Here is a 144,179-nt window from a genome sequence, read left to right on the forward strand (position 1 = left end):
AATAATGCCATTTGCAGCAACATGGATGGGCCTAGAGAATATCATACTAAGCGAAGTAAGTCAGCCAGAGAAAGACAAATATCATATAATATCACTTATATGAGGAAACTAAAAAAGGATACAAACTTATTTACAAAATAGAAACAGACTTGCAGACATAGAAAACATGATAAAATCCATGTTATCAAAGGGGAAAGGGGGAAGGATAAATTAGTATCTTGGGATTAACAGGTACATACTGCTACATGCAAAATAAACAATAAGGTCCTACTGTATAGCACCCCTGGAGAAGGAAATGGCAGCTCACTGCAGTATTCTTGCTTGGTAAATCTCATGGTCAGATGAGCCTGGCAGGCTACAGTTTATGGGGTTGCAAGAGTCGGATATGACTTAATGACTAAACCACCATTGTATAACACAAGGAACTATGTTCGATATCTTGTAATAACCTATAATAGAAAAGAACGTGAGAAAAATTTATATTATACACACACACACACACACACACACACACACACATACTCTGCTGTACAGCAGAAACTAACACAACATTGTAAATCAACTTTGTGCATGCATGCTATGTTCTTCAGTCGTGTCTGACTCTTTGTGACCCTATGCACTGTAGTCCTCCAGGCTCCTCTGTCCATGGGATTCTCCAGGTAAGAATACTGAAGTAGCCATGTCCTCCTCCAGGGGATCTTCCCAATCCAGGGACTGAATGCTTGGTTCTATGTCTCCTGCTTTGGCAGATGGGTTCCTTACCACCAGCACTACCTGGGAATTCAATTAAAAAAAATAAAAAGAACTCTATAACATAAAACCACAAAACTTCATTTCAACACTTTTCACTCAATAAGCCTTTAATAAGCACGTATACTGTGTAAGATACTATGCTGAAGACTAGGAAGGCGAAGATTCCCATCATCCAAGTACTTAAGAGTCTAGTGGAGGAACAACAAACACTCACATTTAAAAATAATTGAATGATAGAAGTTATAGAGATGCGGTATATTATCTGCTATGGAATTTGCATGACACATCAATTAACTCTGCCCACGACAGGTGGGGAGCTATGTGAACGTAGAGAGAAGAAGTGACATTTGAGTGGAGTCAGAAGGACAAATAGGATTTCACCAGTTTCACAGGAGCAAACATTTCTGGGAGAGTGAGTTGTATGAGCCAAGGTATAGAGACATAGAAATTTGCCATGTGTTTGTGGCACAGAAAATACAGGTGGTTTGAGCATGGTGACCATAAGCAAGTGCCTAGAAATAAAATAAGAGGGATACTCTGAGATCTCATTATGAAGGTGTATGTACACCATACTAAAAAGTTACTTTATTCAATAATTGTCACTACGGTTTTTAAAGCCATAAAGTGATAGGACCAAATTTGCTTTAGAAAAATAATCCTGGTGTCAGTGCAAAAGTAGTAAGAACAGGCAACGCAAACACAGAACACACTTAAAAGTTTAGCTGCTAAAGTTTTTGCCTACATTCCAAGTGAGAGGTGTACATAACTCAAAACAAAAACCAAGGAAGCAGTAATCGAATTTGAAAACTATTGCTAACTTAGTAAGTAAGAATGTGATGTGAGGTTAGCCTTATATCCTTGGGAAGGATTCCATAGCCTTGGATTACTTACTCATTTACTCATCATAAAATACTAAAGACGTGATAACATGGTAATGATTCTGATGTTGCAGAATAGGCACAAAGAACACTGCATTAAAAGGATCTAGCACTGAGCCTGATTCTGAATACATTTGGATACTAAATAATAGAAGCTGTGGTTTTTTTATGGACTTTCCAGCTGGCTCAGGGGTAAAGGACCCATCTGTCAATGCAGGAGCTGCAGGAGACACGGGTTTGAACCCTAGGTCGGTAAGATCCCCTGGAGAAGAAAATGGCAACCCACTCTAGTATTCTTGGTTGGGAAATCCCATGGACAGAGGAACCTGGCGGGCTATAGTCCTTAGGGTTGCAGAGAGTCCAACACGGCTGAAAACGCACTCGTTGCTTTTAACAGAGGGAAGAATGTAGAGGATTGAATATTCTATTTTATTCTATGATTCACCAGATACAGCTTTAATGAATGCCTATTATATTTTGATAAAGTCACAGTGAGCAGTATGGTGTGACTTCCACCTATTTCAGAAACTAAAAGAGCAGCTTTAATTTGGTTTTTTAAATAAAAAAACCAAAGGGGGAGACGGGGAAATTGATGAGGCTCTCCTTTCAACTGCTACTTGGAAGGTAAGAATGTCCACATTTTACACTTCAGCATGGTTCTGCGGTTATATAAAAATGCTTTACTCTTCTACGTATAAGTCTTTGTTCTCTCACTAAATTAAAATATTTAGGTCAGAGCCTGTCTCTAATTCTTTCAGTGTCTATTATCGTAAGGAGTTTAATATACATAAATATCTTTACATTTTCACTAAAATAAAACCTTTATCTTCAATAAAATTGTTATATATAAATATTGTACATACACATATTTAAATAAATACATATATAAAACCTACATCTCTGATGAGGCTTACCTGAATATTCACTTTTAACTGCTGGAAAATACTGAACTGTTTAAAAGTATTGATTTCCAGCCCTTAACTTAAAATTTATAGTTAGCCTTATAAAAGAATAATAGGTGACTATTAAAAACCATATAAATTGCTTTAAACATCCTTAAATTTTACAGTAATTTTCCTGTCTTCATCCTACTATATTTCTAATTTTCACATTATCTCGTTCCCCTTTATTACAACTGCAAATTCAGAGAAGTACAAATAACACAGAAAAGTGGGCCCCCTACCTTAATGTACTCAGTTAATATATTCAGTAACAGATGAGGGAGATAGAAAACTTGAGTCTGTTTGGGAAAGTACAAAATGAAAAGTGCAAGTCTGTCTGCCAAAGGAATGCCATCCTAAAAAAGAAGAAAAAGCCCAAATTTACACGTACCGGTATCTCTCTCTCTCTCTCTCACACACACACACACACACACACAGTGATCACACTACACACACTGTAACGCACCTTGCTTTTTTTCACATACAGTATTTAGGAATTCTTTGCGCATCCACATTTAAATCTCCTTCACAGCGGAAAACGGCTGCAGAGTATTAAGTGAACTTCCCAGGGACGGGGGAGCCTGGTGGGCTGCCGTCTCTGGGGTCACACAGAGTCGGACACGACTGAAGTGACTTAGCAGCAGCAGCAAATACAACTAGCTTTAACTGAACATATTTGCCCAGGCACAGGTCTCAGTTCAGTTCAGTTCAGTTCAGTCGCTCAGTCGTGTCCGACTCTCCGCGACCCCATGAATCACAGCACGCCAGGCCTCCCTGTCCATCACCAACTCCCGGAGTACACTCAAACTCATGTCCACAGAGTCGGTGATGCCATCCAGCCATCTCATTCTCCGTCGTCCCCTTCTCCTCCCGCCCCCAACCTTTCCCAGCATCAGAGTCTTTTCCAGTGAGTCAACTCGTCTCATGAGGTGGCCAAAGTATTGGAGTTTCAGCTTTAGCATCAGTCCCTCCAATGAACATCCAGGATTGATCTCCTTTAGAATGGACTGGTTGGATCTCCTTGCAGTATAAGGGCACAGGTCTCAGTGTATGTAAATCTAGCTCAGACTTTCACACACTGAGGATTACGAAATCTCTTTAATCCCGTAAATCGTAACACCCCAGCTCTACACCTGATTTGAATTTCAGTCCACTTTGCAAACGAAAGTGAGTCTCCTCCTTCCAGCCTGCAGCCTTGCTCCGCCTGCCTCGATTTCTCCACCCCCCGCACCAGCTTCCTGGGAGCCAGGCTGAACAGGAGGGGGCGGGGCACAGCCGTCCGAGGGCGCACGCGCGGCCTGTGCGCGCACGCGCGCTACGCGGCTCCGGGCGCGTCCGGGTCCTGGGCTGAGGTGGCCGGCCCCCGTCCAGGGGCGGGACGCCAGGCGCTATGGCCGAGGGCAGCGGGGACGTGGTCGTAGTGCCCGCGACCGGGGCTGCCAACGTCCTCAGTAATGGGGCGGGCGGGACCGCGGCGCAGACCAGCAACCCGCTGTCGCGGAAACTGCGTAAGATCCTGGACACCCGACTGGACAACGACAAGGTGAGCGGGGCTGGAGGGCCGAGGTCGCGCGTCCCGGGGAGCCGGGGTGGGGCGTGGCCGTCTGTCCGGCGGCGCCGCGCCGGTCCCTTGCCCTCGCCTCGAGGGGGCGCCCCAGGCCCGCGCGACCCCCAGGCTGCCCTGCCGACGTGGGGCAGGTGAGAGGGGGAAGCCGCGGAGACCCCGGAAACGCGAAGAGGGGTCCAGGGTGTTGCCTCTATTTGTTTAAAACGGCTCCTCGAAGATTCTGGGTCCTGACGGCGGGCGGTGAGGGAGGGCTTCTCCCTGACCCCGGCGGGTGTTGGTCATGCCATCAAGAAGAAAAATGTCGAAGCGAGAGTTTTATAGGTAAATGTGTAGGCATCTGACAGTAAGCTGTCGATAAGAATTTGTTTGTAAAAGATAACATTATACTATGATGAGTAAGAAAGATAGTCCACATTATACTGTGATGACTAAGAAGGGTGGTCTCTAGGATCACCACTTATTAGATATGACCAGCAAACTGGTGCAATCTGGTTTGAGTAAGCCCCTTAACTTCTCTAGGCTGATGTTAAATCTCTCAATTGGGAATACCGCAAGTCACTTTCTCGGGGTTGTTGGGAGGGTTCAATGAGAGAAGTCAGGTGAAATGCTGAGCACAGCGCTGCAGGAGTTGTTTCTTGTTAATTCTCAATAAATGTTAATTTTATACAGTTTATTAAGGGTTTAAAGTATCTGTTATTGACATGAATCTTCTCTTTTAATACAGCTGCTCTGGTAAATTAACATTATTTCTTTTTTAGTCTAGAAAAATAAGGTATGGAGAGAGTGTCTTTGGGTTAAGACATAACATCTAGTAACTGGCGAGCTGTCATTTGCCCCCTAGTCTGTGTGATTTTGTTCATTTAGCATTTACTGACCACTCATTTAGCCTCTGCTCCAGGACGTATCAAGGCTGTGTTCCAAAAAAAAAAGCAGCTTTATTTTATCTATTTTTTTTTTGCCATAAATATTTATAGCTAAAAGTGTTTTTCCTCTCTTAAATATTAAACTGTATTTAAGAAGCCTTACAGTTTTTGTCATTCCAGCCATTTTTTAAAATTGAAGTATAGTTGATTTGCAGTGTAGTGTTAGTTTTAGGTGAGCAACCAGATATGTCCAGTGTTTTTATGATAGCGTAATCAAAACATGGAACGTTCAGCCTGTTTGAACACGTATTAGTTGAAGTGTAGGAATTTCTGTCGGTAGGATTTAGGGTGCTATTGGACACATTGGGCTTGGTCCTCTGCCCATGTCTGTCTGTTAAAGAACTCTTTTAGTCTCACAGCTTTTTAAATAGTAAAAAGCATGATGATTCTCTAATTTCTAACCCTGTTCCTGACATCTCTACCAAACTCCAGTTGTCTACATGACACCTCCAGTTGGATACCTGATCCATATCACACAGACGGCATGGCCAGAATTCTTGATATTTCTCCAAACTACTTCTCTTCCCCTGTTAGTAAAGAACATCACCATTTACCCTTCATGCAAGAAGCATATACGTGTTTTTTTTTTATTCCTGTTGTTTTCTTTCCTTCCATATCTCACATCCAATCCGTTACAAATCCTATAGGCTCAATCTTGAAAAATATATTCTAATTTTTTTTTGGAGTATCTCTTTTTTATCTGCTTAGACCATCTTGGGTTAAGCCACTGGCCACTATCAAATCTTGCTTGAATTATTTTGGTTCAGAAGTCATCTCAGAGAGGCCCTCCTCTCTTAAGTCTAAGTTCGGCTCCCAGTCAGTCAGTTCCCAGCGTAGAAGCTACTGTTAGTACTTATTTTTTAGATATAGCCTTCCAGAGTTGGTTTATGCAGGCACCAGTACATATGCATGTACTGTACATAATCCTTTTTTTTTTTTTTAACATTTGGTGTTACAGATGTTTCTGTAACTTTTTGTTTCACTTACTTATATCTTGTGAAGTGAAGTGAAAGTCTCTCAGTCGTGTCCGACTCTTTGCGACTCCATGGACTGTCGGCTACCAGGCTCCTCAGCAGACAGTCCATGGAGTTTTTCAGGCAAGAGCACTGGAATGGGTTGCCATTTCCTTCTCCAGGGGATCTTCGCTCATGCTATGTAAGTACATACAGAATTTCCACTTCTTTTCAATGTCTCTCTAACCAATCCTTTTTAGATGAACATTAAGGTTCTTTCTTATCTTTGCAATTTCAAACAATCCTGCAATGAATAACCTTGTATATATGTCACGATGCACAAGTAAATATTTCCTTACTGTGTTTCAGAAAAAAGTTTGCTGTTCAGTAATGTGAAGGTCTTGCAGTATTTTCTGGATTGTGTAATGGAAATAAATTCTTGGGAAATGATTTCAGTAAGTTTTTGCTTAAGATTAGAAAAACATTTGAAAATTGGTCCCAATAATATTCTTTTATTATCAATTATGTAGGAGATGTTGGAAGCTCTTAAGGCACTGTCAACCTTTTTTGTTGAAAATAGTTTGCGGACTCGAAGAAATTTACGTGGAGATATCGAACGCAGAAGTTTAGCCATCAATGAAGAGTTTGTAAGCATTTTCACGGAAGTGAAAGAAGTATGTAAACTCTTTTCATTTAGCATTTATTGAGCGCTTACTGTATGCTTGGCTTTGTGCTAAGTTTTTTTATGAATAGAGTTGATATGCTTGCTATTTGTATACCATGTTCAAATAGAAATTTTAACTATTAACAGTTCCTTCAGCAGCATCTTTCTTTGGATTGGTGTGATTTCTAAATCTGTAACCTCCATAAATGCTGCTTCTTAGAACGTTGAAACATTTGCTCTGGGAAATTGTTTTACGAATTTTAGCATTTTAAACAGCAACAGAAAAGCATTTCTCTGAGTGATTTTCCGGTAGAAATAGTCTCTCATTGAATACACCTCCCTTGGATAACTATTTTACCACTGGAGGTTAATAGGGACCGAGTAACCTTACTGCATCCTAAATTATGAAATTTTTAGATTAATTAAAATCAGTTACTTCAGCTAATAAATAATTATTCATTATATTTGAGTGAGCAGTCTACTCGCCATAGGGTGAAAATGAATTTTATTTATTATGTCTTATTTTATTAATTGCATTAAATTTGTAATATTACATAGTTAATATTTCTATGTAAGTTGTGTGAAAATGTCATACATAGTACCAGCGAGTGCTTAATAGACACAAGGCTATTTTTTTAAAAGATTTATTATTTGTGGCCGCTCTGGGTCTTCGTGGCTGCGCTGGGTCTTCATTGCTGCACGCGGGCTTTCTCCAGTTGCGATGAGTGAGAGCTCCTCTGCATTGCAGTGCACAGGTTCTAGGTGCTCAGGCTTCAGTAGTCGTGCTGCATGAGATTAGTTTTTCTACTGCATGTGGGACCTTCCCAGACCAGGGATTGAACCCCGTTTCCCCTGCACTGGCAGGCAGATTCTTAACCATAGACCACCAGGGAAGTCCATCGTAGACTGTTTTAAACTGTGCAGTAGGATTTCATTGGCTGAAGTCTAATAATCTGGAAGGTTAAAAGGGAAGTTTGGTAGTGTTCATAAAACTAGGGAGGGATAGTAGTGATGAGCACATCTAAAGTGTACTCTTTAAACACCATTTCCCACTGAAAAGAAGTACCAAAGCGAGGAAGCCATAAAAGACTATCGGGAAAAGTCAAAAGGACTGTGGAGCTAAGTTAAGGGGTTTCCACTGGTCAAAGATAGGATGATTTGAGGATCAGTAAGAATGACTGCAGTGGACTGAAGCTCGTCAAGCATATTTATGTCCATGATTGATACTATATTATTTACAAGTCAGATTCATTTGGTGTACTATAGTGCATGCTTAGTCCCTCAGTCGTGTCCAACTCTTTGTAGCCCCATGGACTGTAGCCTGCCAGGCTCTTCTGTCCATGGGATTTTCCAGGCAAGAATACTGGAATGGGTTGCCATTTGCTAAAGTAAATATTAGGAATAAGTTATTCTTGACCTAGTTGGCTAATAGTATCATAGTGCTAGTCTCATTAGATTATACAGTGAGATTTAACGAAATAGATTAGTTTGCCTGTCTATTTGTACCTGTTTGCTGTTGCTGATATGAATTGCTATTTTGAAATCATTCTTTTATTCAGTTCAAAGCTGTTTACGATAAACAGTAAGGTCAGAAATAGAACTATCACTTACGATTCTATTACACAGCAATAACCTGTCAGTATTTTATTGTGTGGCCCTTCAGGACTTTGCCTGTGTTCTTCTGCACACATATACGTATATTTTTCTGAAAAAAAAAAACATGGGGAGGTGTTGTATGTGTTTTATGAGCCCTTTTTTAGCCTTACATAGACATCTTTCCATAATAACACACGTGTGTGTGTGCACACACACATAGATATTATCATTGTTAATGGATGCACAGATTTCCATTGTGTGGTTGGAAGTGTTTCACACTTGCCATTTTGTTTTAGGCAACTCTGTGTTGATCATCTCTTACATATATTGTTCCACAGTTATTTGATTAATATTTTAGGATAATTCTTAGTATGAGAATGTGAATAAACACATATTCATATTCTTAAAAGTTTTCCATTTTTCTATTGTCAGACCTTTCTAAAAAGAAATATGCTAGTTTTTTTTAAATATCTTTTCATATTCTAGACGTTATTCTTTTTAATCATTTTCAGTCTTAAATACAGAATCTTTTGTCATGCTTTGGCAAAAGAATATCATGGAACAAAAATAAGGATTTGGCTAAGAGAAAAGAAATTTCTTTAACTATATCTAATGCTTTAACTATACCTAATGCTTTAACTGAGGCTTCCCTGGTGGCTCAGAGGTTAAAGCGTCTGTCTGCAATGCAGGAGACCTGGGTTCGATCCCTGGGTCGGGAAGATCCCCTGGAGAAGGAAATGGCAACCCACTCCAGTATTCTTGCCTGGAGAATCCCATGGATGGAGGAGCCTGGTGGGCTATAGTCCACGGGGTCACAAAGAGTCGGACACGACTGAGTGACTTCACTTCTTTATTTCAGTGCTTTAACTATATCTATCTAATGTTAATTTTTTTCCTTTTCAGGAACTTGAAAGCATACATGAAGATGTTCAAGCAATGAGCAGCTGTTGTCAAGATATGACAAGTCGCCTACAGGTCCGGTATAATGACTGCATTTTAGCCTAGTTCCTGATGACAGAGTAAACTTTCAGAAATTGCTAGATAAGTCTACAGAATGTGTGGCTGTCTGATACAGCATGCCCTGTAGTAAGTTTGAATGTGTATTTTTTAAATTATAACTCTTTGTGTTTCTTCAGTGATGGTTTACTAATACTCTGCAGTTAACTCCAGAAACCTTTGTGTTTGGTCTTGCCGGTATAGAGATAACTCTGTGAAGTTTTCATAAACTTTTCAATTCCATAATATTCCACAAATGCAGCAGAAATAAATTCCTTAGTAGAAAGCCTTAGTAATACTTTCAGACTAAAGCAATGCCCAGTGAAGACCCAGCTTAATTATGACTTATACTCACTCTAAAAAATACCTCAGGAAAATGTCTGTGAGTGTAGGGCCGTTTATTAAAGCAGTCTAAACCCCTCGTTTGGCTGCAGAGTTAGCATTGATCTGCATACTTCTGATTCATTTAATGCCTTTATGTCTCTACCTGTCTCCAACCACTGACTTGTTTCTCCTCTCGTTACTGACGGCCTTATTTTATAGTATTGCCCAGTTCAGGTCACTGAGAGAGAATCTCATTGGCTACACTTGTTGTTTGTTTCAGTTCATCTTATAAATGTTTTCCTAGTCTTTGAAATACCTTTTCATCAAGTTTTCATTCCTGATCCTTTCAACTCTGGTTCAGGGGAGAGAGGATTGCTTAGTATGACTTGGTCAGGAACAGCACTCTGTCTTGTAGATGGGGCTATCTCTAATCTTCACCAGAACCCTCTATGAGGGGTCTTTTTTTGTATATTGAGTATCAGTGACTTAAGTTACAACTTCATTCAGAGATTTTCTGGTAGCTCAGCTCAGCACATCCATAACTGAAGTCATGTTTTCCATCCTAAACTGGCCCTGGCAGTGCCTCTGTTTCACTAGAAAGCATCAGGAACTATTAAATTTCATCATGGTGACACCTTTTCCTTTCTTGTAAGCCTTAGCATTATGTGTGTATTGAGAATTCTGAGTTCTTTTTTAAAATTTATTTATTTTTCATTGGAGGATAATTACAATGTTGTGTTGTTTTCTGCCTGAGTGAGTTCTTAAATGTAGTGTGTGAGCCTTAAAACATCTATTTCAATTCCTTGGGCCTTTTTAATATCTTTGAGTTCTGGAGTGTGATCTCATTTGCTGTTGAACTCTAGTAACTGGCAGTGTTAGTTTTCTGAAGTATAATAAAATTGAAATATGCTAATGTTAGATATGTTTATAATTTTAGGCAGCAAAGGAGCAGACTCAGGATTTAATAGTAAAAACCACTAAGCTTCAAGCTGAAAGGTAAGCTTTTCTTTATATAATCAATTCTTCATTAATTTGGAGATAACTCATAAAACTATAAATAACTTCAAAGTAAAGCTAAAATAATCAAAAAAGTGATTCAAAAATGATACAAAATACGAGGTTTTAAGCTATTATCCAAGAGTAAAACAAATACAGTGTTTAGGAACATTGATAGCTGGGACTGAGGTTATCCCTTTTCAGAAGTGATGATGCATTGTTTGTTTGCTGTATAATTCAAAACTGACTGCTCTTTAAACAAGCAGTAGATTTTTTAATCTTTTAGTAATTTATCTTTTTTCACAATTGCCTTTTATTTTTAACTTATGAACGGACACGACTGAGCGACTGAACTGAACTGAACTAATGGTTATGTATGCTGCTGCTGTCAAGGTACAGAACTGTTCTGTCACCACGCATCTCTTTCCCATTGGTGCATGGACCATGGTGAGGAAAATTACACACTACGCTGAAGAGATGGTTGGCTTCACAGAGCAGTCAACTGTAAGGAAAAGCAGGTGCTGAATTTCTGTATTCAGAACTAAGCATGTGCCTTGAGCATCAGGTTGGAATGTTTTTAGTATCACAACAAATCTTTTGAAAGAGAAGCTTCCTTGCAGTTAGAGACCCACCTGTGAATTTTTCTCTTATGTTTTTGTTGGCTGACATGAGAACAGGTGTGGATTCAATTGAAAATTAGGTCTAAAACCAAGAGAGTATCAGATCACTAATCCTGATACACTAATATACAAAGTTTATTCAAACCCTTTCTGCTGCTTCTGCTAAGTCGCTTCAGTCATGTCTGACTCTGTGCGACCCCATAGATGGCAGCCCACCAGGCTCCGCCGTCCCTGGGATTCTCCAGGCAAGAACACTGGAGTGGGTTGTCATTTCCTTCAATGCATGAAAGTGAAAAGTGAAAGTGAAGTCACTCAGTCGTGTCCGACTCTTCTCGATCCCATGGACTGCAGCCTACCAGGCTCCTCCGTCCATGGGATTTTCCAGGCAAGAGTACTGGAGTGGGGTGCCATTGCCTTCTCCTGGCCTGAGTTAAAATCTTTCTCTTGCCATCTTTAGTATGTAGTACAATCTCTTATAACTAATTGTTGGTTTGATTGAGTCTCTTTCCTATGAAGCTGAGCTCCTTGAGAACAGTGACAGCCTCTTATTCTCTTTTTATGTCTCTGCAAAACACATTGTAGATTCAGTAAGTGATTTTGAGTGAATAAATATGAACTTTGTTTTTTAATATTGGTGAAATCACTATTTGTTATGTATTTTTTTGGTCTCTTGGAAAGGCCCGTCAGCCAAATTTGTCTCTGGTGAATGTTAATCTTTGAGGTGTAGTATTTGCAGTGGAAAGGAGTAGACCTTGAAGAGCAGAATTCTAATCTAAATTTTAGGTAGAGCTCATTAGATTTTTAATTTTATATGAGTTATTTGTTAACTCCCTCAGGCTCAGTTATCACATCTGAAAAAAAGGAATAATAGGCTACATCGCAGGGTTGTTGTGAAGAATAAGTGGTTTATATTGAGTGCTGAACACACTACCTGACATACCTCCAGGAGTACTACCCTCCGTATCCCTCTCCGATTTTCAAACAGAGATGTGTAGTACGCCTTGTTTCTTCCTTGGCTTTGGCGACTGGAAACTGAAGCTGTTCTGTACTTAATTAGATAGTTTTCCTCAGCTATTTTGTTTATTTTCTTATTTTTTAATAGTTTTTATTTTGATTGTGTTATTTGCTATAAAGTACATACTGTAACTTAGGTGTTGATATTACAGTTTAGATAAAAATATAAAAGCAATTTATTTTGCCCAAATATACATGTGAAAATCCAGAACATATGTGATACATACTCTTTCATTGCCCTGTTAAAAGTTAGGAGAAGGCAAGCAAAAGTCACATTTTTCTTCTCCTTTCATTTACGTGTGTAAAACTTGAAGAAAATTACGATCAGATGTAACTTCACCACCTAGACAAGGTACTGTTAACAGTGTGGTGTATTTTCTCTCAGTTAGTATATGTGCATACTGAAATTAACAGCTGACCCTTGAACAACACAGGTTTGAATTGCACAGGTCCACTTACATATGTATTTTTTTTTTTGTAGTCCTACATAGTCCACAGTGGGTTGGAGCTTCAACTCCAGAGGGCTGGCTGTAACATTATATACAGATTTTCCTTTGTACAGGGTAGGGTAGGAGTCCCCGACCCACACATTATTCAAGGGTCAACTGTACTAGATTCAGTTAAAACATAATGAAAAAGTAAACTAAAGAAATTAATTTTCCTTTGTGCCTGGTAAATTGACTGTGAAGATAGATACAAAAGAAACTCCCAAAAGATTTTCATTGAAATGGTTAATTTGTATAGTCTCAAGGAATTTTATGAAGTGTTACAATTTAAATCCTGTATGATAATGATTTGAGCTTCTAAAAGTATAAAACAAAACATGTTAAGGTAACTTGTAGATATCAGTACTTAATAAGATAATTAAGGACATAGGTTTTTTAAATCTGTATAGATTTAAGTGTGTGATTTGCATTGTCATTTGAGAAAAATAGAGCATTACTGCCACCTGGAGGACTTTTTCTTTTTAGCTCGTGTCATTTGGCAGGAGCATTTGACATTATGAACTTAAACCTGGAAACCCAAGAGTCCAAACAAAGCAACGATGGCTTGCATTGTTCTGTCTGTTCAGTTCAGTTCAGTCGCTCAGTCGTGTCCGACTCTCCGCGACCCCATGAATTGCAGCACGCCAGGCCTCCTTGTCCATCACCAACTCCCGGAGTTCACTCAAACTCATGTCCATCGAGTCGGTGATGCCATCCAGCCATCTCATTCTCTGTCGTCCCCTTCTCCTCCCACCCCCAACCTTTCCCAGCATCAGAGTCTTTTCCAGTGAGTCAGCTCATCACATGAGGTGGCCAAATTATTGGAGTTTTCAGCTTTAGCATCAGTCCTTCCAGTGAACACCCAGGACTGATCTCCTTTAGAATGGACTGGTTGGATCTCCTTGCAGTCCAAGGGACTCTCAAGAGTCTTCTCCAACACCACAGTTCAAAAGCATCAATTCTTCGGCGATCAGCTTTCTTCACAGTCCAACTCTCACATCCATACATGACCACGGGAAAAACCATAGCCTTAACTAGACAGACCTTGGTTGGCAAAGTAATGTCTCTATTTTTAATATACTATCTAGGTTGGTCATAACTTTCCTTCCAAGGAGTAAGCATCTTTTAATTTCATGGCTGCAATCAGCATCTGCAGTGATTTTGGAGCCCAAAAAAATAAAGTCTGACACTGTTTCCACTGTTTCCCATGAAGTGATGGGACCAAATGCCATGATCTTTGTTTTCTGAATGTTGAGCTTCAAGCCAACCTTTTCACTCTCCTCTTTCGCTTTCATCAAGAGGCTTTTGAGTTCCTCTTCACTTTCTGCCATAAGGGTGGTGTCATCTGCATAGTGTTAATGGTTATCTTTGTTCAGTTTCATTTGAATATTTTGAAATTGGAGAACATTACTGCCCTGTGAATACTACTTGTGAAACACTTTAATTTTATTTGTATATCTTCAAATCTAGAATTTTGAAGGCAGGAATGTTGAATTTCTGCTCATATGGTTTGTATTCCTGACTTGCCTTTAGATTGTGACCCAACTCAGTCCTGCAGGTCCCTGCAGGTTGAATTGCAGACTCAAGTGTGCTTTTTCCTAATTGTCAGCTAGCCTTAGTTGGCTGCACTCAGATAATATAATTTTAAAAGATGTTTTTTTGTTTGTTATGATAGTGTGCAGAAAAAGTGGCTAAGACAAAATGGAGGAGTGATTTTTTTTTAATTAATGAAGAATTACTAGATGAGTTCTTGATTTCAATTTCTAACCTAAAGTAAATAATAGGCTTGATTTTTGATTTGTTGTGTACTTCATGTACAAGCTTCAAAGGCTTAGAACTTCTTAGTGACTGAGAAGAAATTAATTGGCTTATGTCTGTCTTACAACTTTGTTAACATAAGGTGAACTATTCACATAATTATATAAGTGGCTAAGGATTTGTATTGCCTGTACCATTCATGAACTTATTTCTCCTTTTAGATAAAGGTTAGTTCATCATTTTACTGTGGCCTCTTACTATGCCCTCTGCAGAGGTAGGACAGTATCAACTAATTGATCACCTACATGCTTGATGAGCTGCTAATATTTGAGGCAGAAATGAGGCTTCTGAAGATACTGAGACAGTTTCACATCTTTGTCTTAAAAGTTATATGAGAGATTTGTTTTAAAGCTATGTAAAATGCATAATGTGCTTGATTTTCTGTTGCCTTTTTAAAAATATTACAGTCAAAGATTAGAAATAAGAGCACAAGTGGCAGATGCCTTCTTATCCAAGTTCCAGCTGACTTCTGACGAAATGAGTCTTCTCCGAGGTACAAGAGAAGGACCCATCACTGAGGTACTTTGCTTTCTGTTGAAATCACTTAAAGCACAGCAGTTACAGATGTTATAGAGAAATCACTGTTTTTTAAGGCTTTATTTTACCACCTAAAATTTTTTTGATTTAAAAATGTTTTTAAGCTTAGCAGTTTAAGGTACAGATTTTAAATTATTTTTTTCAAAGTAGTACGTGTACTTCTTTTTTGTTTTTTAGGAGTCAGAGTATAATAAGGCTTTGAAGGAAAGGCTGCATCACCTCATCACCTATTCCACTCCTCTCCATCTTTAAGTCCTTTGGCAACCATTTTCAATCTTGTTAATTGCCTCTTTTGTAGGTTCTGTATTCTGGACCTCTGGTGAAAAGGAGTATGCTTTGGATATCGATGTTAACTATTTTCTATGGATGAGCTACCCTGAGCTAAGAGTAGTTAGCCTCTCCCTCCTCGGCTCCTTGCCCTCCACACATACATGTTCTCTTTTCTTCTGCCTCACAGTACAGTTATATGGCATGTTCTGTTTACACGCAGTGATGTTGCAATGATTACATGTTCTTTCACAACTTTTGGTCTTTCCTGAGATTAGAAACTCCTTACCTTTTCATCTCATTCTTTTCTGAACCCATGCCATTCTTTCCAAAACTTCAAGCTATAAAGCCTCTCAAAATGCTAAACAACAAGGAAAACTATCATTCCTTTTTTTTTTCCCCTTGAAGATACTCAGTTTTTCTTGAGAAGAATCTTTCAATGTCCTAACTGGGAGGAACTGCAAACCTGTGCCTGGGGTCTGAGGGCAGGAAGAGTTCCTGAGGAGGGCCAGGGTGGGGGGCTTACTGAGTGACTCTTGATAGATGTCACTGTTGTCTTATTGCCTGGGCTGGGAAGGAACCCGTCCCTTGACTGTAGGGTGTAGGTGAGAGAATTGTAGGTGCCTTACCATTTGGTATTTATTGCCCTTATAGTTTGAGGAACTTTTGCATTTTAAATACGTGACATCACACCTTCCCTCCACCCACCTCAGCAGAAATAACAGTATTAGGGATTTTAAAACATTAAAAAAAATTTTTTTATTCATCAAAGAGAAATAACTCATCAACTACTTTTCATGGTTGGAACACTATTTGTGGCTGTCTGGAAACTAAGGCTCCAGTACATTTTTATAGAGGGAAGAAAAGCTGGGAGTTCAGCATCAGTCAACTCGTGTATGTTTATACATCCAACTTTGCATTCCTCTCCTGGATGAGGGGGCAAGAAAGGGTACACGATATACATATCAACCATCATCTCCTGTGATGATGAAGCCATGCTGGGTTTTCTGTGTCTTAAGATACGTAATACATCAGTTCAGTTCAGTCGCTCAGTCGTGTCTGACTCTCTGCGACCCCATGAATCACAGCACGCCAGGCCTCCCTGTCCATCACCAACTCCCAGAGTTCACTCAAACTCATGTCCATCGAGTCGGTGATGCCATCCAGCCATCTCATTCTCTGTCGTCCCCGTCTCCTCCCACCACCAATCCCTCCCAGCATCAGAGTCTTTTCCAGTGAGTCAACTCGTCGCATGAGGTGGCCGAAGTATTGGAGTTTCAGCTTTAGCATCAGTCCTTCCAATGAACACCCAGGACTGATCTCCTTTAGAATGGACTGGTTAGATCTCCTTGCAGTCCAAGGGACTCTCAAGAGTCTTCTCCAACACCACAGTTCAAAAGGATCAATTCTTCAGCGATCAGCTTTCTTCACAGTCCAACTCTCACATCCATACATGACCACTGGAAAAACCATAGCCTTGACTAGACGGACCTTGGTTGGCAAAGTAATGTCTCTGCTTTTTAATATGCTGTCTAGGTTGGTCATAACTTTCCTTCTAAGGAGTAAGCATCTTTTAATTTCCTGGCTGCAACATGGCATGTTTTTTTTAATGTTATAATCTTCAGGTTTACATTATTCTTTCACAAAACTATATACGTCTTGAAGACAGATTTTGTCTTTATAAACTTTTTATCTCCGCATCTTAGTACACTGTTTGGCATATAGCAGATATCGAATTAATAGATGTTTTAAAATGTGAATAATGGGCTTCCCTTGTGGCTCGGCTCATAAAGAATTCACCTGCAATGCGGGAGACCTGGGTTCGATCCCTGGGTTGGGAAGATCCCCTGGAGAAGGGAAAGGCTACCCACTCCAGTATTCTGGCCTGGAGAATTTCATGGACTGTATAGTCCATGGGGTCGCAAAGAGTCTGGGGGACACGACTAAGCAACTTTCACTTCACTAAATGTCTATTATACATTTTATAAAAATTTAGAGAAAGTTGAGATCAGTATAAGGAAGGCTTCATTAGAGTAGGTAGAATAATTTCTTTTTCCTTTGTCGTGATATTTCAATTTAGAGCAATACAGTTTTACCTGAAAACATGGAAACTTTAAAGTTACATTCTTAATTTTAAAGGATTTTTTCAAGGCACTGGGAAGAGTAAAACAGATTCATCATGATGTTAAAGTTCTCTTGCGTACAAACCAACAAACAGCAGGGTGAGTAGCCTTTTCAGTTCACGACTATGTTGCCACTTGTATTTCCAAAATTTTAAAGATTTTCTAGATTCTTAAAGTGTATGGCATTATGTGAAATAGAAGTTTAATCTTTATGTGTCTTTGGAAAAAGAGGAAATTATACCCTGATGTTTAGCGTAAAACATCAGTTGAGTGTCTAAGTGATGGTATTAAAACTTGGCAACATTTACTTAATTATTAAAAAATTACTGAAAAATTTATTCCACAAAATGATAAAAAGTTAACAGGCTATAACCAAATCATTCTGTAATTAAAATAATTAGATTCTTAGATTTAGCTATTGGCTAAAGCTTTTAAGTAAATTATAATCTTCGATTTTTTTAGCTTAGAAATTATGGAGCAAATGGCCTTGCTTCAAGAAACATCTTACGAAAGACTTTACCGATGGGCTCAAAGTAAGTGGTTTCTTCGATTCTGTCTAGATTCATGAATGCTTGATTTTGTTTCACTTAGTATTTATTTGATAACATATTTTGATCTTAGTAATCAAAAAATTTGAACATGCTGTCTTTGTGTTTGCCTCATAAGTATCTACTATAATTCAGGTACTATATATGATTAAGGATGGAAATGAAAAAATAATAAAGTCAGTATTTGTGCCCCAGATTATCTTAAGGTTGATTAGACATCCCTTGTTGTTAATATAATTGTTATGGTAAATTCTGTTGCTCCTGTAACAAATTTATCTCAATCTTAATGGCTTAAAACAAAACATAAGTTTATCATTTTATAGTTCTGTAGTCAGAAGACACCATGCTAAAATGAAAAGATGTGCATTCATTTCTGGAGGCTCTAGGAAATAATCTGTTGCCTTGGTCATTCACTTTTTTGGCGTAATTTAGTTCTTTGAGTCTGAGGACTGAGCTCTTGAGTTTCCTTGCCGGCTGTCACAGGGTTTTCCTGCTTTTAGAGGCCGCCTGCATTGGCTTGTGGCCCCTTCCTCCATCTTTGAATCCAGCAGTGGGTAGATGGAGTCGCTTTCTCACTTTGAATCTCTACTGCCTCTTCTTCCATCTCATATCTCTGACTTTTCTGCTAGTCTCTTCCACCTTTAAGACCTAGATGATTACCTTGGACCCACTTAAGTGATCTGGAAAAATATTGCTCTTTAAGGTCATCTCACACGCTAGTAAAGTAATGTTTAAAATTCTCCAAGCCAGGCTTCAGCAGTATGTGAACTGTGAACTTGCAGATGTTCAAGTTGGTTTTAGAAAAGGCAGAGGAACCAGAGATCAAATTGCCAATATCTGCTGGATAATGGGAAAAGCAAGAGAGTTCCAGAAAAACATCTATTTCTGCTTCATTGACTATGCCAAAGCCTTTGACTGTGTGGATCACAATAAACTGTGGAAAATTCTGAAAGAGATGGGAATATCAGACTACCTGACCTGCCTCTTGAGAAACCTGTATGCAGGTCAGGAAGGAGCAGTTAGAACTGGACATGGAACAACAGACTGGTTCCAAATAGGAAAAGGAGTATGTCAAAGCTGTATATTATCACCCTGCTTATTTAACTTATATGCAGAGTACATCATGAGAAACGGTGGGCTAGAGGAAGCAGAAGCCGGAATCAAGATTGCCAGGAGAAATATCAATAACCTCAGATATGCAGATGACACCACCCTTATGGCAGAAAGCTAAGAAGAACTAAAGAGCCTCTTGATGAAAGTGAAAGAGTGAAAAAGTTGGCTTACAGCTCAGTATTCAGAAAACTAAGATCATGGCATCCGGTCCCATCACTTCGTGGCAGATAGATGGGGAAACAGTGGCTGACTTTATTTTTCTGGGCTCCAAAATCACTACAAATGATGATTACAACCATGAAATTAAAAGACACTTACTCCTTGGAAGGAAAGTTATGACCAACCTAGACAGCATATTAAAAAGCAGAGACATTACTTTGCCAACCAAGGTCTGTCTAGTCAAGGCTATGATTTTTCCAGTGGTCATGTATGGATGTGAGAGTTGGACTATAAAGAAAGCTGATCACCGAAGAATTGATGCTTTTGAACTGTGGTGTTGGAGAAGACTCTTGAGAGTCCCTTGGACTGCAAGGAGATCCAACCAGTCCATTCTAAAGGAGATCAGTCCTGGGTGTTCATTGGAGGGACTGATGTTGTAGCTGAAACTCTAATACTTTGGCCACTTGATGCCAAGACCTAACTCATTGGAAAGACCCTGATTCTGGGAGGGATTAGGGGCAGGAGGAGAAGAGGATGACAGGATGAAATGGTTGGATGGCATCACCAACTCGATGAACATGGGTTTGGGTAGACTCCAGGAATTAATGATGTACAGGGAGTCCTGGTGTGCTGCGATTCATGGGCTCACAAAGAGTCAGACACGACTGAGCAACTGAACTGAACTGAACTGAAGGTCCATCCCCTTAATTCCATCTGCAAAGTCTCTTTTGCTTCATAAAATAACATATTCACAGGTTTCAGTGATTAGGGATCTTGGGAGGACCATTATTTTGCCTACTACAAGTGGTTTATGTATTTAGTTTTGTTTTAAAATGTTTCAATAGTGTGTTAGTAGAATTACCTGTTATAAACAAAGGAACATGAGGTCTTCACCTAGCAAAGGTTGGGAATTTCTGAACATGTCCTGTTTTTTGAACAGAGTAGATATTTAATCAGTATTTTGTAGATAGAATAGTAAATATAATTTTACTAGTATGTATTAGTTAGCCATATAAATATTCTATCAAACTGCTTAAAGATTGCCCCTGGGGTAAAGAACTGGTGATGAATATTTAGTATTCCCTTCCCTTCTTGACATTGCTGTATGTATCAGTTCAGTTCAGTCGCTCAGTCGTGTCTGACTCTTTGCGACCCCATGAATCACAGCACGCCAGGCCTCCATCACCAACTCCCGGAGTTTACCCAAACTCATGTCCATCAAGTCAGTGATGCCATCCAACCATCTCATCCTCTGTCATCCCCTTCTCCTCCTGCCCCCAATCCCTCCCAGCATCAGAGTCTTTTCCAGTGAGTCAACTCGTCGCATGAGGTGGCCAAAGTATTGGAGTTTCAGCTTTAGCATCAGCCCCTCCAATGAACACCTTGGACTTCTCTCCTTTAGGATGGACTGGTTGGATCTCCTTGCAGTCCAAGGGACTCTCGGGAGTCTTCTCCAGCTGTGTGTATAGCAGTTATTTAGTGCATATTTGTTCATTGATGGTTTCTTCAGAAGTCTGGTTTCTTATAATAATAAAATATATTGTATACCACATAGCAGATCTGGTCTGTTGACGTTAAACTGATATTTAAGCTTGAATGTTTAGTTTGGCAGCATTAACTAGTTTTTTATTGATATGTTCTCTAGGCTTTTCCAAGCATTTTTTAAATGTGGTATTTAGACTCTTGTTTGTACAATGGACATAATAAAGGCCTAATTGTATTTTAACAAGTGTTACAGTGTTAACCCTTTTTCAGGTGAATGCAGAACATTGACACAAGAATCATGTGACATATCTCCGGTACTAACTCAGGCAATGGAAGCTCTGCAGGACAGACCTGTCTTATATAAGTGAGTGACTTTTTCCTAATTAATAAAAGAGCAGATCTACTTTTTCTTTGGTAATGTATATTGAATTTCAGTGTTAATCAAATTTATATACAATAGTTTGAGCAGTAGAATAATTTACAGTGATATTTTTATCTCATCTGGGTACCAGTGGAGCATCTGCCTAATTGCATATTACATGCTATAGAAAGCAACACAGATACGAAAACCAAGATGTCCCAGTATCTAGACTACCTGTTATTTATGCAGAGGTTAAGGTCTTTCCCGCATTCTGCCATCTCATTAATTACCCTGAAATTGTATGTAGCTAAAACTCCTGTATTAACACTGCCCTGGAGGGGTGGAGGTCAAATAGACTAATAAATAATAATTACCCAGAGATGAGAAAAGAAGATCTAAAATTAGAATTCCATTAGTAGGATTCAAGAAAAGAAAGAGTTCAGGTTTTTAATCCTGTAAGTTACGGCAGCCAAGTGCTGTGTGATAATGCTTTGGGTAGGAACTTCATGCATTATTAACTAATATATTTATTTTTCTGTGTTTTAGTTTTCTTTTACTTTTCAAGTCTTTTTTCTGTCTTCAGTCTTTAAACTTTTTAGTTTGTATTGGGATGTAGCCAATTAACAATATTGTGTTGGTTTCAAGTGAACAGGGAAGGGACTCAGCCATACAGATCCATGTATCCATTCTCCCCTAGACCTCCCTCTCATCCAGGTTTGCATGTAAGATTGAGTAGAGTTCCATGTGCTGCACAGTAGGTCCTTGTTGGTTATCCATTTTGAATATAGCAACGAGTCCATGACCTTCTCAAACTCCCTGACTACCCCTTTCCCCTCATCAACCATGAGTTCTTTTTCTAAGTCTGTGCATCTTTCTATTTTGTAAGTGAGTTCATCTGTTACTATTTATTTTTACATTCCACATATAAAGGTTGTCATATGATATTTTTCCTTCTCTGTCTGACTTACTTCTCTCAGTATGACACTGTCTAGGTCCATCCATGTTGCTGCACATGGCACTATTTCATTCTTTTAATGGCCGAGTAATAGTCCATTGTATATATGTACCACATCTTTTTTATCCATTCCTTCAAATCCTTTTTCATTTTTCATGTCTAGAATAGTATGAAAATGGGAAGACCAAGTAGGAGTTAAAATTCGGGAAACAGAAAGCCAGAGAACTCATGCATTCAGTCCTGCTGAGTCATGTCTTTTATATGCTTCTATATTTTTCGAAGATTTCCTTCTTAGTCTGTTTTCTGATTAGAACATTACTTGTCCTGTAATAAGATTTTAGAACACAAATGCTGGGACTTGACAGATACATAAAATAATCATGCCCCAGTGTTATTTATTGAGTACTCACTGTATGTTAAGCACAGTTCTAAGTGCGGCAGGCTTACCATCAATAAAACGTCACCTTCAACTTGCTTTACTTTATGGAACCAGACGTAAACAAATCCACTTTAACGTATACATTAAGTGCTTTTCTAAAAGTCAAGTCTCAATTGCTTTGTGGCTCGAGTAGTCTATGGTGGGGAAAGGAGGGGTGTACATTAGAGAAAGTTTCTTCTGGGAAGTAGGTATAAAATGAGTTCTGAAGGTTGATAAGCATTTTCCAAGATGAAAAGGGAAGAGAGAACGTCCCCGATTTAGGTAACAGCACGTGCTAGTGCATGGGTTGAGGAGGAACGTGTACCTTTAGGAACTCGCAGAAGCTGGTTGCTGGGTTAGTAGCAGGAGCTGGATCGCAATAGATCTGCATGTTGTGCGGGTTGCTAGGATAAGCTGATGCTCATTATTGACTATCAGCTCAGTGGATCTTAGCATCTTCGAAATTTCTTTCCCAGTTTTTTCACTGTAAGGTATTGGTGTTTGGTTATAATTATAGTACCTGAAACATTTGGTGCTTGTTTAATCATGTGTAACAGTGTCCACAGATTCATATTTGTTCACAAGGTTAATTGTTTTTTAAAAAGGCCTTCATGTATTTTGGGCCTCTGAAAAGGTCAGCTGACTTCTACCATATGTATCTTTTCTAAGTTTTGATTCTTGATCAACACTTGGAAAGGAGCAGTACTGCATAATGGTTTAAATGGTGGGCTCTGAGTTAGACTGGGTGTTTTTTTTTTCTTTAGATTTTTGAACCCACGTACCTTTATAGGCTTTGGTTTTCTTGAGCTGTGAAATGAGGATAAAAATAGTGCCTGTCTTGCTGGGTTGTTGTGAAGAGTAAAATTGGAATGTTCCCGTAAGGTGTTGAGCATTATGCTTTACTCATCACAAAGTATTGGCTATTATTTTTATTTTGAAGGGAGATAAAGTGGAAAATTTTCAGCTAAAGAGAAGTGTATTTAAGACCTACCTGACAGCATGGCAAAATGCTTGAGAGACAATAGAACTAAAATAGGCAAAGAAGATGTATCTTCACAGGACACACAGGGGATGGGGGCCATAGTGCAGTATGGATGGTTAAACACTTGGACGTTGAACGTGAAAAAAGGAAATTTTTAGTGCCAGTTAAGTACCATAAGATGAACGCTGAAAAAGAGAAAATTGGCCTTTCATCTTAAGTAATCACCTGTTTTCAAAGTGGTGGTTGATTTCTTTAAATTTAGGGAAAAACTTAATAATGTATTATGTTAACCACCAGATGGCACTATATGAACTTGATTTAAAGTAGAGAAACTTCACTGTTCATTATTGGGTCTCAAATGTATAGGTATCACATTTAAGAAAACGTCAATTATTGAAGTTTTATGGGAAGATTGCCATACTCAGGTTTTGTTAGGTCTTATATAACTGGAATGCTAATGAATTATTAACTTTTAATACATCAAGTATAGAAGTGTTTTCAAAAAGAAATTTATTGCAAGTAGAAATGGACAAACTGATGTTGTCTTATTTCCACTGGTAAACCTTCAACATGTCAATTATTAAAGGATATAGTAATATATACAGTGCTGATTTTTTTTCATTCTTTGTTACATTTCTTAGGCTTTTATGTTATTCTTTTATTTTTTAATTTTTTTGGACAAAATTTTTTCATTTTATTTGCTTTTTGACCAGAATTTTTCCCTGTCTACTATGGATAAACATAAAAACTGGGGATTTTTATTTTTATTTTAACTACAGGCATTTTAGAATATTTACATAATTTTGACATTCACTTTTGTAAAGCTACATTTTCAGGTTTTGACCTTTGTTGGAAAAAAATCTTTTTGGTCAAGGAAATTTTCTTTTGTCTCTGGGAAAAGCGATTTCATGTCTTCAGATATCACTGAAGGTTCATTTTAGCTCATGCTCTTCTTGCTTCAAATTATATCTATTGCAGGAAAATTAGCATTAATATTAATGTTTATTTATATTTTATAGTAAAAAGATTAGATTCTAGTGTTTGTCAGACTTTTTAAATTGTCCCTCCCTGCATTTAAAATGCCAGTGGATTCACTGGTTTCTAATATAACTTGTGGTCACAGTGAATAGTCCTAGAAACAGAAGTTACATTGTTTCTGTTTATTATGCAGTCATTTGGGTCCCCAGGGGAAGATTAGTTTTACATATTTAAAAATTTAGTTTGTGAATTTTGTGCTGTCATAAATCTGATCACAAGTCACTTCATAGAACTGATGGTCTTTAAAGGAAGGCATTCTGTACCCTAAGCATTTGTATTTTTAAGAGCCTGAGGGAAGAAATAGAAATAAGCACCTTGGTTCTAATTTGTTCAAAAAAACAAAGTGAATGTAAAGCAACTGTGCACTTTTGCAAAACTTAGCTTGATAACTGCATTTTCATCTTGACGTATTGCCGCTATGTCACTGCATGGAATTGCAAAACCATTTCCTTTTAACTAAAACCAAAAACCACACACAGCCATGATCTGGTTACTGGTACATAGTCCTTTAAGAAGGCTCAGAGTCCTAACAATTTACTGCTATTGATTGCTTCACTACACTTTTATTTAAAAATATGCCCCCTTTCTAGCTTTCTTCTGTTAAAAAAAAATGTGGGTTTTTCATGAAATCAATAGCATATTAAAGAAAGCAGTGTAGCCTAAGAAATTCTTTTGAAAACTTTGGTGAAATTTTTATAACTTTTCTTTATGGTAATGAAATAATTCTCAACATTTAGTAGAGTACTGTTTAGAGATTTAAAAGTTCATGGATCTAGAATCTGCTGACATGGGACTATGAAAAAATATTTTGTTTTCCTGTGTACGTTTAAAACAGATCTTTCAGTTGGGCGACAGTGGCGACAGTGAGAAACGAAGGCTGATTTTACTCAAGGAAACAGGGACTCTTGGTAACTTTAAGCCATCCTATCATTTGAGCCCAAATGGTCTGATTTTCCAGTTCAAAATCTTTTTTCCCTAAAAATTTCTTCAGCTTTCAAAGTCTTTCCTCCGGCCCTGCCAACTGTAATTGATAACTTGTAAATATATGTAAAAGAAAATATTTGCTCTTAATGCATAGCTGGTCAGTAAATTCAAGTAGCCTGTAATATGTTTAACGTTGGGGTCAAAATAAGCTTTTAAATATGAATAGTATATTTTGGTGATATTTGGTATAATTTGGACAAATTTTGGTGGTGTTGTGATAATATACATGAGAATTTTTTAATGTAGAAGGAAAAGTCTTATATTTTGGATTGCTGAGTTCTGACTGTAACCAGCCTCTGAGAACCGTATACTAGGCCTTCTGTGTGCAATGGAGTGTCGTGTTTTGGACAAGGGGTGGGTGCTGAAACCTGTAGAGTTCAGGGTTTCCACCTTGTCTGGAATTTTACTTTTACTGAATCCCCTGCTCTATCCTTTATTGCTGCAGCCTCTGTTGCTGCTGCTGCTGCTGCTGCTAAGTCACGTCAGTCGTGTCCGACTCTGTGTGACCCCATAGACGGAAGCCCACCAGGCTCCCCCGTCCCTGGGACTGTCCAGGCAAGAACACTGGAGTGGGTTGCCATTTCCTTCTCCAATGTGTGAAAGTGAAAAGTGAAGTCGCTCAGTCGTGTCCGACCCTTAGCGACCCCACGGACTGCAGCCTACCAGGCTCCTCCATCCATGGGATTTTCTAGGCAAGAGTATTGGAGTGGCTTGCCATTGCCTTCTCCGGCAGCCTCTGTTACTGATTGTAAATCCCTGCATTCCTTCTTAGACATAAAAAGATGCACCTTTGGATTGGATTATCACTATGATAAAGTTATTTATTAAATATTTGTTGTTGTTTAAAGCAGTATTGCTTGAGAGAATTGTGTAAAAACAAAGCATTAGATAGCTTATGTGAGAAAGTACATGAATAGTTTGATATAGCCATTAGGAAGAAAAACAGTTGTTTGTTAATAACTTGTCTCTTCTAGGTATACCTTAGATGAGTTTGGAACAGCACGAAGAAGTACAGTGGTTCGTGGATTCATTGATGCTCTTACAAGAGGGGGCCCAGGAGGTACCCCTAGACCCATTGAAATGCACTCCCATGACCCTTTGAGGTATAGTAGCAGACAATATTGGGGTATTCAGTGTTTTTCTGAAGGAAATCTTCACTAACGTTAGTTTTTTTGTTAGATACGTAGGAGATATGTTGGCTTGGCTCCATCAAGCTACTGCTTCTGAAAAAGAACACCTTGAAGCTCTTTTGAAGCATGTAACTACACAAGGTGGGTCGCCCTGCGGTTGCTGCTCACCTGAGATGTAGGGTATCACACAGGATGTGTCTCTTTCTGTTCTCGTTGCTGTTTTCTTCATGGAGATAAACTCTTCACCCTAGGTGATTCAGTAGGCGTCCTAATTAGTCTTCCTTTCTCTAGTTTCCCCGTTTCCGGAGAATTCTTCTCCATCACTTTCATTTTGTGACACAGCTGATAACATGGACCTTCCCTAGTGAGCCAGGACCCCCTGCTCCCCTTTCAGCGTGCCTCTGGAGTGCCTGGTGTGCGCTGTCTCAGGTCTTGGACAGCACTGTCCTCTAAAGGCAGAAGGGGATGTTGTCTCCGTTTTGTCTACAAGCACACAGGCCCAGTGACTTTTCTTAAGGTCATGAAGCTGCTACTTCTTTCTTTTCTGTTAATACTGCTCAGCCCCTTTTTTCATTTTCATGTGGCTGTTTCAACATTTTTTGAATAATTGCCTATGTACTGAATGTACTTAAAATTTTTGTCTTAATTTCAAAGAAGAAAAATGATTATTTTTGAGTTGCTAACATCTGTTTGCAGAATCTCCAGTCTTCTTAGTTGTGACTGTCTTGAGATACCTGTGATAGAAGGGGTTAGTGGATAATTGCGATGTTCTGGTTTTGGTAGGAAGGGAAGGGGCATGTTGTGGGGAGTGTTACTTGCCTGTCTTGCATGGCATGGCCCCACACCATGCTGGTTCATCAGGTCATCTTCCAGGAGAGGCTGGTGTGCCAGTGGGTGCAGGACTCAACCTCCTCACTGATACTGAGTCTAGATTCAGCATCTATGATAGATTGGCACATGGTCTGCACTGTTTAAAGTTGTTTTCTGTTATCCTAATAACCCAGTTTAAAAGAGTATATTTCTTAAAGGCTGTTAGTAAAGTATACGTGAGAAGCCGCGTTAAGAGGCAGGAAGAAAATAATTGGAGTTAGAAATAGGTTCTTCCGTGGGAATGGCATGAATTCTTCTAAACTTCAGTTTCTCCTTCTGTGAAAATGAAGGTGGTTACAAGCTGTACATGTCCAAGTACACGGTACAGACCTTGATAAGTGGTCAGTAATTAGTAAATGTCAGTTTTTCCATTAAATTGTAGGGTGTGTTTTCCATCTTATACCTTCAGTTTGTGTGCTTAGTACATCTGCCTAGAATAAGGAGTTTGTGGAACAGATCCTAATACATCTACTCATCACCTCCTTTGGTTAATTAATTTCACAATCTTTTTTCATTAATCAGCAGTCAAATGAATTGATAGAGCTTTAGGTTCAGATATTAATATAGTTAGTAATAGCCTAAGAGATATTGAACTTAATAAAATACCATTAATGGTTATTTTAAGTGTTTATCATTAATGCCATTAATCACAGGTATTAGTGTTTGTTGATTTTTTGTACTTCTGTGAAACAGTACAATATGAAAAAAATTTCAGTTATGTTATAATTAACCGTAGGTGTTGAAGAAAATATTCAAGAAGTTGTTGGCCATATCACTGAGGGTGTGTGCAGGCCTCTAAAGGTAAAATACTTTGTATATATTATATAAAATATTTTATATATGTTATATTGTTAAATTATTCCCTTATTTGGAGTTTAAAGAAAGAGCAACTTGAGTTCAAGCTGTAATTTTGTCAAATTAGCACATTAATGTCGGATAATAAAACTCACTTTAAAATAATCATTGCCAATTTTCTATGCAAGGTTTTTGTATACTATTACATGTATTGATGCTTTTGAACTGTGGTGTTGGAGAAGACTCTTGAGAGTCCCTTGGATTGCAAGGAGATCCAACCAGTCCATTCTAGAGGAGATCAGTCCTGGTTGTTCATTGGAAGGACTGATGCTAAAGTTTTGAAGGACTGATGCTAAAGCTGAAACTCCAATACTTTGGCCACCTCATGCGACGAGTTGACTCACTGGAAAAGACTCTGATGCTGGGAGGGATTGGGGGCAGGAGGAGAAGGGAACGACAGAGAATGAGATGGCTGGATGGCATCACCGACTCAATGGAGATGAGTTTGAGTGAACTCCGGGAGTTGGTGATAGACAGGGAGGCCTGGCGTGCTGTGATTCATGGGGTCGCGGAGAGTCAGACACGACTGAGCAACTGAACTGAACTGAACATGTATTTATAATGTAAAATATTTTAGCAGATCATATTCATTGGTATTACGACATACTCCAAAATCTAAATGCTTTCAAAAGTGTTTATTGAACATCTCCTGCATATTTATTATTCTGCTAAGTGCTGCAAAGATGTGAAAGGACTAGAAAATACAGTGTCTATGTTTAGAATCTAATTAGAAAACAAGAAGACATAATGTTATCTGCAGCTTAAGCATAGATGTAGTGTAATATGTAAGTAAGCACATTCAGTGTAGTTTAAATTGTATTTTAGTTAGGGAATATGAAGTAAGGGAAAGATTAGTGAAGGATGGATTTTAATTAGAAAGATTCCCAGTAGTTAATCTTGAGCATTTCAAGTTAATTTTGAACTAGATCTGAGATACTGCCCTGGTAGTATTATAATTAGACAAACATGTTGGAGCCAACTTAAGATCCATCTGCTTTCCTGTTCTCTAATTAATATTAAAACAAACTTGGTTTAGTTGTTTAAAGGTAAAACTTTTTTCTTTTTTTTCCCCTTACTATTGGTTCATAAAGCAGTACCTTTTTACTGATAATTTTAGGCATGTAACAACTGCTTTGCAGTTTAGTGCTGAACTAAATTCCATTACATGCTGGTTAAAAAAACCTCAAGATGATCTCATTGTATTGATTATTTCTGATAGCAATTGCCTTGAGCCAAATTCTATAGGTAATGGATCATTTGTTCATAGAGTATACCTGTGTTAAATTTTTTGTGTTGTTTTACCATCCTCTGATTTAATATTCAGATATTAACTTATTTAGAAGGAAGTTTGTGATTTCTATAATCATGAAATTTAATCTCTTTAATGCTGTTCACACCACATGTGATTAATGAAGAAAAAGTTACACTTTTAAGAAATGTTTAATTTTTTGTCACATGTTTTAATAGGTTCGAATTGAACAAGTAATAGTTGCTGAACCTGGGGCAGTTTTATTATATAAAATTTCTAACCTCCTCAAATTTTACCACCACACAATCAGGTAAGTGGAATGGTTAAATGTGCTCATTAAGTCCCATGTCATACTTCATTTCAGTTAGAACACAGTGTAATATTTGTGTGTGTGTGTGTGTGTATTCTATTTGTTGACTAAGTGTAAACTAGTAGAACCTCCACACTGTGTGAGTCGTCATTTGCATGTTATACATGTTGTAGTTTGAGGTCCTTTATTTCCTTTTTCCTTTCTTTTCCAGGCGTAACTGTACACACACACACAAACACACATTTGTACACGTACCACTTAGATAGCAGTATAAGTCTACAATAGAAATATATTTTGAGTCCTTCTGTATTCGAGATCCATGGCACTTAAAGCAACTCTATATTATACTCAGAGCAGGGCATAATTAGTAAAATGTCCTATTCTGGATGTAAATAACATAAATTCTTCTTTAACATTTAGTTTTCCATTAATGGTAAACAGAACCATAGCTTTATCTTCTCTAAGTAATATTAATAGCTATCTTATCTTCTCTAAATTAAAGTGACTTTATCTGATTAGGAACTGCTTGTCTTGTCTAGGAACCACTTGTCTTATCTAAAATATAATCTTTGACTCTAAACTTTGCATTCAATTTCACCATGCATATATCATTTGACAGCATACATACACTTGAGCCCTACTGTAAATGTCACTCACTGTAAGACCATGTTATATGTGAGTTGTGGTAAAACAGTGGTGTTCCAAGCTATATTTTTGATAGTCTATTAAAAAATCATTTTAGATGACTTTTTATAAGCATACCAGTATCAGGAACCGAAGAATCACTTTCAGTACATGAATAGGAGAATAAAATTGGAAACTGTTTTATATACATGGTTGTGTTACATTCTGCAAAAAATGAGAAACCCCACTGGACAAGTCTTAAGAAATATCCTTGTAGGAGAAAATTGAGAATTATAGGATGTACAGTAGTTATTTAAAAATGTTACCAAATTTTTCATAATTAGTTTAAATATACTTTTTTGGCAGATGTATAATCATAATACTTTATAATTTTCAGATTTGTTACTGATATGGCATAAGTTTTATTTTAAAAAGCTCAGTATTAATAATATTTTCTCCATAGAGCTACTGATGGAATGGCTTCCTCTAAATTAAAATCAGATCTTCTTAGATAATCAAAACATGCATTTACTGTAATAGCGGAAAAATAGCCACATGGATTTGCATGCTATAAGGGTTTAGTCTAACCCACTGCTTTTCTAAGAGATTAAGAGATATTGAAAACACTGTAGTTCGCTTTCATTTATTTGTCACCTAACCTAAAAGAAAGAAAAAAAAAACTCATTTCTTTATGAAACTAGAGTAATTGTTTTAATTCACAGGTTATATTCTATATAAAAACTTTTATTTAAATCTGGATCTTTTAAAAGAATTCTCCCCAGTTATAGAGCTAAATTGTTTAGGCCTGCTTGGCAACCAGAAATATTCTTTGCTTTTAGTGGCATTATTGGAAATAGTGCAACTACATTGTTGACTACCATTGAAGAAATGCATTTGCTGAGCAAAAAAATATTCTTCAACAGCTTAAGTCTTCATGCCAGTAAGTTAATGGACAAGGTATGTTTGAAAAATGCAGTTCTTATACTGTGTGAGTCTTTCACATTTAAAAATGCTGTTTTACTGCTTTTACACTGGTGACAGTTTTTTTCCCATTTCATTTAGTGTTCTCTTGAGTTCTTCCTGTGAACAAGAAAATTCATTTTGGGATGGCTTACTGGATGTAGGCTTATAGTCTGTTCCTGGAGCAGTATAACATCGAGTCATAGTTGGAAGTAGCATCTCAAAGCCCTAGTTTTACTACTATTTTTCAATAACCCACAGTTCAGTTCAGTTGCTCAGTCGTGAATGACTCTTTGCGACCCCATGAATCACAGCACGCCAGGCCTCCCTGTCGATCAGCAACTCCCGGAGCTCACTCAAACTCATGTCCATCGAGTCGGTGATGCCATCCAGCCATCTCATTCTCTGTCGTCCCCGTCTCCTCCCAACCCCAATCCCTCCCAGCATCAGACTCTTTTCCAGTGAGTCAACTCGTCGCATGAGGTGGCCAAAGTATTGGAGTTTCAGCTTTAGCATCAGTCCTTCCAATGAACACCCAGGACTGATCTCCTTCAGAATGGACTGGTTGGATCTCCTTGCAGTCCAAGGAACTCTCAAGAGTCTTCTCCAGCACCACAGTTCAAAAGCATCAATTCTTCGGCGATCAGCTTTCTTCAGAGTCCAGTTCTCACATCTATACGTGACCACGGGAAAAACCATAGCCTTGACTAGACGGACCTTGGTTGGCAAAGTAATGTCTCTGCTTTTTAATATGCTATCTAGGTTGGTCATAACTTTCCTTCCAAGGAGTAAGTGTCTTTTAATTTCCTGGCTGCAGTCATCATCTGCAGTGATTTCGGAGCCCCCAAAAAATAAAGTCTGACACTGTTTTCACTATTTCCCCATCTATTTGCCATGAAGTGATGGGACCAGATGCCATGATCTTAGTTTTCTGAATGTTGAGCTTCAAGCCAACCTTTTCACTCTCCTCTTTCACTTTAATCAAGAGGCCTTTGAGTTCGTCTTCACTTTCTGCCATAAAGGTGGTGTCATCTGCATATCTGAGGTTATTGATATTTCTCCCGGCAATCTTGATTCCAGCTTGTGCTTCTTCCAGCCCAGCGTTCCTCATGATATACTCTGCATTTAAGTTAAACAAGCAGGGTGACAAGATACAACCTTGACGTACTCCTTTTCCTATTTGGAACCAGTCTGTTGTTCCATGTCCAGTTCTAACTGTTGCTTCCTGACCTGCATGATGAACTCTGGAAGGAGGTTCGTGACATTGTACAGGAGACAGGGACCAAGACCATCCCCATGGAAAAGAAATGCAAAAAAGCAAAATGGCTGTCTGAGGAGGCCTTACAAATAGCTGTGAAAAGAAGAGAAGCAAAAAGCAAAGGAGATAAGGAAAGATATAAGCATCTGAATGCAGAGTTCCAAAGAATAGCAAGGAGAGATAAGAAAGCCTTCCTCAGAGATCAATGTAAAGAAATAGAGGAAAACAACAGAATAGGAAAAACAAGAGATCTTTTCAAGAAAATTAGAGATATCAAGGGAATATTTCATGCAAAGATGGGCTCGATAAAGGACAGAAATGGTATGGACCTAACAGAAGCAGAAGATATTAAGAAGAGGTGGCAAGAATACACAGAAGAACTGTACAAAAAAGATCTTCACGACCAAGATAATCACGATGGCATGATCACTCACCTGGAACCAGACATCTTGGAATGTGAAGTCAAGTGGGCCTTAGAGAGCATCACTATGAACAAAGCTAGTGGAGGTGATGGAATTCCAGTGGAGCTCTTTGAAATCCTGAAAGATGATGCTGTGAAAGTGCTGCACTCAATATGCCAGCAAATTTGGAAAACTCAGCAGTGGCCACAGGACCGGAAAAGGTCAGTCGTCATTCCAATCCCAAAGAAAGGCAATGCCAAAGAATGCTCAAACTACCGCACAGTTGCACTCATCTCACATGCTAGTAAAGTCATGCTCAGAATTCTCCAAGCCAGGCTTCAGCGATATGTGAACCATGAACTCCCAGATGTTCAAGCAGGTTTTAGAAAAGGCAGAGGCACCAGAGATCAAATTGCCAACATCCGCTGGATCATGCAGAAAGCAAGAGAGTTCCAGAAAAACATCTATTTCTGCTTCATTGACTATGCCAATAACCCACAATTTGTAATTAAAGCAGACTTTCTATATTTAATAGGTCAGGACTAAAATGACATACAGATTGAAAAACTGGAACTTTTAGTAAGTACTTTTTCTAAACAGCTGGCATATATTTTTACACTGGTGGTCTAGCTTTTTCCTTATGGAATTTATGTTCCTTTGAGTTACATACTACAATTATGAAACAAGTAAGATAATAAAAAATTCCATAAAAGCAGGGAAAAAAAAAAACGCAACAACAAACAAAAACCTCAAAGAGTTCTGTGAGAGCTAGTATTTTACATTGAGCATTGCGTTGTGCAAAAGTAAATTGGTGAGACTGTAAGGAATGGGTTTATAACATCTTCCTTTGTTTTTGTTTCATTATTAAGGACTCAGGTTTTTCAGGGATGTATCACAGTCACCATTTTTGTTTTAAATTACGCTGCTCTATCCAACTGCCTGGTTCTATTAGACGCAGGTTTGTAGTATGGTGTTGAGCAGTCAGTAGCAATCCAGTTCAGAGGCCTTGGATTTTACATTCCCAAGTTCAGGGAAACCTTAAGAGTCTACTGTCTGACCCCAACATAGGATTCAAATTTTCTGGAAAAGCAGCATGAATTTGTGGAGAGGAAGTATTTCACTTATGTGTTTTAACTGTATCACCAAAAGTTTACTAACAGGCAGTCAGTTCTTGTTTTAGATAACGGTTATATAAGTTATTATTTAGACACAATTTTTCTAAAATCATTCATCCATGAATGTTGCTTGATAATGAGAGTACAAGGGCAAACAGTGAAGGTCTGTTGGTCTCAGATTGCTCTTCCACTCATGGAAAATAGTCTGATAATCAATCAGTGCTTACTGTAGAATCACGTGTTTTATGGAAGACGTCCGCAATGTGCTATGCTGGCACATGAGGGAGGGGTATTAGTTTAGCTCAGTCGCTCAGTCATGTCCAACTCTTGGACTGCATGGACTGCAGCATGCCAGGCCTCCCTGTCCATCACCAGCTCCCGGAGCTTGCTCAAACTTATGTCCATTGGGTCGGTGATGCCATCCAACTATCTCATCCTCTGTCGTCCCCTTCTCCTCCTGCCTTCAGTCTTTCGCAGCATCAGGGTCTTTACCAACGAGTCAGTTCTTCGTATCGTGTGGCCAAAGTATTGGAGTTTCAGCTTCAGCATCAGTGCTTTCAATGAATATTCAGGACTGATTTCTTTCAAGATTGACTGGTTTGATCTCCTTGAGGTCCAAGGGACCCTCAAGAGTCTTCTGCAATAGCACAGTTTAAAAGCATCAGTTCTTTGGCACTCAGCTTTCTTTATAGTCCAACTCTCACATCCATACATGACTACTGGAAAAACCAAAGCTTTGACTAGATGGACCTTTTTTGGCAAAGTAATGTCTCCACTTTTTAATATACTGTCTAGGTTTATCATAGCTTTTCTATGATAGCTTTTAATTAAAAGGAGCAAGCATCTTTTAATTTCATGGCTGCTGTCACCATCTGCAGTGATTTTGGAGCCCCCAAAATTAAAGTCTCTCACTGTTTCCATTGTTTCCCCATCTATTTGCTGTGAAGTGATGGGACCGGATGCCATGATCTTAGTTTTTTGAATGCTGAATTTTAAGCCAACATTTCACTCTCCTCTTTCACTTTCATCAAGAGACTCTTTAGTTCCTCTTCTCTTTTTGCCATAAGGGTGGTGTCATCTGCATACCTGAGTTTATTGATATTTCTCCCTGCAGTTTTGATTCCAACTTGTGCTTCATCCAGCCCAGCATTTCGCATGATGTAGTCTGCATGTAAGTTAAATAAGCAGGGTGACAATATACAGCCTTGATGTACTCCTTTCTGGATTTGGAACCAGTCTGTTGTTCCATGTCCAGTACTAACTGTTGTTTCTTGACCTGCATACAGATTTCTCTGGAGGCATGTAAGGTGGTCTGGTATGCCCATCTCTTTCAGAATTTTCCACAGTTTGTTGTGATCCACACAGTCAAAGAATTTGGCATAGTCAGTAAAGCAGAAGTAGATGTTTTTCTGGAACTCTCTTGCTTTTTGCATGATCCAGCGGATGTTGGCAATTTGATCTCTGATTCCTCTGCCTTTTCTAAAACCAGCTTGAACATCCGAAAGTTCACAGTTCACGTACTGTTGATGCCTGGCTTGGAGAATTTTGAGCGTTACTTTGCTAGTGGGTGAGACAAGTACAGTTGTACATTTGTTTGAACATTCTTTAGCTTTGCCTTTCTTTGGGATTGTAATGAAAACTGACTTTCTCCAGTCCTGTGACCACTGCTGAGTTTTCCAAATTTGCTGGCATATTGAGTGCAGCACTTTCACAGCATCATCTTTTAGGATTTGAAAGAGTTCAACCGGAATTCCATCACCTCCACTATCTTTGTTCATAGTGATGCTTCCTAAGGCCCATGTGACGTCGCATTCCAGTATGTCTGGCTCTAGGTGACTGATCACACCATCATGGTTATCAGGGTCATGAAGATCTTTTTTGTATGGTGGTTCTAAGAGGAGAGTGAAAAAGTTGGCTTGAAGCTCAACATTCAGAAAACTAAGATCATGGCATCTGGTCCCATCACTTCATGGGAAATAGATGGGGAAACAGTGAAAACAGTGTCAGACTTTATTTTTTTGGGCTCCAAAATCACTGCAGATCCTGATTGCAGCCAGGAAATTAAAAAATGCTTACTCCTTGGAAGGAAAGTTATGACCAACCTAGACAGCATATTAAAAAGCAGAGACATTACTTTGCCAACCAAGGTCCGTCTAGTCAAGGCTATGGTTTTTCCCATGGTCATGTATGGATGTGAGAGTTGGACTGTGAAGAAAGCTGATCGCCGAAGAATTGATGCTTTTGAACTGTGGTGTTGGAGAAGACTCTTGAGAGTCCCTTGGACTGCAAGGAGATCCAACCAGTCCATTCTGAAGGAGATCAGTCCTGGGTGTTCATTGGAAGGACTGATGCTAAAGCTGAAGCTCCAGTACTTTGGCCACCTCATGCGACGAGTTGTCTCACTGGAAAAGACTCTGATGCTGGGAGGGATTGGGGGCAGGAGGAGAAGGGGATGACAGAGGATGAGATGGCTGGATGGCATCACCGACTTGATGGACATGAGTTTGAGTGAACTCTGGGAGTTGGTGATGGACAGGGAGGCCTGGCGTGCTGTGATTCATGGGGTCGCAAAGAGTCAGACATGACTGAGCGACTGAAGTGAACTGAACTCTGTGTATTTTTGCCATCTCTTTTTAATATCTTCTGCTTCTGTTAGGTCCATACCACTTCTTTCCTTTATTGTGCCCGTCTTTGCTTGAAATGTTCCCTTGGTATCTCTAATTTTCTTGAAGAGATCTCTAGTCTTTCCCATTCTGTTGTTTTCCTCTATTTCTTTGCATTGATCATGAGGAAGGCTTTTTTATCACTCCTTGCCAGTCTTTGGAACTCTGCATTCAAATGGGTATATCTTTCCTTTTCTCCTTTGCCTTTAGAGAAGGAGTATATATGTCCATAATAATATACATATACAGAGGGGGAGCTTTCCAGAGAAGGAGGTACAAGAGTTGAACTTTGAAGGACATAGGGGATTAGATCGGTGAAAGGGGGCATGGGTACAGGTTATCCTAAGTAGAGGAAACAAAAAGATTATGTAACTCTTTGTTTAATGAGACAGGATGGAATGTAGACAGAGAGGTCAGGTTGCAGACAGGGTAGTGAAGGGATTATCACGGAAGTAGTTTTTATGAAAATACATACTCTAAGGGAAGAGCCATAGGGGACAGATTCTTGAAGGGTAAAGGTAAGTCTTCAAAAGTTGGTGACTGATAGAATGTGGTTAAATCAGAGGAAAGAGTTCTAAAATAATTCATAAGTTCCCAACCTGGGAATATTGATACTGATTGCAAGTATCTGGAATAAAGAGAAAGTGCAAAATCTAAGTGATAAGGTAACGATAGGGATAAGGTGACGATATTATCTAAATTAGACAAGACACATGTGGGATATCCTCCTATATAGGAGCCGTGCATTTGGATTTACAGGGTTTTGTTTGTAAAGAGTTGAATGGGTTTATATGAGGTCACTAGGAATCGTGTTTCCCATCACGTCATGGGAAATGGATGGGAAAACAGTGGAAACAGTGTCAGACTTTATTTTTTTGGGCTCCAAAATCACTGCGGATGCTGATTGCAGCCATGAAATTAAAAGATGCTTACTCCTTGGAAGGAAAGTTATGACCAACCTAGATAGTATATTAAAAAGCAGAGACATTACTTTGCCAACCAAGGTCCGTCTTGTCAAGGCTATGGTTTTACCAGTGGTCATGTATGGATGGATATGAGAGTTGGACTGAGCTGATCGCCAAAGAATTGATGTTTTTGAACTGTGGTGCTGAAGAAGACTCTTGAGAGTCCCTTGGACTGCAACGAGATCCAACCAGTCCATTCTAAAGGAGATCGATCCTGGGTGTTCATTGGAAGGGCTGATGCTAAAGCTGAAACTCCAATATTTTGGCCACCTCATGCGACGAGTTGACTCACTGGAAAAGACTCTGATGCTGGGAGGAATTGGGGGCAGGAGGAGATGGGGACGACAGAGAATGAGATGGCTGGATGGCATCACCGACTCAATGGACATGAGTTTGAGTGAACTCCGGGAGTTGGTGATGGACAGGGAGGCCTGGCGTGCTGTGATTCATGGGGTCGCAAAGAGTCGGTCACGACTGAGCGACTGAACTGAACTGAGGAATCGTGTTTAATGAGAGTAGGGCTTCTAGGACAGTCTTGAGAAACAGTGGCATTTAAGAGAAGAAGGTAAGCCCAACGATGGCGGGATTCTGAAGAAGGTTCTAGAGGCAGGAGAGAAATGGAAAAGGATTTTATCAGAAAAGCCAAGAGAGTAGAAGTGAAAGGGTGGTTGGTGACACATACTATAGGAAGAGTTCTATTAAAAAAGAGACAGCAGGTTTGTTATCTTGTCAATATGTAGGTGATCCATGATTTACTGATGACAATTTTATTCATGTGGTGGGGGCAAGAGCCAGATTGCAATATGCGAAAAGCACATGAGCTTATTACCCAAAGCTTTACTAATTGGAAAACATAGGAACTAATAAAAACTAAAAGTAAAATGTAGGAGGCATTCTTATTGTGAAATCTGAAAAGAGAATAATAAAGCAGAATGGTAAAAGGAAAAATGAACGTATATTTCTACAATCTGTTAGAAAAACAAAATTATTTGTTGAAAAGATCAACAAAATTGACAACCTTCTAGCCATTCTTTAAGCAGCGACAAAATTTAATATTATAATATCAGAATTGGAGATAATAACCAGAGAGGAGGATTAAAACTTATTAGATATTTAATTAAATTGTTGAGGGAAAATATTAGTAAATGAGAAAGGAGAAGTACTTCCTTTACTGTATGCTGCTGCTGCTGCTAAGTCACTTCAGTCGTGTCCGACTCTGTGTGACCCCAGAGACGGAAGCTCACCAGTCTCCCCTGTCCCTGGGATTCTCCAGGCAGGAACACTGGAGTGGGTTGCCATTTCCTTCTCCATCCTTTACTGTATAAAGATTAATAAAACTAACAGCCAATATCATGATTAACATAGAAGCACTAGTATTATAGTTCTGTTTAAGTCAAGAAAGAACACAACAAGAATACTTGCCAAGAACTTCTTATTTAAATAACAGTCCAGATAAAGTAATGAGAGATACAAACATTTTAAAGGAAGAAATAGGGGATTATTTGTGAATGCTCTGATTGTGCTTCAAAAACCCAAGGAATACAATTGGTGACAAGATCAATATACAAGGATAAATAATTTTGGGGGAATTTGGCAACATAAGAATCTGGCAACCAGGGAATTTGGGGAGTTTGGCAACCAGGAATCTCTTTACCCCATAGACAACTGCACCAGTAGAATTTGTCCAGTGTAACTCTTTTGGAACTCTGGAGTCTATTGAAGAATTGCAAATTCTAGGGGAAGGCTTGGGTTGTAAATGGCAGTCAGTTTGGGTCAACTTCAACTCTTGGCACACTTGCAACTACCCATCTCCCACCCCCAGGGCTGTGACGGGCAGCTCTGCACTTGTTCCTTGGGTGCCTTGCACACAGCTTGTAGAGCCAGGGTGGACAAAAAGGACCCTGTCCTCCGTACCTCTGAGATCTGTGCTCTTATCCCAGAGTTGGGAAGAGAAGGGTGGCCACTGTTTCTACACCTCCGTGTTGTGACAGACTCCTCCTCCTAAATTAGTCAATTGGCTAAATTGACTTCCTGGTGATTTCAAAGGTTAGTGCATTTTTTCTACCCACTTAATAATTTTTTCGTTTTTCCCATGATGGGAGTCACACATTAAAAACATTGAAAAACAACTGTATGTACAAGGGAAATTAAAAAGTAACCACATGTTCAGGGGAAGGAGCAGGCTCAGAAAGACCTGGAACTTTAGTTTACACCTCAGCCTGATCCTTGGCACAGAGATAGCCTACAGCAAGTTAAAAAAAAAAAAGTAACAAGAAATGGCACCTCCTGGAGAAGGGAGAGAATTTATTTCCAGGGTTAACAAATACTGTTTTCAGCAAAAAATCACAGGGCACTCAAACAGGGAAATGTGGCCCATTCAAAGCAAATACCTTCTTGCAAAAGACTTGATTGCACATCTCCCAGCCAAAGACTTTAGAACAGTTGTTAAACATGAGTCAAGAGAACAGTGTGTGGACAAAGTGGAAATACCTACCATGAGTTAGAGAATCTCAAAAAGGAATTCTGGAGTTGAAAAGTATAGCAAACCAAATGAAGCCCTTAGAAAAGATTATACAGCCTGACCAACTGGGATTTATTCCTGGATTGCAGGGATAGCAAGTGAAAGTCAGTCATCATAATTTCCATATGGATTGTTTTTTCAAGTCCTTTGCCATTTTCCTACTAAGTTGTATCTTATTCTTGTTATTTTCTGATATGTTTATACATTATGAATATTAAGTGTCATATATATTACAGATCTTTTCAATGTCATCATTTACCTTTTGATTTTGCCTATAGTATATTCTGATATATCCCTTTTAATGTTTACACAGGAAAATCTAACATTTTTTTTCTCTGTTGTTTCTCCTTTGGGAATTTGCTATAAAATGTACTTCAAAAACTTTCCCACATCAAGGAAATATATATAGAATTTATTATATGCTAAAGTTAATATCTATTAGTGGGAAAGTATTAAATTATTTAATAAATTTGTATAAATGCATGTTCTTAGGTCTTTCTGTAATTTCACTTTTATATTGAATTTTTAATCTACATAAAGTTTATTTTTGTCCATGTGGGGAAGGAAGGATCACACTTATTTTTCTCAAATGGTTTTCCATTTATTTTGTTTTATTGTTTTTCAAAAAACCCACTAAGTTCTTAAATACTGTTAAAATGAAAGTTGCAGGAAAATACAATGGTTAATGAAAGGCAAATTTTAAGTCTTCCAGCTAAATTCTGGAACAGAATAGGATAAAAACAGGGGAAGAAAGAATTGTAATTTGAATATATTAAGTACCAATTAATACTGCAGCCTATGTGAGATTAGGTGAATGGATTTTGACTATTATTATTTTTTATTGTTATTATCTATAATTATGCCCTGAAGTGTTTTTCTTAGATATGAATTGGATAATATTTAGGGATATTTTAACATTATGTTGAGATTGGAATATGATACTGTTTATAGCTTATTTTTTACTTATATGTACACAACCGTTTCAGGTTTCTTTGAGAAAATCTTACTTTCTCCAAATTTTAATGTTCCATATTTTATGTTAAGTATACTATCATCTTATTCTGCCTCTTATAAACCATTCATCTCTTCCAAGAAGATTATAGCCTTATGAGGAAAACATGTATTGCAAAATGGTCTTCACTGCCAAAGCACCCAGTTTTTGTTAATAGAATTTTAAAGTGGATTATAAAATTGTTAGGAAGAATAGCTTTTAAAATAAAGATATAGCCAGAAATGAACTCTTTTATGATTCCTTCTTTGCTTTTAAAAAGACACATTTGGGAGCTAATTCTTTATCTGGTATGCTAAAGGAAAATTCAAGGACATTATTTTATTGAAAGATGCACCTTTTCCCTAACAGTGTTTGAAGCACTTCAGTAGTCAGGTATGTGTACTCCCTTGTTTATCAGGCTCTCCTGAAACATTCATAGCTGTGCATCTAGCAAAATCTAAAGGATCCCCTAAAAGATAAAATGTCATATCAGTTTTAGCTAGAGAGACATTTTCTGAAAAGTTCTTTTCACTATAGTAATTCAATACTAATTTAAAGAGTATGTTTTATCATAAATGAAACCCATATCAAATTAATAGTAAGCAGGGTTGATTTGCTTAGCACTCTGAAAATAAAATCTAAATGGTCCTTTAAATTTTGATTTAAATTCTTGGATATCACTGCTGTTTAGAATGTCTTTTTACTGTTCAAATGGTGGGCTTCCGTCTATGGGGTCACACAGAGTTGGCCACGACTGAAGTGACTTAGGAGCAGCAGCAGGAGCAGCTTGGGCATCACCTCAGAGTTTATTAGTTTAGCTGAGATGAAGAACCTCAGGCATCTGAGATTAAGATTCAGACCTGCTGAATCAGAATGTGCATTTAACCAGATTCCCTGGTCATTCGTTTGCTTCTTAAAGTTTGAAAAGTTCTTTTGGAATACTTCAAGTTTTACATTATTCCTTATAGATTATTCTGCCAGGAAAAACAGACAAAAACAATATTTTCAGCTAAAATGCTTTTTAAATTTTAAATAAAAGTATGTGAAAAAGTTGTAATTTTTTTGACATTTCCAACATTAACTTGCAGTCTTAAATTTCTTTTGAATAATTTTATTGACTTAAAATTGTAATTCCATAAATAAGTACGGTAAGAGGAAACTTTCAGAGGAAATGGTTGTGGTATAGAATGTGGTGATGGTTTCAATGTATGTTACCGAGAGGGGCCTCATGTGCCAACAGAGCTGGAAAGCCAAACTCTGACCATGGGTGTTCAGACCAAAGTAAGAGTTTATTTGAAAAGTGCCAAGCAAGGAGAACAGGCAGCTAATACTCAAAAGATGGGAATTCCTCGATGGCTTTCAGGCAGGGTTTTTAAAGTCAGTGTTAGGGGAAAGGATCTTAGGATGCGTGACCAGCTTGTGGACCTTCTGATTGGTTGTTGGTTATTGATTACTTTATTGGTGATAAGGTAACAGAGTGATGTTCTGGGAATCTTAACCTGCTGGTTCCAGCAGGGGTCTGTGTGTTTGTGATCAGCATGTAGTCACCATTCTCTGCCAGATGGGGGTCTTACTTTCTCCAGAACAACTCAGAGTATGTATCGGATTGTTGTCTATATCTTTTCAGGAGAAACTAGGGGTCTTGTGAGTCTGTTGTCGTAATCATTAACCGTTTGCTTCTGCTCTTCGGAACTCAGGAAAGGCATAGGAGACTAAAGCCTTTTGTTCTACAAATAGGAAATGGGGGACACGGAGGGGCTTTTGTACCTGGGAATGTCCTATAGGGTCCTGCTTGGTTTCAGTCTCCCCTTTTCTTTGATACTCATCAGTCCTGCGGGGAACAGGGGCAGGACAAGAAAGGGAGTCTGATTTTGGATAAGAGATTACTCATAAACTCAGTGAGGAAACTCAGTTTTAGGGGGATTTAGTTTCAAGCATATAGACCCTGACCCTGTACATATTGAGCCACAATATCTGAGACTGGGGCGTGACAGGGAGTGGTGATTCTCAATTATAGTTGGGGAAGTGCTGGTCTCTCTCTGAGTTACATTTTTCTTAAGACTAGGGCGAAACAAAATAGGCTGTTTCAAATCCATATGAAAATATAATCCTAAATTCAAAGACTACTGAGTTTTTCCTCATAATTTTTTGTATCTTAAAAATACAAATTCTGTACTTCTGATATATTAATTCTGAGATAATCTAGCAAAAGCTTCGTGTCACTTTCTGTGATTTTCATTAGTACAATAGAGAATAAACAATTGATAAATGATAGATTTTATAATGTGTCAGCCAGTGCTTTGTATCTTTCATATGAATGATTTTACTGTGAACTGGCATTTATTTAAACACTAAAATTTAGTAGTAAAATACAAGCAGTGTATAGATTGCCCTTTATTTTAGGTTGAACTCCCACCACCTGATCTTGGACCAAGTTCTGCCTTAAATCAGACGCTCGTGTTGCTGCGTGAAGTTCTAGCATCTCATGATTCTTCAGTTGTGCCATTAGATGCCCGTCAAGCTGATTTTGTGCAGGTGTGTTGTAAATTCACTCTTAATGACTCTTATTGCTCCTCTAGTGTACATTTTGTTGAAATTCTGGCATTTCGTAACCCATATATCTTGACACCCCTTCTCAATATTTTTCCTTCAAATATTAAGCCATTTCCCATTAATTTAAAAAGTAATACATATTCAGTGGTGCTTGTTTTAAGAGTTATGATTTCTATGCCATTTAGTCTCTTCCATATGTGCTTCTGTAAGTTGGCCCCTTCCTGTTTAGTTTGGCGTTCTCTCTGCAGTGCCGTTAACGCAGACCTGTGTCGCTGGTACGGAGATGAGGGGTCTCTTTACTTCTGTTTCTCATTGCAGGTGTTGTCGTGTGTCTTGGATCCTCTCCTCCAAATGTGTACTGTGTCAGCCAGCCATTTGGGCACAGCTGACATGGCCACGTTCATGGTCAATTCACTGTATATGATGAAGACGACATTAGCTCTGTTTGAGTTCACTGACAGACGTCTGGAAATGCTGCAGTTCCAGGTTAATTTTGCCATAACATGACTGCTCACTGTGATGAAATCTTCTTTTTCCATACATGATCTCAGTTACTGGGTGTAAGCTAACTTCAGTGACCTGATTTCTGTGAATCCCTTGTTATAATCTGATAATACCTCCCTTCCCCCAGACATATTCAGTATTTTAGTTAGTTTGGGAGGAAGTTTGGAAGTTAGTTTGGAGTTAGTTTGGAAGCCAGGGTATGTAATGAGTAGGATATTTTATTCAAACCATAGTATGTGGTGGTAGAATGGAGCTTTTCTGACTACTTTGAACCATTATCCTGTATGCAGATTTCAGTTTCCGAACTGTGAATAACGTGCTATATTCTTCAAACTGCAGAGCTTGTGCGGAAGGTGTTGCAAAGGACAGATACATTTTTGTCTATGTGTAAATCAGTGTTAGGCACAACATTACAATTTGTTAAACCAACCACGCTGGTCCTTAAACCAAATGGTCTCACTTAAGAGTCACAACAAAACCATTTATAAAATTTACCAGACACTTGACTTCTGAGTTTGAAATAGTGATTTGGTAGATAAAATGTTTTAAAAAAAAAAAAACAAAACTCTGAATCTTGTTTATTATCACAAGAATATAAACAATTGGCAGTGGCTGCAGTAAAAATATATTGTTTTTGGTTTTTCCAAGGAATGAGTTTTGAGACCTCTAAATTCGTGATATTTCCTGCTCTTTTTTTTTTTTAACAAAATATGAGGTATGATTAATTTTTCTTTCTTCCATAATTGTTTATGTATAATTAGTAAAAATCTTTTTTAAAAATTCATTGGTTTTTAATGTATTTATCACTAATTCAATCCCAAACTGCCATTTGTCTAAATCTGTTCCCGAAATGTGCAGATATATATCAGTTGTCCAACAATCTACTAGTTATCCTTGTTTCTTAAATATCCCAAAGTTATTTTTTGCATCCCAAGAGGACACCCCACCATGTAAGTGCTTATTAGGTCTGCATCATGCTTGCTGTTAGGCCGGTGGCCAGTGCTGTTCTCATGGACCAGCCCAGAGTCAGTGTGGAAGGACTGGGCGAGGGTGTGGCTGCTTGCTGGGAGCCATGCCCCCAGACTAATTGTTTTCCTCGTTTAGTAAAAGATTCTTCATTTTCAGATCTTTTCTATCAATAATCTGGTAATTTTCTTCCATTCTTAAACTTCTTCCAGTGTTCTAAGTAAGAAATCCAGGCTAGTCTGATTCTTTTTAGTTTTGCGATCAACCTATTTTATTCATGTGGAAGCTTATAAGGATTTTCCTTTGAGTTCAGATATTTCCTCAGGATATTTTTTAGTATGTCTCTTTTTTTGTTACTTCCATTTTGGACTTTGCAGAGCCATTTCAGTCTGAAGATTCAACCTTTTTTTTTTTTTTTTTGCTCAAGAAAGTTTTCTGTTATCTTTAATTAATTATCACTTCTCCATCTGTTACTTTTTATATTCTGAATATAAAAAGCTTCTGTCCTTAGTTGGCTTTATCTCCTGAATTTGTCTTTTAATATCTGTTTAAACCTCTTGACTTTAATATATTTCTTTGATATTTATTCTGTATTACTATTCTTCCATTTTTCTTTCAGACACTAATTTGTTTCTTAGTGGTAACTCTTTCATTAAATATTTATACTTGCAATCTTATTTTTCTTGGACTTTCAAAGAGACTAGTAAGTAAAGGTTCTAACTGTACTTTTTTCGGCATTCACTTGAAAAAAATTAAAGTGCCCTGTGTCTTTCAATATACATGTGTTAGTCACTCAGTCACGTGACTTTGCAACTCCATGGACTTTATCCCACCAGGCCCCTCTGTCCATGGAATTTTCCAGGCAAGAATACTGGAGTGGGTTACCATTCCCTTCTTCAGGAGATCTTCCCAACCCCGGGATCAAAGCCAGGTCTCCCGCATTGCAGGCAGATTGTTTGCTGTCTGAGCTACCTGTGTTACCTCAAGAAAAGACACTTGTTTTCATTACTCTGGTGGCTTTCCTCTTAGAACCTATCACCTTTTTTAAACCAGTTGTAAATTTTTTAAGGGGAGGGCCTCAGCTACTGTAGAGGCTTGGACAAGGACAAGCATTCAGGTGGGAACATCATCTGTTAATAGTGAACTGTGCCATTGGTAAACAGGTTGATAACGGTGAGGGAGGAACAGCAGGAAGAGCTCCAGGCTTTGAGGCCTGTACTGTAAAGGGAAGGGAGTTCCCTGCCTGGGAATTTGTCATCCCACCAGGCAGTCTCTGCCTGTGACTTCTGCCCCCATTAGCCGTAGGTAGCTTCCCCAAGAACAGCAAAAGCTGGTGCGCACATACAGCTCCCACCGGCCAGCATGGTCTTCGCAGGCAGCCCCTGTGCCTGACGCCTCTGACTAGTCTTCTGCTGGGTCCTCAGCCGTCCCCTCGTTGTCCCAGATCTGCTTTCTTCGGGAGAACTTACAGCTTCAGCCCCTGTGGGATTTCCGCCGGGCCTCTCCAGATGGCATACCTGACTGGCTGAGTCAGTCCAGCAGGTTGGGAGCATGAGGCAGTGTGGATGTGAGGGACAAGAAGTTCTCATTCTCCCAGAATTCTTCCTAAGTATTTTATTTTACATTGTTGATGAGTGATTGTTTGTTTGCTTCATACCAGCTTTTAAAAGAGCTAAGAAGCAACCCAAATTTTTTTGACTAGTCCTGGAATCCTCAAAGAAGACTTTCTTCCCATTTGTGAGAGGACTTCCTCTTTGAGGGAGGAAAAGTCTTTGTCTAAGAGCAGTCTCTGTGCCGTGGCAAGGAACGCGATGAAGAGCTGAGTCCAGGCTAGCTGACTTCTACTCTCATCAGTCCTATCCTTCTTTTAAAATGTTTTCTTTTAATTGTATTTTATTTTAGATTGAAGCACATTTGGACACACTCATAAATGAGCAAGCTTCTTACGTTTTAACCAGAGCAGGCTTGAGTTATATCTATAACACGGTACAGCAACATAAAGCTGAACAGGTAAGCACGTGGCTGTTTCTACCTAGAGAGAAACACCGATTTAGACTGTGTCTTCTAGAGCTAGACTCATTAGAATCTTGGCTCTGCCCCTTAATAGCAATTTTTCACTGGGAAAGTGACCTGTCTCTGTTTCCTCATTTGTAAATTGAGGGTACTGTCTGTAGCATCGGGTTATTCTGAAGAATTAAGTGAGATAACGCCTGTGTAGTGCCCAGACGACCACCTGAAATATAGTCGAGTGTCCCCAAATGTTAACTGTCCTTTTCACTATAGATAGTTTGGGTTAAAAGTAATGAAAATATACACAAATTAGTATAGAAAAATGTAAAAATTAATACAGTGGTAAATTTTTCAGAGTCCTTTATCACCATCAACTAATTGAATGCTTAGATTACTATATATAAATAGCAGTCATTCCCCATTTTAATTTAGCAGATCATGGTCTATTACTTGGAAATGTAAATACTTCTGGGGCTAGCATATGATCTTGTTCAGTTATGGAACTCCAGTAGAATTAGAACACGGAGTAGGAGAGAGCCTAGGAAACCATGTAAGCATGTTTCTTTAAAAAGCAGAAAACTCTCTTAAATAACATTAAGATGAAGAATATTTTATAGCCCAGGAACTCTTAAGTGATACTCTCAAAGATCACAGGTTTTGAATTTTTTCTTTTGATAAGGTAATCAGGTTTCCACCAGAAGGAGCTAATTTTGTTACCTTTTTTGTACTATCTACAATTGTCAAAGTGAGACTCTTAAAGTCCCTATTTCTCACTGCCATTTCTCAGTACTTAACTGCCCTTTTTTCTTGCTTATGATTAAATCTGAAGTATCCTGCTATTTCATTGTTCATAAATGTATATGCTCCTCACTCCAACACATATTATTGAGGACCTTCACACTAGTTATACGGAAATTAGCAGGTCATAGTCCCTCTTTTAATTGAGGTTGAAGATAGGACGTTCTTTGGAAGTAAACTAAATTTTAAAATTTGGAAAATCTCCTAATGGACTGTATTTCATAAGTGAACTGTAACATACAGCACCTGTTTTCATCTTGTTTTTGGCCTTTTGTTCCTTAAGGGCCCTTTAGCTAACTTGCCCAACCTAGATTCTGTGGCACTGAAGGCTGCGATGGTAAGTACACAGTAAAGCATGTCAGTGTACGTTTCCTTATGGAATGTTATTCTTACTCTTACCGATGTGATAATTAGCTGTATTCACAACTGGGTCCACTCATAATGATTGCACATGTATTCCTTTAAAAGAAGTCTGATCAGGACAGACATTAGTAGTAATATTTCACCATGCCCTAATAGTCTTATTATTCCTGATTAGGTTTTCTTCAATTTCAGAATTTTACTCCTAAACTAATGAAGAAACAGGAATGACAACATGAAGAAGTTAGGCTATATATCATTAGAGAAAACCACCAATAATAGCTGCATTTATCACGCAACTAAATAAATGTATAAAGAATACAGTTGTGAATTGTGATAATGCTGTGAATTAAATTATGCAGATCCAAAATCTCAGAGTCAGCCCCTTCATCCCATTTACTACTAACCGAATTGTGATGATTTTGCTCTCTAATTTTCTCTGATATCTTCTCTCCTTTCCACTCCTGTTTCCCTTGTTGCCTGAGATGCTGCAGGAGCTACCCATTAGTTGCCCTTGCATTTGCTATGTACGACCTCCCCTTTGATTCTTTTTGCTGTGGCCAGAGTTAGCATCTTAAATTCAAATCGGATGATTTCCCCCCTTTCATTATTTCCCTTCTTTAATGGTTTTCCTAATACTTTTACAGTAGAAATTAGAATCTGTTAGAAAAGCTTTCAAGTCCTACATGAACTGAGCTCTAGTAGCCATTCTTTCTCACCTAAGCCTTCAACCACACTGTCCCTACTACGCACACACTTAACCTAACATCAGTTCATCTTTATGATTTCACTTAAAATGTCCTTTGCTCAGAGACGTTTTTGCCAAACACAAAGACTAGATCTGTGTTGTCCTGATGGATGCTTTTATAGTATTGGTACCTTGGTTTTTCCTTTGTTTACATTTGTTTACTTCCTCTGTCACTAGACCACGAGCTCTCTGAAGCTAGGGACTGTCTTTTTTTGCTCACCATTATATTTACATTACGTTATAAGGTACCTTACCACTAACAGGTACTCGATGAATATTAATAATGAATAGATGAGAGAATGATCAACAGATACTCTGGATTTTAAAAAGTAGGGTAGACTTGAAATCTGTTGACTTAACATCTTATTAGTATTATTACCCAGAAGTTTGGTGAGGGAGATCAAATGAATGGCTTGGATTTGAAATTTTAAAAGTAGATATTGCTGATACTGAGTACCTTAAAGAGTTGACACTTGAAGTGAATTTAGTTAAATATATATAAGAAATATCTCATTTTGATCACAGAGACCTCATTATTTGGAATATGGGATTTTTCCAAGGATTTAATCCTTAAAAAAGGATGATTACTAGGGAGGTCTGTTGGCAGATATGTGCACTTTGTGTTTCGAATTTCTCTGTTTCATTTAGGTTCAGTTTGATCGCTATCTGTCAGCTCCTGACAGCCTGTTAATGCCACAGCTGAACTTTCTTCTAAGTGCCACAGTGAAGTGAGTATTTATTGATTCCAATTATTAACAGTTGGTAAAGATTCACGTATATTTCTTAGAAAAAAAATTGTATTTTAAAAAAAGAGATTTAATCATTGAGGATTTATAGTTCTCAACCTTTATTTCTACCTCAGCACCCCTAAGAGATCTGACCTTACCCTATTCGTACTTGTTCCTTACATGTTTGTAGTTTGAAAGTGTCTTAATGAATGCTTTTTTAAAAAATAATGGGACTTATATAATTGAAGCTACAACGTGATGATATGAAGTTCCATTGTATTAATACAATGTCAAAATTGCACTGAATATGTGATGAAAGATTAGTAATATGTTCATTGTGCAACGTAGATGTCCTGCTATTTAGATTATTTCGGGCTCTGGAAGTTTCTATAAATATTGTTCGATATCATGTATTAGAAATGTGTTCAAGGCAAAGGACTATACATTAAAATATAAAGATATTACAATTAGAAGAAAGTGAGAGATTATACTGTGTGACTTTATTGATTTTAGCAAAAATATTGACAAAATTTTGTACAAGTAGGAAATCAGACATCTGTACCTTTTTTTCTTTCCATTCAACTAGTGTATTAAGTGCTCTGTGTACCAGGCACTACAGAGTAAGATTTAAAAGACAATTTCACTATCTCAATAGAGATTATGGTCCGACATGTCAGTTACACATGAACAAATATTTACATTAGAAGTACAATAAAGAAACAACTGCAACTTGAAACGCTTTAAACATCTGAAAGGTTGTCGTGGCACGGAGATCGTCCACTTGCCTTCTGTGGCTCTGAGGAGCAACATGGTGAGCACGGAGGCAGCTTTGGGCTCAGCATGAGGAGGAATTTGGTGTCGATTAGAACTGGCTGGAAATGGATTCTCTCAGACATAGAGTTAGGGTTCTAACTACAACTAACCTAATGAAGAAACTGGAATGACAATGAAGAAGTTAGACTGTGTATCGTTAGAGACTTCCATCTGTCAATCATCCTTGGCTTATAGTTCTTGACTTCTGAAATGGATTCCATTCACCAAACCTCTACTCTGTTACCTTCTTAGGGAGTTCCCATATTAGTTGTGGTCAGTGTAACTGATTTTATTTTATTTTTTTACTTTTATATTTTTTTTATCTTAAAAGATCTCATACTGTCAGCATAACCAGAATTCTAAAGAACTGGGAGACTGTAAAACAAATTCCATTATGCCATAATTCAAATTGCTTGTTTTTCTCAAGTTATTTACTTTGTTTAATTAAATACCTGTAACTTTTTTATATTTAACCACTTGTTTTAGTACTTAGTACTATATAGGCATGATATGCATTTGATCTTACTTATAAGGCATTTGAAATAATAAGAGGTAACTTTTATTCAATTAAATTTTGAACCTTTTCAAAATGGTAATCTGTTTTTAAGCTAAAATAATTTCATACCCATATCGATTTCTATTCATAGTGTATTTGAAATATCAATTGTTTCTTTGAAATAGAGCTTTGCAGTGTAAAACTTTTTATTCCTGTCTTGTTTTGTTAATGTTCTGTTCTCTATAACTTTGCTTGTCTCTGTGGTTGCAGTACCTTGGGGACCCCTGTCACTCTTCTTTTTTCTTGTCTTTTGTTATAGTTTGACTGCATCTCAAAAGTGGATTTTGATTGAATACTTCAGCCTTGCAATAAACTATTGAATGAATTTAAGTAGCCAGGAAATGAGGTTGTATTAAAAAGTAGAAAATTAAAGCATTTTTAAAGAATCCTTCCTTCCTTGTGATGAATTGGAAGGACGTTGTTCTTTTTTCAGTGCCAGACTCCAAAATTTATCTTTTAATAATATAAAAATAGAGATTAGACTATAGAAACCACAGTCATGCATATTTATAAAATATTCTGTGTCTTCTCTTATTGAATCAGAATTCTTTGTATGAATAATTTAAGAACTAGAGACTATAGATGCTTCTTAAAGTGAGTGTGTAGAACAGTGGATATGATTTGAGAATTCTTTGATTTAGGAATCTTCATCTGTTGCATATGGTAGACACAAAGCAAATTTCTTTAAAAGTAATGACTTTGGGTTTTGTTGTTTTTTTTTTTTGTGTGGTAAATGAATAATTTTCTTCTCTTTCACTGCCTCCTTTTAAGCATCCATGGAATTCTGCAGGCAAGAATACCTGAGTGGGTTGCATTCCCTTCCCCAGAGGATCTTTCCAACCCAGGGATCATACCTGGGTCTCCTGCATTATAGGCAGATTCTTTATACTAGTGCCACTCAGGAAGCCCTCCTTTTTAAACCACTACCTTTAACTATCAGGAATACCAGTATAAACAGAAAATAAAGCAGATTTGGTAATAGGGGCAGGGTGAGCCTAGCAAAGAAACAGTGACTACTGGAAATGTGCAAACTGATAAATGACTGGGACTCACACTGTACTTCAGAGACCTGGGAAAGTCTAAGCCTTAAAAGTGAGGCTAATCTGTCCTACAGTAAAGGCTACTTTAGACTCATACTGATAAAGACAAGACAAATCTCTAAAAGATCATGTGGATCTTTACTGAATTAACTGCCTTCCAGAACAAAACTTAACACTCGTAAATATGGCAAAATACAGTCAACAGCGCAACATTGATAGTGCTGAGCATGCTATGAAAAGCACTCAGGTACAGTACTAGGAGAGCATGAGCCAAAACTAGAAACAGATCTGCCAACAGAGACAGACTCACCCACATAGTTTACAGAAGTAGCAGTTAAGATCTTTAAACAGCTATTTCAGATGTGTTCAGGGACTAAGAGGAAAATTCACTGGGTAGAAATAATCACCAGTTGGACATTCTAGAGGGAAAGATCAATCAGCTTGAAGAGAGAACAGTAGTGATTGCCCAGACTGAAGCTCAGGTAGGAAAAAATTAAAAGCCGTAGAACAGATGAAGAATCTTAGGTGGTGAATTGTGAGACGATAACAAGCATTGGAATGTAAGTGAAGTGTCATAGTGAGATTAAGGCATAAAATATTGAAGGCATAAAAGAATTTCTTTCAAATGTGATGGAAAACATGAACCGTCAGATTTAGGAAGCTAAATAAATCACAAGGAAAATTATACTAAGGTACACCATAATCAAATTACTGCAAACCAGTGATAGAGAAAAAAATCTTAAAAAGCACGATTTTAAGGGGAACAGTGATATTATTTTGGGGGAACAGTGATAAGGATACCACTGACTTCTTGGTAGAAACAGTTCAAACCAGAAGACAGTAAATCACATCTTTTAAAAAGCTGAATGATGAAACAGTTTCAACTTTGTGTATTCCTCAAAAGTATCTTTCAAACTGAAAGCAAAAAAATACATTTTGAGATCAGGTAAACAAAAGTAGAGAGCATTTATCACCAGTACACTGCGCTGCAAGAAATGATAAGGGAAGTTCTTCAAGCTGAAGAAAAATGATACCACAGGAAAACCCATGTCTGCACCAGGGAATGACAAGCGCAGGAGATGCTAAATATAAAAGATAGTGGACCTTTAAAATAAAAATACTGACAGTGCATGTGGGATTCTTAACACTGAGAAATAAAGTTTATGGCTACTAAAGCATAAAAGATGAAGTGGGAAGGAAGTAGAAGTACACTGTTGAGATGTTGAAGGTTGCTCATGAAGTGCATAATATTGTTTGAAGACAGATTGTAAACTTTGCAGCGAGCACTAAAATAAATAATGTGCCAGTGAATAAAATAGAATGTTAAAAAGACAATTAGATTAAAAGAAGGCAGAAAAAGAAAAAAAAAAGAACAGGTGGTACAAATATAAAATGAATAATAGGATGATAAACCTAAATTCAGCCCCAAATGTAAATATGTAAATGTAAAAGGGCTGCACACTCCAGTTAAAAGGCCGAAAGTATTAGATTGGGTGTAAAAACCTGGCCCAACTGTCTGCAGTATAAGAAATCCACTTTAAGGGCATGTTTCAAAGATCATATTATACCATTCAAATGAAAATTCTAATAAAGCTGAAGTAGCTATATTCTGATGTTAATATCAGAAAAATTAGGCTGATGATGATTAGGGAAGATGATGCTGCCAAAGATAAAGAGGGATATTTCACAATAATAGGATCAATTCATGAAGAAGATATAATAGTAAATATGTGCCACTAATAGAGCTTCAAAAAACATGACATATAAGCTTATGAAATTGAAGAAGAATAGATAAATTGGCATTCATTTCGATATTTCAACCCTCCTCTCGATAATTAATAGAAAAAGTAGAAAACTACTTGTTTGGTGTAAAGGAAATGAACAGTGTCACTAATCAGCTCAACCCAATAGAAAGAAAATACCACACACAGCTACAGAAAATAACATTCTTTTAAAGTGTGTGTAAAACATTCACTCAGCTAACATAAGAACAAATAGATGTAAGAAAGCCACTAGTGAGTATTCCTATCTATGAGTGTGGTATACCTACCTATTTATCCAGATCATCTTTTAGAATTTTCAGTAAAGACTTAGTTTCTTCATGCAGTTTTCCATGTATATTGTTGGGTTTATTCCTAGGAAACAGTTTTGTGACTCCTTTGATAAGGTCTTTTATTTTCCATTGCATATTCTCATTAGATGTTGCTGGTAAATAGGGAAAAATACTAAATTTTATACATTAATTTTGAATCTGACCAGATAATTAAACTCTTAGTTCTTTTAGTTTATCAATTGTTTGCCTTGATTTTTGTTTGTTTGTATGTTTTTAGTACAGACATCTGAAGTTAATGAGTCATTAATTTTTTTCAGTATATATGATTAAACTTATTATATTGACTAGGTGCTCCAAGTAAATAGTAGATGTAAGGGTGAGTGTGCATATTTTATTTTGAACTTTACTGAGAATGGTTCTGATATTTCATCACTTAAGTGTGACGTTTGCTGTAGATTTCCAGTGTTCCAAAGTGGACACATGGTATTCTCCTCTAACTGGGTATGTAATGTGGTAATCTGTAAATTCCCAATGTAGTCCCAATCAAAATGCCATGGAACCATTTTATTAAATATTTACCTAGAAAGAAATGTAGGAGAGCAGACTCCAGTCACTTTTGACTATCTCCACAGTTACCCCTCTGATCCAAGGTAGTACCATCTGTGCCTGGATTATAACATTAGCCTTGAAACTATTCTGCTTTGACCCTTGCCCTCTCTACAATTCCCACACCAGCCTCTATACTCTAATTTTAGCATCTCAGCTAGAGTGATCCTTGAATGAATTGCTTTACTTAACCCTCTCAGTAAGTCTGTACATTAGTATCTCCGTTTTACAGAAAAGGACATTTTTTTTTTGGAAAGGTTAAATAATTGAAACAAGGTCAAACAGCAAGAAGCACAGTCAAGATTCAAATCCAGTATTCCAGAGCCTGTTCTCTTTAACACTAGCTTGTACTATATTCTTAACTCTTTCTCTGCTGAGATTATATTGTTTTACTATTTTAAAAGGAAATTCAAAAATGTTAGGCATATGTGATAGGCTGTATGAGACATATGTGAGATCTGTGCCTTGGTCTCACCTCAGATACGCTTTAATTTTACTGTGAATGACAGAAAGCTGACCCGCTGTGGCACTTTGGTATTTATATTGTGATAAAGAGAAATCAAAATGTTCATTTTTAAACCAATCTATTATACATAAGTATATTTTTTCCTCTTAGTTTTTCGGGAATAGTTAAACTGTTAACACCTTCTTTTCTCCTATGGCTTGTTTGATTGCCTCTTAACTGTGGTGCTGTAATAAAGCTCAATTTTAGTGATCACAGAACCTGAATGTTGAAATAAGTTATTTTTAGAAGTGCTGGGTTTGTGGTAATGTTGAAAGTTTTATCATGTTGTTATGGCAACCAAAATCTTAAAGTACTGATTAATGACAAGCTCACTGATTCAGGAAGTTAGCAGTTCATTTCTTATCATGGCTCAGTACTTTAAATAATTATTTAAATTATATGTAAGGTAATTTCAGTGAACATGTTTTAAAACGAGAATGGTATCTCTGTTTAGTTATACAATAATGTTTATTAGTATTTTCAGAATTTATAACTAGTTTTATGATACTGTGACATTTATAACTGGACAGAGATAATTTCTTAATGTCTGGTATTCTCATGGATAGATAACTAAAATACTTTGCACTTCTGTGAAATTGTGTAACAAGCTCATCTCCTTTATTTCTTATTTTTCTCATAGCACATTAGCTACATGATTATTATCTTTGATATTGATATACTAGAATAGCAAACTATACAGGGGAGAAAAAAAAAAAAACAACTGTACTTTGCAAAAGTAAGAAGACTTTCCAGACCATGGAAATAAGGTGTGTAGGGTCTGGGAGACCAGCATGTCTTTTTCATGTCATATTGAAACATTGTTAACAGACCCATCAAAAATTATTTAGGGGAATGTATCCTTGTTTGATTTTCTGTTTACTATTGATTAAAAGGTTCCGAAATGAAACTTTCCTCTTCTGTGAGATGTTAGTTCATTTTATATGTAACCTGATTTATTCTAATCTTCCTTTTCAAATGCCTGTAAATGAACAGTTCCTCAAAATGTTTTGTGAATCAATTTTACCATCTTAATAATTTCCTACATTAATGAATTATTTGTATGAGTCATGTTTTAAATTTTTTGAAATTACAGTGAGAATGTCATGTAAAGACATGTCAAGAGACCAAGAAAGTTAATGATCTAACTTTAGATGAATCTTGGCTTACATTCAATAGCTTTTCCCTTTTAACTGGCCTCTTGCATATCTGTTGTTGGTCACGTGAAAAGCGGGATTTATCTTTAGAATTTTAACATAGAGAAACAGTTCTAAAAGTATTACATCCATCAGGTATGTGATTGGCTGTGATTGATCAAAACACAGAAAGTAAAATCTGAGGTGGGTACCCATGCTAGAAAATAGCATACATACATGACTGGAAAAAAAAAAAAGGTACTGCTTTTCTTTACCTGTACTTGGAAAGATGAGTAGATAAGGATATTCCACGTTTTCAGAAGCACATGACTAGACTGAGATGATTTGCTGGTCATTTTGTATTTATACAGTTCTTGAATTTTTCCACTTTCGACACTGGTTTTATTTTTCACTATAATGATTCATCATTATTTGACCTTCATATTTCACACATAATATTAGTGAATAATTTCGACCAAGACACCAGGCAGGCAGAAGGCAGACACGTAAGATACATGTGATAACTTTTTAACATAAAGGTGAACTTGCATAGTAATTAGCATTAAAAATAAAAAGGAGGAGATAGTAAAATGGGAAAAAAATTGCTTTATTACTTTGAAACACTACCCATTCATGTATAAGTCACAGTCACGTTTCGTTACTCAGGGAACCCAGTTCCACAAAGTGATGTATGTGGATGCATATATGTGTATGTGTATGAATAAGCATATATAGGTTTTTTAACAGCAGTTCTTTAAAAAATCTCTTAGCTCAATGAAATGATACAGTTTTAAAGCTGAAAGTATCTAGTAAAGGTTATCAAGGTCAGTATTTTGTTTTATGATATTGGAATTAGCCTTGGAAAGATTAAATTATTTATTCAAGGCAGCAGTAAGTAGCGGAACTTGAGCTAGAGTCATGGTGTGCGGGGATGACCCAGAGGGAGGATAAAGGGAGGAGGGAGGTGGGAGGGGGGTTCAGGAGGGGGAACTCATGTACACCCGGGGCGGATTCATGTCAATGTATGGCAAAACCAACCAATATAATATTGTAAAATAATTAGCCTCCAATAAAAAATAAATAAATAAATAAAGATCTTCTGACAGTAATGTCCTTCACTATACCGTTTTACCTCTGCCATGTATAATTCATTAGCAAAGCACTAATGAATATGAGCATATGGACCTGTACTTGGCTTGGGTAGTAATAAATGAACTTCTAACGTTTGTCCAGAAATGTGGAATCACTATCAGTCACAGTTCTTGCGCTTTACAGTTTGGATTTGACTCGGATTCACTTGGAGAATCTCCATTTCCGTTGTATTTCTATCCTATTGACTTTAACAGCTATCTGTTAGGCCAGGAGGACCACTTCTGTTCCCTTCCCTTTTTTCTTTCCACTCTATGAAAGACTTTTTTCTCCACAGGCTTTTTATCTCTCATCCTGTTCAGTGCATGTTCATTTTTTGATCCCTCCCTTGTCTTGGTGGCTTCTTAAACTGGGGAGTGGAATGAGGAAGCCCTATACTATCAAATATAAACATTTAAAATGAATTACAGACTCTTACTTGGTCTTATTGGCTTGGTTTTATTTAATTATTTGTCTTAGCAGTATTGCTTTATTATGGTTTTCTGTGTTGCAGATTTATAATGATTTTCAGCTGTCTTGTGAGTTGCGGCTTATAAGTAGAAATGTGCCCTGTGTTACAACTAAGCTTTAGTAATGTTAACAATTTTCACTGTATGGATTTGAAATTAAAATTTTAAATTGATTATTTCAGAATTTTCAGTAATTTATTCTACATTTACTAGTTATTAACTCTGGATTTTTAAAAAATGTGTTTAATATTCATTTTTGTACCTTATTCTGATTTTAAACTTATTGTAAGAAGGAATAGCCTTGTTTGTATGTTTCACATGTAACTTAAGTACACAGTGTGTTCAGACTGAGTATAGAGTTTATAGTATGAGGTGTGAGTAATATTTTATAAACCTTTTATAAATCTTACTGCTTTTAGTGGGGGAGGAAGAGGGATGGATTGGGAATTTGGAGTTGATTTATGCAAGCTGTTTCATTTAGAATGGATAAACAAGGTCCTACTGTATAGCACAGGGAACTATCTCCAGTCCCCTGGGATAAACCATGATGGAAAAGAATATTAAAAAAAAAAGAATGTATGTATGTGTAAAACTGTGTCACTCTGCTCTACAGCAGAGATTTGTACAACATTGTAAATCAACTGTATTCCAATAAAATATTAAAACAATTCAAATAAAAAATCTTACTGATTTTAGTAGAGAACTAGAAGTGCTATATCTAAAATTCATTGTTTGTTTCAAATGAGTATCAAATATTATAGTTAACAGATTTTTAAAATGCTAATTATAATATTTTTCAGCTATGTCACTTATGGAAAATGATTGTTGTATCATTTTGATGCATCCGTTATTATGCTCAGTTAATTATAGGAGCGATCACTAATCAGCAGATTAAAAAAAAAAAATCTCCAAGCCTCATCTGGTAAAGTAGATTACCAAGTCAGTTTCTACCATCCTCCCTTCCAACAATAAGGTAGTACAGCCAATAGCATTGCTCCACTCTGCTCAGAAAAGTTACTCAGCGTATCTGCCTTCTACCCAGTCTCATTCTGGAAGCTTTGGGGAAATGTAGGGTTGTTCTGGAGAAGGAAATGTCAACCCACTCCTGTGTTCTTGCCTGGAAAATCCCAGGGACGGGGGAGCCTGTTGGGCTGCCGTCTATGGGGTCGCACAGAGTCAGACACGACTGAAGCGACTTAGCAGTAGCAACAGGATTGTTCTAACAAATTACTGTTGCTCAAATCGAGAGTTTGAGACCCCATCAGAACAGTGTGCGATGACCCAAGACTATAAGTGGACTCCCTTCCTCATTCCATTCAGCCAGTTTTATTCTTCTTTAGACCACTGATCCCCATATTTCCACAGATAATCTTCCAGAGGTATAATTTTGGTCATGGATGTTCTGCTGCTGCTGCTGCTGCGTCACTTCAGTCGTGTCCGACTCTGTGTGACCCCATAGACAGAAGCCCACCAGGCTCCCCCCTCCCTGGGATTCTCCAGGCAAGAACACTGGAGTGGGTTGCCATTTCCTTCTCCAATGTGTGAAAGTGAAAAGTGAAAGTGAAGTCGCTCAGTCGTGTCTGACCCTTAGCGACCCCACAGACTGCGGCCTACCAGGCTCCTCCATCCATGGGATTTTCTAGGCAAGAGTACTGGAGTGGCTTGCCATTGCCTTCTCCACATGGATGTTCTAAGAACTGGTTATTTCTAGCACTGAAGGACAGGAAAGTCTTTGTGGATGAGCAAGTCCATTTTTTCCTGAGAATTAAGAGCATTGAAAGGTGGATGAGAGACATTGCAGGCTAATGGAGGTATGTGAGGGAGCGAAGGACCTGAGGTCAGGAAGAGCAGGGCAGATAGGCCAGTTGGGTTGAGCTGGACTGCAGAATTAGAGTAATGATGCAGATGGCATTATGAAAGATTTTGAGTGAAAGGGTAAGGAGTTCTGACTTCTCTGAAATTGGAAGAAGACATTGACTCGCCTTGAAGGGTCCTGGGTAAGGGGGAGACATGATAAGTGTTATGCTTTAGAAAGATTACTCTTAACAGTGCTTAAGCTACACTAAATGTGGAGGAGACTGGCTGGAGAAGGACTGGTGGGATTTTGCTTTCTCCTCCTGGCAGGAGTTCGTTACGGTCTGAACTGAAGTGATGGCACGTAGATGTGACATTGTCAGAGACAGGAAACAGAAGTAGGTTTGAGAGTAAAGCTTTAAAGACGGGTTTTTATTTAGTTACTGTGAACATCAGAGAAGGGTGTTCATCAGCTTGTGAGCTCAGTCATGTCTGACTCTTTTTTTACCTCATGGACTTGTAGCCCTCCAGGCTCCTCTCTCCATGGACTTCTCCAGGCAAGAGTACTGGAGTGGGTTGCCATTTCCTCCTCCAGGGAACCTACCCACCCCAGGGATCTGGGATGTCCTGTGTCTCCCACATGTCTGTCATTGGCAGGTGGCTTATTGACCACTGAGCCACCTGGGAAGCCTGTTTTCATCAGTAGGTATAGTGATAGAGGAGTAGAGATGGTTGGAGTTGATGAACTAAATGTCATGAAAACTATTAAACAATTAATGCAGATTTAAAGAACCCAGTGCTATTTTTTTCTAAAGACATTTACTTCAGTTTATTTAAAAGTAGTTCTCTTCTTTTATGTGCTTGTATAGGAATGTGTATTTGTGGAAATGCTGTGATTTGTTGCAGACAAGTGTCACCTTTGTGGGAGAGATGAAAAATTGAGGAGATGTGATTATTAGTATAGGAGCTGTAAGTGAAAGGACCGTATATTGTAAGTTATTCTGAGGTTTGAAGGATTGATAACATTTGAATGGTTATAAGCCTCTTTACGGTTAATGTGTTGACAGTTGCGTTTGCAAAATCAGTGCATTGATGGTGGGTTGCAGTTTCTATTTCTTGTTTAGTAATTCACAATATATTAGGCGATGTTCGATCCTAAAGATCACGGATCTACAGAGTGAGCAAAACACAGCCCCTGCCCTTCTGCAACCTACATACTAATGGAGAAGATTTCATAAAGAAATAATAAATATAGAAAAACCTTTTATCCCCAAACCAAGATAACTTGTGTAGTTGTACAATGATTTTTAATAAGATGTGATAATTATGAACTACGTTGGTTCAAGTATGGAGTTTTCTTGGAATGCTTAGCCTTTCGTTTTCAGATTACATGTTAACACATATCTGTTTGTTTGTCAATAGAGAGCAGATCATAAAACAGTCTACAGAATTAGTCTGCAGAGCCTATGGGGAAGTGTATGCGGCTGTGATGAATCCGGTCAATGAGTACAAAGATCCTGGGAGCATTCTACACCGATCACCACAGCAAGTGCAGACACTTCTCTCCTGATCATCGTCTTTGAGTGTGGTAGCAGAATACTGCATTCCTAAAACCCTGAAGGTTTTCTTGGTTTTTAGTCTGTTCATCTTTACTTTGAAATCTGATGGTTACAATTTTCTTTGTATCATAAGAATGTGAATCCCAGTAATTGCTTTGGTCACAGTAATGTGTAAGTAAGTAACATGTTGACCTGGATTATTAGCAGTTGCTCTGTATCCGCTCTCCACACAGAATGACTCTGTTCTTTGCTAACCTTGTCTCTAGCTCTGCCATTTTCCCTCAATTCTGGAATACACATATGTGGAAAAAGAGTAGAATGAGAGGTTTCAGGGATTTTTTTTTTAAACAAGATTAGTTCTAAATTTAACTGTACATTAAAAATTATCTAAACTTAGTGTGAAGATATGACCTAATATTAATAAACATCTCTTTACTTAAAGATCCATTTGCTTCTTTATTAGATATTGTGAATAGGTATGCTTAAACAGAGGAGCAGAAATATATATTCAGCAAAAACAGAGAGCAGTCATTTAAAGGTGGCTTCCACTCTGTGTCTGCCCTGGACTGAATTCAAGGTGAAGTTCAGTACTTCAGCTCAGATGTAGGTGTGAGGTGTGTAGACATCCTGTGCTGCATGTCAGTCCAGTGTTTAAAGGAATGTGTTGTACCATGTGGGCTGTAAATTCAACTGTCTGTTCATTTTGTCTGGGGTTTAAACCAACGAAAAAGTGATGTATTCTATCACTGGAGGGAAAATGCCAAAGTAGCAAACTTCTAATTGATGACCTGTCTACCCATATGATGGCCCCTTGCAAAGAATTGTTTGGGCTCTGACTTTGAAACTTGACCAAAAATGAGATTCAAAATCGGTTTTCTGTGTTGTTTTTTTTTTTTAACAAATCTAAATGTATTTGGTGTGACTTGACTTTGTTGGTAAGCTGTTGAAGACAGTTCTTATTAGCAAAATCTTAATTTCTGGTAGATCTATAAAAAGAGGTGTGTCCGCAAATTACAAATGAGAAAATGAGGTATAAGGAAAACCTTGGTTAGGTAAAAATATTTTGAAAAGTAATAAGGTAATATTTATTTGGCAAATACAGAATATATAACAAATTAGTATTGACAGAATGGGGCCTGTTCTATCTGAAATTTACAGTTGTATTAATGTGATATTTTTGGAGCAAGAGTAATTGGTTACATATCATCTCTTTTGGTGTTTTTATCTGTGTTTTAATCTTTTTCCTTCAATAAATGTGATATAGTAAAGAAAATAAAGTATGATGTAAGGCAAGAGCTTAAATTTTATATAATTTGTATCTCTTGTGAGAAAAGATTGCTTGCTTACCATTAGTGAATTCCTTTGTTTTCTAGGGGAAATAAAAATATTTATCTTTTTACCTAATTTTTTCAAATAAAATACTAAACTTTTTAGAACAGCGGTCATTGCAGTATTTTTGTACATCTTATCAGTGTGTTTTTAGAAAATAGGCTAACGGGAAGGAAAGTACAGTACAAGGCCAAATACATACAACCAATGGAAGATGGATGAGCATGATGTGGTGTCAGTGTGATCTTGAGAACTTAGTTAAAGTAAAGACTGCAAGTGTTAGTTCATTAGCTTAACACTCTATTTGCTATTTACTTCATAGTTTACATTTTGAACTGTTTTGAGGTGGAGTGTGAAGAGATATCCCACGCCCAAGGTAAGAGAAACCCAAATAAGACGGTAGGTATTGCGAGGGGGCATCAGAGGGCAGACACACTGAAAGCATAATCACAGGAAACTAGCCGATCTGATCACATGGACCACAGCCGAATGTGGTCCACTGGAGAAGGGAATGGCAAACCACTTCAGTATACTTGCCTTGAGAACCCCATGAACAGTATCAAAGGGCAAAATGATAGGATACTGAATGAGGAATTCCCCAGGTCGGTAGGTGCCCAGTATGCTACTGGAGCTCAGTAGAGAAATAACTCTAGAAGGAATAAAGGGATGGAGCAAAAGCAAAACCAATATCCAGGTGTGGATGTGACTGGTGATAGAAGCAAAGTCCGGTGCTGTAAAGAGCAATATTGCATAAGAACCTGGAATGTTAGGTCCATGAATCAAGGCAAATTGGAAGTGGTCAAACAGGCCATGACAAGAGTGAACGTCGACATTCTAGGAATCAGTGAACTAAAATGGACTGGAATGGGTGAATTTAACTCAGATGACCATTATATTTACTACTATGGGCAGGAATCCCTTAGAAGAAATGGAGTAGCCATCATGGTCAACAAAAGAGTCCGAAATGCAGTACTTGGAGGCAATCTTAAAAATGACAGAATGATTTCTGTTCGTTTCCAAGGCAAACCATTCAATATTACAGTAATCTGGGCCTATGCCCCAACCAGTAATGCTGAAGAAGCCGAAGTTGAATGGTTCTGTGAAGACCTACAAGACCTTTTAGAACTAATACCCAAAACAAATGTCCTTTTCATTATAGGGGACTGGAATGCAAGTCAAGAAACACCTGGAGTAACAGGCAAATTTGGCCATGGAGCACGGAATGAAGCAGGGCAAAGGCTAATAGAGTTTTATCAAGAGAACGCACTGGTCATAGCAAACACCCTCTTCCAACAACACAAGAGAAGACTCTACACATGGACATCACCAGATGGTCAACACCGAAATCAGATCGATTATATTCTTTGCAGCCAAAGATGGAGAAGCTGTATACAGTTAGCAAAAACAAGACCAGGAGCTGACTGTGGCTCAGATCATGAACTCCTTATTGCCAAATTCAGACTTAAATTGAAGAAAGTAGGGAAAACCACTAGACCATTCAGATATGACCTAAATCAAATCCCTTATGATTATACAGTGGAAGTGAGAAATAGATTTAAGGGACTAGATCTGATAGATAGAGTGCCTGAGGGACTCTGGACGGAGGTGCGTGACATTGTACAGGAGACAGGGACCAAGACCATCCCCATGGAAAAGAAATGCAAAAAAGCAAAATGGCTGTCTGAGGAGGCCTTACAAATAGCTGTGAAAAGAAGAGAAGCGAAAAGCAAAGGAGAAAAGGAAAGAGATAAGCATCTGAATGCAGAGTTCCAAAGAATAGCAAGGAGAGATAAGAAAGCCTTCCTCAGAGATCAATGCAAAGAAATAGAGGAAAACAACAGAATAGGAAAAACAAGAGATCTCTTCAAGAAAATTAGAGATTCCAAGGGAACATTTCATGCAAAGATGGGCTCGATAAAGGACAGAAATGGTATGGACCTAACAGAAGCAGAAGATATTAAGAAGAGGTGGCAAGAATACACAGAAGAACTGTACAAAAAAGATCTTCACGACCAAGATAGTCACAATAACGTGATCACTGACCTAGAGCCAGACATCTTGGAATGTGAAGTCAAGTGGGCCTTAGAAAGCATCACTACGAACAAAGCTAGTGGAGGTGATGGAATTCCAGTTGAGCTATTTCAAATCCTGAAAGATGATGCTGTGAAAGTGCTACACTCAATATGCCAGCAAATTTGGAAAACTCAGCAGTGGCCACAGGACTGGAAAAGATGTTCATTCCAATCCCAAAGAGAGGGAATGCCAAAGAATGCTGAAACTACCGCACAATTGCAGTCATTTCACACGCTAGTAAAGTCATGCTCAAAATTCTCCAAGCCAGGCTTCAGCAATATGTGAACCGTGAACTCCCAGATGTTCAAGCAGGTTTTAGGAAAGGCAGAGGCACCAGAGATCAAATTGCCAACATCTGCTGGGTCATGGAGAAAGCAAGAGAGTTCCAGAAAACCATCTATTTCTGCTTCATTGACTATGCCAAAGCCTTTGACTGTGTGTATCACACTAAACTGTGGAACATTCTGAAAGATGGGAATACCAGACCACCTGACCTGCCTCTTGAGAAACCTATATGCAGGTCAGGAAGCAACAGTGAGAACTGGACATGGAACAACAGACTGATTCCAAATAGGAAAAGGAGTACGTCAGGGTTGTATATTGTCACCCTGCTTATTTAACTTATATGCAGAGTACATCATGAGGAATGCTGGGCTGGCAGAAGCACAAGCTGGAATCAAGATTGCTGGGAGAAATATCAATAACCTCAGATATGCAGATGACACCACTGTTATGGCAGAAAGTGAAGAGGAACTCAAAAGCCTCTTGATGAAAGTGAAAAAGGAGAGTGAAAAGGTTGGCTTGAAGCTCAACATTCAGAAAACAAGGATCATGGCATCTGGTCCCATCACTTCATGGGAAATAGACGGGGAAACAGTGGAAACAGTGTCAGACTTTATTTTTTTGGGCTCGAAAATCACTGCAGATGCTGATTGCAGCCATGAAATTAAAAGACGCTTACTCCTTGGAAGGAAAGTTATGACCAACCTAGATAGTATATTAAAAAGCAGAGACATTACTTTGCCAACCAAGGTCCATCTACTCCAGGTTATGGTTTTTCCCGTGGTCATGTATGGATGTGAGAGTTGGACTGTGAAGAAAGCTGATCGCCGAAGAATTGATGCTTTTGAACTGTGGTGCTGGAGAAGACTCTTGAGATTCCCTTGGACTACAAGGAGATCCAACCAGTCCATTCTAAAGGAGATCAGTCCTGGTTGTTCATTGGAGGGACTGATGCTAAAGCTGAAACTTCAATACTTTGGCCACCTCATGCGACGAGTTGACTCACTGCAAAAGAGTCTGATGCTTGGAAAGGTTGAGGGCGGGAGGAGAAGGGGACGATAGAGAATGAGATGGCTGGATGGCATCACCGACTCGATGGACATGAGTTTGAGTGAACTCCGGGAGTTAGTGATGGACAAGGAGGCCTGACGTGCTGTGTCCGCAGAGAGTCGGACACGACTGAGCAACTGAACTGAACTGAAGTATAACCTTAGGTGATGCAGCTCAGTCTTCCCTTTAGGGAGAGAAGTTACTTGCCTGACCAAAGCCTTCTCTGATGGAATGTTTCCATTTCTTTTTCTGTGCTTGTTCTTGGGCCAATGAATGTTACCTGAGAAAAACCACGCCCAGTAGACTGACTGACTTTTTAAACTCGTGAGCACTGTTTCAAATGATACTTGGTGTTGCTTTGTGTAGTCCTTTTCTGTCTCAGGTGAGCTTAGCTCCCTGCTTTTCAAGATGACTCTTCACCCTCACTTAGTTAATGACCTTCATGATTCATTGAGATGGAAGCTGTAGATTTATCGCCCTTGTTTTTCTTCTACCCTCCTAGTTGTATTCATCATCTTTTTCCTCCCTTTGTGTTGGAGACGGCGTCCTCCTCCTGTGACAGGCCGTTCCCTTCCTCTGGACTCTGGGTTCCATTCTCTCCCCTTCTCAGAGACTTTGCTTCTCGAGTTAACCCTTTATTTTGCTTCAGCAGCTTGTGACTTCTCTGTAGGATTATTCTTGACAGCATACACGGTGCTCTAGTGTTGATAATATTTTTTAAATCTTGCCACCTCCGGGATCCTCATACCTCCATTTATCTGCTGCGTTTTATGGTCGTTTATGCATGTTGTCTTAAACATTTCTGCTGCCATTGGGTCCTAAATTACCCCTGTATGGCTGCCTCAGCATCCCCACACCACCGCGACACAGTCAGTTGTGTTGAGATCCCCATAGCGTTGTGTGTTGTCAGATCCAGTGGATTGTTCTCATTCCTTCTTTTATTAAACTTTCAATAGCATTCCACACATTTCTGTCTGAAATACTGTACTTTCCAGGCTTTCACAGCACAACTTTCTGCTAGTTTTCCATTCACTTCACTCACCAAACCTTCCCTGATTCTCTTGTGTCTTTGTGACCGTTAAGAGTTGGCATACTCTAGGGCTTGATCCTCAATTTTTTCCCCCTCAGGAGTATTTATTATCTCAGCATAGCTCAACTTTCTTAGACTACTGTTAGCTCACATCCTTAGATCCATCCATTCAGTGGAATACAGTAGTAAAAAATGAAACAATTTCCAAATACATAATGTTAAACAGAACAATCACAGAATAGTATGAGTCCATTTATAGAATTTTTAAATAAAAGATAAGGCAAATTTGCACATTATACATGGATATGTATGTGGTAAAGCTGTAAGGAAATATGGGAAAGGATTAATGCAGACTTCAAGATTACCTCACGGGATCCTTAGAAGTTACTAATGTTCTGTTCTTATGCTTGATTGTTGGTATATGTGTGTTCATTTTTTTATTTTCTAAAATTAAATATGAACTCTATATATGTCACAATTTTAAGAAAAAGGTTAAAAGAAATTGTTTATCACAGGGCCTGGGGTAAAGTTAGAATTCAGTAGAATTTATATCTTACCAAATAGAGAATATCCAGAAAGAGGAAGAAATTTCCAAAAGGAGGTTTTTATGGTTACGTTTATAATCGTAAAAATGACAAAGTTATAATTTGAGAAAAGTTATTAAAAAATTCTGGAGTTGAAAAGTATAATAACTGAAATTAAAATTTCACTATAGAAGTTCATCAGATTTGAGCAGATAGAAAAAGGTGTCAGCAAACTTGAAGATAGGTCAACTGAAATCATTTAGTCTGAGGAACAGAAGGAAAGAATGAAAGAAAATGCACAGAAACTCAGATTTTGAATGTTGTCAACAATATTCAGACAATGTGGACCTCAGAAAAAAAGGCGGGGGGAGGCTGAAAGAATATTTGAAGAAATATTGGCAGGGAACTTCACACATTTGATGAAAACTTTAATATACACACTCAAGAAATTCACCAGATTCTGTAGGATAAATTCAAATACACACAAAAGTACATCATGCAATCAAATTATCAAAAAAAAGCCTAGGACTAGGAGGGAATCTGATGCAGGAATGCATGTGTAGATGGGTTTGAGTACATATGTAAAAAAGGGTGTTTCAAAAGCTATTTCTTAACACAGTGTGTTGAAACTGTATCTGAGACTGTTTGGCTGACTTGTGTGATGCATACAGACAGGTGTTTAAAGACATATGTAAGAAGAAGTTTCTAAGAGTGCTCCCTGTTCATGTTAAGAATAATAACGTTATTTCAGTTATTGGATGTGCTGACCATTCGGCATCATGTGTAGAGAGGTGTTTATATATGTAAAAATATAAAATGCAAGTGTGAAAAGTTGATACTTTGAAAAGACAAAAAAATTGACTACCCTTTAGCTGGATCAAGGAGAAAAAAAAGACACAGTTTACTATAACCAGGTACAAAAAAAGGGACATTACTGCTTTACAGAAATAAAAATGATAAACTACAAATAAATATGTCAACAGGGAATATAGCTGAAGTGGAAAAATATCTAGAAAAACTGATTCAAGGAGAAAAAGAAAATCCGAATAGACCTTTAGCAAAGAGACTGAGCAATACAACACTTCTAGTTTTAAAAATGTCTAGGGCCAGATATCTTCACTGATGAGTTGTATCAAATGTTTGAAGGAGTAACAGTAATTGTTAATCAAATTCTTCCCAAAAAATAGAATAGGAGGGAGCATACCCTAACATATTCTATGAGGCCAGCATTTGTTTTTAGTATAAGCAAAGCCAGAAAAGGCACAAGAAAACTACAGACCAATATCTTTTGTGAATACTGACACAAAATCCTTAACAAAATACTAGCAAATGGAATCTAGCAACACATTAAACAATTATATACTATGATTAAGGGGATTAGTTCCAGGTGCAACATGGAAGTCAATGTATTATGCAGTATTAACAGTATAAGTAAAGGAATAAAAAATGCGTGATCACTTCAATAGATGTAGGAGAATCCAACAAACACCCTTTCATGCTAAAAAAAAAAAAGAATTTCTTCAACTGAACAGACATTTATGAGAAACTAACATTACTTAATGCTGAAAAATTGAAGGCTACCATCACTAAAATTATGAACAAGGTAAGGATGTACTCTTGCCATTTCTTTTCCACAGCATACCAGAAATTTCTAGCAGAGCAATTAGGCAAGAAAAAATTAAAAGGCACACCAACTAGAAAGGAAGAAGCAGCACTATGTCTATTTGTGGATTGATTATGGCCATATATAGGGCTTCTCTGGTAGTTGAGCTGGTGAAGAATCTGCCTGCAGTGCAGGAGACTCCAGCCTGATTCCTGATTCAGGAAGATCCCCTGGAGAAGGGATAGTCTACCCACTTCAGTATTCTTGAGCTTCCCTAGTGGCTCAGATGGTAAAGAATCTGCCTGCAATGTGGGAGACCTGGGTTCGATCCCTGGGTTGGGAAGATCCCCTGGAAGACAGCATGGCAACCCACTACAGTATTCTTGCCTGGAGAATTCCCATGGACAGAGGTGCTTGACGGGCTACAGTCCATGGGGTCGCAAAGAGTTGGACAGGACTGAGTGACTAAGTACTGCATGGCACACAGTTATATATGAGTTTCCCAGGTGGCGCTGGTGATAAAGAACTCACCTGACAGTGCTGAAGACAGACGCAGGCTCAATCCCTGGGTCAGGAAGATTTCCCTGGAGGAGGGCATGGTAACCCACTCCAGTATTCTTGCCTGGAGAATCCCATGAACAGAGAAGCTTGGCAGACTATGTTCCATAGGGTCGTAAAGAGACACGACTGAAGTGACTTAGCACAGCACATGGTTATATATATATATATGTAACATATATATAAACTACTAAAGAATAAAAATATTAGAGTTAATAGTGTAGTAATGTTGCAGTATACAAGAGCAGTATGCAAAAGTCTGTTGTGTTTCTAAACATTAGCAATGAACAATCTGAAAATTAAAACAATTCCATTTATAGTAACACTGCAAACAATAAAATTCTTAGGAGTAGAATTAACCAAGGGAGTGAAATACTTCTCCATGGAAAACCACAAAACCCTGTTGAAAGACGTTAAAGATGCCCTAAATAAATGGAAAGACATTTCATATTCATGGATTGGAAGACAATAGTGTCAAGATGGCAATAGTCCCAAAATTGGTCTATAGATTCAGTGCTGCTGCTGCTAAGTCACTTCAGTCGTGTCCGACTCTGTCAGTGCAATCTCTATCAAATTCCACCTACCTTTTTGTGTTTCATAATTAGACAAGCTAATCCTAAAATTCATATGGGCATACAGCAGACTTTGAATAGCCAAAACAATCGAAGTGAAGTGAAAGTCACTCAGTCGTGTCTGATTCTTTGCAACCCCAGGGACTATACAGTCCATGGAATTCTCCAGGCCAGAATACTGGAGTGGGTAGCCCTTGCCCTCTCCAGGGGAATCTTCCCAACCCAGGAATTGAACCAGGATCTCCTGCACTGCAGGTGGATTCTTTACCAACTGAGCTATCTTGAATCTTCCCAATTTCAAATCTTATTACAATGCCACAGTAAGAAAACAGCGTGATATTGATTGGCATGAGGATAGACATATAGTTCAATGGAACAGAATTTAGAGTTCAGAAATAGACCCATACATCCATCATCAGCTGATTTTTTTTTTAACAAGGCTGCCAAGACTATTCAAAGAGGAAAAAATAGTATTTTTAATAAATGGCACTGGAACCACTGGAAAACCACACAGAAAAGATTGAAACTGGACTATATCTCATGTCTGAAAATCAACTCAAATATCTAAATGTAAAAGCTAAAAACTAAAACTCTGAGAAGAAAAAAGTGAAAGGTGAAAGTGTTAGTCACTTAGTCATATCTGACTCTTTGTGGCTTCATGGGCTGTAGCCCGCCAGGCTCCTCTGTCCGTGGAATTCTGCAGGCAAGAATACTGGAATGAGTTGCTATTCTCTTCTTCAGAGAATCTTCCTGACCCAGGGTTTGAACCAGGTCTCCTGCATTGCAGTCAGATTTTTTACCGCCTGAGCCATTTGTAGGTATAAATCTTTGTGGCCTTGTATTAAGCAACAAGTTTTCATCTTCCATGCAATATAATGGATTTTTAAGTATAAAAGTGCAGTCACATAATACTTTTGATTACTTGCAGGAGGTCAATTTATTTTTCCTAATTATTAATAGTTAATAATATGCTGTTGACAATTGTAAATAGATAGGCCTTACTGCAAGGAGATCCAACCAGTCCATTCTAAGGGAGATTGATCCTGGGTGTTCATTGGAAGGACTGATGCTAAAGCTGAAACTCCAATACTTTGGCCACCTCATGCGACGAGTTGACTCACTGGAAAAGACTGATGCTGGGAAAGGTTGGGGGCGGGAGGAGAAGGGGACGACCGAGAATGAGATGGCTGGATGGCATCACTGACTCTGTGGACATGAGTTTGAGTGAACTCCGGGAGTTGGTGATGGACAGGGAGGCCTGGAGTGCTGTGATTCATGGGGTTGCGGAGAGTCGGACACGACTGAGCAACTGAACTGAACTGAGCTGAACTGAACATATGATTACTTTTGGACTATAGTTGTATTTAAGCACAACTGTCTTGAAAATACATATTTATTCCTCTTCAGAATATGCTTTTGGAGACAGATGACATAAAACAATCATAAGTTGGCTATGAAATGAATATAGTAATCATACTAATAACAGCATGCTAGTCTATCAAATTCAACTCACATTAATGGCAGTGAAGGTTAAAAATAAAACTTTCCTAGCACTGATAATTTAGTAAGTAAAAATGAATGGTACTAAGTTTATGAAAATGAGTTGAATTGGGGAAAATTTTTGATGAAGCCAGAAATAGCTATATGAAATATTTGCTTCCTCTGAGGGGATATATCATTTTTTGACAAAGTATTCTGTCACTGTGTATTTTAAACAGGGAAGGTCCAAGCCAATCTGGGGTTTTCAAGGTTTATTTCTTTGCCACCACGAAATTAATTTACTTGAGTATGCTCTTCATTTCCATTAATGTCAAGATCTGAAATTCCCCTGGAGGAAGCATTAATTTTTTGCCCACTAACCACAAAATGACAAGAGACAAGAGTGATTTTTTTCATGCAAAGCCATCATCAGAATTTGGGTCTCCTGTGTTGAGCTCAGCCTTTCTAGGGGTATTGTCTGTTATAAGCCTAGTTTGCAGGATTCAGACAAGAGCTGGCCACTGTTGATAGCCAGGCCTCAGATGCAATATAAAATGGTAATGGAGATGAAATTGAGGTAGAAAAGTGCACTTGCCTTAGAAGCCAAGTCTTAAAAAGGAGACCAAAGATTTGATTCATATTCTACAAACTTGCATATGTATTTAACGGGAGATCAGGAAACTTCCTTGCTTAAAAACCATGCTAGTTCCTTTTCATATACAAAGAGGTGAGTAAAACAATCATTCAAAGGCCAAAAGGCCATTGTTAAAAACAAAGATAAACAACAGAACACCAAGTCTGAGCTCCCTGCATCACACAGCATAGTCCTACTGGCTGTCTGTTTGACACATGGTGATTTATGTGTTTCAATGCTCCTCTCTCAATTCATCCCAGCCTTAGAGGGATGGGATGGGGTGGGAGGTGGGAGGGGGTTCAAGAGGGGAGGGACATGTGTATACCTATGGCTGATTCATGTTGATGTATGGCAGAGGCCAACAATATTGTAAAGAAATTATCCTCCACTTAAGAATTTTTAAAAAAGGTAAACAACAGAAAGGAAAACATCAAGGTACCCTGCCTTTATTCTGAATCTTACACAGAAGAAAACCATTTATCCACTGAGTATTAACAGGTTAAAAGTGAATCATGCAATAATAAACCATAATGGCATTTGCAGAAACCAAAAATGTGCAAATTCACACTTGTGATTTATCAAAAGACTCTCTTTGCAAGTGGTAAATCGTTAACTGTGGTGTTGCTGTTGGTAACCGCAAATCTTAGGGGACGGTTCAGAATTACTATTGCTTCCTACTTTCTGTGTGTCATCATGGTGGGGTGAGGCTGTGCCATTCTGTCATATATATTAAATTTCCATATATATGGACACATTTCTGGATCTTTCTTTGCATTCTTTTCATGGGTTCATTTATTTCTGCAACCATAACTGATTTTTGAATTAAGTTTTGTAATGTGTGTAAGTCATTCACTCATGTCCAACTCTGCGACTCCATGGACTGCAGCCCACCAGCTCCTCTGTCCATGGTATTCTCCAGGCAAGAATACTGGAGTGTGCTGCCATTCCCTTCTCCTGGGGATCTTCCCAAGCCAGGGATCAAACCCAGGCCTCGTGCATTGCAGGCAGATTCTTTACCATCTAAACCACCAGGGAAAAATCTTGGTATCTGGTAGGGTGTTCCATTTTATTTTCTTCACCTAGTGCCCATCACTTCATGGGAAATAGATGGGGAAACAGTGGAAACTGTCAGACTTTATTTTTGGGGGCTCTAAAATCACTGCAGATGCTGATTGCAGCCATGAAATTAAAAGACGCTTACTTCTTGGAAGGAAAGTTATGACCAACCTTGATAATATATTGAAAAGCAGAGACATTACTTTGCCAACCAAGGTCCGTCTAGTCAAGGTTATGGTTTTTCCCGTGGTCATGTATGGATTGAGAGTTGGACTGTGAAGAAAGCTGATCGCCGAAGAATTGATGCTTTTGAACTGTGGTGTTGGAGAAGACTCTTGAGAGTCCCTTGGACTGCAAGGAGATCCAACCAGTCCATTCTAAAGGAGATCAATCCTGGGTGTTCATTGGAAGGACTGATGCTAAAGCTGAAACTCCAATACTTTGGCCACCTCATGCGATGAGCTGACTCACTGGAAAAGAGTCTGATGCTAGGAAGGATTGGGGGTGGGAGGAGACGGGGATGACCGAGAATGAGATGGCTGGATGGCATCACCAACTCGATGGACATGAGTTTGAGTGAACTCCGGGAGTTGGTGATGGACAGGGAGGCCTGGCGTGCTGTGATTCATAGGGTCGCAAATAGTCGGACAAGACTGAGCGACTGAACTGAACTGAGAGTGCTTTGGGCATTCTTGGCTTTTTGCTATTTCACTTAGGTTTTAGAATCAACTTTATATTTTTCAAACAGCAGTTGGGAATATGGTTGTGATTACTTTGAATCTATGTATCAATTTGGATAGAATTAATATCTTTATGATATTAAATAATCCAAGTTATGAACATGTTGAATTTTCCTTATCTAGTTAGGGTAGTTTTAATGTCCCTTAGAAAAATTTTATCATTTTCTCCATATAAATCTTAGAAAATTTTGTTGCACTTTTTTCCAAAGACACCATTCTTATTTATGGTGTAAATGCTCTTTTTAAGTTGCATTTTTAAATTATTGGTTGCTGTATATAGAAATGGAATTGATTTTTGTCTGTTGTTTAAATTGGATCCAAGCATTAACTCATTTATGATGATTTTGCTTTGGATTTTCTGTATAAACATTTGTATTATTTGAGAATAGATAGGAGTTTTGTTTGCTTCTCTGCAATCTATGTGCCCTTTATCTTTCTCATCTTAATATGCTGACTTGGACCTCCAACACAGTGTAACTAATAGCAATGGTAATGGACACTTAATTCTGATTTTAAAGGTAATGCTCAAAGTATCTCAGCACTGACAAGAAAGGAAGTTCTTTTTAGCTTCCATGCTCTTAGTTATTAATTATGAATGTGTTAAATTTCATTAAATGATTTTCACAATCTATTGAGACGAGCATGTGGCTTTTTTCTTTTGCTTGTGGTAAATGACATTTATATTTTTATCTGATAATAAACTACTCTTGCATTCCTGGGATAATCCTAAATGGGGCATTTTATTTTCTCTTTTTTGTATAAAACGCTGGAATTTTATTTTTGTATGTTGACTAGTGACCTTACTAAATTTACCAATTCTAAATTTAATCTGTAGATTCTTTTGTAAAATTTTATGTATATATTCTATCACATAGTCTGTAATTAATGGGAGTTTTGATTCTTCTTATTTTTTCTAGCTCTCTGGTACTGTATGATGTTTAACCAATACAGTGTTATAGTGTTGAATAGAAGTGGTGAGAGTGGGCACTCTTCTCTTTTTCTAAAACGTGGGGAAGGAAGGAAAGTTTTCACTAGGTAGGTATTTTGTAGATGAACTTGGAGCTACCCCACGTCTGAGGTCAGGGGTAGCGGCCCAGAGGAGAAACGCCACGTCCAAGGAGCGGCGGCTGCATGGGCGCAGGAGGGCTGAGAGGAGCGACTCCACGTTCAAGGTCAGGAGGGCGACCTCGTCCAAGGTCAGGAGCAGCGGCTGTGCTTTGCTGGAGCAGCCATGAAGAGATACCCCACGTCCAAGGTAAGAGAAACCCAAGAAAGACAGCAGGTGTTGCGAGAGGGCATCAGAGGGCAGACACACTGAAATCATAATCACAGGAAACTAGCCAATCTGATCACACGGACCACAGCCCTGTCTAACTCAGTGAAACTAAGCCATGCCGTGTGGGGCCACCCAAGACGGACAGGTCATGGTGGACAGGTCTGACAGAATGTGGTCCACTGGAGAAGGGAATGGCAAACCACTTCAGTATACTTGCCTTGAGAACCCCATGAACAGTATCAAAAGGCAAAATGATAGGATACTGAATGAGGAATTCCCCAGGTCGGTAGGTGCCCAGTATGCTACTGGAGATCAGTGGAGAAATACCTCCAGAAAGAATGAAGGGATGGAGCCAAAGCGAAACAAATACCCAGTTGTGGATGTGACTGGTGATAGAAGCAAGGTCCGATGCTGTAAAGAGCAATATTGCATAGTTACCTGGACTGTTAGGTCCATGAATCAAGGCAAATTGGAAGTGGTCAAGCAGGAGATGACAAGAGTGAACGTCGACATTCTAGGAATCAGTGAACTAAAATGGACTGGAATGGGTGAATTTAACTCAGATGACCATTATATCTACTACTGTGGGCACGAATCCCTTAGAAGAAATGGAGTAGCCATCATGGTCAACAAAAGAGTCCGAAATGCAGTACTTGGATGCAATCTTAAAAACGACAGAATGATCTCTGTTCAGCATTCGATATCACAGTAATCCAAGCCTATGCCCCAACCAGTAACACTGAAGAAGCTGAAGTTGAACGGTTCTATGAAGACCTACAAGACCTTTAAGAACTAACACCCAAAAAAGATGTCCTTTTCATTATAGAGGACCGGAATGCGAAAGTAGGAAGTCAAGAAACACTTGGAGTAACAGGCAAATTTGGCCTTGGAATAAGGAATGAAGCATATTGTCACCTTGCTTATTTAAGTTATATGCAGAGTACATCATGAGAAATGCTGGGCTGGAGGAAGCACAAGCTGGAATCAAGATTGCTGGGAGAAATATCAATAACCTCAGATATGCAGATGACACCACCCTTATGGCAGAAAGTGAAGAGGAACTAAAAAGCCTCTTGATGAAAGTGAAAGAAGAGAGTGAAAAAGTTGACTTAAAGCTCAACATTCAGAAAACTAAGATCATGGCATCTGGTCCCATCACTTCATGGGAAATAGATGTGGAAACAGTGGAAACAGGGGCTGACTTTATTTTTCTTGGCTCTAAAATCACTGCAGATCGTGACTGCAGCCGTGAAATTAAAAGATGCTTACTCCTTGGAAGGAAAGTTATGACCAACCTAGACAGCATATTAAAAAGCAGAGACATTACTTTGCCAAGCAAGGTCCATCTAGTCAAGGCTATGGTTTTTCTAGTGGTCATGTATGGATGTGAGAGTTGGACTATAAAGAAAGCTGAGTGCCGAAGAATTGATGCTTTTGAACTGTGGTGTTGGAGAAGACTCTTGAGAGTCCCTCAGACTGCAAGGAGATCCAACCAGTCCATTCTAAAGGAGATCAGTCCTGGGTGTTCATTGGAAGGACTGGTGCTAAAGCTGAAACTCCAATACTTTGGCCACCTCATGCGAAGAGCTGACTCACTGGAAAAGACTCTGATGCTGGGAGGGATTGGGGGCAGGAGGAGAAGGGGATGACAGAGGATGAGATGGCTGGATGGCATCACCGACTCGATGCACATGAGTTTGGGTGAACTCCAGGAGTTGGTGATGGACAGGGAGGCCTGGTGTGCTGCGATTCATGGGGTCGCAAAGAGTCGGAGACGACTGAGTGACTGAAGTGAACTGACTGAAGTTCCCTTCTGTTCTAATTACTTTAAGTCATGAATGAGTATTGAATATTATCAAAATTTTTTTCTCTATTTATTTAGATAACCAGGTGGTTATTTGCTCAGTGTGGAGAATTTCAAATGTCAAATGTTGCCTTCTTGGAATAAACTGCAGTGATCATAATGTACAATCTCTTTTTCTATATCTCTTAACTTGATTTATTCATATTCTATTTAGAATTTTTGCATCTATGCTCATGAGAGAGACCGCTCTGTTATTTTCCCTTTTTTTCAGTGTCCTTTTTTGGGTTTTTGTCACAAAGTTATACTGACCTCACAAAACTAAGTGGGACATATTCTCCTTTTTTCTCTAATCTGGAATAGTTTGTGTAAGTTTGTTATTACTTCTTCCTTCAGTTCAGTTCAGTTCAGTCGCTCAGTCGTGTCCGACTCTTTGCGACCCCATGAATCACAGCACGCCAGGCCTCCCTGTCCATCACCAACTCCCGGAGTTCACTCAAACTCATGTCCATCGAGTCGGTGATGCCATCCAGCCATCTCATTCTCTGTCGTCCCCTTCTCCTCCTTCCCCCAATCCCTCCCAGCATCAGACTCTTTTTCAGTGAGTCAACTTGTCGCATGAGGTGGCCAAAGTATTGGAGTTTCTCTTCCTTAAATGTTTAGAATTCCAAGTGAAGCCAACTTATCTGGTGATGTCATTGTGGGGAGGTTTTAAATGACAGAATCAGTTTAAAAATAAATATAGGACTATTCATATGGTCCATTTATTCTTGTATTCATTTTGATGAGTTCTTTTTTTCAAGGTATATGTCCTTTTCATCTAAATTTGTTGTTAGGTTATCCTCTGATCTTTTTTAATGTCTGTGAACCTGGTATTAGCAATTTGTGCTTTCTTTCCTTTTTTTTTGTCTTGTTAAGAGTTATGGTCTTGCTAGTCTTGTCAAAGTAATCCGTTTTTGATGTGGTTGATTATTTTCTATTTTGTTGATTTTTTTTTCTCTATCTGTATCATTTCCTTCTTCCTGCTTTCTTGGTATTTTATTTGCTCTTCTTTTCCTACCTTCTTGCAGTAGAAATTTATATCATCAAATTTCAAACTTTCTTTTGTTATATATTTATTAATAAATATGTTCACCTATATTTCCTTCTAACACAGACTTAGCTGTATCCATAACTTTTATGTCATATTTTTATAATCTTTCACTTCAATGTATTCTCTCATTTCCACTGTGATTTTTTTTCTTTGACTCATGGATTAATTAGAAATTAATTAGAATTAATTTCCAAATATATGAAGATTTCTTAGTTATCTTTTTATTATTGATTTAGAGCTTAATTCTGCTGGAGCCATAAAATATGTATTGTGTGTCAGTCCTTTTATATTTGTCCATACTTGCTTTGGGGTCCAGCGTATGACCTATGTAAGTGAATGATATCCTCCTTATACTGGAAAATGATGTGTTCTGTAGTTATTGGGTACAGTGTTCCACACATTACGAGGATAATTATTGTTAATTTTGTTCAGATCATCTGTAGTCCTCATTTTTGATCTGCATGTTGTACTGACTACTGAGAAGTACTTTTTAAAAAATGTGACCTGTGGTTGTGGATTGGCTTCTGTTTCTCTTTAGTTTTGTCAGTTTATGCCTTATATGCTTTGAAGTTATTTCTCGATATTTAAGTTTTATTCATTATATTTTTTGAACCATTATTTGCTTAGAAGTACGTTATTTGGATTTTTTGCTGTCAAAGTTTTTAGCAAAGATCAAGGCAGTAAAATTTATTTCTTAAAAAGAACAATTGAGGGACTTCCCTGGTGGTTCAGTGGTTCAAACTTCGCCTTCTGGTGTGGGGGGTGCAGGTTGATCTCTGGTTGCGGGGCTAAGATCCCACATACCTCACGGCTAGAGAACCAAGACACAAAACAGAAGCAGTAATGTACCGAGTCCAATAAAGACTAAAAATGGTCCACATCAAAAAAATCTACTTTTAAAAAAGAATAACTGATAATGAAGGCGATTTTTTTCTACCATCCCATGCTTTAGAATCCTATTGGCTGTGTCCCACTTCAAAGTTATTAACAGTAGACTCACCAATTAAGCTGATTATAAACTATTGGCAGCACCAGTCACTTTGATCCCATGATAAATTAAGCTAAATCTTCACATTCATATTGCTCAATATGTATTTCCTTTTCTCTCAAACCCTGGGTTGGGTGACTTGAATTCTGTTGGCTCTTACTGGTTTTCAGATACTATCCTATGACTCTAATCTCTGAGATCCTGATATCTTATATACTAGAGAGAATCTGATTTAACCAAAATGACCTCATCCCAAAGTGATTTAGGCTACATAATCACAGTCACAAATATAAGCTAGTATGTCACATTGTTTTCCAGCTCCCAGATTTTTTGAGAATAAAAACATGAATCCTTTATACCACTGTTGCTGCTGCTGCTAAGTCACGTCAGTCGTGTCCGACTCTGTGTGACCCCATAGACGGCAGCCCACCAGGCTCCCCCGTCCCTGGGATTCTCCAGGCAAGAACACTGGAGTGGGTGAACTTTGTAATATTCATTGTAGATGGTTTCTTGAACAAAATAAGGAGGCAGTTTTCTTGCTTGGTGGCCAATCTGCCAGCTATAGAATCATCCGTAAGCTGAAGCATAAATTTAATGTAAAATTCAGTTTGGTTTATGTCCAGTGGCTTCTGAGAATTTTCCATGGAATTTTGGTGGTCGGCAAAGAGGACTTGCTGGAATAGAAATATCACAGCTTCTGTGCTGTGTGCAGATAGTTACTGAGTGTGATGAAGGAGCCACTATCTAACTGAGCCCATATTCGGAGCCATTAGGCCACGTGCCAAAACCATGAAGGCTCAAATGCCAAGTTGGCCTGTAGGGAGGAGATTTAGCAACCAAGCCCTGGTTCACCTACCAGCAGGGGGCGCTCCAGGCTCCCTGATCACCGTGCCAGCCTGGCAGAGCCGCATTAGCTGCCAGCCCGGCCGCTGCTGGCTTCTCCGCGCTCTCCCCATGCTGCCTCTGTCCCCGTCTTCTTGCCCATCGGCCTTCCATCTGGCTGCCATTCAAGTGGTGGGCTCACGGTTGGGGGCACCTTAGTAGTTGAGTCGTGACACCAGCTGACACATTGCATTCACCTTTCCTGTGCCGCCTCGCCTCTCCTCCCTCCCCCCTGCTCAAGCCCCTTCTCCAACTTGGCAGCTTGAAAGGAAAGAATTGCCAATTCCTGTTTCATAACATTTCAAGGGCTCCATTCTGAGGCTCTGGAGTATCCTGGCACTCAAGGAAACAGCGCGGGGGTGGGAGAGAGAGAGCCACATGGGGGATTATGGCATCCAGGCACCCCTGCCTGCACCCAGCAAAGCCTGGGGAAACCGTAAACAAGAGTTGCCTTTGTAACTCCAAAATTTTATCAAGATGTGCTGAAATCTGGTTCTGTCACTTTCTCATTCTGCCGTGTCCCACAATCCCCTATCCAACCCCTCTCCCCCCCAACACAAACCCCAAAACAGAGTAGTGCAATTTCTTAACAATTTGACTTTTATCCAGAACTGAGGCTCTTTATTTGTTCGAGCTAAGCATTTGGTCCAAGATTCTCTAATTCTTTCTGTGGGAACTTGAATCAGCACCCCCTTCTCCAAGCCCCCACAGAAGAAGCAGATGGGGATCTTGGCAAGGTCCGGAAGTCCGTCTCAACTTGGACAGGTTGAGAGTTCTGTTTGCCAGGCTGACTTGCTTGTAATTAAAAAGCTTATCCTCCTCCTTTTTTGCGCTTCTGAACTTATCTGAGGCATCAAGAGAGTATTTAATCATGCGTAGAGACAAATCTGTCCGTCTAAGTGAAAATCTGCATTTGAAGTCAAGGGCTTACCAGCAGCGGTGAGTCATGCAGGCTGGTAAGAGTGAGGGGGAGCCTTCAGTGTTCTCTGCAGTTAGGGCTGGGGCCTGCAGCCCCTTTCCCCTTTCTGTCTGTTTGCATCTCCAGTCCCTCAACTAAAGCTATGCATGTGTGCTCAGTTGCTAAGTCATGTCCGATTATTTCCAACCCAATGGACTGTAGCCCACAAGGTTCCTCTGTCCATGAGATTTCCCAGCAAGAATACTGGAGTGGGTTGCCATTTCCTTCTCCAGGGAATCTTTCCAACCCAGGGATTGAACCTGTGTCTCCTGCATTGGCAGGTGGATTCTTTACCATTGGAAAGTCCCCTGGAAAGTCCTCACCTAGGCTGTGCCTACACCAGACACCCGTGGACTTTGGGATTCTAAAGAGGGTTTTGGGTCTTGTTAGGGACACTTAACGGACACCAGATCATCTGTGTTTACCTGCTTTCTAATACTGAAAAGAAAATAACTCATTAGTCTTGACATCTTAATATGTGAGCATTCTGAGAAAAAAACTTTTCTTTTGGATTAAATTGTGCTCTTTGTCAGATTGAATGCGTGTTAGAAATTTAAGAACAAAGTGAGGTGTGACCTTTTGCAGCTGTTGGGGCAATAAGAACTCAGAGTTGTTTTCAGAAATGCCTGTTTTTTCTTTCAAATGTTTCAAAGCAGGTGAGGAGCTGGGGTCGTATCCCTCGTGCTCCAGTGTGTGCATGATAAGTTGCTTCAGTTGTGTTTGACTCTTTGCGACCCTAGGGACAGTACCCTGCCAGGCTCCTATGTCCATGGGATTCTCAAGGCAAGAATACCTCTCCCTTGGGGAGCTCTCAAATTCAGCTTTGGCAATTTGGAGGGGTGGCTTTGGAGGGGGCAGTGGCAGGAAGCATTGCAGATGGTGGCCCCCCTGTGAGGGAAGAGTAGTGTTATTTCTCTGTGTGTTCATGGCGGGAGCATTTGATGATCTCATCAGAGTTGTGTCCACACTTCTGGGGCAGGAGGGGAAGATGGCACTTGTAGGGGCTTCCTTACAGGATGGCAAGGACTGTGCTGGGAGTATCATTCTCTGATTCTTTGGCATCCTTGCCACAGACAGCTGCCATGCCTGCTCAGAATTCTGCCAGGAAGGCATGAGAAGCGCCCATTGTCCAGCTTGCTTGGGTAGCCATGCAGGGATAAGCTCTGAAGATATAGCGGAAGGACAAAGATGCCTTGCTACAAGACCAGAGCTTCATCTCCCAAGATGGAGATGCATCAGCGGGAGATGAGACCTGCTCTGAGTCAGCCCGGCTCTGAACCATCTCTGCCCGAAGCAGCCACTAACAATGGGCTTCACCAGTCCTTCAGACAACCCCGCGGTCACTGGGGCCTCCTCCGGAACCTGGTGATACAGCCAGGCACACTCAGATTGCTCCCGCTCACATTCATTTATGCTGTTTTGTTCTACTTGCAGTTTAACACACGCATCTCTGTCTCTCTCTTTCACACCCAGGCACAATGAAATTTAGTAACCCATTTTAATGAGGCAATTATATTTCAACTCTATTATGTGCAATTATCCACTCACTTCAATTGCTTCAGCTGGAGAGCCCAGTGCTGAGGTCCCACTGGCACTGGCTTGACGGCCCCTGGAGGCAGCGGGGTGGCCGGGCCCCTGAGCGCTGGAGCATGGACACTCCCCTTGCCCCCGCCCTCCCCATGCTCTCTGCAGGTGGCTCCTTGGCCACAGGGCAGGGACAACTACAGTTTCTGGCCCACCCAGCAGAGCTCTGGATTGCCGCCTGGGTGGCCCAGCGCTTTCTCATCTGCTCTGCTGTGCTGACAGGGTTGTTTACCCAGGCCCTGGAGCCCCAGGTAGCCATCAAGCTTGGAGGGCCCAGAAAACAGACTTGGATAATCAGAGCCGTGTTCCCTCAGTCTGGTGTCTTTTCCTGGAGTCAGCTAGGCTTCAGGTACCTAAGGGAGGGTGTGGACAGTGGAGTCTTCTGTATGCCCATCCTACCTTTGCAGATAAGTCCCAGGGGTAACTTAAAAAAAAAATAATAAGATTTTCATTATACCTGTGAAAGTCCTAGTCACTCAGTCAAGTCCAACTCTTTGCGACCCCATGGACTGTAGCCCGCCAGGCTTCTCTGTCTATGAGATTCTCCAGGCAAGACCCAGGGATCAAACCTGAGTCTCCTGCACTGCAGGCAGATTCTTTACTGTCTCAGCCACCAGGGAAGTCCTCATTATATCTACTTCATTTAAAGTAATATATCTAATTTATATGGTAGTGTGATGCATAACAAAATGGTGACCCATGGACTTAACCCCCAACTTGATAACTAGAATGTTCCCAACACTTTTGCATCTACCTGTGGCCTTTGGGACTTGCCCGGTGTGGTTCAGTGGTAAAGAATCTGCCTGCAAGGCAGGAGTTGCAGAGCTGTGGGTTCAATCCTTGGGTTGGGATGATCTCCTGGAGAAGGGAATGGCAACCCACTCCAGTATTCTTGCCTGGAGAATCCCATGGACAGAGGAGCCCAGAGGACTACAGTCCATGGGGTCACAAAGAGTCAGACACAACTGAGGGGACAGCACACGCACATGGCCGTTTATTCCACCCTTACTTGCATTTAGAGGGAATCATTTGCTTGAACTTGGTCCCTGCCTTTCCCCTGATTTTTTAGCAGTTTTATCAAGGATGTATGTATCCACATTCATTATTTGTTAGTTTTACTTGCTTTGAGTTTAATTGAAACGGTGTCATTCTATAGGTAACCCTCTGTAACTTACACTTTGCATAGTGTGATGTTCAAGATTCATCTTTGCAATTGTGTTGAGTTGCAGTTCATTTATATTCACTGCTATGTAATGTCCCAAGTTATCTGTCCATCCTCCTGTCAAAAGAACTTTTGGCTTTTCCAGATGTTTTGTTTTGTTTTGCATTGTGAACACTGCTTCCTTAACATTCCTATGTACATATGCAATGCATGAGAATTCCTCTATCTTTGAGTGAAATTTCTGGATTGTAAAGCATGAAACTGTTCCAGATTATAAGAGAGTGCCAAATTGTTATCTAAAGTGATTGAACCAATTCATAGCCCCTCCATCTAGGCAGTATATATATTTTTTAATTTTCCAGATTCCTAAGTGTTCTATGCCCAATGTGACCCAACAGTTATGAGCACTTTTGGATATGAATTCCAGATGTTGGCTCTGGGATCTTTCAAAAATTAGCTGTTCTCTCTAAGCTCAGTTTTCTCATCTGTAAAGTGAGGGGAAATACTTGAGTACAGTACCTACTGTCTAGTGGTCACTTCGGCAAACTCCTTGCCTTATGAAAATGCAGCATCCCCCAGCAATCCAGCACCTTAACGTTGCCAAGTGAAGCTAACCAAAATCTCTTGTGCTGTTGTTGAGGATACACTAAGTCCCCTGTATACAAACAAGTTCTGCTCTGAGAGCCCACTGTCACTGTTTAGTCACTTAGTCATGTCTTCGTTTCCCCATGGACTGCAGCACAGCAGGCTTCCCTGTCCTTCACCATTTCCCGGAGTTTGCTCAGACTCATGTGCATTGAGTTGGTGCTGCCATCCAACCATCTCATCCTCTTTTGCCCCCTTCTCCTGCCCTCAATCTTTCCCAGTATCGGGGTTGTTTCCAGCGAGTCAGCTGTTCATATCGGGTGGCCAAAGTATTGGAGCTTCAGCCAGCCAAGCTCGTCTAGGTGACCAGATAACACAGTTAGAGGGCAAGCTGCAATTTCACTCACATCTGACCTCGATGGAACGCACGTTCGCATCTTTGGAAGTTCTCAACTTGAAAGTTCATATGTAGGGGGCTTACTATATTAGCTATTTAGTGCCATTCACAATTTAAATCTGTCCTGCAAAAAGAATGCGAGATCAATAAGCTATCAGAAGGTATAAACATTTTCTGGTTTGTATCAAAGGTGGTTATTTGGTGATTTACTTAATTAACACCCACTGCTACTGCTGCTGTCTTTTACATATTAGTTGGGTTTTCTCTTCGGGCTGTGCCCTCTGAGCCCAGTAAGAAGCACGAGCTACGCCGAGGCTTTCTCTCACTGGAGTTGCCCTCAGAGTCGGCTGATGCTGCTACAAGCCGTAACACTAGGATGGGGTTTTTACAAAGCACATTTCCATAAGATCTATGTTGTCTCCCCACCGAGGTCCTCAGAGTTAAATGTTGCTTCTAGTCCCATTTTTACAGATAAAGAAACTGAGATTAAGAGGCGACTAAGTAATTTGTGTTATTTGAATTGCAGAAGCTTGACTGAGGTCAAGTCTTCTGTCACTAGATCTTGAGTTTCCCCACTTTCTTGCAATGTCTTGCTGTGTCATGTTCCCTAGTACATGTGTTTATTCATTTCTCCTTTCTATGTTATTCAATATAATCCACCTGATTATTTAAAAACAAAAGGAAATCTATTTGTGTCTTCCGAGGTGGCTGTAGCCAGTAATCAGAATACTGAAGAAAGTTTGCTGTCAAATTTGCTTTAAGAACAGTTCAAGAATTAAACTATAAAAGGCTTATTCATAATGAAAATGGCTTAAGATCATGCACCTTAATTTCTCCCAGTTAAGTTTTAACGACTGAAAAGTTTGGTTAACAACTGAAGCGTATAGTTCCTGCATATTTATTGCCGGGAGGCTTTTTCACCAGAGTTTCCACTGCCTCACTGTCTTCTCCTCTCCTTTCTACAAGACCTCACTTGGTAATGTTGATCATCTTTTTAATGTTCACTTTTACCCCCTGTCGTTTTCTGGGCTCAGGCATTATAGCTGCTCCTTGGCGACTGCGTTTTGTGTGTGTGTAGCAGCAGCTCAGATGGTGTGGCCTCAGCTGTGGTACAGCCCGGCAAGGGGACACAGTGCCACCGCATGGGTCATTTCACTCAGGGCTGAGATGAGAACCGCCTCAATCCCCAGTGACTCAGGGCCTGTCCTGCCCTTTGGAGTCTCAGTCAGCAGATCACAGACCCAGCAGTCTTTCTGTCTTACTTCTCACGGATACCGAAAGGCACTTGGCTAGCTCAGGTCTCACTGCAAGCTTTCCAAGCACTTCCTTTGCGCGCCATCTCAGTGGTGAGCAAGATCAGCCAGGTGTGTTTGTCCCGGAGGCATCCAGATGGAGGTAGAATGTGCGGGGAGGCTCAGCCTTCCCCCAGGTCTCCCCAGTGAGACCCAGCCCTGCTGTCAGTCCTGTCACAGGGTTGTCACGATGAGCCGTGACTGGACCCTGGAGCAAGGAGTGAAGGAACAGCATTGGTCCAGTGCCCTTGGTTTCGGCAGGACAGTCCTGACTTAAGCCCTGACTTGGGGTGCTCCCTTGGGGGAGTCACTGTGACTTCACTGACCCTTACCTTCCTTCCAGGCAAGGTTCCTGCCCTCAGGGAGCTTGTCGTCTTTACTTCCTCAGCTCTCCCCTGTTTGAGGGCAAGAGCTGGGTCTTAGTTTGTGTTCTTTGCAGGGACACATACCCTTGAACTGACGTGGTCACTGAATATCAGAGGCGTTCCAATAAACACCTGAAATAGACTTTCCTAAAGTTCCTCCCTAGCCCTCTGGGCTCACATCATTTACCATCTATTTCCTGGCTCAGGGACCCTTCCCAGACTCCCCTTCCTGGCCTGAGAGCTCAGTTCTTGATGGTTCCAGTAGGCAAGCACTTGACCCCATTTACGGTCTCCTTTGAAAACCGAAAAACATCCCTCTGACAATTACTTGGGGCTGTCTTGTCCCTGCTGAGGAACTGAAGGGTTTTCCAGAGCATCCATCTTCTAGCCAGAGGTCCTAGTCTCGGACCAGCAACCAGCTGGTAGAGACCCACACTCCCATCACCGTCCTTCTATATGCCTGCCATTTTGAATCACTAGCTTGGGACCAGGCACTTTGTATATTTCACGTCTCACCCTCAAGTCAACCCCACAAGGCAGACGTCGGTGTTGCTGTTGTTCAGTGAGAATCAGGAGGATCTGGGGAGCTGAGGGCTGTTCCCCAGTGGCAGAGCAGGGATTAAAGCCAATTCTGTCCCCTCTCTGCTCTTCTGATCTCTCCACTCTTCCTGAATGCCAGCTACAGGAAGAGAAAAATAGCAGATCAGTCTCCGAGGCAATCAAAGGAAAGAGACTGGCCTTCCGAGAGTGCAGCTCATTTGGGAAGAGGGTTGAGGCAGCGGTGAGTGCTGTCCAAGTGGACTTTCCCAGCTGTTGGGCAGGAGGACACTTCGTGAGATCTGTATCTCCTAACAGTGAGAGCCCTGAGCGCCGGAGGTTGCTTGTGAGGCTTCTGACAGACGAGTTTTTATGCCATTTGTACATTTTTCCGCTAACAACCAAAGAGGCCGGGACGCCATGATTTTCAATAATTAGGAGCTGATTATCTGTTTCTACATCAGCTTTGATCAGAACAGGTAGAAATGAAAACACAAGCTCTGAACTGAAAATGGTCTGATTTTAGATTTACTAATCCAATCAGTCAGTGAAGTCTAGACCTCTGGTCTAGAGTAGAGTAGTTATGGGAATATAGGAATTCTGCCCCAGCCCAACTTCAACCAGGACACTTTTAAGGCTGGCAGTTTTGTAGAACTAGGTACTTCCTTTCCTATGACTTGAATCCCATCCACCTAATAGTCAGCTGCTTATTATTTAAAAGTAAATGTGTTCCATACAGTAAGAAATGCTGTGATAGCTTGTGCAACCAAGCACTGTCTGCTGCTGCTACTAGTGGCTCTGTGATTTGCCTTTTCCTACTGTTCATGGGCTTCTCAAGGCAAGAGTGCTGAAGGGCAAAGGAGATCCAGGCCTTGGGCATCCCTGGTGGCTCAGAAGGGAAAGCATCTGCCTGCAGTGTGGGAGACCCGGGTTCAATCCCTGGGTGGGAAAGATCCCCTGGAGGAGGGCATGGCAACCCACTCCAGTACTCTTGCCTGGAGAATCCCCATGGACAGATGAGCTTGGTGGGCTGCAGTCCACAGGGTCACAAAGAGTCGGACATGACTGAGAGACTAAGCACAGCACAGCTTGTGTAAAACCTAGCATGCTGTACCCTAGTCTGTCCAGGTGGAAACAGAAATTATAAATCTGCTGACATTTTTTGTTTGCTCCATGATATCTAACTATTGGCTGAAATGAACCTAAAAACTAATCATGGAAAGGAGCTCGAAGGTTGTAGGGAGTTTGGGTAGCTTAGTGTAAAATGACTACGTGAATATCCACCTGTGTGTGGTGCATGCTGAGTGAACAGACCCCAAAGTGGTCCCCCCGCATTCACAGAGGCCCAGCTGGCTGCTTCCCTCAGTGTGTCAACAGGAGGCAGGCTTGTGTTAACAAGCCCAGGCAGGCTATCCATAGGGTGTTCACCAGTACGCCCCAAGTTCATACCTCAAAGGAAACCTTAGTCTCAGCTTTCAGTGTCTTCTGTATTCTCTACTTTTCCCCAAACTTCATATGATTTTAAAGCTTTGTAAATGTAATGTACATTTTAAGACTCCTTTCTCCTTTCAGGTTTTGAAAGAAATCTGAGAACTATATTTAGTGTTTTGTACAACTTTCGTTATTCTCAAAAGCTCTTCTATTTGATCTGTGGATTTAGGTGGCAAGGAATTTCTTTCCTATAAATTTTTATACTGGTCCTTTTGTCAGTCTGCTTATTTATAATTATTTTTTATCAGTGGTTTGGGGCCAATTTTTTAAAAATATTTTTACATCTAGAAAGTTTACAAAGAGGCAAAATTTGCATTTTCACGTTATGAGAAATCCTCATTGTTATATTCAGGAAATTCCAAGGAATGAGATTGGCACCAAATTCATTGGTAATGAGGACATAAAATAGGAATTATGACACAAAGCCACAGTGATGACACTGGAATAGCAATGAAATATCAATACTTATTCAATAAATATTTTTTTAAAAATAAAGCAAATATCAGCACTTAGACTAGGGAATAAGCACCTCCATTGCTTTCCCAGCTCCCAAGGAACGTCTGCTTTTATTGAGAGGTTGGCAAGTGTGAGGATGGGGCAGCGTCCCCAGGACTCAGGCCTCAGGGTCCTATCCTCCGTCTGTCTCCTGTTACCTAAGGCAGGTTACCCTGGGAAAGACACACCGCCCCCTAGTGCCCCATATTCCTCACCGGTGAGATGGGGATAATAGTTTTGTGACTCACACTAAAGCACATAAAAAGCGTAGGATAACACAGCGCACAAAATAAGCATTCACAGGGTGATGTTGGTCAGCCGCTAAGTATCCAACTCTATGCGACCCCATAAACTGCACGCCAGGCTTCCCTGCCCTTCACCATCTCCCGGATCTTGCTCAAAGTCATGTCCGTGGAGTCGGTGATGCCACCCAATCATCTCATCCTCTGTCGCCCCCTTCTCTTCTCGCCCTCAGTCTTTCCCAGCATCAGGGTCTTTTCCAATGAGTTGGCTCTTCGCATCAGGTGGCCAAAGTATTGGACCTTCAGCTTCAGCAGCAGTCCTTCCAATGAATATTCAGGGTTGATTTCCTTTAGGATTGACTGGTTTGATCACAAGATGTTAGCTGTTCTTATTTTCATTACAGTTATATTGCTGAAATTTGGATTGAAGGAAAAGAAAAAAAAAAGTGCATCCTCAGTGATCTCTACCCATTTCATCCTTGGTATAGCAGGCAAAGTTCTAAACAAAGAGTGAGGACATGAGGTGGATGAACCTGGAACCTATTATTCAGGGTGAAGAAAGAAAGAGAAAGACAAATATTGTATTCTAACACATATATACAGAATCTAGAAAAATGGTTCTGAAGGATTTATTAACAGGGAAACAACGGAGAAGCAGACATAGAGAATAGACTTATGGACCCGGGGAGAGGGGAGGAGAGGGTGATGTATGGAGAGAGTAACATGGAAACTTACATTACCGTATGTAAAATAGATAGCTAACGGGAATCTGCTGTATGGCTCAGGAAACCCAAACAGGGGCTCTGTATCAACCTAGAGGAGTGGGATGGGGAGGGAGATGGGAGGGAGGTTCAAACGGGAGGGGATATATGTATACCTATGGCTGATTCAGGTTGAGGTTTGACAGAAAATAGCAAAATTCTGTAAAGCAGCTATCCTTCAATAAAAAAATTAATTAATAAAAAAGAGTAAAGATATCTGGATTCCTGGCTTTGACTCACTCTGGCTTTGCACCTCCAGGGACTTGGTTTCCTCAGCACTAAAATGAGAGGGTTGTCCTGGAGACCCTGAACCCTTCCCCTCTAACATCAAAGAGTGCTCGTGTGAGTCAAAAAAACCTTAAGAACTTATTTTTTTTATGTAGTGTTACATCTTAATTCATCAAAACAAAATAAAGCACCCAGATGCCAGTTAAAGTGAGAGATGGAAATATTCTAAAACCATCTTTTCAGTGATATTTCTGAGCGATATTTTTAAGGCAAAATTTTGATCAACAAAGAGTTGGGAAAATATGACTGTATTTAAAAAGCTAAAGAAAACAACTACAGGAGAATAGTAATATCAGCTCTTTTGTTCTAGCGTCTGTCTTTGTTTCTAGGAACCATTAAATGAAACAAAGGGGCAAAGGAAGGAGGAGGAGGCAGTGAGGGAGCAAGAGAAATAAAGTACAATGTGTGTGTCATGTGCAGCTGTTATTTTAAGAAAATGTGTTTCTGACCAATTTTATTCAAAGAATAAATCAGCAAACACCCAGCAGCAATCTGCCCCAAGATTTTTTCCCCCAATATAGACCTAATCAAAATAATCAAGTAGTGTCAAAGAAAATTTCCAGTAAAATGACGGTCTCTATCATTTCCAATGTTATTGTTCAATATTAGCCATGGTCGAGTTGCACAGTCCCCTTGCCTGGTAATCTTAGCTGAGTAAATATTAATACTATGCATTTTCCCCTTGGAAAAATGAAGGCCAACAATGGGGAAAGATGTCACAATGTTTTGCAGGTTTATTATAAATATTTTATGAATGATTCAGAGAAATTAAAGATGAAAAAGCCCACGAACTCTTGCCGGTACCCTGATGTGTACTGCTGTATACTTTTAAGTGGTTTGTCTGATCTCTTTTTTAGTGACTCAGGTTATAGGGAATTTACCACTTCCCTTAAAGCCACTTTCCAAGTGGAGACTATCTCGCCTGCTAGGAAAGTTTGACAAATTCCCCTTGTTTTGTTTGATTTTCTCATTAATACCATTTGATTTAGGCTATTTAAGTGCATATCTTTAGTGTCTTTAGATTCTTCATTGTTTTCAATGTGTTTTCTGTTTCTTTCCTTTTTAACAGATTTAGTTTTCATCGCAAGATAATGACGGTATGGTGTTAGTTTCTGCCATCCATCAATATGAATCAGCCGTAGTCTACCTGTATCTCCTTCATCGTGAACCTCCCTCTCACCTCCCACCCCATCCCATCCCTCTAGGTTGTCACAGAGCACCAGATTTGAGCTCCCAGCGTCATCCAGAAAACCCCCACTGGGCTATTTATTTTATATATGATAAGGTACCTGTTTCAGTGTTATTTTTCAATGTGTCTCTTCCTCTCCTTCCCCCACTGGGTCCACAAGTCAGTTCTCTGTGTCTGCATCTCCCTTGCTGCCCTGCAAATAAGTTCACCAGTACCAGCCTTCTAGATTCTGTATATATGCATTTATGCACGATATTTGTTTTTCTCTTTCTGACTCACTTCACTCTGTGTAATAGGCTCTATGTTCATCCACCTCATTAGAACTGACTCAAACATTCCTTCTTATGGTTGAGTAATATTCCATTTTCTTTTCTTTTCATTTAGCCTTTTTCTCTTCATTTTTTGCCTGGAAGAAAGAAAACAATTTTTTTTTTTTTTTGCTTGTGGATAGATGAGCAGTAGCCATTGGTTTCACTCAACAAATTAACAGCAATAGCAATGACAACATGAATTGATAGCTTACCATGTCAGGTGTTGTCCTAAACACTTTGTATGCACTGTCCTGTGTGTTGAGCACCTACTGTTTGCCAGATACCAGGAATGCAAAGTTAAATATGATCCTGCAGTTTTTGACAAAGAGCTTATGCTGGAGGGGACAAGCATTCAGGCAGGTACTGTCCGCAGAGCATACCCCATACAGGGGGCTGCTGGAGAGCGGAGGATGAGGGTTCACTCCAGCAGTGAAGAGAAAGGCCTGAGGGAAGGGGTGAGGTGGAGGGAGGGATGATATCTCAGACGAGACGAACCCCAGGCCCTGTTCTTACAGAGTTAGAAAGGGTGTGTGGAGTCAGAGAGAAATTGCATAGAGTTCAATGGTATTAGAGTTCAGTTGAAAATCAGGAGGATTGTTGGGAGGTAAGCTAGGCCAGGGTCAGATTGTAAAAAACTCTGTATTACCAGGCAGAAAAGTTGGACTTAGTTCTAGATTTTAAGTAGAGTGTCACGGCTGCTGTGTGGAAAATCCTCTACAGAGGCAGAGCTACTGTACCTGTGCCAATCTGCCCTGGTGAGACGTAGTGAGTGCTGGGGTTCTGGGGCCAGGTTAGCTGTTCTTTTTGCCTTTTCATACTGTCTCTGGTCCCCATACTTGGGCCTCTGGATAAGCTGGCTGAGAGTCCTGAAGCCAGTGATAACTGGCTTTCCCCAGGGTGAGCGACCCAAAAGAGAGCTGGGAGAAGGGGCAATATCATTTATCCTCACTTAGGAAGCATATTTCCTCACTTACACCACATTCTACTCATTAGAATGGAGTCTCTCAGTCTGATTCAAATCAAGGGAGGAGGAGAATTATACAGCACTTCCCTGGTGGTTCAGATGGTAAAGAATCCGCCTGCAATTCAGGAAACCCAGTTTCAATCCCTGGGTTGGGAAGATTCCCTGGAGAAGGGAATGGCTACCCCGTCCGGTATTCTTGCCTGGAGAATCCCGAGGACAGAGGAGCCTGGTGGGCTACAGTCCATGGGGTTGCAAAGAATCATACATAACTGAGTGACTAACACTTTTTGAAAAGAGACTTTCAAAGAATTGTGCCCATATTTTTACACCATCACACTGTGTAACTTTGGGCAATTTATTTCTTTATTTTTAAGATTTTTCTGATGTGGACCATTTTAAAAAGTCTTTAATGAATTTTTTACACATGGCTTCTGTTTTACGTTTTCAGCTTTTTTTGGCCCTGAGGCATGTGGGATCCCTGATCAAGGATGGAACCTTCACCCCCTGTGCTGGAAGGCAAAGTCTAACCTCCAGACAGCCAGGGAAGTCCCCGGGCAATTTATTTAAAATCTCTGTGCTCCAGTTTCTTCATCAGTAAAACAAAAATGATATTAGTATCTGCCTTGTAGAGTTGTAAGAATAAAATGAATTAATGGGAAAACCTGGAAACAGTCCAGGATATATGATAAGTGCTTAATAAGTATTAGCAGCTGTTACGCTGATTACTAACTCTATTCCAGACCTCTAGCCTGTGATGGAGCTAATCTGGAGGCAAGAGCAATGTACGCTGCCACCAGTAATGGGTTCCCCTTAAACTGGTCCTTCTTCCTAACCAGAGTTATCTCCACACCCTCCAGTTGGGCTTTGACAAATGTAGATGCTGTTCTAACCTAGGCTGGGGACCCAGGACAGGCACTATGCTTTCTTCTTTGTTATGAAGACTCTTTTCTCACGAGAGAAAGTGGGTCCAGAAAGGCGCCAGCCAGATTATGTGACTTCTCAGGTTCAAAGGCACCTAGCAGTCCTGCTGCAATCAGAGGTATAGATCTCAGCTGAGCCGCGAGGAGCCACCCAAGAACCCTTGAATAGATCCTTTCAGATTCTTAGGGTGGCTTCATTGAAGAAGGACTCCTCCACAGCTCTGTCCTAAAGTCACCTCAGAAAGCTGTGTCTCTGACATCATAAAAAAGGGACCCAGGGTGGGAAATCACTGCAGTGTCACCCACCTCAGTTCCTGAGAACTGAGCTACCAGGAAAAAGTATTGTGGGAATGTTCGAGAACCTGGCTTCCAAATAGTCCTTAGAGATATTATCATAGATCAAACCAAATTAGTAAATATTTACTGGATATCTAGCACGACCAAGGCAGGATATTTCCTAAACTGGAGGCAACTTTCTGATGGCCAAAAAATAAGTAGCATTTCAACCTGTGTGTGATCCTAGTGAGATTAACTGCCATTTGCGACAGTCAGAATTCACAGTGATATTCCAAAACCGTGTCAGGAAGTTTAATAAGGAAAAAGTTTTGAGGTTTTTACTTACAAACGCACTGTTCACACTAGAAACCCAAATTGCTCCCTACTCATCCCAGGGTCAGCCCTCAGACCAGGAAGCTTGCCTTCAAAAGGGGAGAAGAAATTTGATGGTGTGTGCAAATAGCTCAGGAGAAGGCAATGGCAAGCCACTCCAGTACTCTTGCCTAGAAAATCGCATGGACAGAGGAGCCTGGTGGGCTGCAGTCCATGGGGTCGCTACTAGTTGGACACAACTGAGCGACTTCACTTTCACGCATTGGAGAAGGAAATGGCAACCCACTCCAGTGTTCTTGCCTGGAGAATCCCAGGGACGGAGGAGCCTGGTGGGCTGCTGTCTATGGGATTGCACAGAGTCGGACACGACTGAAGCGACTTAGCAGCAGCAGCAGCAAATAGCTCAAGTGTTAAGTTACTCAGTCAGGTCCGACTCTGCGGCCCCATGGACTGTAGCCCACCAGTCTCCTCTGTCCATGGAATTTTTCAGGCAAGAATATTAGAATGGGTAGCCATTCCCTTCTCCCGGTGATCTTACTGACCCAGGGATCAAACCCAGGTCTGCTTTACAGGTGGACTCTTTACCCTCTGATCTCCCAAGTGGTGCTAGTGGTTAAAAAAATAAGAGAGAAAAAACATGCCTCCCAATACAGAAGATAAAAGAGATGCAGGTTCCATCCCTAGGATGGGAAGAGCCCCTGGAGGAGGGCATGGTAACCCATTCCGGTATTCTTGCCTGGAGAATACCACGGACAGAAAAGCCTGGCGGGCTACAGTCCATGGGGTCGCAAACAGTCAGACACGACTGAAGAGACTTAGCCCCACAGGTAGCCCAAGTTCTGATAACTAACCAAATTAAAGTGAGGCGCTCAGAACTTTTCTTTCAATATATAAGGCAGCATAGTGACTTGTTCCAGGCAAGACGAGACCACCGAGCAGAAAAGTCACCCTCAGGCATGCACGCCTGAAAGAAATGTCCCTTCCACTCAGAAGCAGTATGTGGGGTGAAGTAATTTACAGATTTTAACGCCACAGATGAAAACTATTATTTCTGGTCAGGTATTCATAGTAATATAGTTTCTCAGAGTATTTCACTTTCAGTTAATTTAATAGAAGACAACTTTGGGGTCAATCTTTGGATATTTTATATACACAATTACTTAAGGAGATCTGAAGCTATTTGGACATAGAATATTGTGATCAAGTTCAAACACAAGCAAAATTTACCTTTTTGTATTTTTATTTTTAAAACTTTTTATTGGCGTATAGTTGCTTTACAATATTGTGTTAGTTTCTACTGTATAGTAAAGTGAATCAGCCATGCATATACATGTACCCCCTCTCTTTTGGATTTCCTTCCCATTTAGGTCACCATAGAGCACTGAGAAGAGGCCCTATGCTGTGCAGTAGTTTCTCATTAGTATCTATTTTATCCGTAGGATCAATAGTGTACATATAACCTGTGACTGATTCATGGGGATGTGTGGCGGAAACCAGCACAGTGTTGTAAAGCAATCATCCTCCAATAAAGAATTATTATATATGTCAATCCCAGTCTCCCAATTCATCCCCACCTGCTTTCCCCCCTTGGTGTCTATATGTGTGTTCTCTGTGGTTCTGTCTCTATTTCTGTTTTGCAAATAAGATTGTCTGAGGACCTAGAGACTGTCATATAGAGTGAAGTCTGTCAAAAAGACAAAAACAAATATCATATATTAATGTATATATGCAGGTTCTAGAAAAATTTACGTTTTTAAAATGGATGATGAACTACATAATTTCCCCTGGTGTTTATTCCCACAGAAGAACGCCACACAAGGAACCAGGCAGAGACACAAAAGGAGTCTTTTCCTGGCACAAAAGTCTACACAAGAAAAGGCGGGTGGTTCCCAGCCCCACGCACAGATGCGTGGCTGTGAACCACAACCCCTCTTTTCTTCTTGGAAAATGTTCTCCAATTAGACAAGGACACAAGGTGAACCTCTGCTAACTAAGTAAAAAGTCCGTTACTTTCTGCAACAGTGAATGCCATTGAGTTCCAGCAGCCATGCTGAATTCTTTTTCCTGCGAAGGCCCCATTTGGCTTCTAAATCTCTTTCACAATCCCTCCTCCCCTCTCTTAAAAATGTTTCCTATTCACTGTGAGGCTCTCATCCAAGGAAAATAGATGGTGGTGAAGGGCCTGGGGGCTGGGGACTCTGAGGGAGCTGTTTCAGAGAAGGTCGATGAGGGCTTGCTCCCTGCAGAATCCATGGATGCTTATTATGGGGCCAGAGGATGCTTTTGGCAAACATCAAATTAGGACCCAGCATTCACCCCCATTCACCAGAACGCACAAATTCGGTTGATGCGTTAGACAAGAGAGGTTTGAAAAAATTAAATTCTTTCCGCTGAAAATGTGAAATGACTTTGTGCCACAGAAGAAAAGTGGTAGCTAATGAGGACTTTTTTTGTAGCAGGAGAAGCAAAGAGGCTGGAAGAGAACTGTTTCATATTTGAGATGCAGCCTGCAATAGCTGAATAACCTTCTTCTTTTGACTCACAGCTTCACACAATGCAGGCTTTCATCACATGAAGAGCCACAGCAGAGAGTTTGGGGCCATTTTCTCTTTTTATTCCTTTTCTAAGCCCCATCCCTCCCCCAGCCTCCATTCCTCCTTTCCTCTGTCTGGGTTTGAATAGCTGAAGTGTGCCCACAATATGTACGCACTAGACACATTGTTACCTCCCTTTTACCAAAAGCACCTGGCAGGGTCACTAGCCTTCAGAACCACCCCGCCCCCCTACAGTCTGGCTTAACTCTTTGAGTGACAGATGTCCAAATATATATTTTGCAACGATTTTTAAGCAAATATTAGAAACAGACTAACAAACGATTTTAACAAATACATTAAAGCCTAAAGAGAAAACAGATCCTGGCACATTTTGTTCAGTTTTATAATTTCCCTTCCACTCTTCCTGGCTCGTGTCTCCTTTCCCCTTGGGTTCTTAACATTAAGCTGTGAATTCCTTCTTTCCCAGCTGAATCAGGGGGATGGTTAATTGTTTTCAAATCTGAGCCTGACAGTATCTACAGACCTACAGACTTTGTGGTCACAAAACAAGCAGCCACACATATGTGGTCAAGGGGGGAAAAAAAACCCCAGAAACAGGACTCATTACAGAGCAAAGCATAAGAATAATCAAATGCTTTGTGTCTCTTAAAGCCTTTTCTTCTCAAGAGGCTGGAGGGCTGTCGGAGAGTAACTTTTCAGATTTCTGCTTCCAGCCAAGATGGACTAACAGGCACTGGGTGTACCCTCCTGGCTTAAATGACCCCAAGTCCAAAAACACCATATGAACGAAGAGTTTTAAGACACTGGACCACAGGCAGCTTACAATAATTTAAATCAGATGGAGGTTTATTTTATGCAGAAGTTGTAGTTTGGGTCATAAACACAGGAGTTTCATTTCTGACTTGGTGTGGGTGTAGAATACTGGCCACGCTGACTGTAGTGACCAGCAGGACCTCCACTCTTCCACAGCAGAGAGGAGACCTCCCCACACGCTCCATGCCAAGATTCTGCAAGAAGTACACAAGAGAGGGGTTTTCTGAGGACAAACCACAATCTGATTAACTTTCATCAGGACTTAGCTTCATGTAGAGGAGGACAGACCTATCCTTGGACATGACCATGAGCTGATCATGTTTGTTTCTTTTTTGGTGGGGTTGGGGGAGTTCTTACTGTGATTTAGAAGTGGAGCGCTTGCTCATTCTATAGCAACCAGTATAAAAATCCCTACAGATCATTCTTCTTCAATACTTATTTTGATTTATTTATTTGGCTGCTCCAGGTCTTACTTTCGACATGCAGGATCTTCAGTTGCAGCATGCCGGATCTAGTTCCCCAACTAAGGATTGAACCCGGGCCCCCTGCATCAGGACTGTGGAGTCTTAGCCACTGGAGTATGTGCTAAGTTGCTTCAGTTGTGTCCGACTCTCAGTGACCCCGTGGACTGCAGCCCGCCAGGCTCCTCCGTCCATGGGATTCTCCAGGCAAGAATCCTGGAGTGGGTTGCCATGCCCTCCTCCAGGGGACCTTCCTGACCCAGGGATCAAACCTGTGTCTCTTCTGTCTCCTTCATTGGCAGGTGGGTTCTTTACCACTGCTGCCACCTGGGAAGCCCCTAAACTAGATGCTGGACCACCAGACAAGTTCCTAAGCTCATAATGTTTGGAGCCCCAGTGAGAAACGGTAGCTGCTGCCTTCTCCCCTTCATAGCCAGACTGATGCCGGCCCCTTTGGGGGTAGCACCCAGACCAGGCTGCTTAGGGAATGAGTCTGTCGGTGGCTAGTGGCTTCCTCTCTTTCTTAGAATGGATGGCCAGAGACTTCAGTTTTCCTTGGAGAACGAACATAGAGTTGCCATGGGGAAGGGATAGTTAGGGAGTTTGGGAGGGATATGTACACACTGCTATATTTAAAATGGATAACCAACAAGGACCTATTGTACAGCAGATGGAACTCTGCTCAATGTGATGTGGCAGCCTGGATGGGAGGGGAGTTCAGGGAGAATGAATACATACATACGTATGACTGAATCCCTGCGCTGTTCACCTGAAACGATCACAGCATTGTTAATCAGCTATACCTGAATACAAAAATAAAAAGTTCAAAAGGAAAAAAAAAAAGTCTAAGATTTTCAATTCTGGCTTTCAAAATAAAGTGCACTTCATAAGGGGTGCTGCTCTTGTCCTGTTTCTTGTTATGGATGATAGCTACCAGTTTGTTCACTTCGAAATAGTTCAACAAGCTGTACACAGGTCATGGTGAATTTTTCTCTATGTATAGGTTCATTAAGACATTATAGAAATAAGCATAGTGGTTCACATTAATTATACTTCTTTTAACTGACCCTGTTTTGATCCAATTATTAGTTTATTACAGAAGAATGTGTAGTAAACTTGAGTGAAATGGCAACCCACTCCAGTACTCTTGCCAGGAAAATTCCACAGACAGAGGAGCCTGGCAGACTACAGTCCGTGGGATCGCAGAGTCAGACACAACTGAGCACACACATACACACACTGATTCAATCTCATATTTTTAATGGTGATCCTAGAGGCCTTACATATTTTCAAATAACAACAAAAACTTCAATCTCTTATTCCTGCAGGTGGAGACAAAGCTATATCATTCAATCCTGTGCTCTTTGTTAGGAAACTTATACTTCTCAAACAGAAATAAAAATTCTTACTCACCAGAGCATGGTGGTCATCAGGCTAGCAGGGTGGGATTATTTAGAAATTTACTGATGAAAAAAAAAAAAGAAATTTACTGATGGTCAGCAACATAAAAGCCTGGCTTTTTCAATTACTGCACTATTAATATTTATCTGTTTGGGTTTCCTCCTTTAGTTTTCTTTTATTGTCATTCCTAATGTTATGTGTGAACACAATATCTCATTTTAAAATTGTTTTATTCTCTTCTGTGTTTTATGTTAAATTCTTAGAGTCAAGAACTGAGTCTCTTCTGTTTTAAACTGATGGCAGTTTACAAATGTAAACTTTACTCATGTTGGCAGTGTCACTCATGTGCTTCTGAGACTGAACAGGACAACACTTCCCAGTGGCTTTCTTAAACTACAGACCAATTCAAACTAACCCTGAGTGACCAGATTGTCCATATTATGAAATAACGGTCCCCGATTTAGACTGATTCCACATCAGCAAATGACCCAGAGTCTGTCTCAGTTTAATTCCACAACATCTGAACATTGTTTAACTGTTGACCTGGGTCTCCCTCAGTTTAGGAATAGCCAACACAATAGTAATACAATTTTCACACACAAGTTCAACTTCTAAGTTTAAAGAGGGGACTTTTTCATGCCTGTATTGTCGAAGGGGCTTCCCAAGTGGCACAGTGGTAAAGAATCCACCTGCCAATGCAGGAGACACAAGAGGTTCAATCCCTGGGTCAGGAAGATCACCTGGAGTAAGAAATGGCAACCAGCTCCAGTGTTCTTGCCTGGAAAATTTCATGGACAGAGGAGCCTGCCAGACTAAGTCCATGGGGTAGCAAAGAGTCAGACATGACTGCGTGACTGAGCATGCGTGGATGGAAGTATGAAGTTACAACCAATCAATGCCAAAGTAACATCATCAAGGTGGAAACCAATGTCCAACTGTGAGGGGAATTAAACTAAGAAACTGTTTCCAGATGAAGACAGTCTTCCCATTTACACAATCTAACTAAAGCATGATCGGTGTTTATTGAGCACTTACTGTCTACAAAGTGCCATTCTAAAGGGGAACAGGGAAGGAGACTCCTAAGAGGTTAGTGTCCCTACCCTCCAAGGAGTGGGTTTGGTTCACCCGACAATTATAAGAAGTTCTGAGAAGGGATATCTGAACAGCATCCACAGCTTTGGTCAGGACCAACTGCAATATGCTTTTAGGCTCATAAGCACCGCCTGGCTCACAAAGGACCTCTTTGCACTGGCTGGTGGCACTGTGGTGGTCTTGCAGAGGCACTGAAAGTGACCTTGACAGATGCATCTGAGTCCCTGCTCTGGTAGTGGGGCTGGAAAGCTAGGAACTGCCTTCAGATTCTAGTAGTAACACCCGGGAATTCTGGGCTGTAGTAGCATATGTTGTAGGGAGACCGGGGACTGGAGGTATAATGGCAGGAAGTAATGGGACCAGGTTTCCTGCTTTAGGACCGCTTGAGAAATATAATATTTTATTATGGATCTCCACAGGTAAATGTTACCTTTCCAGGTTGAAAGTGAACTGATCTCTATGATCATTTTCTGGTCACCATTCCAGAGTTTTTTCCACAGATGCAATCCATATTTCCAATCGATGAATGTCTACTTAAACTTCTCCATCAGAATAAAAAATGATCAGAGACATACTCTTAAGTATATCCAGAAGCCCTTTGACCATTTTCAAATTATTCGATGTGTTAAACATTTAGGGTTCTTAGAAGGGATTTCAGCTGGAAGATGATAATTCCTGCAACATTTCACTTTTCTGACTGTTAACTCATCCTTCATGCTAATTCCTCCAGCTTAGGGATTGAAGTTGCAAGAGTGCCCTCAAGTCAAAGCAGGAAAGAGAGTAGGGGGCTAGTGGACTTGGAGGATGAAGGATTTTCCACTTTGCTCAACTTCTAGGGATGAAGGAAATGATATATCAAAGCTGGGAGTGGCCTCAGTGCCATGGATATAAATACAACGTGATGTATAGGGAAAGGGATGATCCCTAGGAGGTGCCTGGGGTCAGGACAGACCCCAGCAGTGCCTGCTCTGTGTACACATCCTGGGTTCAGGAAATCCTGTGCTCTGACGCAGAAAGGGGAGGAACATGCTGAGATCCCAGGGCGTAGAGAAGACACCTCACCATTGGAGGAGGGTTAGCAGGCTAGGCAAAGGAAGCTGTGTGAACTCAAGGGAGAAGAGAGGAGGAAATCAGTTACCCACAGCTACTAGGCTCACAAGCTGGGCTGAAAGGAGACGTTTTTCCCCTCCAAGATTACAGGAAGCTGATCCGGACCTCTGCAGGCAGCCTGAATGGGCAGAGGAAGAAGTGTGCAGGCAGATAAAGAGGCGGCTGCCACGCTGGCTCTGCCTGTGCAAACTCATCTGACAGGGAGTGAAGGATAGTTCAAGACCGGAAAAGGGCAGGTGGCTCTGACAACCATCGGCAGGGAGTGGTGGCGGGAGGTGCAGTTGTGAGGTCTTGACAATCTAGGCATCCTATCTCTGGGAAACTGACCACCCCCAGCCCGTAAGTGTTTTTGAAAGGTTCTGCACAGAGAAAACCGTTCTCATACTTGCCGTTGAGAGAGGCAACTTTATAGCAATGGAATTTCAGACAAAAGGAACCTGAGACTCATGTTTTCTAGAGCCCCCAGGAAGAGCCAACTCGGTGACGTCCCTTCTCTTTGGCCCTTCTGAGTTGAGATCTCCAGTTTCTGGAAGTGACCCTGGATTTTATCCACAGCCGTGCTGTTAGTTCATTGCGAGACTCAAGCAAAACTTTAACTTGTTGAATGACCAGTCGATTCCCGTCACCCCTCTGAGAGTCTAGCATACATGTGAATAGAAAGAGCACAGACCACACGGCCTCCCATTCACAGTTCAGCGACTGTACCTTCTCAAGACGCTATTTCATCTGAAATACTGATACGACTGAGACACAATATTATTAATCAGGTTATGAGCCCTTGGAGATTGCTTACTGGAAAGTATTTTGAGAAATTTACAGATGGGAAATGAAAGGCACCACACGTCTGCTGGTTCTCTGCCCAGTTTCTTTTTCAAAGGTAGGAAATGTCTCCTTTCACTGTAAGATTGGCTCACCACTCTCTGAACTATAGCGAGTGGATGGGTCAAGGGTCAGGGGAGTGCAGTGAACAAGAGGGCGTGGTGGTTCCTGCACAAAGGGCCAGCTCCAGGCAAGTGTGTCAAGCTTGATTCCAGCAAAATGCTTTTGTATTGCCTTCCAAGAAGATGGGGTTAATTAGGTAGGAAAGTGTAGGAGGAAACTGATGTTACTGGAGCATTTAACTGGATGCTTTAACATTCAGCTGGAATTCTGTATCAGATGGAGTGTGTGTGTCTGTATTTAATTGTCACAACAACCCTATGAAATGAGAATTAGTAGCCTTGTTTTACAGATGAGGAAACCAACTCAAATTAAGTAAACTTGCCTGGTGGCATAGAGTTATTAAAAGACATAGTAAAGTTTAAAACAAATATCTGACAATGACTTCTATGCTTTTGCAGCTTTAAAACAATTCCTTTTTTATTTAGTGTTAGCCATATGTATAGCTCAGACGGTAAAGCATCTGCCTACAATGCAGGAAACCCAGGTTCGATCCCTGGGTTGGAAAGATTCCCTGGAGAAGGAAATGGCACCCCACTCCAGTATTCTTGCCTGGAAAATCCCATGGACCGAGGAGCCTGGTAGGCTGCAGTCCATGGGGTCGCAAAGAGTCGGACACAACTAAGCGACTTCACTTTCACATATACATGCATATATATTAAGTCACTTCAGTTGTGTCCAGCTCTTTGTGACGCTATGGACTGTAGCCCGCCAGGCTCCTCTGTCCATGGGATTCTCCAGGCAAGAATACTGGAGTGGCTTGCCATGCCCTCCTCCAGGGGATCTTCCTGGCCCAGAGATCGAACCTGCGTCTCTTACATCTCCTGCATTGGCAGGCAGGTTCTTTACCACTAGCACCAACTGGGAAATCCATAGATAGATAATCTTACTTTTATTGAAATAGTGGAGTGGGCAGACAGCAATGCTTCCTTATGGAATTTCACTTGGGACAGAGGTGTGGAGCAGAGATATTCTGTGTTGGGATTTTCTCAACGCACCATGCTTAGTTTGTCCTGTGTGAGCGCTGCCACCACTCACAGTAAACTGCCCAGTTGCCTGCTCCATCTGTACAGGCCCACCCCTGCAGGCACTCAGTACACAGTCCTGGATGAGTCTTTCCGTTAGCCCTCACCGCAAGCGCTCAGGAATGTGGAGCATTCCAAGCAGGAAATTGCAGCATCAGCAACATTGTCTTTGAATGTTGACTCTTGGTCAAGGTCAGGCCGCCCCTGGGACCATCATCATCGTCTCTGTGACCTGTGCAGACCTTGGGCTTCTGGAACCCTTCCAGGTGTGGGAGGCGATGATGAGGTCTTGGAAAACTCTGCCTGGCGCCCTGGCTAATAGAAGCATGGCCAGATGGCTTTGTCATCAGCTTTTGTCTACACTGTACTCTCTTTGGTGAAAATGAATCAAATGGAAATTCACATTTACTGAGATGGTCAATAATATGCTCTCACAGCACGTAGGATCACTGTGAGTATTAAACAAATGAATAGACCAAAAGCACTGAAAATAGTGTCTGACAAACTGTAAGCACTAATTAGATGCTGGTTATTATTGTTATTGATATTCTTGTCTTAGATGTATGTTGTTCTCTAGATGACTAGTTTTTGTAGATTGTTTAAAGCTGAAGCTCCACTATTTTGGCCATCTGATATGAAGAGCCGACTCACTGGAAAAGGTCCTGATACTGGGAAAGATTGAGGGCTGTAGGAGGGGGCGACAAAGGTTGAGATGGTTGGACAGCATCACCAACTCAATGGACAAGTGCTCAAACTCAGTGGAGTTTGAGCAGACTCCAGGATACAGTAAAGGACTGGGAAGCCTGGGGCATGCTGCAGTCCATGGGATCTCAGAGCTGGATGTGACTTAGCAACTGAACAATAACAAAAAGACAGAATAACGTGAGAAAATTAAGCCCTAGAGATGCATTTCTTGAACAACTACTTTTGGTCACTCTTTCCTTTTCTCTTAAACTTCACAATTCCCTCTTGTTTTGTCACAAAATTTACTTATTAAACACTTCAGTTGGCAGAGATAGTTATGCAGGGGATGATTAAAATATCCTCACTTGTAGTTGCTAGTTTTAATTTTATTGTTTATTGAATGTAATAACATGTAGATGGCAAAAAGTTCAGAAGGCACACAAGGATATACAGTGAAATCGTAGTCTCCCGACATCCAGGACCTTAGTCATCAAAGTCTCTCCCCAAGAAGAATTCTCTTATTATTTATGATATATTTTTAGTAGATTCTCTTAGGTTTTCCAGAGAAAGCAGTTTCCAAAAAACAATCCCATCACCTGCAAAAATAATTCTGCCTCCTTAAATTTTATACCTCTGTTTTTTCCTATTGTCTAATTGTGTGACTGTCAGCTATGGGACAAAAGAAACAGTATCGCAGACAAAGGATGAGTTTTCTTGTTCAAGAGTTTAAAGAATGTTTTGGCAAGAGACTGGTATAAGCACATACATATGTGCATTCATACATAATCCTCTCTCTCTTGCTGTCTCTCTGTGTCTAGATATATACTATACAGCACGTGTGTGCTCAGTTGTATCTGACTGCTTGTGACCCCCATGGACTGTAGCCCGGCAGACGCTGCCCGTGGGATTCTCCAGGCAATAATACTGGAGCGGGTTGCCATTTCCTTCTCCAGGGGATCTTCCCAACCCAGAGGTCAAACCTGCATCTCTTGCCTCTCCTACATTGGCAGGTGGATTTTTTACCACTGTACCCCTTGGGAAGCCCTGATATGTCTATATCTAAATAGACATTAGATGCAGATATTTGATTTAAATCTTAAACCAATTTGATAATCCTGAGACAAACTCTACTTGGTTTTGATGTATTATTATTGTATATATTCAGTTCAGTTCAGTTCAGTCGCTCAGTCGTGTCCGACTCTCCGCGACCCCATGAATCACAGCACGCCAGGCCTCCCTGTCCATCACCAACTCCCGGAGTACACTCAAACTCATGTCCACAGAGTCGGTGATGCCATCCAGCCATCTCATTCTCCGTCGTCCCCTTCTCCTCCCGCCCCCAACCTTTCCCAGCATCAGAGTCTTTTCCAGTGAGTCAACTCGTCGCATGAGGTGGCCAAAGTATTGCAGTTTCAGCTTTAGCATCAGTCCCTCCAATGAACATCCAGGATTGATCTCCTTTAGAATGGACTGGTTGGATCTCCTTGCAGTATAAGGGACTCTCAAGAGTCTTCTCCAACACCACAGTTCAAAAGCATCGATTCTTCGGCGATCAGCCTTCTTCACAGTCCAACTCTCACAACCATAGATGACCACGGGAAAAACCATTGCCTTGACTAGACGGACCTTGGTTGGCAAAGTAATGTCTCTGCTTTTTAATATACTATCAAGGTTGGTCATAACTTTCCTTCCAAGGAGCAAGCGTCTTTTAATTTCATGGCTGCAATTGTATATATTACAGAGCTCTTTTTGCTAATATTTTAGTAAATTTTTCGTATGTGTTTATGAGGGATGTTAAATGAATATTTTTAATTTCCTTTTTTTTTTCCTGTATTTAAGATCACAAACCCTTTTTACCAAGCATTACTTTACCTGTAAGGAGTTCCCTATAGAGTATTCTTATATCCTTATGTTCTAAATATTCTACAATTCACATTTTAATTTTCTCTTTTTTACATTGGCAGGTGGTAGAAGTTTTTTCCCGTTTTAGTTTTTATAGTAATTTCTAGATTTACTTCATATAATCAGAGAATGTTATTCGTATTGTTTCTGCATACTGGAATAAATAGATTTCCTCACTGTGGTTTAATACACCACAGGTAGTGACTCTTGCTTGAAACCAAGGTTTGCCTGTGAATGAAAGGGTTCCCACCCAGGATGGAAGACTTACAGTGCAAAAGCTGGAACTGAATAAACTAGGGCAGATTGGTCACCTTATTTAAGGGTAAAATTCTTAGGTCACTCTTATTCATTGAAGACTTTGTAGGCCAGGCTGACCTTTAGCTGTGATATGGAAATAAAATAGTTTGAGGACAGTATGAGTCTTTTTCCTTCACTTATAGGTGATGTGCTATTTTATCTCTGAAATCAGAGTTAACTTTACTAGCTGTCTCAACATTGGTTCTGCTATGTCAGTTTTTCCCCTTTCCATAATCCTTGCAGTTTATTGTTAGGTCCATACCATTTCTGTCCTTTATTGAGCCTATCTTTGCATGAAATGTTCCTTTGGTATCTCTAATTTTCTTGAAGAGATCTCTAGTCTTTCCCATTCTATTGTTTTCCTCTATTTCTTTGCACTGATCCCTGATGAAGGCTTTCTTATCTCTCCTTGCTATTCTTTGGAACTCTGCATTCAAATGGGTATTACCATCTTTCCTTTTCACTTCTCTTCTTTTCACAGCTATTTGTACCTGCCTCTTGAGAAATGTGTATGCAAGTCAGGAAGCAACAGTTAGAACTGGACATGAAACAGACTGGTTCCAAATAGGAAAAGGAGTACATCAAGACTGTATATTGCCACCCTGCTTATTTAACTTATATGCAGAGTACATCACGAGAAACCCCAGGCTGGATGAAGCATAAGCTGGAATCAAGGTTGCCAGAAGAAATATCAATAACCTCAGATAAGCAGATGATACCACCCTTATGGAAGAGAGTGAAGAAGAACTAAAGAGCCTCTTGATGAAAGTGAAAGAGGGGAGTGGAAAAGTTGGCTTAAAGCTCAATCAGAAAACTAAGATCATGGCATCTCTGTGATTTCTCTTTTAATCTTCCCTTCCATGCTTCCTGAAGCTACCAAGAGTACCTATGCTTCTTGTTTCCAACAAGAGATGGTTAGTTTTGTACTTCTAAGGGACAAGCCTCCTAGAATTGTTCTCTGTTGATTTTCTGAGAACTGCAGCTGTGAACATTCCAACTTGGTACTTGATCTCTACTGCTTTTGTCAGCTTTTCCTTATTTACAAAAAAAATAATTATTTTTGGCTGTGCTCGGTCTTCATTGCTGTATGGACTTTAAGTTGTGACGAATGGGGGCTACTCTGTAGTTACGGTGTGCGGGCTTCTCAGTGCAGAGCCTTCTCCAGTGGAACATGGGTTCTCGGGCATGTAGGCTCAGCAGTTGTGGTTCTTGGACCCTAGAGCGCAGGCTCGGTACTTGTGGTGCACGGACTTAGTGGCTCAGCCACATGTGGACTCTTCCTGGACCAGGGATCAAACCAATGGCTTCTGCATTGTCAGGTGAACTTCTAACCACTGGACCACCAGTGCTGACCTGAAAACTCTTCTTGCGTACTGTGTTTCAGGATTGCTATCTCTCCTAACTTGCCACAGACGGAGCCTGCATTTCTATTTCTCCTCCTCGTTGTTTTCCTCACAGTTTTTCTATCATTCCAGTGGTATTCTAAATGGCCAGTTTTGAAAGGACCCAGAGAATTCACATCAATAATTTAAAAATTCCTCTCTTCCTTTCTCAAATATCTCTGCAACAAAAAATGGAGAAATTTTTGTTGTGAAGTGGTTAAATTGATGGATGCAGAGAGCCAGCTGGGATCATCAGCATTTTAGGTTAAAAACATCTTGAAGAGTCCATTTTCATGGAGGAGTGGTAAGAAAAAGACAAGAGATGGTATCTACCCCAAAGCTAATAGTCTGTGGGTACACATAAGTACAGATGGACAACATGTTTACAGATAACAGTGAATCAGATTGAGCAAGTTTCTAGTCTGATTTTTAGTTTCTGTACTGTACTATTTTGTCACATATTTTGAACATTACCCAGGACTGATGCTGAAGCTCTAATACTTTGACCACCAGATATGAAGAGCTGACTTATTAGAAAAGACCCTGAGGCTGGGAGAGATTGAAGTCAGGAGGCGAAGGGGGTGTCAGGGGATGAGATGGTTGGATGGCTTCACTGACACAATGGACATGAGTTTGAGCAAGCTCCGGAAGATAGTGGACAGGGAAGCCTTGTGTGCTGCAGTCCATGGGGTCACAAAGAGTCAGACATGTCTTAACGACTGAACAACAATAACTCATCTACCCAACACAGAGTAGAGATTTGTTCATTGTTTAAATGCTTCAGTCAATGTGGCCAATTTGGAGAAATTCTTGAATTTTCCCACACTGACTACGTTAACCAGGTAACTGCCGTATATCCAGAGTATTACCTGATGCTGACACCAGATTTTCTATTTATTCCTCTTGTTTCTTGTTGACTTTACAGACAAATTAACTCTGTGATGGCTTTGCTTCTTACCCAAATAATTTATTTATGAATAGGACCCTCTGATTCAGATTTTCTATGTTAATGCCAAAACACTGTTTATATACTAATAGTAAACTGGACTATTTATGCAGTATAGCCACCTTGGCTTGTCATGGTTTCAGGGGAGACCTTTTCTCAGGACATGAAAGCTCTAGTGTTAAAGATCAATAAACCCTTTCAGAACCCATCAACAGTAGCCAAAAACCCTTCCCATCCAGCCACATCTACTAGTTTGGCTCCTTTCCTCCATCAGGGATTAAAGAAACAAACACAAAACCAAATTGAATCACACCTATTGAATCACACCCCTGAACTGTGTTAAAGCCCATTTCTGTCGGGGTGATAATGAGAGTTGTGATTGTCTTCCAATTAATTATATCTCCCTTCAATGTCCATACAAAATGTTTCCAACTTGAAAGACTGGCTTAATTTACATCTTATCTGGTAAAATTCTGCAGTGCAATTACTAATGCTAACATTTAGTGAGCATTTACCATGTGTTAGGATCTGTGCTTTTCATGCCTTACCTCATTTGATCCTCAGAACACCTCTTAAAGATGGAATCATTACCAACCCGACTATGGATATTAAATGTCCAGTTGAAGGAAATTGAAGATGACGGAAATGTGGGAAAAATGCTACAGTACATACAGAAAACAAATAAAAAAATACAGAAGTAAGTCCTTCGTTGTCAGTAATTACTTTAAATGTAAATGATTTAAACTTCCCAAATCAAAAGACATAGATTAGTAGAATAAATTCAAAAAATGAGATTAAACTGTATGCTATCTACACTTTAGAGGTAAAGACATGCATAAGTTTAAAGTGAAAGCATGAGAAAGATATTCCATGCAAGTAGTAATGAAAAGAAATCAGGGTGACTATACAAATATTAGAAAAAACACACTAAGTAAAACACCGATAAGACAAAGGCGGACATTCTACAATGAAAAAAGGGTCAATTCACCAAGATATTAGCAGTTATAAATATTTACATAACGAACATTAGAGTTCCGAAATATATGAAGCAAAGTGATAGCGTTGAAGAGAGAAATAAACAACTCTACAATAATAGTAAGAATCTTAAATACCAGACTTTCAGTAACACATACAACAGCCAGACAGAAGATCTATAAAGGAAATACGGGACATAAACAACATAGAGATCAACTGGACCTAATGAAAATGTACAGAATACTTTATCCAGTGACAATGAGATAGACGTTTTTCTCAATTGCACATGGATCATTAATCAAGACAGACAATATTTTAGGTCACAAGTCTTAATAAATGTTAAAAGATTGAAATCATACAAAGTGTCTTTTCTGATAACGGTAGGATGAAACAACAAATCAATAGCAGAAGGAAAATTGGAAAATTGACAAACACGTGGAAATAAAATACCACTTTCTTAAGCAACCATGGATCAAAGAAGACATTACAAAGGAAATAAGAAAATAACTTGAGACAAATGAAAATGAAAAAAAAAACCAACTTAATGGATGCAGCAAAAGCAGTGCTAAGAGGGAAATCTCTCTATAAATCCATGAAAAAAAAGCCTCAAATCAATCAAATAACTTCATACCTTCAGGAACTTATTACAACAGAATGTATTTATTGCAACAAAACTTAAAAATTGCTAAAACGGTGCATTTATCTTATGTATTTGCATGTGTGCTAAGTTCAACCTAGCAACCCTATGGAATTTAGCCCGTCAGGCTCCTCTGTCCATGGGATTCTCCAGGCAAGAATACTGGAGTGGGTTGCCATGCCCTCCTCTAGGGAATCTTCCCGACCCAGGGATCGAACCCAGCATGTCTCATGTCTCCTGCATTGGCAGGCATGTTCTTTACCAGTAGCACCACCTGGGAGGCCCTATCTTAAATATATTTTGTCACAAAAATTAAGAATACCAAAAAAGAGACAAATCTAAACAAAAAAGTTTTATTAAGTCAGATGGCCTATCAAGTTTCCTTTCATTTTTTCCCTAGAAATCTTGCTCCCAGGGGCCTCCTTTCTCTTCTTTCTTGTGGATACATTGATGATCTCCAGGCACGTAGTGGTAATCCAGGGATTTCCCTGTCCGCTCTAGTGTTGGAGCCACTGCTTCCTTCATCTATTTCCTGATTTATTCCCTTTGTCAGGTGGATATTATTCTATATGAAAGGATACTGTATCTTCTGAGTCCTTGTATGTTCCAGAATGTCTTTATCTTTGCCCTTAGCCAAATCGCAGTTCAGATGTCCTCACAACTTCTCCAATTACTTGTAGCCTCCAAGTCAATTCTTTTTAGTTGTTCCTGACCCCTTTCTTATATTGCCTCAACCTCTGTACACGATCTCTGTCTTCTAGTTTTTATTGAATCTGATCTTTAATTTGAAGTCTGTCTCCCGACACGTGTTTTTGTAAAATGAACAAGACAATGGATGAATACCATCCACTGATGTTTTCTTCCTATGTTTACCTACTGGGTTCAATCCTTTGCTCCCTGCTATGCCCAGGAAATTGTTGAAGCTCCAGAGCTACAACTCAACTGTATAAAGAACAGCTTTGTAAAGTGCCCATAGTCTTAAATGTTCCCTGACTTTTTCATTTCAAAATAGTTTTGGAGTTGAATTTGCTATTTCTGGTCTTTGAGGTGTTTTTTTTTTTTTTTTTTAAAGTAGATCCCCAGAAGAACAAAACAGCAACTAAATAAAGACCTCTATTTGTTTGAAAACTTGTTAGCTATTGTGCTACCTTCATAATTTTCATTTCAAATTGTTATTAACTAAAAATCAGTGTTTTCAGAGACTAGATCCTTCCGCTTGAGACAGCATGACACTGAGGGTTAAGAAAACATATTTCAGATTTCATTTTCTGCTTTTTTTTTTTGTTTACTGTGTGCCTTTGTATGTGTTCCCATCTAAGTGTTTTCAATGTTTAAATAAATATTTAAGACCCAGGTCTATATTTGGATGCATGCATAATCAACATTACCTTCAGTTAAATCTTCTACATTTTGCAACAAATGGCAGAAATTGACCTTGATATTTTCCAGGAGGACAAATTTATAAATATGAAAACAGAAAAGAAAATCCTGCACTAAGACAGCAAATGACTCAGTACAGCTTCTATGGTGAAATGAAGACAATTCACAAGGCCGGCATATTTATGAAAAGTACAATAAATTATGTAAGACCACAAATAAGCACAGATAATATGAGCCTGTGCCTTTTTCTCGATGCTGGCAATTTTTATGTATCCAAGCCCTCATGTGTTTTACCTTCAGTGGGTTTTGTCCATAAAAACGAAATGTTCTGGGACTTGTGGACACAGGGGGAGGAAGCGGGGGATGAAATGAGAGAGTAGCCTTGACATATACATACTACGATGTGTAAAACAGATAGCTCATGGGAGATGCTGTATAGCAGAGAGCTCAGCTCGGTGCTCTGTGATGACCTAGAAGGATGCCAAGGAGACGCGGAGGAGGCTCACCAGGGAGGGGATGTATGTATACATATGGCTGATTCAATTCGTTGTACAGCAGAAACTAACACAACATTATAAAGCAATTATTCCCCAATTAAAAAAAAAACACTAAATGTTCTGGAAAGATCCCTTTCCCCCATCAGAGTGACCCTGTCATTTGAAATCCTGATTTTGCTTTTTTTTAACAGATGTTTTGTGTTGAAAGGAATAAAACCAGCCTTTGTTTTTTGATGCAAAGAGAAAGAAAACATTGATGAAGAATATCTATAAATAACTTTTTAAAAAATGGCCACTGTTTGATATTTGTGACTCAATAAATCTTTTTAACTGAGCAGCTAGTCATTGGACTAGTTGATTGGATGGAGCTTCACCGTATGTTAATTTTTTCTAACCTATCCTTTACCAGCATGGAGAGGCTGCATGGGCAAGCAAAGGAGAAAGGAGGAAGTGGAAGAAAGTCCTGGAGAGCGTGTAAATAGACATGGTGTGGGGTCAGACAACCTGAATTTTCCCCAGGAGGGTGCAGTGCTATGAACAGGGCTCTTTCAAGGGACAGGGTGTGTGCGGTCCCTCCACCACACTTCAGATATATGTGTGTGTGTGTTAGTCGCTCAGTTGTGTCCAACTCTTTTGCAACCCCATGGACTGTAGACTGCCAGACGTCTCTGTCCTTGGGATTTCCCAGGCAAAAATACTGGAGTGCATTACCATTTCCCTCTCCAAGGGAATCCTCCCAACCCAGGGATCAAACCTGTGTCTCCTGCTTGGCAGGTGGATTCTTTACTGCTGAGCCACTTGGAAAGCCCATGCATATATATCCACACATGTATAAGCAACATATATTTGTATGCAAGAAAAATACAAATGGCTCCAATAGAATAATAGTACTCTAAATTAATTTTTTATTGTTTTAGACAAATGTTTTCTTCTTATTGCTCTTTTGTGACTGATCTCTTTTCTAGTTTAGAGTGCTATTGCTATGGTTTCCTGCTCAGCATAGTAATTTCTGTCTGTATGAAATTATCCTGATTGCTTCCTGCAAGACTCTGTGATGTCAATAGTGTGAGGAACACAGTGCTGTTCAGATAATGTTCAAAAATGCAAATATTTCCAGTAGGAATGTTCACAGAAGTCCTTCCCCCATGTTACCCTAGATTAAAAAAAAAGACGTAGAAGTGTGATAATAGTAAATTGGTAAAAAAAAAAAAAAAGAACCCAAACATTGTGGGGATGGGGGTTAAGTTACAGTGAGGAAGACAGCATTCCTGTTGAAAGTTTTTACAAATCAGTGGCATATACTGTTGAGTTTATGCTTCAAACTCTGATTTTCGTGTAAAATCAAACCGTCAAAGGACTTTGTATTAGATTTTCAGATTCTACTTGGAACGTTTTTAGAATCTGCTCCCTGATGCTTATGATTAGAGTGTCTACTTCTTGACACTCTTTGAGCCAAGCTATTTTTAAGCATCTGCACAGATATTTTTCTTCCTTGAGCTTCAGGGCTCCTGATTTCCGTGTATCAAAGTCGAGCTTCCAGCTGTTTAAATTGTAGACAGGGGGCAGAGTTGGTCCCATTACTAGGGAAGAGGGAGGGCCTGGAAACTGGTGTAGCTGAGAAGACAGAGTGAAGAAGAGAGAAACAGGAAGGCTGGCCTCTGTCTCCCTAAGACCCACGCTGAGCAGGGGACTCCTCTGCGTTCGAAATGACCCGTTTTAAAGATTATGAAGGCAATTCCTAATGAGTCAGTTCCTCCTCTTTTTGTTGTTTGTTTATAAAGAAAATAGAGTAGGGTTTCTCAGCATTGGTACTGTTGACATTTCAGACAAGATCATTCTTTGTCATGGGGAGGGGCAGGGAGTGGTTCTATGCCTGAAACAGTTTTTAGCAGTGTCCCTGGCTAGTACCCACTAGATGTCAGTGGTGCCCATCAAAGATGTGACAATTGAAAACATTGCCAGATATTGCCAAACATCCACTGGGGTAAGTGTGCAAGGCACAATTGCTCCTTGTAGAAAATCCCTGGGTCCGGAAGATCCCCTGGAGAAGAAAATGGCAACCCACTCCAGTATTCTTGCCTGGAGAATCCCATGGATGGAGTTTTCCATAGGGTTGAAAATAGTTGAACATGACTGAAGCGACTTAGAGAGAGACAGAGAATCCCTGAAACAGAATGTTGTTTCTCATTAGGACCAGTTTTTCTAAATTAATGGCTCCCAAACATTTTTTTCCTCTTGTCTTAAAAAGGAAGGTGTTAAAACTTGATAATTATATGACCCCTAGTATGCATTACCGGAGAAGGCAATGGCAACCCACTCCAATACTGTTGCCTGGAAAATCCCATGAATGGAGGAGCCTGGTAGGCTGCAGTCCACGGGGTCACTAGGAGTCAGACACGACTGAGCAACTTCACTTTCGCTTTTCACCTTCCTGCATTGGAGAAGGAAATGGCAACCCACTCCAGTGTTCTTGCCTGGAAAATCCAGGGGACGGCGGAGCCTGGTGGGCTGCCGTCTATGGGCTCGCACAGAGTCGGACACGACTGAAGCTACTTAGCAGCAGCAGCAGTATGCATTACACTTCTTTAATGCTGAATTTTGTATATAGCAATAGTGACCACTTTATAAAGATGACTCAAGGATTTCCTTGGTGGTCCAGAGGTTAAGACTGCCTTCCAATGCAGGGGGTGCAGGTTCGATCCCAGGTCAAAGATGCCACATGCCTCAAGGCCCAAATACCAAAACAAAGAACAGAAGCAACACTATAACAAACTCAGTAAAGACTTAAAAAATGGTCCACACACACACACAAAATCTTAAAAAAACCCTCATTTTTAAAAAGATGTTTTTGCAGATTATTGCAGGATTCTTGTTTCCTCTACTTTTCTCCTGTCCTTCCTTGTACCCCAATTCTTCCAGAACCTTTTTAGCAAGTGAAGGGAATGGAGGTGGCTGTTGCTTCTGTAAGGTTGACAAGATGATGGTAGATTGGGGGGAGATTGAGAGGTCCAAGAGAAAATGGAGACAGCACTATGAGGAATGATGGTGCTAGACTAAATTCTAACTCAGAACAATGAAGATTGGCAACATGTAATGGTAGACATTTTGGAAGAAGGTGACTAGGTCCTCTTATACTTGTCCTGGAGGAGAAAACACTGAAAGACTTGGATATGTATGCTAGACTTTGGACTCCTGAAACAAACCTCTATAATCTTAGAGATAGATGTAGTTTCAGACAGGGGCCCTAGTAAGAAATGTGGCTCTGGGTGAAGGAAGAGTCTTGGGTATCACGCGATGACTCCTGATGAGGATAAAAGATGAACCACCCCAGGAACCAGTGTGAAATTACTCAAGAACTAGAATCTCCAAACCTTGATTTTATTACTATATTTTTTTGTTTTTAAAAATAGCTTCTTTATTTATTTGGCCATTCCGGGTCTTAGTTGCGGCACATAGAATCTTTCTAGTTGTCACATGTGAAATTTTAACTGTGGCATGCAGGATCTAGTTTCCTGACCAAGAATTGAACCTGGGACCCCAGCACTGGGAGTTCAGAGTCTTAGCCACAGGACCACCGGGGAAATCCCATACTAACCTAATACTATTCTTTTTAAAGAAGAAACTTTATGAGATGCCTTATATAAGATGGATATACGAAAAGATATCCTGACGTTTAAGGGAGATTTCACCCTCAAATTGAAACAATGGAGTACTTTTCTTAAGGATTTTTATTTTAAAAAATAAAGGTTTTGAAATATTTTTGTCCTTTTCTAACTTTCAAAACTCTGACGTCAATATGTCACTGCTCTCCAAGTGAGCTTGAAATGATATAGGCTGAAAACAGAACCTGTGTTCTTGAAGATGCTCTAATTCAAGTACTCACACAGTTCCTGACTCTTTGAGAATCTCTTGTGCCATCAGCCAGAAGGTGAATGTGAGAAGAATCAAACAGCCTTCCATTGTTTTAACCAAATACATTTCCCATTAGGACAGGCTACGTAATTTTTCTAGACAAGTGTCAAATGATCATGTAGGCCCCTAGGCTCAAAACTTATTAAGAATTTCAGGACAGTGACAGCAGATTGGGAAACCCAGTGAGGGCCTCTCCTAAGCATGACATTGTTTGAGAGACACATTTTTCCTTCTACTTAACTAGTCCATCCCTTTCCTTCAGCAGAGTGCTTGGTCACTCAGCCTTAGTTGTTCGAAATGGGCCAGGGAGATTAATTCCATGGTTCATCTGTATTTGTAAGAAAACGTGTGAATTTTGAATAATAACATAAATCTACAGAATACTTTTAACTCAAACTGCATTGAATTAAATTTAACCAATCCTCCATTGTAAGAAACGCCACTGTTTGATGCACATTAATAAAGAAAAGATGCTGTTCAATATGATGCACGCGTGTGTGCTGTCACTTTCAGTCATGTCCGACTTTTTGTGACTGTATGTACTGTAGGCTGCCAGGCTTCTCTGTCCATAGGATTTTCAAGTTGGGTTGTCATGCCCTCCTCCAGGGAACCTTCCTGACCTAGGGAATGAAGCTGTGTCTCTTATGTCTCCTGAATTGGCAGGTGGATTCTTTACCACTGTGCCGCCTGGGAAGCTTTCAAGATCATACACCATCATTGTAAAGTGAACTGTAAATTCAGAGACATTAAAATGTTAAAGACTCTCAGTTCAGTTCAGTCAGTTCAGTCGCTCAGTCGTGTCCCACTCTCCGCGACCCCATGAATCACAGCACGCCAGGCCTCCCTGTCCATCACCAACTCCCGGAGTACACTCAAACTCATGTCCACAGAGTCGGTGATGCCATCCAGCCATCTCATTCTCGGTTGTCCCCTTCTCCTCCCGCCCCCAACCTTTCCCAGCATCAGAGTCTTTTCCAGTGAGTCAACTCGTCGCATGAGGTGGCCAAAGTATTGCAGTTTCAGCTTCAGCATCAGTCCCTCCAATGAACATCCAGGATTGATCTCCTTTAGAATGGACTGGTTGGATCTCCTTGCAGTCCAAGGGACTCTCAAGAGTCTTCTCCAACACCACAGTTCAAAAGCATCGATTCTTCGGCGATCAGCTTTCTTCACAGTCCAACTCTCACATCCATACATGACCACTGGAAAAACCATTGCCTTGACCAGATGGACCTTGGTTGGCAAAGTAATGTCTCTGCTTTTTAATATACTATCAAGGTTGGTCATAACTTTCCTTCCAAGGAGCAAGCGTCTTTTAATTTCATGACTGCAATCAGCATCTGCAGTGATTTTGGAGCCCCAAAAAATAAAGTCTGACACTGTTTCCACTGTTTTTCCATCTATTTCCCATGAAGTGATGGGACCAGATGCCATGATCTTTGTTTTCTGAATGTTGAGCTTCAAGCCAACCTTTTCACTCTCCTCTTTCACTTTCATCAAGAGGCTTTTGAGTTCCTCTTCACTTTCTGCCATAAGGGTGGTGTCATCTGCATATCTGGTTTGCAACACCTTGGGTGATCTGCCATCTCCTCCCTACCAGCTAGTTACATAAAGCTCTTTGGTTAATAGATTGGAGGCACAGGGGCTCAAAGAGATGTGATCAGGTCACATGACTTGTTGGGGCCGGAGCAGTAGGCCCCGCCCCTGGGACCAAGATAGTTCTCCCTCCTTCCCTGCTTTAGTTCAGCTGCCTTGACTCCTTGGCAGGGTCTTTCCCTGGGCTAGAGAAGATCAGTGGTAAAGAAGGAATAAAGTGACAGAAGACTGGATGAGTAAAAGAGAAACATGCAGGCAAATATTAATGTTTTTTGTTTTCTCTCTCTCTTCACACACACAAGTATGTATTTTACTATATATACATATCTTTAAAATGGCATTTGGGAAGCAATATTTTTATGTGAAATTTAATCAGTTTGCGTCTCATTTTTCATTTAGTTTCAGGCTGTTGATGATTACATATATATGTCATTTCAAGCTGCTGTGTGCATGCATATACACATGCATTTTATACTTGGGGGTGAGTGCTATACTTACGTGTGCAATAAACACCATAAAACTTCAGTGTGAACCTGTACCTAAAGTTACCCATTAAGATGAAAGACAATTCAGAAAATAAACCAAAGGGTCCATGAAGATTAGGAAAAGTGTGGTCATCTTCTACATGTAAAGTGTCTTCAGTGTGAGCAATCTGAAATTGCCAAAAAACCTTTTTGAGATATTCAGCAGAAATTCTTTCTTCCTTACCAGCATCCACTTAACCATACACAGAGGGAAGCCCAGGTGGCTCAGTGGTAAAGACTCCATCTGCCAATGAAGGAGACGTGGGTACAATCCCTGGGTCGGGAATATCTCTTGGAGGAAGAAATGGAAACCCACTCCAGTATTCTTGCCTGGAAACCCCGCGGACAGAGGAGGCTGGCAGGCTATGATCCATAGGGTCTCAAAGAGTCAGACATGACTGAGCGACTGAGCGTGCATGCACAACCCATACACGAGCATGCACACACACTCGTCCACAGCATGCTCAAACACTATCTCCCTAAGCCTCCCCTGCAACCTTACAGTCTCATAATTGTAGCTCCTTGTGTGACAGAAAAAGCAAAAAAAAAAAGATGAAGATTTTCACTTGTGTTACTCTCCCTGAGAGACAGGCTGTGCCTTCAGAGACCAAAATCTCCAAGACAGCCTTTGTCTCTCAGCCCCACTCCATCCTGCTTTGGGTGTAGGAGGGTGGGGGCTGGGCCAGGATGTGGCTCAGTGGGAATCCGCTTCAATACATTGAGCCCCTGGTGGAAAGCCCAGGGCCCCCGAGGGGCCCAGTGGGACAGGTGTGCCTGATGCCTCTGGAATTCCAAGGGACAATGACAAATGGGCACTGTGGGCTGTGTCCGCGTGCCAACAGCTAAAGCTCAGACATCTGATACAAGGGACCCGAGTCAAACAAAAGCCAATATTGAAGCTGATCCCTTGGAAAAGGAGGATTGAAAGGAAAAGGGATTTGGAGAAAAACTGTTGGCACCATAGCTTTTAAGACTCACACAGCCAAAGACAAATTTAAATTACATTCTTCCAAAGGTATTCTTCAGCCTAAAAGCCTCAACTGGTGGAGATATGCAAAAGCTTCGGACAGAGGTGGACTTAATCAGATTTAGGGAGGAAAAGCTAAATGAGGAATGTCTTAGAAAATAAACTCTAGTTCCTAGCTTCCTCCTTGGTCTCCTTTACCCTTTGCTTTTCTTTGGCTTCTTAGTGGGAGGGGAAAAATGATATCCATTCTGTTATTCCTTAATTTTCATCTTGCAGCTTATTATGTCAATCAGCATATCACAGTTGAGTGCCTTGATTTCTGAGAAAAATTCCAGCGGGTTCTTGTAGCTGGTGATGAGTTGTGGCGATTAGCCACAGTTAAGATTTTCTGTCCTGACCTCAAAGGGATGGTAAGCATTTGATTGGCAGGAAAGTTAAATAAAGCATCAGCAGGCAGAAGTGATCATGTTCTTCTTTGTCTCTTAGGGATCTGGGATGGGAGGAAGGAGGTCAGGGATCAGGAAACAATAACCAACCCAAGCCAATGAAAGGACAGTTTTATCTGCACCCAAAGAGGGTCCCAGTATTTGAAGGAGTGGGGACTCGGGGCTGGAAGAGTAAAGCATCTTCTGATGTGAAAAGTGGAAGAATCTGGTTACAAAGGGAAGGTTAGGGCTGGGACTCAGTGGAGAATTTGGGGGGTCACTGGCCAAAGAGAGGGGACTCCCTTGGGTGAAAGCAATCAGAAGCAAGGGCTGGCAGTTGGAATCACTGTTTACCTCCAGTCTGTGCTCTGGTCTCAATCTCTCTCTGTTTCCAGGCTCCCCATCTGTGAAATGAAGGAAATAGAAACTAATTTACCTCCTAGGGTGTCTACACAGTGTAATGCATTAAAAAAAAAAAAAAAAAAGGTTTGCATGGAACAAATGGAACAATCTGAGGATATTCTGGGCCAGGGTTAACCTCAGTTAGGTGGAGAATTAAAGTACATGAGGCTTGAAATGAAAGAATGCAAAACCTAAACCTACAATGTCCCACCCCAAAAGAAAGGATGAAACATATATATAAGAAAGAAAACTGAAAACTGTGAAAGAAGAGCCCGAAGGGCATGCTAAGCCTCAGAGGTGTGATACATCTCTATAGGTCAATGTCCAGTGTGCACTGAGAATCTTCGGGAATGGCAGGATTTGCAAGATCAGGAAACGTCTATAATTGTGGATGGTGGTGGAAATGGAAGAAACACAATAGAGAAATTTATGTTAGTTCATAAAACAGAAGGAACGAGACAGGATCAGAAAGAAGGAAGAGAAGCAAAAAGGGTAAAGGAAGTGGAATATACGGAATTCAGTTTAAAAAAGCCCCGCATCCTCCCCCTCCCCCCTCTCCAAAACAAGCCCTAGTTAGAGTAAAAACAAAAACTAAACTAAAACAAAAAAGGCCTCCTCTCTTTCCTCCCCTACCAAATAGATTGTTGGAATTACACAGACGGTTAAGCCAAAATGGTTATCTGGTGGCTTCTTGCACACACAGTCCTAATGAGCAGTTTTAAACTCGGTCCTAGAATACATAGGAGGAGATTGTGGGGAGGACCAAGTAAAACACAATGAGTCATGAATCCAAACCATCCAATTTGTCTGCAGCGGAAAGCAGAACAAGGCAGCTGCCTCCTCTCTGCTGCTGAAGCCATTGGCATCCAGGCTGGATGGTTGTATCTGGGGAGAGCGGGCAGGATGGGGGAAGGGCACACGCCTCCCTGGTTCTTTCCTTCTCTCTGGCAGAATCCTCAGCACCCTGTGCAGGGTGAGCTTAGAGGGAGCCTTCTGGGTATTCTAAACAAAGGGACCAGTACCGCCTTCCTCTGCCTTTGATGGACCCTGAATTCCAAAATGCTGAGAGAGGGCACAGGGGAGCAAAGCATAATAAAGTTCTGATATGGAAACCAACCCAGATCAAACCTTATTTTCAAGGCAATGTGAATGAAAAATAAGCTTTCAGAAGCAAAGCTGATGACTGACACCCTCACTCTTTGCATCTCAGCACACGATCAGCTAGCCAAGGCAAAGGCAAATGAGATTTAAGTCACCAGCGTCCTGGTTAAGTATCAGGAAATGCCTTTCCTACCACAGCCGTCTTCCATGGAATTCCAGAACTGCGGTGTCCTCCGTCACACTCGAATCATTTGTGGCTTCCAGGAAGGCATCAGGCTTGTTAGAACTACACATGCTTTGGAGAGTGAATATTTTTCTTTGAAACTCAAGAGGAAAGACACAGAAGAGAAGTAAAATAGCCCCCCAGCCCCACTTCTGCCACTGTGTCTATTCTACTCTGATAGCTTCACATTCCTAAGTCACAGCAGGTGGACATGGCTCCCCCTTCTTGGTGTTCTCAACACATTTACCTTCTTTGAGTCCTCTTCCAGAAAGGAAAACTTTCTGAACCAAGAGATAGAAGGTTTTGGACTAGGAATATTAGAAATGGAGAATGTCCTGGCTCGACTGCAATCTTATCTCAGATGAAACTGAAAGAAGCGAGCCCTGTCCAGGCCACTGGCCGTGCTCACTGCTTATTTGCCTCAAATCAGGACCGCAGGCACTGGGCCCTGGAAAAATAGGTTTTGGGCACGTCTTAGTACCTGTCATCAAGGGCTCATATCTTCCATGACATATGGACATTTTAAGATCTGCAAATAAATATCCTAGGCAATAAAATGTCTGTCTGAGAGCTCAGAGTGGCAAATGGAAAATTCTGGGGGATTTTCAAAGTTCTCATATTAAAGCAGACGGGGACACACATCATTCGTTTTTAGTTTGAGCCAGTACCATTTCCTGGGAAAATGGCACTAACCTCCCAACTGGCTACTTCTTTTATGTCCTGACCACCCCCACCCACCCTTCTCTTTTTCTATGAAATGCAAGTGAATACAGCTTTCGCTGGAAGTGAGCCCTAAGACTGAATTTTATGCAGCTTATTTGAAATGATTTAAGACAAATATTTTTGTGAACCTTGGATCCCCAAATTGGGAAGAACTATTTATAAACAGATACTGACACAGTTGATGACATAGTTGGCTTAAAAAAAAAAAAAGTAAGCTTGCCTTCAACCTGGTCCCTGAAATTGTCTTTGTAAATGATGAATTTGTGTATAAAGGGACAATTTCCTGTAAATCAATGTACCTTACTTTGTAGATTTCAGTGTAATACAAAAAACCCTATGTCCTTGGAAATCAAATGGCACATAAATTGTTCATGATCTTCCTAGGAAAAAACCATATGTTATGTGGAGTGATTTATCTAGACTCTCAGTCCCTTCTCATTGGAAACCTGTATTTCTCAATAATGTTCCAATTAGCGTAACCCAGCAGAACAAATCTGGGATACCTGTGTTGATAACAGATGAACATAGGCCGATTCTTTGGGCATTTTCATTGTAGGATGTATCCTAATAAAGAAGAACAGATGCTTTTAATGATACCATTGCCACGAAGCAGCTTTTGGTTTTTCGTTTCAGACCTTCACAGAGCTATTTCAGTTATTAAGGAGAAGAAAAATAAACAAAGGTCGCTTGCCACGATTGAGGGCAACCATGGTGAAGTCTGTGCAGAGGAAGGAGAATCCTTTGTCAGTTTCAACCATACTACCCGGGACAGGAAACTGAAGGTAAACCTACTTCTGAGGTGTGCTAGAATAGCATATTTTGGGGGTCTCTTTGCAGGGGTATTTGTAAAAGTGCCATATGATTCTGCTCATCTTTTAAGAGAATGTGGGCGGAAACATTTTCTCTAATGGGTGCTTTTCCTGCAGAAATAAAATTCCTTGCTCTATAAAATGTAGCCATCAGGGAGGTACCTTGTTGTTTCTTGCATCTTGGGAATCTGTGCATCAACTGGGAGACACTAGAATGTACCCAAGGGAGCATTTTGACTTCGGAGCATGAAATTACATCCTAGGAGAGGTGGTCTTTAGCATAGCTCCCGGAACTTGGAAAGCAGGAGGGATCCTGGTATCAGTGTACGGAGGGCTCAAGCTACCAAGGACAGGGGTGCTTTCCATTAGTTAGGAGAAAACTGAGCAAGGGCAGCCACGAAATTCAGGGAGAAACTCTTCAATTCCACATTTCCATCTTCCAGTTACACTGGCTCAGAGGTCATTTCCTGGGAATTTTTGATACTAAGAAACACCTTTCTCCTCTAATGTAAATAAGATGATGACTTGGACCCAGGTTTTGACACTGCTTTTTAAAAATATCATAGTCTATCCAAAAAGTCTTGTTCCATGACTATTTCTGTGGCGCTTGGCAAGTCATTTTATTTGGCTCATTTTTGCCTCCAACAAAGTGATGACAATATTTTCTGTCCCAAATAACCTGCAAAGGGTCTCATAAAAATAAATATGAACATTTATATAAATTACCTCTCCTTGTGTTAAAATAAACACAAGATGCTTTAGAGGATTACTGTTTTTATTTTCAGTAACGTAAATTCCAAGACAAACGTGATTACAGTATTACAGTTTTATAATGGCCCATGAGAATCTGTCTGCAATGCGGAAAACCTGGGTTCGGTCTCTGGGTTGGGAAGATCCCCTGGAGGAGGGCATGGCCACCCACTCCAGTGTTCTTGACTGGAGAATTCCATGGACAGAGGAGACTGGTGGGCTACAGTCTATGGGGTCTCAAAGAGTTGGATACAACTGAGAGACTAACACACACACACACACATATGCGGTTTATAAAGCATTTTTTTAAACATATGCTAACTGATTTGATATTTACAAATATACCAGAAGATAAATCAGATAGGTATTATTTTTTTCATTTTATAAGAAATCAAGAAGCAGAAAGTTTGAAGGTTTTATATTAGGTCACACAGTCTGGAAAAGAAGATGTAAAACCCCAGTTGATGTTAATTTTCAATGACTTTCACTCCTCTTTAGTGTGAGGGTTTTAGAAACAAAGAAAGAAAGATAGCGCTAAGTCATGTCCGACTCTTCAGTTCAGTTCAATTCAGTCACTCAGTCATGTCCGACTCTTTGCAACCCCATGAATCACAGCACGCCAGGCCTCCCTGTCCATCACCAACTCCTGGATTTCACTCAAACTTTTCACTTTCACACATTGGAGAAAGAAATGGCAACCCACTCCAATATTCTTGCCTGGAGAATCCCAGGGACGGGGGAGCCTGGTGGGCTTCCGTCTCTGGGGTCACACAGAGTCGGACACGACTGAGGTGACTTAGCAGCAGCAGCAGCAGCATGCCCATTGAGTCGGTGATGCCATCCAGCCATCTCATTCTCTGTCGTCCCCTTCTCCTCCGGCCCCCAATCCTTCCCAGCATCAGAGTCTTTCCCAGTGAGTCAACTCGTCACATGAGGTGGCCAAAGTATTGGAGTCCGACTCTTACGATCCTGCAAACTGTAGCCCACCAGGCCCCTCTGTCCATGGGATTCTCCAGGCACTCCTCTTTGGTGTGAGGGTTTTATCAGATCACTAAATCTGTCTTTACTTTTTAAGCCACTTCAAACCTTAATATTCTGATTTTTCACATATTGCCACTTTAGTGTAGAAATAAAACTGTGACCAGTCTGTTGGGTTGTGAGTCCGGGTATAAAAGATTTGACAGCATGGTACAACTCAACCGTGATGCCTCTGACTTCACAGAGAGTTAGGGAAGATTGATTTCCAAGTTTATGATGGAAAGAAGTATTAGTATCTCTTTTTTTCTGTGCAGACTTTATGGAATCCCCCCCACCTCCTCCAACTTACCCTTTAATAATTTCCTAGGGTCTTTTTGTACGGGAAGTTCCCACTCTCCTGGCCTCAACTTTTGGTCTCATGTGGACCCAACAACTAAACAGCTAGTCAGCATCTCTTCCCTGGGAGTCAAGGGCAGAGGGAGAGTCAGTCGTCTACAGTGGATAGACCTGTAATGGGGATGTTTCTGGGGCCATGGTTCTCATCACATGGATTCCAGAGTGGAAAAACCAGAGGTTAAGAGAAAGAGAGAGTGGTGGTATCTTTGTGAGAAGGGATGAGACTCAGAGGGAGTCCTGACAGGTTTCCAAATCCTAGTTCCAATCTCTTCCTGGGGACTTGTGGTTTCCCTGCCCTTGAGTGCTCAGAGACAGCCCTGAAGCTAATATATGAACCTGGATTTAATGTGCTGAAGATCACTTTTCAACCCAACTGAAACAACTGTTCAAAGTAATTGCTTTCTCAGGCAGAACATTTTACTCTCAGCTCTCTAATCCACACCGTGCGTCATGAACACAGTGAAGCATTGATGTAATTATGTGAAGGACAGAGTGGAAATTAAAAGGAGGAAACGCAGGCTGCTGGTTAGATGGGCAACCTAAACGTCAGGAGTTTTGTTTCTGTTTTTGACATGACTCTGGGGACACTCAGTATGAGGCTGTCTGCTGTCATCCCCACCCTCCAGAGCCTCAGAGACTCGTTAGATGAGCATAGCTTCTGATACTTGGGGACCCTTCTGATGGTAAGAAGATGCCACTGAAAGTGGAGAAATCACGAGCCCAGGCAGAGTGAAAGGTCAGTCTCACATCTGGCCCATACTTCCTTGTCTACAAAGCAAAGGACAGCATAAGTCATACTTGATGGGGCCAGTTTCAACTACAGGAATCGAAGTCAACCTACTTTTTATCTTATGACATAGTTACCAGCTCAACACAGAGGAAATCTGTGTGATGGGACTGACAGTTTTTTTTCTGTGGTTTGAATAGAAAGAGACAAGTGCTCTTATTTAAAAAGAAAATTCTGCTCTTCTCCTTCCATAGAACAATCATTTGTCTTTCAAAACCATGACGTGGCAGCACTCTTTAGCCCCAAATCCTACATGTTTTCTATAAGCATTTTCTAATTGGCTCAAAATAATCAATGCACATTCTTTCTTACATATGACATGATTGTCTATGTAGAAAATCACCCCACTCCAAAGGGACTTACCTGGCGGTTCAACGGATAAGATTCCATGCTTCCCCTGCAAGGGGTGGGGATTCGAGTCCTGGTCAGGGAACTAAGATCCCACATGCTGCCTGTGGTGGCCATTAAAAAAAAAAAAAAAGGTCACCATGGAGCCATAGGGATCAAGATAATGTGATATTGACAGATGGATAGACATATTCATCAATGGAACAGAATAGAGAATGCAATATAGACCCATACAAAAGTGCTCCTTTGTGGGTTTTTTTTTTTTTTTTTTGAGGAAAGTGCATAAAAGCCTTTTCAACAAATGTTGCTGGAGTGATTGGATAGGTTAAAAATCTGAACTTCAACTTTATGTTATTATACAGAAATCTTTATTATACAGAAATCAATTTCAAATGGATCACTAATTTAAAAATATACTGTAAAATTATAAAACTTTTAGAAAAAAACTTAGGAGAAAAATCTTCAGAATATAAAGCTAGGCAAAAAGTTCTTAAATTTGGTGCTAAGAGGATAAACTGATAAAATGGACTTCATCAAAATTTAAAAGTTTTACTCTGCTAAATGTACTATTAGGGTGAAAATACAAGGTACAGACTAAGAAAGTATATTGGCAAACCACATGTTGATGAAGGGCTAACATCTAAACCATATAAAGTACTCTTAACAACTGATGGTGAAAAAAACAAATAATTTAATTAGAGAATATGCAAAAGACAAGAATAGACATTTCACCAGGGGGGGATTTATAGACAGGTACACACAAGCAAACATGCTCAGCATCAGTCCCTATTAGGGAATGAAAATTAAAACCCAAATAAGATGTTACAACAAACCTTTCAGAATGACTAAAATTGAAAAAAGAAAAAGCATAGTGACACCGCCAAAGGATGGATCATTTACACATTACTGGTGGGAATTTAAAATGGTACAGCCACTCTGGAAAATAGTTTGGCAGTTTCTTATAAAATGAAATATTTAATTACCACATGGCCCAGTAATTGCAGTCTTTGGCATTTATCCCAGGGAAATGAAATTTCTTTTCATACTAAAACCCGTACTTGAATGTTTTGTTGTTGTTTTGTCACTAAGTTGTGTCCAGCTCTTTTGTGACCCCATGGACTGTAGCCCTCCAGGCTCCTCTGTCCATGGGATTTCTTAGGCAAGAATACTGGAGTAGGTTGCCATTTTTTTCTCCAGAGGATCTCCCCAACCAGTGTCTCCTGCTTAGCAGGCAGATTCTTTACCACTGAGCCACCTGGGAAGCCCACATGAATGTTAATGGCAGCATTATTTGTAATAGTTCCCACCCTAAGTGGAAACAACCCGAGTGTTCTTCAGTAGGTGAATGGATAGACAAACAATTGGACATCAGCACCATGGACCACTGCGCAGTAATAAAAGGAATGGAGAAGGCAATGGCAGCCCACTCCAGTCCAGTCCTCTTGCCTGGAAAATCCCATGGACAGAAGAGCCTGGTGGGCTGCAGTCCATGGAGTTGTTAAGAGTCGGATACGACTGAGTGACTTCACTTTCACTTTTCACTTTCATGCATTGGAGAAGGAAATGGCAACCCACTCCAATGTTCTTGCCTGGAGAATCCCAGGGACAGCGGAGCCTGGTGGCTGCCTGTCTATGGGGTTGCACAGAGTCGGACACAACTGAAGCGACTTAGCAACAGCACCAGCAGCAGACTATCTACTCACATAACATCTTGGACAAATCTCAAGGGAATTACACTGAAGAGCAGTCAGTATCTCCAGATGTTACAGACTGTATTCATTTCACATTGCTGCTGCAACAAATCATCACAAGCTTAGTGACTTAAACAACACAAAACTTTAATTTTACAGCTTACAGAAATCAATCTCTAAAGCTTGAAAAGTCAAGGTGTAGACAGGATTCATTCCTTCTGTAAACTCTAAGGGAAAATCCATTTCCTTGACTTTTTCAACTTCTGGAGGATGTCTACATCCTTTGACTTGTGGCCCCTCAACTTCTACCTCCATCATTCACCTCCTATCATCTATCTCTATTATCTGTCTATCTCTACCCATTGACCTCCGTCATTGCATCTTCTGTTTTTCTATCATCTATATCATCTTTACCAATTTACCTCCATCATTCCATCTCTTACCTATTTACCTATCTTTACCTATTTACCTCCATCATTACATCTCCTATTTATCTATCTCTGATCTCTTGCTTCCCTCTTATCAGAACTTTTGTGGTTATGAACTCATCCAGATAATCCAGGAAAAACTCTCTTTCTCAAGATCCCTAACATGATCCCATCTGCAAAGTATATTTTATTATGTAGGCTAATGTATTCACAGGTTCATGGAATTAGGATGTGAACATCCTTGGGAGACCATTGTTCAGCCTATCACGTATACTGCTTCATTTGACTTACATAACATTATTTAAATTTAAAAAATCATAGAACTGGAGAATAGATTAGTGGTTACTGGGGGCAGGGGAGATGGTAGGTGTGGCCATAAAAGCACAGCACTTGGGTTGTTTTCACTTGGGGGCTGTTACAAATAAAGCACAAATCTTGACTGACCTGTGCCTTGATTGTGGTGGTGCAGACAATCTATATGTAGATAAAACTACATGGAGCTAAATACACAAACACAAATGAATATGAATAAAACTGGCCAAATTTGAACAAGATAGGTGGAATGTATCAATGTGACTATCCTGCTTGTGATACTGTCCTATAGTTTTGCAAGATGTTATTATTGAAGGAAACCAGGCAAAGGGTATGTGGAATACCTTTGTATTTCTTACAATTGCAAGTCAATCTATGATTACCTCAAAATAGAAAGGTTAAAAAAGCAAAGCAACAACCCCCCAGAAAAGCATAGTTATTATTCTGGAAATGTAATAATAGCTTAAGTTGGATCCCAAGCCCAGCTGGTAGTCAGAATTATTTGGCCTGAGGTGGGGGGATTGTTGTAAGAATACAGATTCCTTGACCCCCATCTCAAACCTACTTGATTCATATTTTGTGGGATAAAAAGCCAAGAATCTCCATCTTTAAAAACTTGTGAAGTGATTTCTTGTCAACAAGGTTTAGAAGCCATTGTATTATATGTTATCCTGCTTTTTTTCAAATGGTTTTGCATGTAGTACTTTTTGTTTCCACAAAATTTCTAGAAGCACATAGGTTCATCTTACAGAGATAATAGTAGAGGAATAAACATTCCCTCCATGTATACTCTACAGGCAGTGTTCCAAGTAAGGTTACGGGGAAATTGAGCAAGAATGGGAGAAGCCTGGAGCATTGAATTTTGACAATAATCAGGTGGACAGTTCGTATCTGAATTAACCTACTAGAAAGATAATGTTTTTCAGGTTCTCACCAACAAGGGAGGAGACTATTGTTTGGAAAAGACCCAAACAATAAGACAGAGGTGACAGGCGTCACATAAAAAGAAACACATTGACTGGAGACACTCTGGGTGCTGCTTTGATTGTGAAATTTACCTTTAAAATGGAAATAACCCTAACGGTACTGTGCATGGTCATTTGAAGGCCCTAATTGTGGCTTTGAGAGTCAGGATATGAAGAGAACCTTCAATTTAGGTTGGCAAACATCATCGACTTGATGGACATGAGTTTGAGTGAACTCCAGGAGTTGGTGATGGACAGGGAGGCCTGGTGTGCTGCGATTCATGGGGTTGCAAAGAGTCGGACACGACTGAGCAACCGAACTGAACAGAAATTGGTGGAAAACCAAAATGGCCAGACACAGAGACTGGAGAAGAGCAGAGATTAGATGGCAGTTCAAGGGGTAAAGGTAACCTAAAGGTTTGTGAGTGGAGAAAAATTGAGTGCATGTGGGTGGGAGCCAATAGGAATGTCTCTTAAAAGGTAATGTGTATCTGTTGTGCTTGTTTTACATAAATACGTGTTGTATGAATAAAGGTGAGAAGCCTACAATCAGAGCTGACACGAACCCAATTCACCTAACTGAGAAACTTAATTCAGAAACTTTCCCTAACGCTTCTGAACTAAAGTTCTGAACTAAGCTCGTGGGAACGAGCTCCCACATGCCACAGCTAAGACCTGGCATAGTCAAATACATAAAAATGGGAAATAAAACATTTTAGCAAAAAAAGGGAAAAAGAACAATACAATTTATAACAATTAAAAAAAATTAAAAATATATTGATGGGGTAAATTAAAACATATAAGGCAATTAAAATTAAATGTCAAGGAAGGAAACAGTGTATACCAGGTTCCTACACAGCTTGGGTATTGACTGATAACCAGTCCTAAGCTAATTGTTACTTTTCTGATTGCTGCTCATGCCTCATTTTGCTCGAGACTAGAGAAGTCTAGGTCTAGAACTAGAGGTCTGGTTCCCAAGTGGTACTAGTGGTAAAGAACCTGCCTTGCCAATGCAGGAGACATGAGAGATGCCGGTTCAATCCCTGGGTCGGGAAGATCTCCTCGAGGACGGCATGGATCCAAGACCAAGACAGCCAATATTTGGAACTTCATCAGAAAAGCCTATGTGATAAGGTCACCTATCCTGTAACCCACCTTGGGCAACATTTGCCCCGTGTTCCCAAAGGTGGAAGGAATAGGTCATAAAAGATAGTGACCCTGTTCTGCCTAAGACCCTCAATAGGCAAAGGCAGCCTCTGTATACAGAAGAAGGCAGTCTCTGTATACAGAAGACATGCTCTCCTCTGCCCACCAGAGGCTCATCATTTAGTAAAGAGACTCCCGGCTTTGATACCATTTTCCTACAGCTGTAGGCCCTGCAAGTAGAACTGTAACCACTGGCCATATATGGAGAGAAATGAAGACTTTGCTGGGAATATTTGCTAAGAGATGAAGTGACATTAGATAATACTTGCTGAGAGAACTTAATGGGCTGAGACCTGAATCTACTGTAATGTGCCAGCCTCCAGGATATGAAATATTTGTTAATGATTTTTTATTAATAAAATTTTCTTTTGACATGCTTCCCAGGTGGCTCAGATGGTAAAGAATCTGCCTGCAATGCAGGAGACCCAAGTTCAGTCCCTGGGTCAGGAAGATCCTGGAAAAGGGAATGGCAACCAACTCCAATGTTCTTGCCTCCAGACTGAGGAGCCTGGCTGGCTACAGTCCATGGGGTCACAAAGAGTTGAACACGACTGAACAACTAACACACACACACACATACACACACACACACTCTCGAGCTGGAGTTCTTGAGCTGCTAGTTTATTGGGTTTTGGGGGGAAATTGTGGAGGCGTTCAAGTGGGAGCCAGAGGACGTGTGTGCCTCTGGAAAGACAGTTAAGTCTACTAATGGAACAGGAGATGCATGAATGGAGGTGACAATCTGCAGCCCATGAGCAGACCCTATTGCAGTTAATGGATGACCAGGGCAGTGTCTCCATTCTACTTCTTCTCCTGCAGAGGTAAAAGAGGAAGCAATCTTCTCCCAGCAGATACTGGACTTGGAAACGGCATTTTTGAGACCGATTGTCTCTGGGGTCAAAATATGATGCTCTGGGTGCTACTCCTTGATATTGAATCCACACTTCCAAAACAGATGTGACTTATTTGGCCAGGATCATCTCACTCTCTGCCCCTATATTATTCCAAGCCCTTCCCTATGCATTCTTAACATGCTTATTGACACCAGATCACTTGTCTAGCCCTGAAACACTGCAAGAATCCAGCATCTCAAGCCTGAAAGCCTGATCCTTAAAGCCTCCTAGTTTTTTAGTATTCCTTCACATAGCTCTCTGGATTAGACCCTCCTGATCTTGGGGTGTGCTCTTTTCTGTTCTCTGATTGCTGGCACACCTACGTCAGAACACACTGGAGTGGAATGGTGAACCATTAGCGAGGTGAAAGGAATAAGTAATTTAGGTATTGTTAGATATGTCTACAATTTCCTACAGGTGAACAACTCACACAATACTGTACTTAAAATTCCAGTGCCATTCTCTGGAGCTTAATGAACATTTTAGGAACTAAGCCAACATTACCCTCCCATTCCTGCCCTTTCAAACCAAAGGGATAAAGGCCAAGATTGTTCCTCTACGGTTTTGTCATTAGCTTTCCTTTTCCTGGGTCAAGGACTTTCCTTTGGCCTAAGAAACTCAACCCAATACCATCATGCCTGTCTCACTTTCCTGACCAACATCTGCACCTAGTCCCTTGGGTGTGAGATAACGTTTAATCAAATCAGTACAGACTTGGCTGAGATCTGAAACACTTGTGAATACGAGGATTGTTTCGCATCCACCTGGCCTTTTTTACTGTAGGATTAATGTGTTGAAATAAGGCTGGAGATCCTGTGACAAAGATCAGATTTACCGTAAACACCATAATTTATCCCTCCACAGAGACTTTTAAGAAATGGGGTATTCTGTTGCTCTGGTGTTTTAATTCCATGTCAGCAACAGAGGTAGAGAATTAAATGGATTCTCAGTGACACTTCAAGTCCCCAGCTAGTTCTCACCTCCAACCCCATACTTCTAGTAAACGGCTGGGTTATATATCACTACCGTTGCCAGAAACCGCTCTTTTCATGTCATTTCCTGAGTGTAGGGATTTGCATTCTGAAGGGCTTTTGAAATGTTTCTTTCAGACCTTCTTTGTAAATCCCTTATTGAACAACCCCGTGAGGTGTGTAAGGAACATTTCTCTTAAATGTAGAATATCATCCTTTGGATGTGAAATGTCTCAAAATGTAGAATAGTATGCATGTGTTTTTGAACGCTGATCATGGCATTCTCTCCGGGAATGGTCACTCTAGCTTATATGAGGTCCAGGTTGATGGCAGCCATGTAGGATACACAGTACCAGCCCAGAGATTGAACTCCAGGTAAAAAAAAGACCCACCACATCTGTGTACTTTACTTGGACTACAACCCACTGCTCCTTGACCATTTCTTCTGGGTTCTGGGCTGCTTCCAAAGCCCTCATATATCTCACATTCTCAATTCTCTTTTTCTCTTCCATTTTTTCATCTTCACCTTTCTGTTTGCCACCATGAATTATCTCTATCTCTGAATGTCAGATCATTTTTACCATCAACACGCAATTCAAGTTCTTTTTTGTCATTCATCCAACATATTTATTGGGTACCTAATACAGACCCAAAATCACTGCAGATGCTGATTGCAGCCATGAAATTAAAAGATGCTTACTCCTTGGAAGGAAAGTTATGACCAACCTAGACAGCATATTAAAAAGCAGAGACATTACTTTGCCAACCAAGGTCCGTCTAGTCAAGGCTATGGTTTTTCCCGTGGTCATGTATGGATGTGAGAGTTGGACTGTGAAGAAAGCTGATCACCGAAGAATTGATGCTTTTGAACTGTAGTGCTGGAGAAGACTCTTGAGAGTCCCTTGTACTGCAAGGAGATCCAACCAGTCCATTCTAAGGGAGATCAATCCTGGGTGTTCATTGGAAGGACTGATGCTAAAGCTGAAACTGCAATACTTTGGCCACCTCATGCAACGAGTTGACTCACTAGAAAAGACTCTGATGCTGGGGAAGGGTTGGGGGCGGGAGGAGAAGGGGACGACTGAGAATGAGATGGCTGGATGGCATCACCGACTCTGTGGACATGAGTTTGAGTGAACTCCGGGAGTTGGTGATGGACAGGGAGGCCTGGCGTGCTGTGATTCATGGGGTCGCGGAGAGTCGGACACGACTGAGCGACTGAACTGAACTGAACTGAATACAGACCAATTGACCTATTAGGTTTGGGATACCCACTGGTGAACAAGCAAGTATGCTCTCTGCCCTGTGGATGTTACATGCTATAGAGGGAATTGGAAAGCCAGCAAATAAGCAATAAAGAATGATCAATGAGACAGAATAATAAGGAGCCTCTACTTAGAGAAAGTGATGATGTTTAAGCTAAGAACCAAAAAAGCGGGAGAAGTTAGGTGTCCTGTGGGAGTGACAGTGGAAACAGGCATTTGAAGAGCGTGTCATGTGATCTGATGTTTGCTGCATCAGATAAAAACTTGCAGGTGGACAACAGATGGAATGAAGACAGCAGTTAAAGTAGGGAGGCCTGTAGGTAGCTGTAGACAGTCTACAGGAAAATGATGGATGAGATGGTGGCAGTGGAAATGGACCATATTGGATTAGATATATGGTGTGGTGGACACAGAGGAGTCAAGGACAGGGCTTCCCCAGAGCACAGAGGTAAAGTATCTACCCACCAACACAGGAGACGCGCGATATGCAGGTTCAGTCCCTGGGTCAGAAAGATCCCCTGGAGTAGGGAATGGACACCCACTCCAATATTCTTGCCTAGACTTCCATGGACCATATTGGATTAGATATAAGGTGTGATGGATAGATAGGAGTCAGGAATGGATCATTCCCAACTAATTTAAGCCCCTACTTTTTCAGACTAGAGCCAGGCACCCCCCAAAAAATCAAAACATGTTCCTTGTCGACTTTCTCTAAAGACTCACTTAGCAATTCCTTACATGCCTTGTTTGGCAGTAACTTAGCTAATAACCTGTAACAATTCTTCTACCATCTTTTAATCAAAGATTCTAGAACATACCATCAGATAAACACTAAAAAGTGTGCAATTTACCATCGTAGGACACAGCCCACAAGACTCTTTGATGAAATAATCTCTTTCTGTGATAGCAAGGCTCTGATAATGAAAAAGAAGCATCGATTATAGCTTCTTTTTACCATTTTAATTTTATCCGATATTCTATTCTTGATTAATTACGTACTTAGGTTCGAGGATAATGTTACTTTCAGGTTCTTTTGCAGAAGGACCAAGGTGTATTTCAGGCAGGACCCTTACTCTTGATTGTAAACCAGAAAGTGAATGACAGAATCGCACTGGGGGGAAATTCTGAGGTCAAGCCGAGCCTGGGACGGATGGCCACTTTGCAAGGGGGTCAAGCAAATGCTGTAATGCCGGGCTCCTTTGCACAGCAGGAGCAGAGGCTTGCCTGTTGCAGGTGGGGGATGAGGGAAAGATAGATAAGCTACTGAAGAAGGAAGCTGAGTGCAAACTGGTCCCCATAACCTGTGAGTCGGGGTGCTTAGCTGTGGTTTCCTCCAACACCAGGGGTGGTCTGAGAGCCAAAATATGTCAGGTGGACCTGTGGATGGCTCAGCTAGAGAATGTTCTGAGCGAGGTCCCTCAAGGACAAGTCCTGGGCCTGGAAAGTTTTGAGCAGGAAGGTTTGGAACAACCACGTATAACCCACTGGTGGGGCTGGGATGAGACACTTGGCTGAGGAAATATGGGAAAACCCCAGATGTCAGCCATCAATATTTAGAGGGAGGGGGAAAATCTTTTGTTAAGAAAAAAACAGTCTCCATAGAAATGCTTCTATTGTATAAACGTGTCCAAAAAGTTGTGAAATCAACTTTGTAGTAAGCATTCTGTCCTACCTAAAATAGCCAAGAAACAAACACGGGTTATTCAGTTTTTCCACTTGGGAAAAAGAAACACTGCTTCAGTTCAACCCTCCGTTTCAGCCTGTGATCACGGGCTCTTTCCTTACTATAGGAGGGGGCTGAGAGTGGCAATGCTGCCGGCCACTCCAGCCATTTAGCAGGAGCCCCGGGCTGGCGCCTGCTGTGGGGACAAACCGTGTCTAAACAGCTGCAGCTGAGTCAACGGACTGAGAATGTGGGTGAAGCCAATTTAGCTACACAGCTCCGACAGCGAGTGAGCCACAATCTGGAACTTCCGTCCGGGCCCCGCCCTTGTCTAGCGGGGCCGGATGCGCAACCAATTACAGCGAGTGCTTTTTGACGCCCTTATTCAATTCACCCACGGGACTAACATATGATCCTTTATTTTATTGTTTTTTTTTCCCAGGACTAAAAGGAAAATAAGTATTTCCAGTCAAAAAGCACCAACTGAGAACGTGGAATGGAGAATAAGCAAGGAATCCCTTGCCTCGTGATGACAGCATAGAAAAGCTAACCTTTCGGCATCAGGTACTTTCATTTTGCAGTGGTATGGCTATACTGAAATTAAAAAACTCTTACTCCTTGGAAGAAAAGTTATGACCAACCTAGACAGCATTTTAAAAAGCAGAGACATTAGTTTGCCAACAAAGGTCCATCTAGTCAAGACTATGGTTTTTCCAGTGGTCATGTATGGATGTGAGATCTGGACTATAAAGAAAACTGAGCACCGAAGAATTGATGCTTTTGAACTGTGGTGTTGGAGAAGACTTGAGAGTCCCTTGGACTGCAAGGAGATTCAACCAGTCTATCCTAAAGGAAATCAGTCCTGAATATTCACTGGAAGGACTGATGTTGAAGCTTAAACTCCAATACTTTGGCTGCCTTATGCGAAGAGCTGGCTCATTTGAAAAAACCCTGTCGCTGGGAAAGATTGAAGGCAGAAGGAGAAGGGGATGACAGAGGATGAGATGGTTGGATGGCATCACGGACTCAATGGACATGAGTTTCAGTAAACTCCAGGAGTTGGTGATGGACAGGGAGGCCTGGTGTGCTGCAGGTGGTGGGGTTGTGAAGAGTCGGACAGGACTGAGTGACTGAACTGAACTGAACTGAATGGCTGTATTGTGCCTGCCCTTTCACAGAAAATAGTGCTTTTTTTTTTCTTTCTGAGTTCTGTGCTCAGTATACAGGTCCCACCTTAGTCCCCAGGGAAACACTTACTTGGCTATCATTTTCCTCCATGTATGGGAAAGAAAACCAAGTGATGAGGAGACCTTCTAGAGTTAAGAGTTTTATAATGATAACACGATAGTAAAAGGATTTAGTTGCCCATTTATTTGTATGAGTCTCTTCTTTTTATTTTTTAATATTTATTTATTTTGGCTGTGCTGAATCTTAGTTGTGGCACTTGGAATCTTTGATCTTCCTTGCAGCATGTGGAATCTTGAGTTGCAGCATGTGGGATCTGTTTCCCTGACCAGGGACTGAAGCCTGGGTCCAGTGCAATGACAGCCTGGAGACTTAGCCCCTGGACCCCCTGAGGGGGTAGTCCCCGAATCCCTTTTCTTATTATCATGATGCATTTTTTAAAATGAACATGGCCAAGAAAATTCATTACTATAATTCAGTTCTTTAAAACATTATTTATATGTTTGTCCTGGCAGACTTAGTAAAATATTGATCAGCAATATTCTTGTAAGTTTCAATAGGGGATACTTTGCTTCTCCCATGGCCTTTGTAAAAGTGATATCGTGATGGTTACTCAGTCCAGATTTCTGTTTGAGTGACTTGCTTTTTGATGCAGTTGAGCTTCCTGGATTGACAGTCCTTTTAAGTTTCTTACAGCAGCCATCTAATGGAGGTGACATTTGAGCTGAAGTGGTCTAAGACTGAAACCATAGTGCAGATCATTAACCTGGGCAGGTGTGGCTGCTTTCACAACTGTGTGCTGTTGTGAAATAAGAAAACAGTGCTTCTCATTCCTATGTTAGGCATCATCCATATTTTACTCCTCACAAGGACCAAGTGAGGGTCAGAAGTCCCTGAACAGAATGTGACTGTCAACCACACTGTTCTACAGCATGATAACCCACACCTGCATGATAGCATTAATCGCTTTGAAGGCAATTGTGTATATATATATGTATGTATATATGTATATATATCTGTGTGTGTATATATATATATTCAGTTCAGTTCAGTCACTCAGTCGTGTCAGATTCTTTGTGACCCCATGGACTGCAGCATGCCAGGCCTCCCTGTCCGTCATCAACTCATGGAGTTTACCCAAACTCATGTCCATTGAGTCATTGATGCCATCCAACCATCTCATCCTCTGTTGTCCCCTTCTCCTCCCGTCTTCAATCTTTGCCAGCAACAGGGTCTTTCAAATGAGTCAGTTCTTCACATCAGGTGGCCAAAGTATTAGAGCTTCAGCTTCAGCATCAGTCCTTCCAATGAATACTCAGGACTGATTTCCTTTACGATGGACTGGTTGGATCTCCTTGCAGTTCAAGGGACTCTCAAGAGTCTTCTCTAACACCACAGTTCAAAAGCATCAATTCTTCGGCACTCAGCTTTCTTTATAGTCCAACTCTCACATCCATACATGACCACTGGAAAAACCATAGCCTTGATATATATATATACACACACATATATATATATACACATATATATGTATGTATATATACATGGATGCATACATATTTGGGCTTCCCTGGTAACTCAGATGGTAAGGAATCTGTCTGCAGTGCAGGAGATGTAGCTTCATTCCCTGGGTCAGGAAGATCCCCTGGAAAAAGAGATGGTAACCCACTTTAGTATTCTTGCCTGGAGAATCCCATGGACAGAGGAGCCTTTGCATCCATGGGGTCGCAAAGAGTCAGACATAACTGAGAGACTAAGCAGGCAGACATGCATATATATGTTCGTTTCACTCAGTTGTGATGGTTGAGTGAGTATGGTAGGACAGGCTTGGGTTCAAATCCTTTGGACCACATTTTAATCTTGAGACATCGGTTGACCTGTATAACTTCTTGGAGTCTCTGTTTTGTCACTTGGCAAAAGATGAGAATAATACTTGTATCACAGGGTTGAATGAGGAATATGTATGTACTTACCTGCTATATACATTACATGATCAAGAAGCAAGAATGCCTACACCTAATTTTCAGACTTATTTTTATTTTAGTAATTGGAACATAGCCCTGGCCCTAGTCAAGACTAGTGAGTTGAGTTGAGTGATCGGTCGCTTCAGTCACGTGCAACTCTTTGCAACCCCAGGGACTGTAGCCCACCAGGTTCCTCTGTTCATGGGATTCTCCAGGGAAGAAAACTGGAATGGGTTGCCATGCTTTTCTCCAGGAGTTCCTCCCAACCCAGGGATCGAAACTGCATCTCCTGGGGCTCCTGCATTGGCAAGGAGATTCCTTGCCACTTGAGCCACCTGGCAAGCCCTGAGTCAGGGATGCAATAAATATATGTTAACTAAATAAATTGATGAAGAAATGAAAGAGTCAGCAAGATTGTTGAGAAGGGAGTCATTTCCCCCAGTCAGCATCCCTCATCCTCAGCCTCACCCAGCTTCCTACTTGTGTCCAGGGTTTGTGTACTGTTAGCATGGAGGTGCGGCTAGAAGGGAAGGGCGAGGGTTCTGATCATTCACTGCCTACTTTTGAGTGATTGAGTTAGTTAAGTTGGTTAGAGACCACTGTTCTGTTTGTAAGCCTAAAGTCACTAAAATAGAAACAAATAGGTATTTCTCAAAATTCTTGCTGCCAGGTGTGAAAAAAAAGCTTACAGTGTCACAAAATGTGTCCCCAGATAGCCCATGGGTGGTGACCCCTGGGTTCTGTGCTGTGGCAAGCTTTAAGAGCATGAGAGAAACATGGAACCCCACTCCTTGCTCACCATTTTGTGGTGCCAAGTACTTCCCATAAGCACTTTCTAAGCTGAAAGACAGACTTACGCATCCATCACTATTATTTGATTAGTTCCCCCGTCAAAGTCATCAGTTTCCTTCTCTGTGTCTTCGCCTGTTGCTCTGAGAACAGAATGTGATGAAAGGGATGCCTCCTCCAAGAAGATGAAAAGCCCGCTTGTTATGAAACATTGCCTTTTCCATGGTTAAACTCTCTTCAGAACACAGGTAGAGCACTGGATAGTTTTCCTCTGGTGTTTGCCAAGGCCCAAGCCGCAGACAGTTGAAGAGGCAGAGCATGAGCCATGCGGGGATGTGGGCTGAGGGATTCCGTGTTTAGACAGATGGTGTCCAGCCGTGTGTTGAGCCAGAGAAAGCAGGAGTCCACGCCTGGAGCACGGGCCCCAGGGGAGTGAGTGGAGACATTTGCTGAGGTCATGAGTGAAGTGTCAAGCATGAAGACAGGATTCTCAGTCATCATCACTCAACGTGTCACCAGGAAAGAGAGGGGTTTTACTCATAAACTGGGTAAATGCCTTATTTTTCTTGAAGAAAAGTCTTTGTGAGAATGAAGTCATATGAAAAGAGGTATCATAATAAGAAGCAGACAGATAAGTGACAGATTTGAGTGGGTGGGAGTAGGGAATGGACAGTAATTCTATTTCTTTGTTGTCTCCTGGCCACTCTGTGTGCTTGGTCTAAACCTGGTTTATTCACTTTAGTTTTATTTCACCTGTCCACGTGGATCAATTGGTAATGGCTCCCTGGAACATAGGAGAAGAATCTGATGATTGATTATTGATGTCTGCCCCAGAATAGGAAAGAGGAATAGTTGGATTAATGCCTTTTTTTGGCTATCCCTGGTCTAGAACTCAGCTTCCTTTAGGTTTTACTTTCCTCCCCTTGAAAATCATGCCCACCAGAATTGTGGAATTATTTTAAGCCTGAAGGTGTAGCTAATGAGAGTATTGTTTGAGGGTTGTTGTGGTTGTAAGTTCACTTGCTTAGAACACCATTTTTAGCATTCAAGTAAATGAAAGTATTTAATCTTTCACTTTATTCATCACCACCCACTCACTGAGCACAGGTATCTGGGATTATAGTAGTCCTGGTATTGTGTTACCAGGTATTGTGTACCACCATAATGCTGGGTACCTGATACAGCCTTATGGATTACAAGCTTTCTCTGGTTGGGGCTTTACAGTGAAATGTCAAAGACTGAAACATTGCCCTATTTGTTATAGAAAAGGAGAAGGCACTTGAAAGTGTCCTGGAGATCTATGTCTGTCTGTCCATCTCTGCCTAGCTATCAATCTTCAAAATGTGGGAAATAGAGCAACAGAGGTGAGTAATAATACAAGCCTGTATTTTAAACTGCTTCATAACAAATAAGCTTTTTGATTGCACGACTTGAAAAAATAGCCCTAGTCTCAAGGGTCTGGAAGAGACTTTGAGAAGTCCCCTAAGTTTCTAAGCACCCCTTGTATTCAGACAGGACCTCATATAAAGAGCTTCCAGAACTATTTTGCACAATTTTCTTCTTTAGAGTTCCTAAAGCAGATTTGACAGTCTCCTTGAATAACCTACTCCATGACAGATCCAAATTTTGTGGGGCCTGGAGCTCAGACAAATTTCGGGGTTCCATTTAGAGAAAATGGATACAAAAATCTCTTTTAGAAATTTTACATAAGCAGAAGACATGTAAACACATTACGGAGTCCTCTGCCAGGGTTTTAGGCCTCATAGCCTAACTTTATCAGCTCTGAAATGTTAACTTTATCAGCATGGTATTCTTCAGTTCAGTTCAGTTCAGTCACTCAGTATTCTTAGCAGTCAGCAATTTTGACTAATTTCCTAATGCTGCTGGAATTGAGGAAATAGTTCTTTACACACTTATCTAAGGGAAGAAAGAATGAGATGGATTCTGATTTCATGTGTTACATTCTTCTAGGAAGTAGAGTGGTTAAGTGGGTAAAGAGTGTGGGAGAGCCATGTTCGATCCCTGGCTTGGGAAGATCCCCTGGAGAAGGAAATGGCAACCTACTCCAGTATTCTTGCCTGGAGAATTCCATGGACAAAGGAGTCTTACAGTCCATGGGGTCACAGAGAGTCCGAAACAACTGAGTGACTAACACTAGGAAGTAGGGTCCAAGTAGTGAAAATGTCAGAGCTCGTATGTTTAAAAAAAATTTTTCGACCTCACTTCATCGACAGGAATCGAACTCGCACCTCCTGAAGTGGAAGTGTGGAGTCTTAACTACCGGATGGACGTGGGTATACATTTTAAAAATTTGTTTATAAGACTGTAGGCAATTGCGTATAGAATAGTCCTTTATACACTGGCACATATACAAAGAAGAGTGGAAAGTTTTTCTCACTCTTCTTTTTTCTACCACAAGATAATCTGGTCTCCAAAAATAACTAATTTTTTTTTAATGATTATTCTTCTGGCCACCCTTCCATTCCCTGACTTTCTCTCCTCTCCTCTTCCTTTTTCCTTCCTCTCCTTTTCCATCTGCTTCTCTAATTTTCTTTTTCATTCTTTTCATTCTTCTCTACCTCCTGTTCTGTCCTTCCTACTTCTTCTTTTTGTACCTTTTTCTCTTCCTTCTTCTTTAAGCTGTGTATTAAAATTCCCAAATATCACAGTCAAAATGCTGACAATAAAAGAAAGCTAGGCTCATGGTTCCTAAATATCCTTTTCTTATTTGTACCTAATTTTTTTAAGGGATATTGGACAAGTTCAAGTTAATTGGGAGCCCCCAAAAGACCTGAAGGGCTAAGAATTACCCAAGAATGGAATAAGTATAAATAAGGTAGCAATCAATCCCCCAAGTTACAAATATTAGATGAGGACACACTTCTGGTATCCTGAACTCCAGAGGCAGGGATAAATTACTGAAATAGATGGGTAAAACAAATTGTGTTTTTAATTTTATTCTTTCTGAAAGTAAGAATTGTTTTCTCTAACCAGGTCTGCAGACATGTTTTAGAACTTTGTGAGTTTTTTTCCTTTAGAAGTGATCTTCCCATTACTGAAATCTAGAAACTTTGTTTTACTAAAATTTTAAAACACGAAATATTTCACATGTCAAAATAATACAACAAACACCAAGAGAGCCTATCAATCAGATTGAGTAGGTTTGCTCTTTTGTTTCTGATCTCTAATTTTTTTTTTTAAAGGAATAAGACATTGTGCATATACATTTAAACCCCCTCTGCAAGCTTCCTCTGTTTCAGTTAACCATAACTTGATGTTGGTGAGAACATTGTTTAACTTACTTTGTGATTTGTATGGATGTTTTCTATACTTGCTTTTCATTAAGTTGTGCCAAGCATTCATTGTTTTTCTTCCAAAAAAATAAAAATGGATTTGGCACTTAGTGTTTGTCCATCTATTTTGGAAAAAAATGTGAAGATACAGAACAAAAGCACCGAAGAGATTTGTTTTTGTTGTTGCTGTTCATTCGCTAAGTGATGTCCAACTCTTCTCAACCCCATGGATGGCAGCACACCAGGCTTTCCTGCCCTTCACTGTCTCCCGGAGTTTCCTCAAACTCACATCCGTTGAGTTGGTGTTGCTGTTTAACCATCTCATCCTCTGCTGCCCTCTTCTCCTTTAGCCTTCGGTCCATCCAGCATCAGGGTTTTTTCCAATGAGTTGGCTCTTCACATCAGGTGACCGAAGTATTGGAGCTTCAGTTTCAGCATCAGTTCTTCCAATGAATATTCAGGGATTCCAATGGATATTCAGAGATTAGTGATTGATGAATTAAGTTAAAGATTCGATAGTTAAATCATGCATCCAGTAAAGATTTCCCAAGTCCACGCAGAGCTCCAGTTAGCATTTTTTCCTCAATAATGAATGTTAAAGGACATGGGTTAAAGATTGGCAACTCTGATCATCTAATCCTGACATATTCTTGGTACTATTGT

General features: G+C 40.2%; 1 protein-coding gene across 3 annotated transcripts; it reads left to right on the forward strand.

Annotated features, from left to right (window-relative positions):
- The first annotated feature begins 3,871 nt into the window (after positions 1-3,871).
- Positions 3,872-63,011, forward strand: COG6 (component of oligomeric golgi complex 6). Of its 3 annotated transcripts, XM_055426199.2 has the most exons (20): positions 3,997-4,115; positions 6,385-6,470; positions 6,596-6,689; positions 9,179-9,250; positions 10,533-10,591; positions 14,936-15,047; positions 17,472-17,554; positions 17,918-17,988; positions 21,031-21,124; positions 26,473-26,601; positions 26,678-26,769; positions 28,235-28,299; positions 29,821-29,912; positions 31,376-31,493; positions 43,814-43,945; positions 44,282-44,449; positions 47,336-47,443; positions 48,525-48,578; positions 49,998-50,077; positions 61,598-63,011. In XM_055426199.2, exons 4-20 carry the CDS (start codon positions 9,212-9,214, stop codon positions 61,743-61,745), a joined length of 1,644 nt encoding a protein of 547 aa, XP_055282174.1. In that variant the 5' UTR covers positions 3,997-4,115; positions 6,385-6,470; positions 6,596-6,689; positions 9,179-9,211; the 3' UTR covers positions 61,746-63,011. The 3 variants fall into 3 exon arrangements, with proteins under 3 accessions (XP_055282172.2, XP_055282173.1, XP_055282174.1); XM_055426197.2 differs by lacking the exon at positions 6,385-6,470 and having other exon boundaries at positions 3,872-4,115; positions 6,546-6,689; XM_055426198.2 differs by lacking the exon at positions 6,385-6,470 and having other exon boundaries at positions 3,881-4,115.
- The last annotated feature ends 81,168 nt before the right edge of the window (positions 63,012-144,179 follow it).

Source organism: Moschus berezovskii, chromosome 13, assembly GCF_049115385.1.
Source record: "Moschus berezovskii isolate FMDL1 chromosome 13, NW_MosBer_1.0, whole genome shotgun sequence".
Classification (NCBI taxonomy): domain Eukaryota; kingdom Metazoa; phylum Chordata; class Mammalia; order Artiodactyla; family Moschidae; genus Moschus; species Moschus berezovskii.

Coding starts and splice junctions, on each gene's coding strand:
- COG6 (XM_055426197.2), top strand. CDS start 3,963: ATGGCCGAGGGCAGCGGGGACGTGGTCGTAGTGCCCGCGACCGGGGCT. Junction 6,690..9,178: donor TTTTCACGGAAGTGAAAGAA/GTATGTAAACTC, acceptor TTTCCTTTTCAG/GAACTTGAAAGCATACATGA. Junction 21,125..26,472: donor GACAGACCTGTCTTATATAA/GTGAGTGACTTT, acceptor TGTCTCTTCTAG/GTATACCTTAGATGAGTTTG.